Genomic DNA, 116011 nt, shown 5'->3' with positions numbered 1-116011 from the left:
ATGGAGACGAGCAGGGTGATGGGCACGAGCAGGAAGATAGGTGCGAGGAGTAGATGTCCCTGGCTTTTCTATTGTAATTTGTTTTGTCTTTTTGAATTTTGGGGCCTTTGAGGCATGGTTTGTAATATTGGAACAAGTGGGCTTTTGTCCCCGTTTTATTTTTATGACAATTCCGGGCAGGTGCCCGTTTATTTATCTATGCTTGTTTATAACTGCTCGTCTATACTTGCTCGCATGTATGTTTCCTCGTCTCTTAACTTAGAAAATTTTACGAAATTTTGTTGTTTAAAATTTCAACCGGGGAGGTCTGGTCCCTACTTTTAACTTAGCAAAATTTTATGCTAATTTCTTGCTCAAAATCGGAGCCGGGGAGCTTGTCCCCATTTTAAACTTAACGAAATTTGCTGTTTAAACTTCGTGGCGGGGAGCTTCTCTCCCCGTTATTGAGGTGCTCGTCTGGGCATGCTGGTATGCTCATTCGAGCAAGTTGGTGTGTTAAGTTTTGCCTGTTTATTTTTATGCATGTTTTGTATGCTAATCATATTTTTGCATGTATGAATGCTGTGCTCGTTGTTATTTTGCCGGGGAGGTTTCCCCTGCTTGATACTGAGCATGTTTTATTGAGGGTAGTTTCCTCTGTTTTGACTTAAACAGTTTAGGGAACTGTATAAGCACTTAGAGTTGTTTCTAAGTTACGCGAATACGAGCACGCTAGTGTACCTTTCTTCGCAACCTGAACCTCCCATCGCGAGCTGGGTGCTAGGTCGTGGCACGGGGACGATGGGCTCGTTTCGAGAGTTATCCTCGTCTAGCAGGAGTTCCATTTCCCTTATGGTGAATTAGTTCCCCTGCTATGGTTTTAGATGAGCACGTGTGCCATGGTGCCCTCCGTTGTTTAAGGTGCTCGACTCGTTGTGTTCTGAAGTGCGAGCTGCCTTTTTTGGTGTGGCAATAACTTAGCTGTAATATTGTTTCAATTTCTGGGCATTCCAAGGTCGAGGAAGTTTCTTTCCTCGAAGGTCCTCGAGATAGTATGCACCATTTTCTGTTTTGTCAATGACGCGGTATGGTCCTTCCCAATTGGGTGCAAGTTTGCCGCCCTGGAAATCTGCATTGCGTCTTAGGACGAGGCTTCCCACTTCGAATTCTCTTTTGATGACTTTGGTGTCATGCCGGGCAGTTATTTTCTGCTTCAGGGTGGCCTCCTTTAAGGAAGCTCCTGTTCGAATTTCTTCGACGAGGTCAAGCTCCTCTCGAAGTGCTTCGTCATTTTGCTCCTCGTTTAGAGGTTGCTCAGTCCGTCGAGATGGTTCCCCAATCTCTACGGGGATAACTGCCTCCGTTCCATATACCATTCGGAAGGGGGTCTCTCCGGTTGTGGAGTGTGGGGTTGTTCGATAGGCCCAGAGTACATTGTCAAGCTCTTCAACCCATTTCTTTTTGTTTTGGTCGAGTCTTCTTCGTAACCCTCTCAGGATTACTCTGTTGGCTGCTTCAGCTTGCCCGTTGGTTTGGGGGTGCTCGACCGATGTGAAGTGCTGTTTGGTGCCCAGGGCAACAAGGAATGCTTGAAAATCTTTGTCTGTAAACTGTGTTCCGTTGTCTGTGACTACCACCTGTGGTATTCCGAATCTAGCTAACACATTTCTTTTGAAGAAGCGCAGGATTCTGAGCGATGTGATGTCGGAGAGGGGTTCGGCTTCCACCCACTTTGTGAAGTAGTCCACTGCTACTATTAGGTAGCGATTTTGATAAAGTCCTTTGGTAAAAGGACCAAGTAAGTCCATGCCCCACCAGGCGAAGGGCCAGGGGGAAGACAAAGATTTTAGTTCTTGAGGGGGAGCTAAGTGCATATCCCCATGCCTTTGGCATTTGTCACATTTTTTTACGTGGTCTTTGGCGTCCTGTTGCATAGTAGGCCAATAGTATCCTGCTCGTAGGGCTTTCCTGGCAAGTGATCTCCCTCCCAGGTGCTGGGCGTTAATGCCCTCGTGGACTTCGCGCAGGATGTAATCTGCTGTGTCCTCGTCCACACATTTTAGGAGAGGAATGGAAAATCCTCTCCTGTATAATTTTCCGTCGAGGATGACGTAGGAGCAGGCTCTTCGTCTGACTACAGCTGCTTGTTTCTGGTCGTCAGGGAGAGTTCCGCGCTCGAGGAAGTTGTACACTGGAGTCATCCAACAGTCTTTGTCGCCAATGACGTTTATGTCCACAACCTTGTTTGGTTTTTCTATGCTTGGACGAGGGAGTATCTCTTGGATGACAGATTTGTTTCCGCCCTTCCTTTTTGTGCTTGCCAGCTTGGACAGGATATCTGCCCTTTTGTTGTGTTCGCGGGGAACATGTAATATTTCAACAGAGTTGAACTTTGTGATCTTTTCCTTTACTAGCACTAGGTATTCAGAGAGGTTATCATTTTTGGTCTGATACTCTCCTAGCACCTGCGAGGCGACTAGTTGTGAATCTGTGTAGATTTTTATCTCCTTGGCTTGAACGTCCTCGGCCAAACGTAGTCCAGCGAGGAATGCTTCATATTCTGCTTGGTTGTTTGAAGTTGGGAAGGATAGTGCTAGGGACACCTCGATTAGTAAGCCATTCTCATTTTCAAGAATGATGCCTGCACCTGCTCCTGTGGCGCTTGATGCTCCGTCCACAAAGATTGTCCATTTATCTGCTCCGTCCACTGTAGGGGAGGAGCTCGTCATCTCTGCGACGAAGTCAGCTAGGACTTGGGCTTTTAGAGCTTTTCTGCTCTCGTAACGAATGTCGAATTCTGAGAGTTCGAGGGACCATTTGAGCATCCTGCCCGCCATATCTGGTCGGCCGAGCAAAGATTTGATTGGTTGGTCTGTTCGGACCACAACTGTATGAGCCAAGAAATAATGTCTTAGTCTCCTCGCAGCATAAACTAGTGCAAGGGCTATTTTTTCAATTTGTTGGTACCTTAGTTCAGGACCCTGCAAGGCTTTGCTCGTAAAGTATACTGGTTTCTGCCCTTCGTTTGTCTCACGAATAAGAGCTGCACTTACAGCCTCTGAGGCGACGGAAAGGTACAGGTATAATACCTCCTCGTTATTTGGTCGTGAGAGGACAGGTGGCTCTGATAAGGCCTTTTTCAAATGTTGGAGAGCTTGCTCGCACTCATCTGTCCATTCGAAGACTGCTTCTTTCTTTAGTAATTTGAAAAAGGGAAGTGCATGTTGTGCTGATTTGGATACAAATCTGGAAAGCGATGTTAGCATTCCATTAAGAGTTTGTATGGACTTCTTATCGCTCGGAGTGGGGAGCTCGGCAAAAGCTCTGCACTTGTCAGGGTTGGCTTCAATTCCTCGCTCGGTTAGGTAAAACCCCAGGAATTTTCCTGCTCGGACCCCGAAGGTGCACTTCTCTGGATTGAATCTCATTTTGTATTTCCTGGCCTGCTCGAACACCTTTCGAAGGTGCACGACATGGTCGAGTTCCTCGGGGGATTTTACGATCATGTCGTCCATGTATACCTCGAGCATGTCTCCTATTTGTCCTCGGAAGACTTTGTTCATCATTCGCTGGTATGTGGCTCCTGCATTTTTGAGACCGAAGGGCATTACGTTGTAGTAATAGTTGCCCGACTCAGTCATGAAAGCTGTTTTTTCTCTATCTGCCACTGCCATTGGAATTTGGTTATAACCTGAATAAGCATCCATAAAAGATAACAATTTAAAGCCAGAAGAATTATCAACAAGTCTATCAATGCAAGGTAAGGGATAAGAGTCTTTAGGGCAAGCCCTGTTAAGATCGGTATAGTCACAACACATCCTCCACTTTCCATTAGATTTTTTGACAAGTACAACGTTGGACAGCCAGGTTGTATACCTGGCCTCCGAAATGAAATTTGCCTCTAAGAGGTCTTTTACAGCCTTTTCTGCAGCCTCCGATTTCTCAGGAGACTGCCTACGCCTACGTTGTACAATGGGAAGTGCAGCAGGATCAATAGTCAGCTGGTGACATGCTATGTTGGGGTCCAAGCCGGGCATCTCGGAAGCGTGCCAGGCGAACAGATCAGCATTTTCCTTCAAGCAGGCTTCAAGTTGCTTTCTAGTAAGTTCGGGGAGCCCAGTCCCAATCTTCACTGCCCTGCTCGGGTCTTCTCTGAAGGGCATCAGCTCGAACTCCCCGTCTGGAACTGGACGACGGTGCTCTTGGCTTGCCTCGTCGTCTTCCTTCTTCTCTTTGCAGAGCTTCTTCTCATCCTTGTTTTCCTGTTTGGAGAAGCGGCTGTCGAGGTCGATGGAGCTGATTTCTGGCAAGGGCAGGGAAGTTTTTGCCTTGGACTTCTTGGACTCGGGGAGCTGCCCGATATATTCATTTCCTTTGGAGGACGCATTGAAGACTCTCCTTGCAGCTTCAATGTCTCCATGCAGTGTCGCAACTTGGCCTTTGTGAGTATAATACTTCATCTTGAGGTGGGCAGTTGAAGGGACAGCCATTAAGTCAGCAATAGCTGTCCGGCCCAGGATGCACTGGTAGAGAGAAGGGCAGTCTACTACCAGGAATTTCACTTTGATGGTTTTCGAAGTTTCTTCAGAGCCAACGGTGACTAGCAGGTCTACATATCCCCATGGCTTAGTTGTTGCTCCATTAAATCCGGAGAGATCGGATCCAAAGTAAGGGGTGAGGTAGGTCTCATCTAGTTGCAGAGTCTTGAAAAGTTGGGAATACATGATATCACAGGAGCTTCCTTGGTCGACCAGTACCCTGCGGACGTCCATATTTGCCATGTCCACTCTGATGAGCAGGGGTATCTGGGAGTTTGCAGTTCCACCGGGCAGCTCTTCCATATAGAAGGCTAAAGGCTTTGATTGCCCTCTCGGTTTATCCAAAGTTGCATTCAGGTTGGAGGAGCCATCTATCAATTCTTCAAATTTTCTCTTGATGGATCCCACAGTCTGTTTGTCAAAACCTCCACAAGAGATAACCATAGCTTGGGCAAGTGCGTCCCATTTGTTCAGTGTGGGAGCAACATAGGTGTCGTCCAAGTAGTCAGGGACAAAGAAGTCTTCAGGTCTGGAGATGGCAAGGGCAACTGGCTTGTGCCCGGATTTTTCTGGTGCAGCTTCTTCGGTGTTGCTGGTCTCAGCAGCTTCTGCCCGGGGAGCATTGCCCCTATTGACGTATTGTTTGATTTGCCCATTTCTAATCAAAATTTCAATGGCGTCTTTCAATTGGATGCAGTCGTCAGTCAGATGGCCGTAGCCTTTGTGGTACTTGCAGTATCTGCTCTTGTCTTGGCCAGGCTTTGAGGGTTGTTGTCTTGGAAATTTAATTCCTGCTTTAGTGAACTCAGCTGAGTTGCACTCTTTCCAAATTTCTTCCCGAGTTTTACTAAGGGGAGTATAGTTGCTGAATGTGCTGGGAGGTCCACGGGGCTCTCTAGGCCTTTTGCCTCTTCGTCTTCCTCCTCCCCGGCTGGACTGTTCAGCATTTGAACGAGGAGCAGGTTGGCTGTTTCCTGCTCGCCCATAACGGGCAGCATCTGCAGCTTGTTGCTCCTCATATTGGATGTAGGCTTGAGATTTGAGGAGGAGGTCGCTAAAGGTGCGTGGTTTTTCAATTCCAACGGCTCTTGCAAAGTCACTGTTTGGCCTAAGGCCCCTTTGGAGCAGGTACTTCTTCATGTCATCAGTTGTTTCTACCTGGATGGCTTCTCTGTTGAACCTCTCTATGAAACTGCGGAGAGATTCATTATCAGCTTGGAAGATGGCGTCCAGGACTGCCTCGGTTTTTGGTTGTTTGCGGGAAGCAGTGAAGTGCCTGCAGAATTGGTCGGTCAGATCCATCCATGAGGAAACGGAGCGAGGAGCTAGGCTGTGGTACCAGGCCATAGCTCCCTTTCTCAGTGTAGTTGGGAAGATTCTGCATCTAATTGCTCCGCTGACCCTCAAGAAGTTCAGGGTAGCATTGATTGATGCGATGTGTTCATTTGGGTCAGTAAGTCCATCATAAGCTGGGAGAGCAGGTGGTCGTTCAAATCCCTTTGGAACGGGTGCTTGAAGGATGTCGTGAGATAAAGGGCAGCGAGGATCCTCCTCGTCGTCCTCTTGTGAGTTGAGGGGAGGTGAACCCTCGCGATTAGGAGTAGGGCTCCTGGAGAATTGGTCAGTGTGATAGCTGCGGCTTACTGACTGCCCTTGTTTGGTCATTAAGCTGAGTCCCTGGGGAGAATGACGACGAGGAGGTGTTCGGTCCACAATTTTTCATTTTTTCACATTTGGAGAAGATATACCCTCGCGGGGAGGGGAGACATGGTCTCTTTTCTTGCCAGGTTGCTCGATCCTCTCGAGGGAAGGTCGTCGTTGTTTGACAGTTTCCTGACGAGGAGGGGATTGAGAAGTAGGAGTTCTCCTCGGGGGAGAGTTGTTCCTTGAGAATCGCTGATTCCTTTCCAAGCGATCGAGTCTCAGATTCTGCTCGTCCATTCGGCGATTCTGGCCTTGGAGAACTTCGGTGGTTTGTTTCAGGGCAGCTATGAGTGCTGCTAGTTCAGCATTGGTAACTGAAGCAGCGGACAAGTCGGTCTCTGCTGATTTGCCCTGCTCGGACTGAGGGTGCTTCCCTGCCTGTTTCTCAGTCAAGACGACCAAGTCGCCATCCTCAGAAGTCCAGGAAGTTTCCTGCCCGTCTCTAGGGTCTGACTCGGGGAGGGCCTGGAGGTCAGTGATGAGAGCAGGAGACAGACGGGGAGAAGATGGAGGAGCAGCGTCCTCAACGTCATTGTTGAAATGAGATGAACTGGCCATGATGAAAAAGTGATTGATTGGTTTTGTTCTTTGGTTTTCTTGTTCGAAATAAAGAAGGGGAGAACTCAGATCCCCACAGTCGGCGCCACTGATCTTAACTGTTGATCAGAACAGGTAGAAGGCCAGCTGGAAGTCCGTTGAGCAGGTGGTAGGCAGCAGGTCCGAGCAGATGGTCCACGGAGGGGGGGGTTGTACCTGCAGGTGCTCCGATGCTTAAGTCAGTAAGGGAAGAGAGCAAGAGAGATACTAGAGAGAAGTTAGAGAGAGAGAGAGTAATTATAATAATGAATCGTTACCCTTGCTCTCCCATGAGGGAGAGTATTTATAGCCCCCAGCTCTGGGCCAAAGGTCCTCTTAGTGGGCTGGACTAGCCAAGACCCATTAAGAGGGACTGCCAAGATATTACCCTTAGATAGTGGGTAGAGTAGTAATTTTACCCTATCTTGGTGGAGAGGTTGTGCCATGCTGACATGGAGGTGGTTGGGCAAGCCATGTGGACTTTGTGAGGGTCTAGGTGGACTAGCATTAGTCTAGTCCAGAACAGAATCTATTTTAGAACATACCAAATTGATGTCATGGAAATGATTGCGATCAAAAGAAAAAAACTGCAAATATCATATAGCTCTGTGGATGACGAACCCTCTCACATGTTTGGGCTTTAGCCATTTGGATGGACAGGAGTGTTTTGTTGGGAAGGTGCAGCTTGTCCGGGCTGACTTGTTTAATTATAGTTAACTCTCGGGAGTTTTCTGGTCAGACCATCGCTTTGTGCTAATGATGCTACACAACTGTGCAAGATGTTCGACTGAGTTATCAAAGATGACATGAACATCCATTGTGTCATGATAATTGAAGAATAGGAGCAGCTGGCATTGATTGTGAAGTTTTTATTAATCTAATTTATTGGAATTGGCTGAGAGTAAATTCAATAGGTGGCAGATATCCCTCATCTAGGAGATTTTCATTGAAGTTCCTGGTGTAGTCATAGTTTTGGTGCAGCTCTGGTCCGAACCGTGCCTCCTTGTGTGATCAATCTGCTATTCTGCTTGTTGTTGACTCTCAAAATCTACGTCCTTATGGCTTCGGTATGAAGATCTGTCTCTTCTTTGATTGACCGACGCTCAGCTGTTGCATAGACCGAGATTCTAAGACGTCCGATATTTCTCGTCAAATATCTTATGCCTACTAATATAATTCTCTTGTAACCTTTGTTTTTTTGAAGTTGTCCCAAAAAGTTGTCCCAAAATTTGATGTACAAATATCACTACTCTTTTAAATATTACTTGTATACTTTCTTAAGTTGTGATTAATTTGTATTTCATCTAGATCTAGATTTTTTAATAATATTACTCGTATACTTTTTTTTTTACTTCATTTTATTAATAATTTGCATTTCATCTTGAAATATTACTCGTATACTTTTTTTTGACTTCATGTTAGTTGTCCTCTACATTTATTTTTGTGTAGTCATGAGTAAAAAAAAAGCCACACTCTCATGAGTCATGAGGTTGGAGAATCGTAATATTCATTTGTTTTATGGCAAAACGTAAGCACATGGAAATTTTATAAACTCATGAAAATTTTGAAGTTAGAAAGTTATAGCATTCAAAGTAAGGTCCGCTATGGATCCACGATCCGACTCAAAATTGATATAATTGACAACACATTGAAGCATCCAGTTGGATGCGGATCGGGTCTCAGACCAACAGTTACAAAATGTCGGTTATTAACAATTGGATATGAGTCTAAAAAACTATCTTTTCGTAACCGAATTGACCGAATAACCATTAATATGAAAATTAGTTTTTTCTTCTTTCTTTCTCTCTCTCTAACCAATACATTACCCCCCCTAATTTTTCTTCTTCTAATAAAGATTTTTTTTGAAAACTTGGTATCCAACCTTAAAGACCGACTAATTCAATGGGACTAATCTTACCGCCCACTTGCGGAGTCATTTAAAGCCAGGTTTTTTTTTGCTCTGGATGGACTTAGTCCGTCGAAATTAGCATCAGGGGGATCGAACATGAGACTTTGAGAGTAACATACTCCAAATATGGAAGTCAACAGCACTAAACGAACTCCAAGTGGGTTTCTTCTGATAAAGATAAAATAAAGAATAATTTTTTAGGCAAAAATAAAAAGAAATCTAAGATACTTTTTTGTTTATTAATGATTATTTTCACCATTTCTTTTACATTTCATCGTGAAGTAATAAACAAGTCAAAAAAAAGTGAAGAACCAGCACTCAACACTTTCCATCCAAACAAATCCAGCACCGAACGCATTTTGCATTTCACAGAAAGAAAGAGAAAGAAACCGTTTTCTAGAGAGAGAAACTCGCAACTATGTCCTTCGACGCATTCACCGATGACTTAAACGTCAACTCATCTTCAACTCACAACTTCGCCGCCTCCGATCAAGACGACACCTACTCCTCCGGCTACGGTGGTTACTCCAATTTCTCCGGTGGATTTCCTGCTGACGGTGATGTCACTGTCGATCACGACACCGAAGCTTCACCGGAGATCTATGGATTCAGTGATCCGAGTCCTGGTTATTCTCCTTCTCCATTTGAATCGGTTACTGTAGAGAACGGGAACGATAATGGAAACGGTTATGGTGATAGTGACGGTGTTTTTGTCTCCGATGGTCCGATTCTTCCTCCACCTGGTGAGATGGAATCGGAAGAAGGTTATGCTCTTCGAGAGTGGCGCCGGTAAGTTGGTTGCAGTTTTATTTTTTCTTTCTGTTTTGTGAATTTGTTGGATCTTGTTTGAATTTGGTTAGATCTATGTCTTTGATGACTTTGCTTTGACCTAGAAGTTTGATTATGAACTTTTTTGCGGTTAGTTGTTAGCAATTGTGATTAGGAATCAAGAATCAACGAGGTTGATTTTATCTGTAGAAACTATCGAATTGGTGAACTTAGTTTATTCCAATTGCGATTGCAATTTCATTTGTAGTAGTTAGTTGAGCTATGGGAAGATACAAAATATAGTTTACCTAAGAAATTTAGTAAAATTCTTTGCTAGGGAGGAATTGATATATATCCACTAGTTTCTTCTAGGGTATCTTTGGGTTGAGGAAGTTTGAACTTTTAATATGAGAGGAATAATTAATATTTTAGGTATGGAAGTTTGATCTCCGGCGACGTACTTGTTAGGGTAAATTTCACGGTTAAAAATAAAATTGAAGTTGCAGATTGCCATCAGGGTCTATAGAGAAAAAATATCTAGGCATATATATTCTATTTCTTCATATTTTGACTTCTATGAAGTTTATTTCTCTGCTACAGCTCATAAAAATCGTTCTTTTTTTCTTTTGATCAAATAAAAATCGTTCTTTCAAACGATATATGTATATAAAAGCCTATTTTTCTATTTTTTGTCTAGTATTTATTAGTATTAGTGGAGTTTTTTTTCCTTTCTAGAGTGGAGATAGTCGCACGTAATGACAGATCACGGCCATATTGTTAAAAACATGAGGTAAGAAAGGATTTCGTTCGAGTAGCCCAAGTGGTTGTTGTGCAGTGTTTGTGAGTAGTGTAAACCCCGGGGTACTGAGTTCGATTCTCACCTATTACACCGGGGATCTGGTAAGCCATTTACACAAGGCTGGGTCACAATAAATCTTGACGAGGATCGCATCAGATCCTCTTGTACATATTTCTTAAATTTTGTGAGCGTTTTATGGAAAGTATATCATTAAAGTTCCGAGTTAATCTAAGATTTTATCCAGTGGGCTTTAAAAATAGATAGGTCTGACGGATTCAAAGAGGTTGTGCTCGCGGGTCGGGTTCGCAGCCCGGTTTGTTAGAAACAAAACCCCTAAATAACCATTTAAAAGAAAAAATAATGTATTAGTGTCCGTGGCATTAAATGGCGCCCGCTCTGCTCTAATTTCAGGGTTGGCCGCGCCGCTATCTAAGATTGATAACATAGGAGCTATAGATATTGGACAAATCTGGTTAAGTAAGTATGATTATATTTCTGAGTGTACTGTGTAAAAAAAATAGAGAGAAAGAAATTAAGTCTTGTAAAACTGTGTTATTAGATGCTACAATCAGGTTGAAAAATAACATGGACTAAAACTATATGCATAAAATTTTATAGAAGGTCCCCATTCTTCATGGCCTCCAACGTATTCCCCCAAAGTTTAAGTTTATGCTTTCCCTAACTACCCTGTCTGTTTTACATTCTTTTTGGAGATCAGGGAACTTTCCCTCCTTGATTTATGTGGTGAGAAACAGGTTTTAACTCTTTCAACACGATCTTTATTGTTGGCTGAAATTCTTATGAGTTTCCCTGGATAGGGAGCGGGGTCAACCAAATAGGGAGTGGAGAATTTGTTGGATCTTGTTTGAATTTGCTTAGATCTGTGACTTTGATGACTTTGCTTTGACCTAGAAGTTTGATTATGAAGTTTTTTGCGGTTAGTTGTTTGCAATTATGATTAGGAATCAGGAATTGATAATCTGTAGAAAGTATGAACTTAGTTTATTCCAATTGCGATTGCAATTTCCCATGTAGTAGTTAGTTGAGCTATGGTAAGATACGAAATATTATTTTCCTAAGAAAATTAGCAAAATTCTAGGCTAGGGAGGACTTAATTTATATCCACCAATTTCTAGGGTATCTTTGGGTTGAGGAAGTTTGATATGCGGTGACATATTTGTTAGGGTAAATTCCATAGTTAAAAAACAAAATGAAATTGAAGTTGCAGATTGCCACCGGGGTCTAGCACAAGTGGTTGTTCTGCAGTGTTTCTGTGTTTGTGAGTATTGTAAACCCCGGCGTACTGAGTTCGATTCTCGCCTGTTACACTTGGGATCAGGCAAGCCATTTACACAGAGGTGGGTCACAATAAATCTTGATGATGATCGCATCAGATCCTATTGAACACATTTCTAAATTTTGTGAGCATTTTATGGAAAGTATTAGCATTGAAGTTCCTTGTTCTCTATGATTTTATCCAGTGGGCTTTTAAAATAGACAGGTCTAACGGCTTTGCAAAGGTTGTGTTCGCGGGTCAGGTACGTGGCCCGGTTCCTTAGAAACAAAACCCCTAAATAACCATTTAAAACAAATAATTTATTTTAGTTTTCAGCAATTATGTGTTTATTAGTATTAAATGTATTAGTGTCTGCGCCATTAAATGGTGCCCATTCCGCTCCAATTTTAGGGTTGGCCGCACCGCTATCCGAGATTGATAACATAGGAGCTATCTATATTGAACAAATCTGGTTAAGTAAGTATGCTGATATTTCTGTGTCTACTGTGTGAAAAAAACAGAGAGAAAACAAATTAACTCTTGTAAGCATGTGTTAATGCTACAATCAGGTCTTCATGGCCCTCCAACATATTCCCGCAAAGTTTATGTTTTTGCTTTCCCTAACTACCCCGTGTGTTTCTTTGTTTTTTTTGGTGGATGTTCTACATTCTTTTTAGAGATGAGGGAACTTTCCCTCCATGATTTATGTGGTGAGAAACACTTTTTAACTTTTTCAACACGATCTTTATTGTTGGCTGAAATTCTTATGAGTTTCCCTGGATAGGGAGCTGGGTGAACCAAATAAAATAGGGAGTGAAGTTCACATAGTATAGTGGGACTTACATGAATGTAACTTAATAATAGTGTTCTGAAATAGTGTGTTGAAGACTGTTTGCTAGCACTGCTCTTATATGAGTAAGAGAAAACATAAACTTATACAGTTTTACGATGATTGCGTCTTCCTTACAAACTGCTAAAAAAATGAATTTATAATGTTTGACAATATCACGTTTAGCAACTGATCTGTTCTTAAAAAGTGAATGTGTTGTTTTGATTTGTATGCTGTGGGACCAATTTTTTTGGTAGGATCAAGTAACAATACAAAAATTAGGATTCTAATTTTTATATGAAATATATATATATATATATGTTAATGGCACATTTCATGTCTTAACAGGAAACATTTATCTATTTTTTTTGGAGCCTATATAAAACGTTTAGTGTTCAGTATTCTAGATATCCGGAAATGGCTGCAAAGTGCAAACTATTACTTGCAATTACAGCTTAAAATAATAGGTCAATGTGATATTAGTATGGTTAATGTAGAGCAACCTGTTGCTATAAAGTTCCTGTATTATAGTCAGCTATCTTGCATTTGCAAGAGCCCGATTACACAATTTCAACTAGTGATCTTGTAGTCATATGGGGACAACTTCAACCATTGCTCCAAAGCATCCCTTCACACTAGTATAGTCAATAACATTAATAAATTTGAGCCAAGAAAATTTAATGCGATTAATCTAAATCCCCTGTCTGTACACTTATTAGAGGCAAAATGATTCTCAAACATAATGGAAGAACAATCATTCGCTGAATTTCTGATCTAAGTCGAATAAGGATTTAGGATCTATTGCAAGTTTTGCTGAACTCAGTTATCATGAAACAATGAATGCCTTTGATATTTCTTATACAGTAAAAATGCCATTGAGCTAGAGGAGAAAGAGAAGAGGGAAAAAGAAATGAGATTGAAGATTATTGAGGAAGCTGAGGAGTACAAGGTGGCTTTCTATGAGAAAAGGAAGCTGAATGTTGAGACTAACAAGGTTCAAAATAGAGAAAGGGAGAAGGTAAGATTTACTAGCATCATGATTTATCATTTTTTGGCTGATGTATTTTTTCATGCTCTTGTAATTTTTTAATATAAAACGAAATTTGTCTATGGAGCAGTTATTTGTGGCTAATCAAGAGAAGTTTCACAAAGAGGCAGACAAAGCTTATTGGAAGACAATAGCCGAGCTCATTCCTCGTGAGGTTCCCAGCATTGAAAAGAAGAGAGGCAAAAAAGATCAGGATAAGAAGCCATCAATTACTGTTGTCCAAGGCCCTAAGCCCGGAAAACCCACCGATCTTTCCAGGATGCGGCAAATACTGTTAAAGCTGAAGCATACACCACCACCTCACATGATTCCTCCACCACCTGCTCCTGCTAAAGATGCCAAAGACGGCAAGGATGGTAAAGAAACATCATCTAAAGCAACTGGTTCTACTTCATCTAAAGCAACTGGTTCTACAGCTGAAGGTGCATCAGGATCACAACCAAAGGATGTCACCTCTAATGGCCTTGCAGAGGAACCCCAGAAAGAAGCCTCTGCAACTGAGGAGCAACCTGCTGCATAATTTTGCTGTGTTTCCTTCTCTCAATATATTTTGTCTGATACCCCTTTTTGTGCCTGCAGTGTTTAGTGAATCCTTTGGTCCTGCTATTAATTAGTTCATAATGCATATTGGTCGCATTTTAGTACCTACATAAGGTTTTTAATGAATATTTGGACGATTATGACATGGAGATTCTGTGTTGATGGTTATAAATAGATGTTTTTAGACAGAGTAAATGATGTATTGACTTTATGATCATGAGATTGCTGACTGGCGGCACCTTGATATATTCCAAGTGTAATTTTTCTTTGGGTACGCATGATCCTGGTCGTTGTCTACAATACAAGTACCCACACAACTGCGGATCTTCCTGGCAGCAGGGAAGTGCCATGGCATTCCTCAAATCCCCTCAAATACGTTATATATACTACACTAGGCTAGGCGTATTTATATTATAAGTTTTCCATTTGTCGCAGTGGTACACAACACATGTACACGCTTTTGACAATAATAGATCACGGGTTCGAGTCATAGATCCACCTATTTTGTATATTAATTGATTGTTTTAAGGAAAAAAAAATCATTTTTGCAAGGATTGGAACTCTCGCCGAGGCGGTAGCATTCAAGTACAAATGACCACCGTTCCCATGAATTGTCTTATATCTAAAACCATTTAATATATATTTTATTTTTTAATCTAATATATATATATATATATATATATATATATATATATATATTCTATTTTTTAACCAAAAGGGGAATGTATTTATGTATTGGGAGAATAAAAATTAGGGTTAGTTAGGCTGTTAATTGTTTAGATTACTAATTAATGCAAAATTGTGCTATAACTAAAGTTATATGTATCACATTTAATCATCATTTGGTCCCTGAAAGAGAAGCTCAATGGTTTGAGTTGGAACACCGAAGAAGAGTTATATGCAGGAGGTTCAAGATTCGATCTTTGCAACTAAAATTTTCTCATTCCCCTAACAAATTAACTACAAACATTTACCTATAATTGCCAGCAAAAAAAATTGGTGATTTCTTATGAGTTTTTCTCTTAATCTTCAAATTATGACTATGGACTTAAGTGACTTGATTTATCCCCCTAGCCATCTCTAGCGTGGTCTCTGACTATATTTTTTCATCTACAAGGTTCAAATCCAAGACTTTACTTAAGTAATCTCAGATCTAACTTTAATTCCACTCGGACCAGTGTATTGTTGGTTTGTTGCGTTTATTGCTCAAGCATGAGAGAAATTAAATAGAGTGAGGCTAAGCAACTCAACTAATCTATTTTTTTTTTAATTGATATCAGTTAGTATAACACAACAAATTTACTACAAGAAGCATTACAAAGATTTATCAAAGAAAACAAATGAATACAATGTAATTTATCTTTCACTTTTCACACCTAGAGTCTAGACCCTAGTATCTAGAAGTCATGTTAAACCTTGACAAATTCGAGTCCAGCCGATGAACTTGTCCAATGTATAGACGCCAAAGCTCTCTCTGCATCTATGTTTTCTCGTTTATAAGGCTCAAATCCAAGAAAAACCAAAATCTTCACTGCTTGGACTAATCCATTAATTTTTTCTTTCATTTTCACACAGAATTATATAGGCATCATCACCTGGCTGTGACCTCGGTAATACTAGCCAGAGCCTCAGTAGAACTAGTGTGATAAACTAAAGATTCGGGGTTTGATTTCTTTTGAGACGATTCTCCAACATTCGTATTGAACAATCCTGGTGCTGTTAGCTGCTTCTCATTGAGCTGAATATCCTTAGTTAGCATATCAACCACCTGAGTCATCAATGGCCTTCTTTTTGCTGCTGCTTGTGTGCAGAAAAGAGCAACCTTAATGTACTTGATTACTTCTTTCTCAGAAAATTCTTCCATGTCTTGATCTACTAGCTCCAACCATTTCTCCTCTTCATGAAGATGCCATGCCTGTTAGAGCACACAATCATCAATATATGATATGTCCACTCTAATCACATTCAGAACAATAAACATATCTTTCAAAGTTTCAATCGATATGCACTGATAGTGTAAATATTTTTTACACTGTCAATCAATCACAATCGTTAAATCACTATAATTATCTTATTTCAATCGTAACTACTACTTTTATTTTTATCGAGTAACCTAGTGACTAGACTCACACACTATAAGTGTGGAGAAGTGGAGAGTCCAGGGTTCGAACCCGGGCCCCTCCACTATCAACTAAGCTTCCCTTACGGAATTCAATCATATCTACTTTAAGAATCATACAAATGGTGCTTTGTGATTGGTTGACAGTGTAAACAGTGTTACGCCGACACTGTCAAAATTAATATCAACTTATAAATATAGGAAATTGAGACTTATGTACCCATTCTAAGAGAGATTTTTGTGATCCTTCCCAATTTGTCCTTGAGCTGCTTTTGCCACTTATTATTTCAAGTATAAGAACTCCAAAGCTGTATACATCAGCTTTCTTAGTTAATTGTCCACCTAATGCATATTCTGGTGCTAAGTAACCACTGTTTAAATCAAAACCAAAAGCAGTGTAAATTATCGATCACTTTCGTAGTACAATTATAAACACCAAAACTAAATATACGTACGTTGTTCCTGCGATTCTTGTGCTGATGTGAGTGATATCATCTGGAAATAATTTGGCCATACCAAAATCACCTATTTTGGGATTGAAGTCTTTATCAAGTAATACATTACTAGCTTTGATGTCTCTATGTACAATATGTTGTGCAAGTTCTTCATGAAGATATGCAAGACCTTTAGCAGTACCGACGCAAATAGCAGATCGTTTTCTCCACTCTAGTTTGATATTTGATTTCTTGTTACCAAGTAATGCAGTATGAAGGTTTCCATTTTCGACATACTCATAGACGACCGTACGATTAGGTCCTTGAACGCAAAATCCAACCAATTCAACAAGGTTTTCGTGTTTAACGTATGATAAGGTATTAATTTCGGTTAAAAATTCGCGAACTCCTTGCTTTGATCCAACAGAAAGTGGCTTCACTGCTATCTTTCTTCCATCTTTTAATGTTCCCTATCAAAATTGTCCCATTAACATTTACTTAGAATGGCTTAACAATTGTAATAATAAAATATAAATATAAAATGATAAAATGTGATGTCATTTGTTGGAAGCATATACACTTCCTAAGCCTAAGTAAACTAGCACATAAAAATACAAATACAATGTGCTCAAGACTCAAAATTCAATAATAAAATATAATTTATATCTTTTTTACTAATTCTCTAGAGAGCTTAAAACAATACTAATGTTTTATACAAATTAGAAAACATCAGAAACAACATGGTGTCAAGACTCGAGAGAGTTGATAACATGACTCTCCCAAAAAAAAGATTCACGGAGTCGCTCATTTGAAAGACAACATAACCCAATATAAAAAAAAAAAGAAACGGATGTTCCACTGCTGACGTGAGGGTTAGTCTCATAGCGGGCTCAAAGGTCTAAGCCGTGAACATACCTTAGGGTGCGGTCAAAGACCCTAATTAAGGTGGATTAGAAAGAAAAGAACTTATAAAAATAAAAAATAAAAATTGAAGGATCAGTTAAGTTAAGTACCTGAAAAACAGTTCCAAAACCTCCTCTTCCTATCTTATTCCTTAAATGATAATTATCAGTTGCCAAACACAATTCTTTATCAGAAAAATTCCTAATATTATCCAAAGGATAACCTGCACAACAAAAGAAACTATTATTTGCCTAAAAAATCATAGAAAAACTAATAATCAAGAAAAAGCCACACAACAACACAAATAAGTGATAAGTAACTAGAATTGTTGAAAAAATTAATAAAAAATAAAAAAAAATGGAAAAAAAAAAAAAAGAAAAGTAATTAACCACTAAAAGCAGAACCTCACCTTCAATTTCACTAGAAATATAATTATTAGGACGTTTTTCCTTCTTTATAGATAATCTTCTAAAGCAACCACACCTCATAATGTTTTTTTTTGCTATATCACTCTTATTCCTATAATCTGCAATACATAATAATCACATTCTAAGTCAATTTATGACAAACAAAACATAACCAACCTTGCTTTTTTAATAAGAATTTGGAAAAACAACATACATGGTATATTAAAATCAAATACTTTAAGAATAAGACATAAGAAAAAAACAAAAAACAAAAAAACAAATATTACCTTTGAATATCTTTGATCAGATATAGACAATAATTTATCTGCTGGAAACAGATGTGTGAATACAAAGTTGAATGTTAGAAATAAACACAAACATAAGAAAAGTGAAAAAACATGAAATGGAATGTGAAAACAAAATATAGTGAGTATATAACTAAGTTAATTTGACTTTTGAAAAAAAATTAATGATTATTTTGTAGCCGGCTTTTGATTAATTTAATGAAAATGGTGGCTGCGTGAATAAGAGAATGAAGAAATGGAAATGGTCATAAATTTCAAGCTATGATTTTCCAGATGTCACCACTGTTTGTAGAAAGTGACACATCCACTACCTATTACTACATAGTTGTCTTAACAGTTATAAATGTTTTTCCTCATTTTTTGTTGGAAAATGCTAAACAGTGCCCCGGGGCACTGGTTAAGGATATCAAAATGGAAATTTTATCTTGGAAATTGTGAATTCAATACCTTAAAGATGTAAAAAGTTATTATCTCTCATCATTAATTTTATTCTTTCTTTCTTTTTTTAGTATGCTTAACTAGTGCCCCGGATACTGTTTAGCATCACCCTTTTTTGTTTCCTTTGGCCAAAACATAGATTCTTTCTCCATTGAATTACATTGATCTTTTCAAAATAAATTGATTATTTTTTTTAATTTCATAAATTGTTTCATATGACTAAAAGTTGTGATTCTGAGGAATTTTCATCATAGAAGGATTAAAACTAAATTATCCACTTAGATATTTTTTTACTCTTATTTTATACCATCGTCTTTCTATTCAAATTTGATTGTTTTTACGAAGAGTGTGAACGATGTTGAAGTGGCAATTCTCACACAACATGTCTTTGATGTCTTGAAAAAGAACATTGTCCATAAATTAATTACTAATTATTTTAAAAGATGTAAAAAATTATTTTGCATAGAAAGAGGGTAGAGTAATTTATAATACCTTTTATTTTATTTTTTTGTCAAAGTTAATACCTTTTTTATTCTCTAAAAAAATGGTTCAATATTTTCATATTATCTTTGTTTTTCAGTTCTTTTTTCCTTTATAAAATCAAAACAAAAGCATAAGATATTGATGCTTGCTAGTTCAAAGGGAAAATAGATTGATTTGTTTAATAAAACTCGAGTTCAATTATTTTGAACAGAAAAACTTGATCATATTAGTTTTTTCAGAAGTGACTAAGTTTATTTGACCCATCATGTTACTACTACTACTACCACCATAACTTGGGAATATGAGAAGAAGTCTAAGGAAATTTTTTGAGTGATGTAGCTAGGTTAATTTAAAATGCACACTCAATCTTCTTTTTAATCTATTTTTGGGTGAACCAACCTGTTAACCCACTTCTTGTTAGTTGACTTGATTTGCCACTTATAGCTGTAGTAATCCAATCATTTGTACACAAAAATAAAATATATACTCCCACACTCATTTTTAGCCGTTTTCTGATTATTTTTAGCTTCTGATTATTTTAAAAATCTATAACAAACAGATGCAAAACAATTAAAAGTGATTATTTTTATTAAAAAAATATTTTTTTTCTAAAATAAGTTATAACAAACGGGGTCTAAATTTGAATATGTAAGGTTTTTGTGCATACTTTGAGAAATTTTCTCCATTGTGTTACTTGTATTTAACATTTTTTAGCATACATTGTGCGTTTTATTATAATTTCTTTAGTTTCTTAAAAACAAATTATAGTATTTAACTAATTTTTCATTTTACAAAGAAATTTTTTAATTTTACAATAATAAAAAAGTCAAAATTTTGAATTTTTTGGTTAAAATAGGATATTTTTTAATTTGAGTTAAATATATTTTTTATCCCTATAAATATCTCAATTTTTTTTAGTCCCTAATAAAAAAGTCAAATTTTTTAATGTTGTTTGGCTAAAAAACTATGTTGTACGGGTACTCCGTTTTAGACAGAGTATCAGTACTGGATACGTACCGGGTACCGATACGCGTATGGTACTCCCATGGTACGTACCCTCAAAGTATCGATTTTTTTTTTGGTTTTTTCATGCGGGTACACGCGTGGTACTTTCGGGGTACGCGCGTGGTACTCTCAGGGTATACACGTGGTACATATTTCATCAAAAACTATTCTTATTTATTTTTTTTTGCAACACTTTTCAATCCCATTCTTTTTTTATTTGTTTACTTTTTTAATAAAGATTCACTTTAGGGGGGTGTATTGGATTAAGATTTCACAAGACAATTTTAGCAAAAAAAAATCTTGAAGATTTTAAAAGACTTTGTGAGATTGTATTGATTTTATGAGATTTTAGAAGACTTTTTTGAATGACTTTTTCAATCAAGATTCTTAACACAAGAATTTGTGAGACTTTATGACCCAGACTTTTGAGATTTTGAAATACTTTATAGACTTTTAAGATTTAAATGAGTCAATAAATTCGATATAAATTCCTTCTAAAATAATAATGAATCAATCAATGAAAATTAATCATTCCTTAAAAAAATCAACAATCATTAATATAATAAAAAAATCAATGAATAAAATTCTACAAAAAAAAAAATCAACGAATAAACAAAAAAACAATTTATCACTACATAGCTTCAAGTCTTGTCCAATGCATATATCACCGCCCATAAGTATAGCTCATTGTAAACTAGCTAGCTTGAACCAAATTGATAGAAATGGTAAAAAAAATGACGAACAAGGTTTGTTGCTGTTGTTGAAACATGTTGTTATTGTATATATTTTCAATTTCTATATCCTATATAATGAATCGTGACACTATCTATGGTAGCAGGACAATCATGAAGAGGAAACGTGATAGAGAGATAGAGAGAAAATATAAGCGATTATAAAAAACATGAGATAATCAGGAAACATAGAAACATGAGGAAAGGTGAAAGAAATAAAAAAAAAATGAGATTCCATCAAAATCTCATGATATGAGGAAAGACTTTTTGTAGCTCAAAATTCACTAAAAAGTCCATCAAAATCCATTAAAATCCTATTTTTTAAACAATCCATCGAAATTAGAATACTTTTGAATACCACAAGACTTTTTGTAAGTTGTAAAGAGTCTTGATTGAATATCATTAGACTTTTTTAAAGTCTTTTAAAATCCTAATTGAATACTACTAGACTTTTTTAAAGTCTTTTAAAATCATAATTGAATACCACAGGATTTTATCATCATAAAAAAGTCTTTTAAAATCCATTAAAATCCTAATTGAATACACCCCCCTTAGTTTAAAATTAGAATCGATTTAGTCTCCTTCCCTTTTTATTTATTTTTAAAAGTAGAGCCGCATAGTCTTACTACTACTCCTAATTTCCTAAACGTGTAAACCACAATATAACTACTTTTAAAGTTTGCTATTTTTTATGTTTAATTATTTGTTTTAAGAATATAATTTTATTATTTTAACAATATAATTATATTAAAAAAAATTATACGAGCGTACTCGTACCTTAGTTTTTTTAAAAATGTCGTACCGGATAACGATACCGTACCCGCACCTATGCAACTTAGCTAAAAAAGGATATTTTTTAAAAAGAATTATTTTTAGAAATCCTTTATTTTTTTTAAACAATATAAAAAGTAGTTTTCCACATTTCTAAATAATTAAATTATTTTCTTATCAAAAGAAAAATAATTAAATTATTTTAGTAAAAGAAAAATTAAATTATTTTTTATAGTCGCAAATCATACATCAACTAATAGAAATGCCGAAATTATCAGGTCGGACATGATGACCGACTCCATATTAAAAAAATTCTTTTTAAGTACTATATAAACCCATAGATTAGATATAGAGGCCGCTCGTTATAGCTTATTTTAGAAAACAATTACTTTTTTTATAAAAATAATCACTTTTAATTGTTTTGCATCTGTTTATTACAAATTTTTAAAATAATTAGAAGCTAAAATAATCAGAAAACAGCTAAAAATTAGAAGCTACTAAAAGTAGCTAATAAAATAATAGATTTTTTTTTAGAGGAGAGAAAAAAGAAATGTTAAAAGAAGAAAGTTATTTGTAATTAAAAATATCATTTTTATAAGTTGTATCCAAACAAACTAAAGATTATTTTATTTAAAAAAAATAATTTTTATTATAATAAACAAACACAAAGTAAATTCAACTTTACTAAAAATTATTTTACATTAAAATCACTATTTTACATTAAAATCTCTAAAAACTAATCTCTAAATTATTTTACATTAAAATCACTATTAAAATCACTATTTTTTTTAAATATGTAACAAAGGCAATCAGAGTCTAATAATAATCTCCATAAACTTTCTCTTCATCTCTGCCACCTTCTTCATTTTCGTCTTTTGTTTCCGCCATTTTTGTTTCCTCACTACCATTCTTCAGCTATGACTAAAATTGCTGATTCTGCCACAAATCCGAATCGCCAGAACAACCAAGAGCTTCCAAATTCAAATTCAAAGTCTAATGGTTCGGAATTTGAGGAGAAGAAGAAGAAGAAGAACAATGAAGAAGCAGTGACAGTAACTGATAATCCTGTAGAAGAAGAAGAAGAAGAAGAAGAGGTTCCAATGGAAACGGAGGTTGAAAAAGAAGAAGATGAAAACTCTCTTTCACTTTCCCCTGCCACCGTTTTCCGCATTCGCCTCAATCAACCAACCTCCAATTTACTTCATATCATGTCTCTTCCTCAAATTTCTCGCAATTTCAGGTAAATGTCATTATACTACAATCTTTCAGGTAAATGCTTCTTTCAATGCTTTATCATAAATTCATAATGCTGCTACTGTCAATTTTTATTTTTTTAGTGTTGTTTCTTGGTGTGGAAAATTGAATGCTATTGCTTGTGCTTCTGAAACATGTACCAGAATTCCAAGGTTAGTGGGTTTTTTATTCATTCCCTTTTCATGTTTTCTTATAGTTTTCGGATATGTACTAAAAAGTTTGTTAAAAATATCATTTTTATTTTGTTGTTGTTTGAGAATTGAGAGATTCACATTGGATAATGGATAGTGATATGTCCTTATTAGTTGATTATATTTATATAAGTAATTAGGGTAACCCTCATTTTTCAAGTCGATTTTGTGAGACTGAATTAAACTCAATCCAAATTCTATGATGGTATGAAGCTCAAAATGTTCGGTTCTGTGCGTGAGGTGGTATGTTGAGATATATATGATTCCATGTGAATTTGTCTGTGCTTCAGATGTCCAATTTTAAGTGTGAGAGGGTGTGTTAAGATTCCCACATTGACTAGTAGAGATATGGCTTAGGTAGTTTTTATAAGATTTGAGCAATTCTTGCATTACAAGTCGGTTTTGTCAGGTTGAGATAGGTGCAAAATCTAATAGTTTTGATAAATGATAGTTGATGGATGGTTTAAGAGCAAAATAAAGGATGATTTTGGGGGTCTATTGCATTTAATAATTTATGGATGGATTCAAGAAGATTCAATTGACTAATGTATCAAACTTTCTCATTTACTTCTATCCTATTGTAAGATCCATACCAGAAGCACTAGATTGATATGCTTATCTCGGTTGTGTGTCCTTAATTTCTTTCTTTGATTAGCTTATAAACTTTTTTCCTTGCTCTTAGCTAGCTAGTTTCTTCATTTGTTGGCAAATGAATGTCAACTTTAAGTTTTGTTCTGTATACTTCTAGTGATATTGCAAATGGTTCCTTAAACAATGTGTTAAAGGATGAGATGTAGACAAAATTTGTGATTAATAGAAACATATATGTTTTGCATCTATATATATATGTATTCATTTATTAGACAACCTACAATCAAATTTGAATGAAAAGGGTTCGTGGAAAACAAAATCATGTTCATGTGCAGAAGAAGCTAGCTTAACAATGTACAAAGCGCATATTGTTTATTAAATGTGCTTCTAGTATTTGTTTGAATCATTGATTTTACGTTGCCTAACAGCCAAACATAGGTAGTCTTAGCCTTACTCAGTCATGTGTACCCATTACTTTGGCTTGCTTATACCCTGTATGTTTTCTGGAGAATTAGTAATGGTTATTATAGTGTTTCCTTTTTCATAGCTCAACTGAAAATCCACCATTTTGGATACCTATACATATTGTGATCCCGGAGAGGCCAACTGAATCTGCAGTATTCAATGTCACAGCAGGTACTTTGATTGCACAACTATTTCACTTTTACTGTGTTGGTTAGTTTTGTTTGATATTATTTTTCACTTCGAAGTAGTGTTAAAATTGGCCTAAGAATAGTAATTATGAGTTTGCCTTTTTCAATTTAATTACCCATATATAGGTTCTGATAAATCCAAGGCTGTTTGGCAATGTGATCCTACATAAGCTTAATATGAATTTTGGAATACTATGTTTGAGTTAAGGCATCAAGTTCAAAGCATAGAAGGAATCTTCAAATTTTCAGAATTTTTGGCAATGGCATTTTGAATTTAAACCTTTCAAGGATTTTGATCTCGATAGCCTATAAGCATCAGATGTCAGATCAACTCGTTTTCAAGTTGTAATCAAATTTTTATGTATGTTAAATCATCATCGTTATAATAGTTACTAATAATAACAATTTTACGTTGAATGATTTGACAAATGACATCATATAGAAATAACATTTTGACGTTCTTTCTTGGCATTTTCCCATCAGCTTTTAGTCTCTGAACTGAACTGCTTTGTTTAGGCAAATGCATTTATGTATTTGGAAATTTGATTAGTTGCACAATTTGCTTTCTGCAGATTCTCCTCGTGATTCTGTCCAGTTTATGGAATGGTCCCCTGCCTGTTGTCCCCGTGCATTATTGATAGCAAATTTCCTGGGGAGGGTAACTATTTGGACTCAACCATCTCAAGTAAGTGACTGCTACTTAAGTGGATACAACTATCAAAATTTGTAGCATAGCTATTTAGTATAATTGTTAAGTATTCTGTTACAGGTTTTCTTATGGCCATAAATTTAATTGCTAAGTTACTGTCTGCCTGTAACTGAGTTTGTTGCTAAAACTTACCTCAAAATCCATAGCTTCCTGTGAACTGAGGGTTTTTTAAAGAAAAAAAATTCCCATAATGGGAGATTTAGCTATATGTGGTAGCTTCTTGCAATCTGAGATGGATTATTCAAATCCCTGAATGGGAGATTTAGCCATGTATTAGCCATGAGGGAGGTTAATGTAATTGTCCTAGTGCTTGTGTCTGCCTCTTTTGCCCATCTTTAGCCTTTGTCTGGCTTCTCCATTTTCATATATGGCTACATGCTTTTCTTGTTTGTGTGTTGCTGATTTCTTGTCCATTCAGGGGCCAGCTAATCTTGTAGTTGACACTGGCTGCTGGCTGCGTGAGCATGAGTGGCAGCAAGATATTGCAGTTGTTACAAAGTGGCTATCGGGGGTGTCTATGGTATGCAGTTAGTTTCTCTTCTATGCTATGTTGATGTTACCTTTATAAACATTATTTTTTGGGTATAATCTTATTATGAACACTTTTATTTGTCCAATTATACCTGAAACTTATTTGATTATACAATACATTATTTTTTTAGTATATTCTAATAAATTTTTTATTTGTCCAACTATACCTGAAACTTATTGACTATATGGGGAAGAAACACAATCATCTGAAAAAACTCTCGAAGCAATTCTTTCAAAAAAAGTTTTCTAAATATAAATAAAATTCTCTAAGAGTGTATGTCGATTCACGTTGCAATCCACTTTCTCGTGTTCCTAGACTGAAATGACTGATTCTAAAAGCTATAAGTTTAGCCAATGTACAACATCACAGTGTTTCTTCATTTTTCCAAACACGTGTTAAGAGTTGTTTAGAGAGACAGGTTCTTTAGGAAAAAATGGGAGAGATAGAAATTGTTAGAGGGTGGGATTTTTGTTTAGGAGAAAGAAAGGTTGTTTATAAAGACAAAGATTAATAATGGAAATGGATTATAAAAAAACCCTGAAATTGCTCATTTGAACTTATTTTTTAACAAAGTATTTAGAGTTTCTGTTGGTTTTGTAAAAAATCCCTGATTCCCCTTCAAACATGAAGTCAGGGATGTATGTATGTATGTAAGCACTAAGCACACACACATATAGATATTGTACAGCTCAATGTGACCTATTCTTTTATCTGATTTAATTCCTTTTTTGAAAATAGTATAGGTGGCTTCCATCAAAATCAAGTGCTACCTCCAATTCGAAGTCAGTATTTGAAGAAAAGTTTGTTTCACAACAACCTCAAACTTCAGGTCTATTCTTTTTGCATCTACTATTCTGATTGCCATTTTTCAGTAAGGTTGTTCACTGTGGTCTGTGGTGGTAATGTGATATCTTGAAGAAACACTTGTATTTATATTGTTTTTAATGTCATTTTTGGCAAATTTATTAGGCGATGAAAGAAGAGAGATATATGTATATGGACGTTTATATTGTTGTGTATTTGGACTAGAGTTTGAATGTTGCACAACTTCTCTTTTTAAATTTACTGATTATTTTGGAATTATTATTTTTCACCCATTGTTCCGATCTAGAACACAAAACCTAGGAGACAACCTCCATTGAGGGAGGGGATTCCTAGGGTTTGGAGGTGAATGTTTAGTGTGTAGAGAATGGATCCTTTCCCTAGAAAGGTTAGTCTCCTTTATATAGTGCTTCGAGCTAGGGTCTTTAGTGGCTTTTGGGCTCTTCAGTCATTGATAGGCCCAAATCCAAGTGGGGTGCAGATTAATATCACTCATGTCATGATGACACTTGTCATCCTAGTATGTCTTGCATATTTTTGATTTGATCTCTGTCATATCCAATGTTTTCCTTCTTAGGCTAATACTAAAACAATTTTTTATATCTTGATGATGCTGGTTTCGACGTTTATGACAGAACCTTAACTTAGAATAATTCTATCCTCTCTTTATTTGATTGCTTTTTGTGTTATTTGCTTAATAACTCATTTTATATGTTCAGTTTTTTTTATTTCTAATTAATAGTGCATATCTATATATCAAATTTTAAGATGCTTGTGTGTCTAACACTTGGAGTTGTTTTGATTTCAGCTAGATGGCCCAATTTTCTTTGTGTCTGTACTGTATTTTCATCAGGCTTGGTTCAACTTCACTGGTCCCAATGGCCTCCTAGTCAGAATGCAACACCACCCAAATGGTTTTGCACTAGTAAAGGATTATTGGGTTGTGGGCCCAATGGCATTATGGCTGGCGATGCTATCATCACAGACAGTGGTACCTTGCATGTGGCCGGTGTGCCAATTGTTAACCCATCTACCGTTGTTGTATGGGAGGTTATGCCTGGGCCCGGAAATGGGTTCCATTTAACTCCAAAGACAAGTATTAATAATGGTGTCCCTCCTCTTAGCCCACCCAACTGGAGTGGTTTTGCACCTTTAGCTGCATACTTATTTAGTTGGCAAGATTATCTGTTATCTGAAGAAAAGCAAGGGAAAAACCAAATGGACCAAAACCTTGGTGAATCAATACCACTTCACTGCTCACCAGTTTCAAATTTTTCAGCATATGTGACTCCTGAAGCCGCAGCGCAATATACAGAAACCACAACCTGGGGTTCTGGTGTAACAGCCGTAGCCTTTGATCCGACTCGTGGTGGTTCTGTAATAACTGTTGTGATAGTTGAGGGTATGCACTTAGTGCTTACTTTATCTCCCCCCCTCCCCCTCTTCAATCAATATATTCTTTGTACATTATTATTTACATTCATCATTATCTTACCCAAATTAATAACTGATTCCTATTTAATGCCATTGTCGTACTACAATCAGTGAAGCCTTATTTTACTCATCTTGTGTTTCGCTATGAAGCAATAGGATTTTAATATCCACAATGAATGCTTAAAAAATTTGAATACCAAATGATACAATGTGACATATACCCTCTCATTGGTGGTGTTTCCAGTCACGGAGTATTCATCCTTGTTCAAGTTAGCATTCATTCTGAGACCAACTTGAGTATTATATCAAAAGGACCCATCTAGCGCTTATAAAAAAAAACAAAGGACCCATCTAGCCTGACACATATTGTAATGATGCTTGCTGCTTGTGATTTATGTTTGTCAGAATTTTATGCCAGAGGTTTCATGTGCACTAATCATTGAGCTGGAAAACAGAAACCATAAGAATGTAACTTATCTTTGCAGGGCAGTACATGTCCCCTTATTATCCAGACGAGGGCCCATCAATCACAGGGTGGAGAGTTCAACGATGGGAATCATCTTTTCAGCATGTTGTCCTCCATCCAATATTTGGAAATCCTACTTCCAGTATGGGTGGAAAGCCTCCTATGCAAACTGTTTGGCAGTCCAAAGTGGACATGAGTATTCCACCAACAAATGGTTTCAACAATCATCAAACACCTCCAGTTGAAATGAATGCTAATGTGCAAAAGGCATCCGAGTCTGGTTCTAATAACTCAAAAGGGGTCAATTTTGATCCTTTTGATCTTCCAAGTGATATTAGGACACTCGCACGAATTGTATTCTCAGCTCATGGTGGTGAAATTGCAATTGCTTTTCTTTGGGGTGGAGTCCATGTATTTTCTGGTTTAAATTTTGCACCGGTAGCCAACTATCAGATTAATGTCGGGTCTGCAATTGCTGTTCCTGCTTTTTCTGCAACAAGCTGTTGTTCAGCTTCTGTTTGGCATGACACAAGCAAGGGTCAGACCATATTGAAAATAATCAGGGTTCTTCCTCCTGCTATTCCAATTGGTCAAGTGAAAGCAAACTCATCAACTTGGGAACATGCAATAGCTGAAAGGTGATTGCTTAAAATGATTTAGGATGTGGCATGCTTGTTCTTTTTTATTATACCCATAAATTTACTGTAACTTGTTATTTTTTCAATGGTTTATTTCTCTGCTAACATCTGTTAGGAAAAGCAGGTTCTGGTGGAGCCTTTTGGTTGGAGTTGATTGGTGGGACGCTGTGGGTTGTGCACAGAGTGCTGCTGAGGATGGTATTGGTAAGTGCAAATTATTAAGTCTTGCTATTATTTTTCTGTTTGGTTGAAGTTTGTGCTCGAGAAATTAGAGAAGCAAACTATTTAGCCTGCTGCTATTTGTTTTTTGGTTTACTTGAAATTTGTGCCTGAAAATACAAAAGGGGCCATTACAATTTTTTTTCTTCCAGATATGCACTCTATTATAAAACATCTGCATAATTGCTACTGATTCTGTATGTTAATGAGATATTCTTTCTTGCTTCAGTTTCCCTCAACGGTGTTATTGCAGTCTTAGATGCGGATTTCCATTCCCTTCCTACTGCTCAGCACAGACAACAGTATTGTCCTGTACGTTTCTCTAAACTATCGCATTAGCTTGCTTAGTTATCTTCATTGTTGTTAACTCCAGGGGTGTCTTATTATATTTCTGTTATTTTGTATGATTCTATAAAGTTGTTGATGGAGTGTTTCATTTTTTTTTACTCAATGATGGAGTGCTTCGTGGATATAATATTCTTTGGATTATGGATCATGTATCAAATGCTTGTAAGTAGCATTTTCATCTCATAAGACAAGTAAACCTCAATTGGTCTTCCAAAGATTGGATGTTGTCACATTATATTTTTGTTGCCAAATTTGTCCCTCAAAGATTACAGTCACCACATTAGTCCTCCAAAAAAATTCACCACATTGGTCCTTCAAAGATACACAATTGTCTTGATATATCCATGCAAAAGCTGAAGTGGTGAAGTAAAAGTTCGAATTTTGTGACCTCTTTAGATCTTTGAAGGGATAATTTGGTGAAAAGTTATTTGAGTTTGAAGAACTAAGGGCCTGTTTGCTTTGTAAAATATGTCATTTATGCCATTGATGGAAAGGCTACTGCGGTGAGTGGGTAATTGTGATAGAGAGAACATGAACATGGAAGATTACATTTTCAAAAACACTAAAAACATGTTTTTTGCATTTTCCAAATTTCTAAGAAATATTCGATCGTTGATTCTTTATTAAAAAACACATTTTCAAAAGTTTCCAGAATGCATTGCCTAATGTTTATTCTTTTTGGTGGAAATAAAAATAGGAAACAATAGAAGTAAAGGGCCCCTAATATGGTGACACTTTAAACTTTGAGGGACAAACAAACTTTCACCAACCCTTTTCTCTGGCTTTCATGTGGGACATCTCTTGTTAACATTAACTTTTCATTTTAGCTTTTTGGTTTATTTTAGTGTTTTAATGCATATGGAAATGTCTTTTTTATGCTGCTTTCAGGGCTTAAAACAACTAAGTTTTGTATTATTGCAGAGTCTAGACAGGATAAAGTGTAGGCTACTTGAAGGATCAAATGCACAAGAGGTCACTGCAATAGTTCTGGATATGCAAGCTAGGTTGTTGTTGGATATGCTCGAGAAGGGAATTGAGTCTGCTTTAATAAATCCTTCAGCGTTAGTGCCTGATCCATGGAAGGCATCTAGTGAGACATTATCGAGCATTGGCCTCGAAGCAGCGGCTGTTGAACCTGCACTAATTCCAAGTATTCAGGTTTGTTTATTTACAGTTGTAAATTGTAATAAAACGCTCCATCTTTTGTTTGATGGGAAGATCTTGACTCAATATTCTGCTGCAACAGTTATTAACTGCATGGTTCTTTCTGCAACAGGCGCCACACATGTAAAAGAACTTATAATGTTGCATATATAATACACCATGTAGATAAATATACCTACCAACCTATTAAATGTGTTTGTATATTATTAAATTAACCCTTTGATTTCCTCCCTTCTTTCATTGAGTGTTGCTTTGATTTTGCTAAATGTTTGACTGTATATACATCTTATAATTGTTTCAATATTATGTAGGCCTATGTTGATTCAGTTCTTGATCTGGCTTCACATTTTATCACACGGTTGCGGAGGTATGCTGGTTTCTGTCATACATTGGCAAATCATGCTGTGACTGCGGGGACTGGAAGCAACCGAAATATGGTTGCTAGTGCTGCCCAAAATTCAACAACTCCTGCAACAAATCAAGGTAGGTCTGAAATGATATGATATATTGTTTATTTTTTCGAATAAATATTTTTTACCACAGAAAACTATAATTTAAACAATTAAGAAGGATTGGGATTTAAATGGTCTGTCGGCAGCATACATGATTCATAATAGTACATTACATTACGGCAGTATTTTATTGATGTTGTGTAGTTTGATCCATATAATGGAAAAAAAGGCTTTGATTGTTGTTTTTATTGCGACAGAAAATCATCAATTTTCCTACCTTGAATATTTTAATTGCCTTTTTTTTTTTTTTGAAGCAGAATATTTTAATTGCCTTGACTATGTCAGCATTATCTTTATTCTTTTTATTTTACAATATCAAATAAAGGCAAAAATAACATTGTCCAGGAGGCGAAAATGAGACAACCAATTCTACTGGAAGCAAGCAGATGAAAGCTTGGGTACGAGGGACTTTTCCCGGAATACCTGCAGTTCGACTTATTGGGGACTGTTATTTCCTTCATAGATTATGCCGACTTGTGTTCTTCTGCTTTTTCTTTCGAAGATCACAACTTCCCCGCAATACGAGTGGTGTGCAGAGATCTGCTGATACAAATACACAAAAGCCACAACATAATGCTTTTGTTACTGTCAAGGTGGAGGAAAATGCAAAACCAGTGCCCAGTTTGGTTAGGTCAGATGACAGTCAGACAGGTCGAGTTGGTGAGGTTGTGACTGGGTCAAAAGGATGTGAAGAACTGTCTCTAGGGCGTTCAAGACTTGGAAATGGAAATGCAGGCCGAGGGTATACTTATGATGAGGTATAAATTTGTTACAACTTGCCGAAAAGTTCTTATTTTGGTTATTTGTGACTGACATGAATGTTTAGGAACCATGGAAATTCTTTCCTTTGCTTACAATGACTGAACTGTTAATTTTACTTAAGGTCTTAAAACACTTGTAATGCAGGTCAAGGTTCTTTTTCTAGTCCTTATGGATCTCTGTTTCCGAACTTCGAAGCTGCAACACCCCTTGCCAGTTTCTCAGGTGGGGAGTAGTAACATTCAGGTCCGGCTTCATTATATTGATGGGAACTACACTGTACTTCCAGAGGTTTTGGAAGCATCCATTGGCCCACATATGAAGGTAACTTTCTGTTTTCTCGTTTCAAAGTTAGTGTATGTGATAGACAAATGGAGCTAGTTATGAGTTTTATTTCACAAATATGATGTATTATATGTATTATTGTTCCAAGTTTATGATGCCATTCAATTCATGATTTGAAAATGTGATGTAAGAATGATAGAAGTTAATTAAATAGGATAGGAATGGGTCTCAGTTGTCTTTCTATGATAAGGATGCCTTTTATAGAATGTTGTTTCTCATTTAATGATAAAGCACACACTATTTTAGATCAAGTAGGAGCAGTTGATATGTTTGAATAGAGTTCTTGATAGAATACAATTTTTCATTTGGGTGAATTAAGATCTGAGTCTTTCCTTGGATTGAGTGGTTAATGTTCCTAAGAGTGGCGCCTGCCCCAAAACTAAATATAAAATGGCCTGCAGAGCATGCCCCGTCCTAGAGCTGCTGATGCCGCTGGTCGTCTACTACGCGAGCTAGAACTCTACCCTCCAGCAGAAGAGTGGCATCAATGGAATATGGTTGGTGGACCTTGGACTGATTCAGATGATGAGGATTATGCAAATGATGTATCAAAACTTGTTAGTTTAAATCCACTTGATTCCAGTTCATTGGAAAATAATGATATCTATTATGGAGCCAATGGCTTGTGGCCAAGGAAACGCAGGATGTCTGAGCGAGATGCAGCTTTTGGGTTGAACACTTCAGAGGGTCTGGGAGCTTATCTTGGTATAATGGGATCTCGAAGAGATGTTATTTCTACACTATGGAAGACTGGTCTTGGAGGGGTGTGGTACAAGGTATGAAAAGAAGTCTTGTACAATTCTTCATATTGTTTTTCTTGTCCATGTGTATGCACAATAAATATTAAGTGCTTGTTAGTTGTTATCGAGTACCGTCTGAGATTTTACTTTAATCTCTAATATAGTCGGTGCCAGGTTTTTATCTGTTATATCCCTCCCTACCAATAAATAGAAGATAAATTGCTAAGTACCAACAGATGTAAGCTTTTATGGTAACTGAAAAATTAGTTGTGTCAGACTTGTTAATTTGTTCAATCAGGATCAAATTTGTAAATAAAGTCATTCTACCAATTATGCTTGGAACTTAGTAAAACAACACTTTTCCTTGTTCTTCTTTCCAAACTCTTTTTTTTCCTGCATCCACATGGATATTATTCTATTTTCTGATTATTCTTTTACTTATGTGTGGTGCAGTGCATAAGATGTCTCCGGCAGACTTCTGCTTTTGCTTCACCAGGTTCCACCAACCTTCCTAGTCAAAATGACCGGGAGAGTTGGTGGGTCAGCCGCTGGGCGTACAGCTGTCCAATGTGTGGTGGAAGATGGGCTCGAGTTGTATAGCTAGCTGGCTCCATTACAAAAATTGTCACCGTGTGAGTTTCGTTTTGGTTGAGGGAAGAAACACATAATTGTGGTTAACTGTAGAAACTGTTGTACAGGAAAGAAGTGATGTAGATTGTTGTTGATCAAATAAAATGTGATTTCTCGTCCTACTGATCTTCTTGTTGGGTTCCAACTATTATAAGGTAATTCATTCATATCTCTTTTTTTTTTTGGAATCACGAGTTATGACTCCGCCAAAATTAGGTCTTATCCATGCAGTGTTTTTATAAGCCGCTTAGTCCAAGTATATAGCAATTTGTTTAGGATTTTTCACCTTTAAGTAGTCATTTTGTACACGTTGAGATATATTGCCGAAGGAGTCAGATATAAGCTAGTAAGCTTTGATTAATTGGGGTCACACGTAATTCAGTATTATTACATGTCGTTTAGCTTTAACTCTTAACTATCCTTATCTTTCCTGTAAAATGCATCTCAAGTTGGTGAACTCAAGAGTTTCATGTGAGTTCCACTATATAGATAGTTGATTTAGGTTATTAGTAGGATCCAGAATAATGAAGTGCATCCGTAGGAGTGTACCAAAAGTTGTATTAATAAGATTCATCTTAGTTGTTTGTATGAATTCTGTTTCATGACCAACCAAGCAATTATGACTTATTGTTTTACCAAACCAAGCAATTATAACTCATGTCTTTTCTTAACCTTATCACTCATTGTCTTTGTCATCCAAAACCTCAAAAGTTGGATAGTAGTCTGACTTATATCCTGATATAGTGCAGGTTTTTATGGGCATTGGCAAAAATTTGGCTAATTGCAACCCAATTTAGCCAGAGGAGGTTAACAGTTTCATCTGCTTCTTTTCACTAGTCATGCTTTGCATTCTGGATGTACATAAACTGATCAGCCATGTTACCAGCTGGTGACCATCAGATACTTCTCATCTGGGCTAAGATTCTCCGACGAAATGTGCATGATCGTCAAAAGACTTATTGTTCAATCACTTCATTAGACTCGTCCAAAATTACATAACTTTAGTTGCCTTTACTGAAGCAAAAAAATGGCCTAACTCCAGTTGTATCATCAAGAGTCATTTCATTGCTATTGAAATATTTGACACACTGCCAGTTGCAGTATATTTCTGTAACAGCTTGATGATTATCCCTTGCCCTGTGGTTGGTTTAAACCAGTCACAACTTTTCAACCAGTTCTACCGGTACTTCTTTTCGAGTCGAAGGAAGTTGTGTACTGCTAGCTTTATTTTTTGACAGACAACATACTTCATTTACTAAATTCAATTCTTCGATTTTTGGTTGATGGTTATGTTTACCCATTTGACATATATAAATTGTGTTGTCTGAAATTGAGTGCACTTGGTGGCATCCAACAATTTGATGTTACTCAATCCGAATTTAAATATAAGCAAAAAACTATTTGTAACACATAACGGAAGCAAAGAAGACACTAAAATTCATAATTCAACACTAAAAACTTGTTATTCATATTGGAAATTATGAGTCAAGCTCAACATCATAGCACAAATATGTACAAAACACTGAAACCAAACAACAGTCCCAAAAGGGCTAAAGGCAAAGAAGCTACTCCGGATTTATATTAAGTTGCTCTTGGCAAACATAACAAAGAAACTTAGATAATTAGTAGTATTATGATATTATGATGAAATGAAATTTGTCATGTCTATCCCCAAGTAGACCAATTAGCTTCACTTCCAACACGTGGCATCATTTGATTCCTTGACTGAGAATCAACATTGAAGTTGGCTCCACACATAACACCCTCACTGTCAATCCTAGGCATTGCTTTCATCTTCTTGGTTGGATGTTCAAAGTTCAATAAACCATGCTCACTATGAAACAGACACCCTGAAATTTCAACACCATTATTTATACATTAAATTCTATTAGTCCCTAGATAAATTTTTACTTTTTTTTTTTCCGGTAAAAAAGTGGAGTACCACTGAAATTCACACACACGCAACTGCGAGGTTCTGAGTTCGAACCTGCATGAAGGAAAAATCAAAACCAAATTTACATACCAGCTGGGAATGGTGCAAATGATTTAGCACAACTTGCTTTTACAAGCTCCAAATTTTCAGAAATAACAACTGATCCATCAGCTGCAATACCCCAATAGAGTCCAATATTGCCATCAGAACCCTAATCAAACACAAACAACATAATTGTTAACTAAATTAGACCAAAAAAAGTTTTTTTTTTTTTCAAGATTAAGAGACTAATTAAGAAAGTGACTCACAGATGCAGCAAAAACTGTTCCATCCTTATTGTCATAAATCACAAATCCAAAACTTCCTTCAAGTTCTTTAAGAACTTGATCAGCTGGATATGGACCCCTGTCGCGAAGCGTCCGATACGCCTCAATGATAAACATGGCTTCATTGCCTCCCTTTGATAACCCATATTGTTTGTTCAATTTACTAAGGTTATGCAGATTACCCATAAAAGCACAATATATGTTGTCCAAACCACTAAACTGCCTGTGTTACACATGACACATTTTTTGTATTAGCAGTATTACTCAATAAACATGTCTTGATAAATCTAATCTAAGATATATATATCTCAAAGGAAAATAAAATAAAATAAAATTTATAAAGCATTTGTATCGTACCTTTGATAAATCGAGGGCTTGTTTGAAGGTGAATAAGCAATTAAAGCATCATTACCAAAGGTCATGAAAAATGCATTGGAGGGATTACATGACATGAAATCTTTAAGAATTTCATGACTTGGTTTAGCCTTAATATGTGAATTAGAAACTGGACTATTAAGCTCCTTTGGTGCATTAACCAACTTTTCCTTGAAAATTCCCAACATTTTTTCCTCTAGTTAGCTCAAAATCTTTGCTTCAAATCTTTGTTTAAGTAACACTTAGCTGCACAAAAAACATGAACAATTTCTTAGATTTTGACCAATGAATAATGATCATGTAAAAAAACATATATGCAATAACTTACAACACTAATTTTAAAAGAAAATGAAGAAATAAAAATAAAAATAGAGAGAAGAAAATGAAGCATACCAAGAATAAGGTGTATATTGAAAATATGATAATGAATGAGAAGAATGAGGTATTGATGTAAGATATATATAGATGCAAATAGAAAGGGTGTGTGTTAGAGTTTATTTGACTGGAAAATTGCAATTGTGTGAGAGAGGTGACGTGTAAATCCTATCCAATCCAAACAAGGAGTTGTACATAAAAATAACATTTCTTTATCATAATATTGTATAAAGTCAGATTCAGAACTGATAATATATTTTTAACTTTTATACTATAGTATTTTGGGAGAGACAAAGCAATGTGGCAAAGGAATCTTGGCAAAAATATTGTTTTCAATTAGTTCTTTTTGTCTATCAAAATTCACTTGTTTTATGAACCCACATGTTATCCAATTACATACTATACTACTACTAGTAATGTGTAATGCGATTAAAATATTTAAAAAGAAAAAAAAAGATGTATAAAAATGGTCTAATGATGATACATAATTTTTTGAAACGAATTATTAGAATTAAACAAAAAAAGAATTAATTAGTCTTAGATGGGTGGCATAGCATCATAATCTAGTCATGGTTGCGATGAAGTGGAGAGGTAAACGGTAGACGCGGAATTGAGAATGAGAATAGGAGAAATCTAAGAAGAAGAAAAGGGAAGTCTTATCCATCTTGATAGGACAATAATCCAACTCAGCAACTTTCAAAATCAAGCCAAGCATGGGAAAAGTAGAATATATTTGGGCCCAAATGACATATTTCAAGTTTGTTAATTCACAACATTGATCATTAATATATTTAACTATGTTACCAATTTCCATGTGCAAGTTGGGCTTCATGAATCCAACTTGGAGTCTCACATCAGAAGTAATGAACCCGGTGTGAGGGTTTATATATGATTGGACAAGCCTCCCCTTTAAACCATAGTCTTGAGGTAGAGTTAAGTTCAATCCGTATCAAACTATTTGGATCGAATGAATAATCTATTATTTGGGATAAGAATTAAAGGTGTTAATATGTAAAAGATCCAATTTTAGGAAATACTAGAAATTCATATCAGAGTCTCCCTAATGAAATTAAAATTCTATAACTTTAACTTTATTATTTTCGTTGAAGAAAGAATTTTACATTAGTTGAGGGAGAACCCAAAAAAAAGATAAAGATTTACATGTAATATAAAATACAAAAGTTCTAATATAAATTTATTATTTTGAATTTCTTAACGTGTGTAAAGTTGCACATGATAGAAAAATCCAATAGTTAATAATCAACGTCAAATTCAGTGTCAATCACCACTACACTAACTAACGATTGGTAAGCAAGACATTTATTCATGATAGGGGCATATCTAGATAAATTATCAGTGGGGCTAACATTTTTTATACAAATACTAAAAATAGTCGTGACAACTAAACTTACAAATAAAATAGTGTATCATCCATCTGTTGAAAATGAGCTAAAATTACGTCATAGCTAATTCCATCTCAATGTTTCAAAACCAAGATGAATTACTAGTATTCCTAAATTCTAATGTTTCAAATTAATAGTAATGTAGTTACTACAATGAATTCTAAAAATATTTTAATTTCAATAAATCCTCCTAATGTTTCAAATTAATAGTAATGCAGTTACTGGTCTTCCTAAAAATATCTCAATGTTTCAAAACCAAAAACCAAATAAGTTCTACTAGTAATCGTTACTAATTTAAGAGCAAACTAGTTAAAAGAAAGAATTGATTACAAGGAGAAATTTTTCTTGTATCTTAAAGGAATATATTCGTATCATTTGATATTATAGCTCGTTTTGACTTAGAATTACATCAAATGAATGTGAAAACTGCATTTCTAAACGGAGATATGTATAATAGATTTACATGAAACAATTAGAATGATTTTCTTCTAAAGGCAATGAGCATTCGGTATGCAAACTTAAAAAATACATATATGGAGTCAAATAAGCTTCACATCGATGTATGTTATAATGTAATATCTTCTTTTTAGATTTATAGAAAACATTATGGATCAATATATATATAGTAAAAGATTAGTGGGAGTAAATTATTTCCTTATTCTCTATGTAGATGACATTTTACTTGCTACAGAGTTTATCATATGAGGTAAAATAATTTCTCTCTAAGTTTTTTATATGAAAGATATGAGTGACATTTCATAGAATTTTGGCAGGTTTTAAAGAAATTTCAAATGAAAATTGTACACCAAGTGTGGCACCTATTGTAAAGAAAATGATATTGAACCACCGCTTGAAGAATGAATTTGAAAGGGAATAAATATTTAATGTTCTACAATTGGAATGTTAATATAGTATGAAGTCTCTTTTCATGAAAACTAACACCATCAAAATAAAACTACAAAAGATTTAGAAGAGTCTCATGACATAAGGTATGTGTCTCAATCCAATTTCGGTTTGCTGTATCTTGATAGAATTTCGTTTTAGATATTTAAGAAATTCTAACATTTTTGTTGTTATATTTAAGTTCAAATAGAGTGCAGATATAAACCATGTTTGCTTGTGATTTTCTCCTAACCTAGTTCATTTATGTTAGTAAATACTAGTATTTACTATATAATAATCAATAACTAGTCGGACACCCGTGCTGCCACACGGGGTGCCCCTTCGGTGCGTGTCGTGAGTGTTGTGCGTATTTAAAAATGATATTTTTTATATAAAATATAAAAGGCTTTTAGATTAAAATATTAATTTAGATATATAAGAATTGAAAATTATAAAAAAATTACAAAATGTTATAATTGAGAAAAATGTATGTACTTCTTCCGTCTCATATTATAAGAAAAACAAAATCACTTTTTCTTATTCTAAATTATAAGAAAAAACAACTAACTTTTATAATTGCATTTTATTTTCCCAATTTCTAATTAACCAATAAAAATTATAAAGCAGCAAAAACACAGTCAGACCAACGGCTTTCATCGGCAACCACCGTTGGCTGAATATCCGAAGTGTAACATAGATGGTGCAGTATTCGCAAAGGAGAACAAGGTAAGCATGGGATCGTGTCTTAGAGATTAGTTAGGAAGCTTTGTTGCTGCATTCTCTTGTCATCACAACAGTATGTATACGGCAGCTGAGGCAGAGGCGTGGGGACTTTACAAATGCCTTGAATTAATAGCTTTGTTGGGCTATAATAAAGTAGTTTCGAGTGCGGGGGTTTAAGATTTGGGGTTTAGGGTTTAAGACTTTTACCATAAAAATATTCGTATGAATATGAGACACAGATCGATATTATTGAAATCATGCATCAATTTTGAGTTAAAGGTTTGGAGTTTAGTAGTTTTTGGTGCTTAGGTTTTAGAGTTTAGGGTTTTGAGTTTAGAGTGTGGGGTTTTAGGTTTAGGGTTTATAGTTTGAAATTCTGGGTTTAGGGTTTGTAGTTTGAAATTTGGGGTTTAAGGTTTACGGTTTGGAATTTGGGGTTTTTGCATTTAGGGTTTGAAATATGGGGTATTGTGTTTAGGGTTTAGAGTTTTAGATCCGGGATTTGGAATTCGGGGTTTTGTGTTTAGGGTTTGAGTTTGGGGTTTGAAATTTTGGGTTTTGTATTTAGGGTTTAGACTTTTGGATTTGCAATTTAGAGTTTTGTCTTCAGGGTTTAGGGTTACCGAAAACCATAAACCCCAAATCTTAAACCCCACACTTAAAACCCTAAACCATATATATATATATATATATATATATATATATATATATATATATATATATATATATATATATATATATATATATATATATATCTAAACACTAAACTTTAAAACTTGAACTCCAAACCCTTAATTTCAAACCCTAAACCCCAAACTCCAAACCCTAAACACAAAACCCAAAATTCCAAACTCAAAACTCAAAACTCCAAACCCTAAATACAAGACCCTAAATTCAAAACCCTAAACCCCAATTTTCAAACTACAAACCCTAAAACCCCACACTCTAAACTCCAAACCCTAAACTATAAACCCTAAACACTAAAAACTGAATCTTAAACCCAAAACACTAAACCTCAAACTCCAAACCTTAAACCTCAAACTTAAAATCGATGCATGATTTCGACGATATCAATGTTTGTCTCATATTCATACAAATATTTTTATGCTAAAGGTCTTAAACCCCAAATCTCAAACCCTGCACTCGAAACCCCAAACAATATATCCAAACCCTTAATGTCAAACCCCAAACTCCAAACCCTGAACAGAAAACCCCAAATTCTAAACCCCAAATCCAAACCCTGAAAACAAAACCCCATATTCCAAACCCTAAACCCCAAATTTTAAACTACAAACCCTAAAACTAGAACCCTACACTCTAAACTCCAAAAACTAAATCTTAAACCCAAAACACTAAACCTCAAACTCCTAGCCCTAAACCATAAACCTCAAACTTTAAACTCAAAATCAATGCATGATATCGATGTCTCAAACTCCAAACCAAAAACCTCAAACCTTAAACTCAAAATCAATGCATGATATTGATGTCTGTCTCATATTCTTATCAATATTTTTATGGTAAACGAGTATTTAGCGGGGTTTCAGATATTTACAGGTATTTATAAATATCCATGTATATTATTTATAAAAATGTATTTTGTAAATTTTTATAGCTAGATGGAATTTCTTACTCATCTTCTCACAATACTAAATAATATTAACAAATAAAAATATGGTCGTTATCTCTCACATTGACAACAACATTAATAGTAAAAGAATAAAAAAAAATAAGGAAGTTAAGTTAGAATTTCTTTCATGGGAACACTTTATATTTAAATAATAAGATATTTTTGTAATTGGACAAAGTAAAAATTATAGTTTGATATATAGTAGATGAAGGCAAAGAGTTCGGTCAATTGAAACAACTGTAATTACTTCACCATGTCTATCTGTCACAACGGTCCCAAAAGGGGTAAAGACAAATAAGCTACTCCGATTATATATTAAGTTGCTCTTGGCAAACAAAAAAGAAACTTAGATTATTAGTAATTATGATAAGATGATGAAATGAAATTTGTCATGTCTATCACCAAGTAGACCAATTAGCTTCACTTCCAACACGTGGCATCATTTGATTCCTTGACTGAGAATCAACATTGAAGTTGGCTCCACACATAACACCTTCACTGTCAATCCTAGGCATTGCTTTCATCTTCTTTGTTGGATGTTCAAAGTTCAATAAACCATGCTCACTATGAAACAGACACCCTGAAATTTCAACACCATTATTTATACATTAAATTTTATTAGTCCCTAGATAAATTTTCACTTCTTTTAAGGTAAAAAAGTGATAACTAGCACTGAAATTCACACACACAACTACGAGGTTCTGAGTTCGAACCCGCGTGAAGGTAAAATCAAACCAAATTTACATACCAGCTGGGAATGGTGCAAATGATTTAGCACAACTTGCTTTTACAAGCTCCAAATTTTCAGAAATAACAACTGATCCATCAGCTGCAATACCCCAATAGAGTCCAATATTGCCATCAGAACCCTAATCAAACACAAACAACATAATTGTTAACTAATTAGTCCAAAAAAAGTGATTTTTTTTCAAGATTAAGAGACTAATTAAGAAAGTGACTCACAGATGCAGCAAAAACTGTTCCATCCTTATTGTCATAGATCACAAATCCAAAACTTCCTTCAAGTTCTTTAAGGACTTGATCAGCAGGGTATGGACCCCTGTCGCGAAGTGTCCGATATGCCTCGATTATAAACATGGCCTCATTGCTTCCCTTTGATAGCCCATATTGTTTGTTCAATTTACTAAGGTTATGCAGATTACCCATAAAGGCACAATATATGTTGTCCAAACCACTAAACTGCCTGTGTTACACATGACACATTTTTTGTATAATCAGCAATATTACTCGATAAACATATCTTGATATATCTAATCTAGGATATATAATTTTTTTTTTGAGGCATCTAGGATATATAATTATGAGAATGTTATCAAACGAATCTGATTTATATTATAGACCTGATTCAATGAATCTGAAAATTGATTTCTTGTTTATATATGAAACCGGAGGGAATATCAAAGTAGTTAATTTTGTTTATAATCAAGACCAAGAAGTACAAATTTTATTTTTTTTGTGAAACTCATATCTCAAAGGAAAATAAAATAATTAAGGATTTGTATCATACCTTTGATAAATTGAGGGCTTGTTTGAAGGTGAATAAGCAATTAAAGCATCATTTCCAAAAGTCATGAAAAATGCATTGGAGGGATTGCATGATATGAAATCTTTAAGAATTTCATGACTTGGTTTAGCCTTAATATGTGAATTAGAAACTGGACTGTTAAGCTCTTTTGGTGCATTAACCAACTTTTCCTTGAAAATTCCCAACATTTTTTCTTCTAGTTAGCTCAAAAAGTTTGCTTTAAATCTTTGTTTAAGTAACACTTAGCTGCACAAAAAACATGAACAACTTCTTAGATTTTGACCAATAAATATGATTATGTAAGAAAAGATATATGCAATATAATAAACTAATTTATAGAAGAAAAAAATGTAAAAAGACAAATACAAATACAAATAAAAATAGAGAGAAGAAAATGAAGCATACCAAGAATGAGATTGAGAAGGTGATAATGAATGATGAGAAGAATGAGGCATTGATGTAAGATATATATAGATACAAATACAAAGGGGTGTGTTTGATTTTTTTGACCGGAAGATAGGGAGTAAACTATTAGGTGACGTGGAGATTTTATCATGGATAAAGATGACAAGATAATATACATTAATCATTATGTTTTTAATATTGTATGTAGGTCAGATTCAGATCTCATAATTTATTTTTAAGTTGAAAAATTCTAATTTGGGACATTAATTTAAAATTTAAATATGGTAAAAAAGTTTTGATACCTGTGTAATTACTTTCTAAAATATAAAAATTGTTTTAAATATAAAATTTACTTGTTTTAAATATAAAATTTACTTGTTTTGTTTACCTTAATTAGTGTTTTAGTGATGAATAATAGTACTACTTTGAAAATTAAGATTAGAATTAATAACTGCTGGTAGATGGGTGGCAAAGCATCGTAATCTAGTCATTGGAATAGAACGTGTTGTGTGATTAAGTGGTTGGTAAAATAAAAACTATAGACGCGTTTTTAAAAATGGGAATAAAATTAAATTAAGAAAAGAAAATAAAAATCTTATCCATTTTGATATGACAATGATCCGACTCAGCAACTTTCAAAACCACGTTACATCATCCACAGATTATTGAGGTTAAAAACGTCACTTTATGTCTGAATCTCAGAAATCATCCGATGATGTACCATTTCTTTTTGTTTTATAGCGTAGCATGCCCGTTACGAAATCATGACAATGTTATTTGACAAGTGGAATTTTTTGAACACGTAACATCATACTAATATTCTCACCGATCCATCCTTTTACATATTTTTGATTTGCGAATATTTTTAATTATCTATTAGTAAAAATTATAGAAATTTAAAATTTTAAAAATATTCATCAAAACAAATCAAGCAAAATCTTATGTGATAATATTTACATTTATATACTTTTAGAAAAATACAATCAAAACAAGACATACGAATAGTGCATTTTATCAAAACATGTCTTATAAAATGGGACGGATGGAGTATAAGGGTGTGTTTAGTTTAAGAGAAAGAAATAGAGAATAGAGAAAAACACGGAAACCAATACATGTATTTGGACTAATGTTAGTCCAAATATCTCTGGTGTAATTGGTTTTCGTGTTTTTCTCTCTTCCCTATTTCTTTCTCTTAAACCAATCACACCAAAGATATTTGACTTAGCCGATAAAAAATAAGAGACACTTGATTTTTTTAGATTCATTAACAATTAATTTTTTTTATTTATAACAGAACTAGCATACTACTCAAACTCCTCACCACTAAACCGGATCTAATATTGCTACATTTTCCAATTCTGCTAAAAATACTTGTTTTAGTATTTCAAAAGTATTTCTTTGGTGCACCCATGACTTATTAATTATTATGATCATGTTATGTAGTAGGATACCTTTTATATGTTTTACATCGTCGTGGCTAAGATATTTCATGTTTGGATAGTTGCAAAACTTTTCCGGCTTAACTATTTAGTTGTTACTGTTGGGTATATTGACTTACTCATTCCGTCCCAAAATATAAATAAAAATAAGTCAAAAAAATTTGATATATTTAGTTAAAAATTTGGACCAAATACATTCACTTTTGTTGGCTACTTTTTGCTTATAATTTGGAACGGAGGGAGTATATTCATCGAAGAGGTTACTTAAAATTAAGTCGAGAAAATGGCATTTCTTTCTGCTTTTTAAATTACGGGCAGACAATAGTTTTACAAACTGAAACCACATGAAGTGGAAGTCATGATTTGTTTTACAAGTAGGTTTACAACACTCGCACACTGCGCATCAAGCACTTGCACTAAACTTATGTGGCAAGTGAAAGTGTTAATCCAAAAGCGCAAAAGAACAAAATATTCAATATATACATACATTGGCGACGAATTTGAAGAATTTAACCAACAATTATTAAAATTATACTTGAGTATAAGCTATTTTCCCGTGAATGCATGTACACATCAAGGCAATAGCCTCAATATGTGATTGACAAATACATTATAATATCTAATAGACTTTTTTTTCTTTTCAAATATCTAATAAACTTGGTTGTAAATTTCAGTGACGAAAAGTGGCTATAAACACTACAAACAGATAATTATCCTTACAATTGATTATAAATCATACTCCATACTATGATATTTTTCTTCTGGATAATAAACAGCAGTCACAGTATTTCCCCCAAATTTTCTACCATGTAGAGCATTTTTTGCAGCCAAAGAAGCAGTACAGTCAGAGTATTCCAAGAACACCTACAAGAGAAACCAACACCATATTCAAACAACTGAGTTTGGATTAAGAATAACCTCGCAAATTCCAATTGTTAAAAAAGACAGTGTAAGAGTAAGAGCACAAAGCTCGAGGTGCATGAAATTTGTGACTCAAGCACTACATGTACACACTAAAGCGGAGCTATATGCCTGGCATGTTAGAAGAATTGAGAACTCAAATGTATCGCAAGTGAACTACGTACCTTTCCAATACCCGTAGACAGCTCTCCGTTTGGATTTGGACGAGGAATAACAACATTCATCAAGGTCCCTGTACATTCCAATAAAGTAGAAGAAAGTATATCAACCAGAAATCCATGAACAAAGAAGTTAATGGGAATTCCAGAACATTCATTAGTTGATTTTTCCCTATTGAACTCGCAATAAAATAGACGATCACAAAAATAAAGTCATTAGATGAGGAGCACACTTCCTATAACACCTATAATGACTGACAACAAGGGACATTGTGGTGAGTAATCGTAGACTATATATACATACAAATACAACTTTTTTAATATTCTATGTCACCAAAAGACAAGCTTTTCCAACAATTTTTTGTTTTGCAACCATAGTACCAAATTGCTATCGAAAGGGGAATTGACTACATAATTGAAATACCAAACTTGTTTGGGCACTTGTCTACACCAAGCTAAACATGTCGATCCAGACATTAGCTGAACAATCTTACTATTTATTCCCCAAGCATAGTTTTACAAAAACTTGGATGAGTTCAATTACATCTTATAAATAGATGCAATTCACCCGCTAAACCAGAGAAAATGTAATATTCAAATGCACAGCTTTAAGCAGAAAAAGGTCAAGTAACAGGACAGGAGACATTACACAACATGCATACCAAATTTCCGGCATTCATCTCGCATGTCTTCCAATATTTCTTCATATTCTCCATTATCAGTTAATTGTTCAGTAGTGACGGCCTTCAAAAAAAATCAGGTAGAACGGGTGAGGTTAAAAACCCAACAAGGGTCAGTCAAATCAAATCGTCAACAAAAAATTAGAAAGCAAATCAATCTGTCAAAACTTTTACACACAGTATTTGGTTGATAAAATTTTGCATGTAATAGAAACTAGAATCACCTCAGTTAAACATAAAACTTTAGTGGGGCTTTCTTCACTTGTTGGGATTCTTTCGACTCCTGGAATATTTAGCCCAACCACTTCCAAAGCTATTTTCTGTTAGATGAAGAACGTAAATAATCGAGAGTAATAATAAATGGCAAACAAGTAGAAAAAAATAAGGTAAATTATGTGACTCACCTGCATAGCTATATGCTGTTGTGCCCGTGCAAAGATGTTATCCTCTTCTGGTTTAGAATGTCCACTGCCAACGAGTACATTACAATGATAAGTAAAAAAAAAAAATATCAATTTAAGATTTAGTCATCTAGATAATAAAAATGTATCCATGCGTATTGCAGCAACGTCAGCTTTAAAGAAAATACAAAATTCATATGAGCCACTATTAACCTCCTTGCTCCATGCTCATTACATGATCAATGGCATTATGACAAACACAAACAAACAGCAGGAAAGAGCTGAGGGAATGGAATACAACAAAATACCAAAAGCACACAAGATGAACAGATGCTAAAACAAATATAAAGAAACTTGACAGCATAACAGAATGGTCTATTCCATGTATATGGTATCTAAGGGAATTAGGACTAATCAGCAACAACGGGATTCAGGGGTTTATAGTAAATTACAATTTCCTATTAAGAATAATATCAATTAAGGTTTCTAGTAATATTGAAACTACCAGAGGTTTGCCAACTTAAAAGGAGTATTATTGAGTACAGTCTAAGATTCTCAGTTAATTACTTCCTCCTCCTTGATCATTTCTTATTTTCAATTTAAATTTCTACCTTCTATTTCTATGAGTCGTATTCTGTAGCAAATGACCATGTTGAAGGAAGAAATATTGGAAATTTTGTGTGCCATACTGCCATGGCAGTAACAAAAATATTTGAAAACAAAATCAGGAAATAGATTAAATACAAAGTTCAAGCAAATAACGGATAGACTCTCCAATAGAAAGGCCAACCTGACAGTAGCACGCCTTACTGTCAATGTTTTATCTCCCATTTTAAGGCCATTGAGAGAGGCACAAGCAATGTCTGTTACTGCTGGATCCTAAAAAGATTACCCAGAAAATAAATTTTAATAAAAAATTACAAAGAAGCTTTATACTCTGTTAGGAAATTACCAAATGCCCCAAAAACATTTGCAAGGTAATTATTCAAAACAGAAACATTTGAAAAGTAAATTATCATTAAGATTTATATGTTCTACAATACAACTTTCTTCACCTGATAGATGCAGAAACCATATCCTTTAGAATTTCCCGTGTCTTTATCTCTAACTATATCAAAATTCCGGAGAGGGCTGCAATGGGTCAAATGATATGACAACATAAATTCAGGTTTATGCTTGTAAATCGATAAGCATGGTTGGAAAATAATGTAAAATTCCTCCAGAATACAATTCCAGAATGCAGAAAAGAGTAAACACATAAATAAATATATCCATGACAATCATACCCAAAAGCTTGAAGCAATTCTCTCATTTGTACTTCAGTAAAGTAGTATGGCAGCCCACCCACAAATATGCGATCAAGTCCCTCGGCTCCACCAATTGTACTGGGAAGTGGGAATATTCCAGATAGGTCAGAACAGAAGGTATACACCAACATTATGTAAAGTCCATGTAAAAACACCCACATTACCGTCAAACTACATGGTCAACTTACCCTGCAGTAAGTCCAACGGCAGACAAGTTAAGGTTTGAACTTGGCTGGCAAGGACCTAGAGTTGCAGCTAACGAAGGGTTATAGTCAGTTGGCCTGCGAACCCTCACAGCAACACCCTGAGATATCACAAGAAAAACATCGGTGTTTAATAATATATATGATCCACTAATTTTATTTCTCTCAAGTTATTATGATGTTTAAAGATATGGACAGTACAAAAGTTGACATATTTAATTCCTTCTATTGTTGATTTCAATTTAATATCAAAACTTATGATGTCTTCGCAATAATATGAAAGTGCTTGCCTCAAATACTATTCCATCTAAAGCCATTGCATTGCTAGCTTCTTCAACGGTTCTCATCTCCACAAACGCGAATTTCTTCTCGTGATTAATGTACACATTGACAACCGAGTCACCTATAAATCAGGACATTTTTAATAAACTAATCAACAAAGCAATCATGGAAATAAATAAACAAATAACATATAATACATACATAAATAAACTCTAGTCTAAGACTCAAGACACTTAAATTGTGCAATAAATATATTCAATACAAATATTGAATATTAAACAAATAAATATGTAGTAAAACTTGCACGCCATAAAACAATTTGATTAAAAAACCTACATAATCTTTTTTTTTAATGTAAAATACGATTTCAGCACAATTTCTGGTAATGAAAAGGTCAAATTAATGAAACAGCATTCTTTGATAAGTTATTGAATTTGAGTAGAGTATGTCCAATCTTATACAGGTATAATCACAAAATAAATTATTGAGCTTACTACACCTGTTCCAGCAGAATTTCCACCAATAGCAAGCATGACATGGCTAAAGAAAGATGCAATTGTCTGTTAACAAAAATAAAAGAAACTCAAAACAATTCGGAAAAGCGAAGGGAATCAATTTTTAAATTACATTAATTGCAAAATAACCTAATTCTACTAATGGAGCAGGCAGAAAAAAATACTATGCAATAGCAATTTGCAATATTGTTTAAATTAGATAAAAAAAAAAATTAACATAGAACAGGAAGGAACCACTTTAAGAGTTGTCAACCATTTTAGATATTATATGGGTGATATGTGCATATAGAGAACCTGCTCGTTAGTAAAAGGAGGAAGCCCACCAACATACACTCGCCGAGCGTGCCTTGTAGCCTTTTAGAACGAAAAAATAAATAAAAACTGTCATTCAGACATATAAGCTTGCAGATGCATATATTAACACAAATGTATACGGAATCACACAAACCTGCTGTGTCATAGGTTGAACTTGCATTAAGGAAAGAGCTCCAATCTGTGACAAATTAAATCATCTAGTGTGCTCGTAGAATTAAAATAGCTGAAAATCTGGTGCACAATCATGAAAAACTAGCACCTGTGATATCCCATATGGTGAGAAATTTTGTGTAGCTCCTTGAATCATATGAGCAATCCCCGGCATTTGCCCTGCATTCTTATTAAATTTAATAAAAGGATAATATATAAAATTCAGTTGTAGATAAAAACAATGCATGAGTTTATAGGTTGTCGCTAGATTGAACAAATAAGGAAACTATAAGCATTCATTTCACGACAAATAAAGCCAAAATGAAAGAAAATATATCATACCTAATATAAAGTACAATTGAATATATAAAAATTTAGAAATGAGTTAAACCACTGGAGATGCTGGGGGAAATAAGTGTCTACCAATAGGCAACTTTTTCCGGTTGAGAATGAAAGGTCCAGCTACAGAATGTATAAGCCAGCCATTGAATATGCTACAAGGTGTACGCTGATAGGTAGGTTGGTAGGACATGCAGCCCAACATTGTCTTCTTACCCAACCATAAAAATAAGCCAGACACAAAACCACACACAACAGCAAAACAACACAAGAATGATTCTTAGTTTCAAAAGTAAATTTATCACCTTAAATATGTAAAGAAAATATTAAATATCAGCAGAAAGTGAAACACTTAATCTAAGGCAACACCTAATACAGACTGAATATGGAAGGAAAATAAAACTGAAGCTAACTTATACGAAATTCAATGAGGAATCCATACATGTATGTGCTAAAAAATTGAGGTCAAGTACAAACCTGAAACGGTGGGAGTTACACCCGTAGCAGGTGGTGCCATGTCAAAACCAGAGGTCCTTTTGCTGAAGACAAATGAGAGCTCAAGAGTCAAATTGAAACAAAATAATGTTGTACTTAAACAGCTACAGGATCTAAAATTGAGCCTCCCATTTTTCTAGATTATTAGGGTTCAAAATTGAGCCACATTTACTATTTCTCATATATTAAATGTTTCACAAACATTACCAACAAATTGAGCCTAATTATGCAAGTTAAGTGTTTCTGCTTAGATTCTAGCAGGCAATACTTTTGTACTAGTATAGTTTTAGAAAAAAAGGCTTTTACATTTTTAACAGCTACTGGTTTCCAGCAAAAAAATGTAACAGGCGTATCACATATTCTTATTTGTGCGTGTACACATCATATAGTATTGTTTTTTAATTGCACGCAAATTGTTACATTTGTCATAATTTAAGTAAAAAAAATATTTTTATAGTATGTTATTATTAAGCGGGATTTTGATATTTAAATACATTACAAAACCATTTTGGCCCGCAAAAGAAATCGATTGAGCTCCACTGGTACCACAGTGTACACATACAGCAAAAAATTATATCAACCTTAATAATTATACTTTAGAAAAAAAAATAGAATTTTATAAAAAAAAAAAATATTATTAATAATTTTAAAAAGACCTTATGTGAAGCGATGCTTTAGGCCAACATATGTTGGGCTGGCCTTGAACAAAACTTTGTCGATAAAAGTTGTTTTCAATATACCTATCTCACCTTGTATTTTATTTAACAAGCCAAAACGTCGACTTTGTATTTTATTTAAGCTAAAATTGTGTTGGAAAGTGAGGCTAGATCAATAGGCTTGGATATAAATCAAACATTGGTAATTTGGTAATTATCAAAGAGCAAGGAGATAGTTAATATCACAAGAATAATAGACAAACTGAAAATAGAAGTCCACGTACCTTTCAGATTGAGAAGGGGATCTGGACCGTGATCTAGATCTAGATTCCCTCCTGGATCTCTTTGAATGTGCTCCATATCTGCTCCTTGTATCTCTGTCTCGATCATAGTCATTATGCCTACAAAAGGAACATACCTATCTGATGTATGAAATGATAAACAGTACATAGAAAGTTTTGCTGATCTATAGTCTATACATTGCTTCAGAAAATTTAATCTAATCAGAAAAGAGGAGAAAAGAATGATGAATAATCCAACCTATCATAATCACGGCCACGTTGACGATTATAACTGTCATATTTGCCTCTTCCTTCATACTTATCATCTCTATGACGGTCACGGTGGTCATGAAAACTTTTCCTGTCTCCGTCTCTCCTTCTCATCCTCGTGCTCTCATGACCAGATCCCCTGGAACTTGGCTGAGGTATTTAAAAACAACCAGTCATCTATTCTAACCCTTGCCTCACATATCGAGTGATTAACCAAAACAAATAATCACAGAGTATACAAGCAAGCAATATACATTTTAGATTTTAATCCCATAAAACAACTGCAAATTGAATACTATAGACCAAATACATCAGTTATTCAATGGACTTAAAAAGTGAAATTATGCTTATTAATAGTGACCCATAAAAGTATAAACCCGTGAAGCACAAACAGCGGACACAACGGGACACTGACACCGATAATAATTTGAGAAAATAACATAATTTAATGTAATTATATTTGTCAGTGTCGAACACCGACGGCCGTCCGACACCGGGACACGCCTAATTTGAGGAGTGTCCGTGCTTCATAGTACTAAACTTTCCGTATGAACAAGTCATCTAAACCAACAACAACCTTTAACTCCACACCTCTCAAGTACTTCATCTAATCTCATGGTATCCCTTCATTCCTATTTCTTAATCATGCACAATTATTAGCATAAGTATGTGATCAAACAAAATCTCAATGTAAGAATTAATACACATATATGATCAATCGCTAATTACAAATACTACCTCACATCGCTAATTACAAATACTACCTCACAAACACTGCATTTACATCAAACCTATTATCTTGTTAGATAAACTTAAAAATAAGAGCAAGATAAAAAAAAAATCATATTGCAATCAATCACTTCTGAAAACGTAATCAAGCTAACTGAAGCAAAGGAATGACCTAAAACCAAAAAAAAAAAATTATATCTGTGTATGAATTCCAGAACCATATACGATTACGGATAGAAAAATTCTAACTAAACTATTTGGCAAAAGAATAAATTACGGAAGAGGGGAAAATGAAGCACCTTATCGGGGGAAGAAGCAGCATGATTTGCGTGATTTTCGATGTCAGACATTGCAGGGAAGGTAACGAAGGTGATGAAATGGTATTGGTGAGAAATTTGAAACCCTAAATTAAATTGGTTTATGAAGAAATGAGTCTGATGTGAATCAAGCGTTAATCATCTTCAAATAATTGCAACCAACCATTTCTAAATCCAAAACATGAAGTTAATTATTATTTTATGATGAATGCTTCAAAATAAAAAACTTTATTATTTTATGAAGTTAATGAAAATATATTATTACTCCCCATAATAAATTTAATTTTATTTTGTTAAATAGTTTGATGATTAGAAATTTATTTTTCTTGAGCTTAGGACCTCTTTTGTACCAAAAAAAAAAGAAATTTATTTTTCGACGGTAAAAAAAAAAAGAAATTTATTTTTCAAATTCGAACTTCGACCATACATATAAAATATAAAGAAAAATGAATATGTACTGACAGTGTAAAATAATTTTACACCGTCAATCAATTACAACAATGAATTCTGTCACGTCACCCCACTTTCTTCATATGACATGAAAGATTTGTGGTTTCTTATCGAATGATCGTGTAAAATTATTTTAAAACTTCGGAACTTCGGTGTATCTCCATTAAACTCTAAAATATAATATCCCATTGAACTATGTTCATGGAGACATATAATAAATTTAGCTTAATTCATATTAAATTAATTTTATATTTGCATCCAATAAAATTTAATCAATCCGTCAATATAATTAATAAAAGAGTTTGTCTAACATGTGCAATATATAAAAATGAGGTGATTTGATAAAATACATTATTGATATTGTATTTACTTTCTCTAATAATTTAGAAAAAAATAATAAGAGAAAAAATAATATGCACATATAGTGTAAAATAATTTTACACTGTCAACCAATCACAATTATGTTTTCCGCCACATCACCCCACTTAACCCTATTTTCTTGATATGACATGAAAAGTTGAAGCATTTAAATATGTGAAAAAAATGTACTCTTCTTATGTCATTAAACTCAATTAATAATACCACTTATATCTTATCAAAACAATATTAATAAGACTTTACTATAAAATAAATAAAAAATACTAATAAAACTTCCTTATAAAAGAAAAAGAACAGTTCATGGGCCAAGTTGATTTTGCCTAAATGACTATTGTGTGTTTTTTTTTACAAACATAAACATTATTCATTCATTCATATTGGTAGATAGTACATCAATCAAAATCATTACATATTCAAAACCGCTAAAAACTAAAAATGATGAATCTGCGAACAATCTCACAGCATCCAAGTTAATAGCATAAAACGGCTTTATCTTTAAGCCTACAATTGATATGACGAAATACAAGTGTCCGGAATAGTCATGATCCTGGATCTGCAACGTTGAAGACGCTAGAGTCATTGAATCTGTATTGGATCTGAATCGAAAAAAATCTGCAAAAATGAACAAAACAAACACCGTACCAAGACGGGACAAACACCGTACTGAGACGGGACTCAAAACAAACACCGTACCAAGACGGGACTCAAAACAAACACCAGACAAATAAAATCACAAATATGAAAATCTCAAACGAACTCAAGAATATGTCATAATCACTTATTTAAATAAAAAAACGTAATTAAAAAAGAATCAAGAGAGGTGATTTTGGATCAAAATTGATCCTCAATCATCCCTCCCTAATAGATAAACCAGAAAAAAGAGAACGACTATTGTATTAAATAGTCATTATTACTCGTTTGCATTCTTCATATTGAATTTCTCTAAATTTGATTATTTAATTTGTGAGTGTAAATGTATTTTCAGCCTTTTCTCGATAGAATTTGTCAATAAATCAATTAATTAATGAGGTCGGGTTATTCATTCTTTGACTAAGATTGTTTCATTGATGTTTAATCTCTCGTCATTATAATCACGTTCTTCAATATATTATGCGCTTATTTCATAGTGAAATAGTAAAACTTTACGAGGTCTGTTGTTTAGACACACAAAAGTATAGACAAAAGATGAACATATTTTTTTTTACACATGTTACACGCAAATCGAAGCCAAAAAAATATATAAAAAAAATCTAAAATCTTATTTTTGTCAGTATTTTATGTTGAATTATCATTTCTCTAACTTTATTGTTGTTGTAAAAGAAAAGGCTATTTCAACAAATATACAACATATATTTCCATATATACAAAACTTTCAACTGACTCAGCGTTATTTGCATAAGGTTTGCTTACATCACTATTACTATCGTTGGAGTAGTCGGTAACAGCTTGCAGTTGCACCCTTCAAAGTTGAATTCATCTAAATTTGATTATTTAGTTCGCAAGTCTATATATATTTTACCTCATAAATCAAATTTTTAGATAGAATTTATTTGGAGATTGACTAATGAGACTGCTCACTCTTTGGTAAGGGTGGCTTCCCTAACATTTAATATTCAATTATTCATTACTATGACTATGATGATGTTGATGTGTAACCTTACATTTCACGCTTATTTCATAGTAAAATAATGGGTTTATTTTTATTTATTTTTTATCTGAAATAATGGGTTTATTTTATGCTTTATTATTGTAAGAAAACAAATTATTCCAAAATATATATAGTATAACTAATAAGAAATGCCATTAAAATTGGAAAAAAATAGTATAAAAAAAAAAAAAACATGTAAAAGATGTTAAGATCACTCCTGGCACAATTCCATTCATGGATCAAGTCTTAAAGACAGTTCTGTTTTGCAAAACGCTTGGTTGAATTGCAATTAAACATTGATTGTGAAAACTACTATTCGTTTCCTACTATGGGGTGGTTATAAGCTGTATAGCTTGCACAGGCATTGTAATGTTTGCCATATAAAAGAGTAAGCAAATAAATAAACGAATTACAGATGATCCACTCAAGTCAATTTCAATTTGCATGACAGTCAGGTTGCCTTACACTATTGATCTTAGGAGTTCAAGAAGTAATATGACACAGTTTCATCACCTAATATAGAATGGAATGGAGCCGTCACGGTTAGTGCCTAAAAACAGGCATTCAGATCATAAGAAAGAAGATCTTCCATTGAAATAAACTAGTACGATGATATTATGCTAATTCTGCTATTCAGCTACTCATACTTCATAAAGGAACACAACCAAATCATAGAGGCAGAAAAAAACTGATTTCAGTAAACAAATAATCCAAGAGAAATACCAATTAAAATAGCCGTTATAACTTATAAGAGCAGTAACTAGGGTATATTTATAAGGGAAATGAAACAAACAAGTTTTTCTTATTACCAACAAGGTTGTCTTATTACCAATGCTAAAACAAAAACTATAACATTATGGCTTACTATTATACAAAGCCCGTATCAAGATAAACCTAACTTGAGAAATCAGTAACTTATCCTGCCATCACCCTCAGTTATGACATCATCGAAGGATCCATTAGCGGGAATCATCGGCAACACGTGCTCTTGATGCGGTACAATGACATCAAGCAGGTAGGGGCCAGGGGTATCCAGCATTTTTTGAATTGCTGCTCTAAGGTCTGCTCTCTTTGTCACACGAGCTGCCGGAATACCACAAGCATCTGCAAATTTCAACATATTGGGGAATATTTCTTTCTCATTGGCTGGGTCTCCCAAATAGGTGTGAGCTCTATTGGCTTTATAGAACCGATCCTCCCACTGAACAACCATACCCAAGTGTTGATTGTTCAGCAACAGTATCTTAACCGGGAGATTCTCCACCTTTATCGTAGCAAGCTCCTGAACATTCATCATAAAACTTCCATCACCATCGATGTCAACCACAATAGCGTCAGGATTAGCGACAGCAGCTCCCATGGCAGCAGGCAACCCAAACCCCATGGCGCCAAGACCAGCAGAGGTCAACCACTGTCTAGGTCTCTTGTAGCTGTAAAATTGAGCAGCCCACATCTGGTGCTGTCCAACACCAGTACTTATGATAGCATCCCCATTAGTAAGCTCATCAAGAACCTGTATAGCATATTGCGGAGGAATAGCTTCATCAAACGTCTTATAACTCATCGGAAACCTACGTTTCTGCTCATTCAGTTCTTCTCTCCAAGCTCCAAAATCAAGCTTACTCTGTATCCCTTTACTCTCCAAAATTTGATTAATACCCCTCAAAGCCAACTTCAAATCCCCACATACCGAAACATGAGCCTGCTTATTCTTCCCAATCTCAGCAGAATCAATGTCAATATGAACAATCTTAGCCCGACTAGCAAAAGCCTCAAGCTTCCCGGTAACCCGATCATCAAACCGAACTCCAAAAGCAAGCAAAAGATCACTCTTATCAACAGCATAATTAGCATAAACAGTTCCATGCATTCCAAGCATTTGCAGTGAATTCTCATCCGAAGTAGGATACGAACCCAAACCCATCAAAGTACTAGCAACCGGAACACCAGTTAACTGAACAAAACGCTTCAATTCCTCACTAGAATTCAAACTACCACCACCAGCATACAAAACAGGTTTCTTAGATTCCATAATCAACCTAACAATCTGCTCTAAATGCACCTTCTGAGGTGATTTCGGTAACCTAGCCGTATACCCTGCTAACCTAAGAGGTTGATCCCAATTCGGAACCGAAATCTGTTGCTGAATATCCTTAGGTATATCAATCAACACAGGTCCAGGTCTACCTGAAGTAGCTAAGAAAAACGCTTCATTCACTATCCTAGGTATATCATCAACATCAAGAACAAGATAATTATGCTTCGTGATTGATCTAGTTACCTCAACAATCGGAGTTTCTTGAAAAGCATCAGTTCCTATCATTCTCCGAGGAACTTGACCGGTAATTGCAACAAGCGGAATACTATCAAGCAGAGCATCAGCGAGTCCACTGACGAGGTTAGTAGCACCGGGACCGGAAGTAGCGATGCAAACACCAGAGAGACCCGAGGAACGAGCGTAACCCTCGGCAGCGAAAATTCCACCTTGTTCGTGACGTGGAAGAACGTTACGGATGGTTTTTGAGCGCGTGAGTGCTTGATGGATTTCCATTGACGCGCCGCCAGGGTAAGCGAAGACATCAGTGACGCCTTGACGTTCGAGTGCTTCGACGAGGATATCGGCGCCTTTACGTGGTTCGTTGAGGGCAAATCGGGAAATGAAATGTTCGGTTGAGGGGAGGGAGGTGATTTGTTGGGGAGAGTTGGAAACTGAAGCGGAGATTTTGAGTGAGCGGAGATGGAGTTTAGAGGGAGTGTTTGTGTGTGTGGAAAATGGGAAGGTGGTTCTGAAAACGTGGTTTGAGTTTGAAGATGAAGGGATGGTGGTGGTGAAAGCAGCTTTTGCAGCGGTGGCTGCCATCTTTCTGTTCAGATGAGACAAATTGTTTCAAAACGCAGGCCCTAAAATAGTCTGTTCTACATTTTATTTTTGCCAACAACAAATAATAATTTCTCCTACCAAATTTTTTATTTCCATAAAGAAAACTATTAATTTTCCATATAGAGCAACTGATTTCCTCACTTTCAATTATTTTTTTAGGCAAATCCTAGTTCAACTAGTTGAAATGTCGAAATTGTTAGAATCGGACATCAGATCGGGTTCGAACTTCGGTCACTCCACTTTACGTGTGTGTGAGTTTTCAATGACTTTGTCATTTCGTCTATCAATAAAAAAAATGATTTTTACACTTCAATCAATCGCAGATTCACTCAATGATTTGAGCATCATCGTTACAGATCCGGAAGCATGAATAATTTAGTGACTTTAATTTTATCCTATTATTCGTAGGTATTTTGTCGTTGTATGATATTAATTTGGATGCGGTCCGCTTAGTTTGATTGATGTTAATCCCATATAGAGACGGTGTCACGTGACAAGTGTATATGCACGCACGGTCTTTGGTATTGAGGTAACCCAGTCATCTAATCTACTCTTATAAATTTAGCAACTCCAACAATCACCTTAATTTGCGCCACCAAAAAATCTCCTTTCTCTTTAAAACCAAAATTCTCTCTCAAATTTCATTGCGTTTGGTTTGTTACGCCGTGTGGTGTACGTGATAGAAATTCTCCCTGTGGTTGTTGTGTATGGCAGTAAGATTATCAGGGCATGAAGTTTCCGATCTATGCCTCGGCAAACCACCACTCAGGTCAATTTCTGTCACCCACACCATAGCCGATGCTCTTAACGCCATTCATAAATTTCGCCATTCTTCTTTAAGCGTTTGGAATTGTCACCATTCCATTTATAGCAATAACAATAACGAAGAGGATTTTGATCAATTTCATTGCAAATGTATTGGAAGAATCTGCATGGTTGATATTATTTGTTTTCTTTGTAAACCGGAGAATCTCTCATCTCCTGCCGATGCATTTCGTTCTCAGATTTCAATTCTTCTAGCCGAAGATAAATCATCTCTCGTTCGCCATCTTCAACCTAATGCTAGGTTCGTTCATTATTCCATTTTCATTTGAAATATATTCGGTTATTATTACTTGAATTTTTTATGTGGTTCTGTTTTGTTCTAACATTTTCAATTTTTGTTTGCGGTTGACTTGACTTGACTTTGTAAATAAATTGAATAATAAAGAAGATGGCAATATAAAATTGTTTGAAATTCGTAAGTCTTAACTCAATCATCGAATATCAAGATTGTTAGACTAGATATTCATGGTGTTCGAGATTAAAACTCGAAATTTGGAATATTCTATTTGTATGTATGAATTGGGTGGTATTTATTATTTCATTTCGGTTTAAAAAAAAAAGAGAATAAGAAGAAAAATGGCATGGTCTTTCAAAATCTCAAACATATACAATAGGGGAAAAACTCAAATGTAGGATCAAATAGGTATTTGAAAAGATTTTTAGGATATTTCAGTCACCATTTTTGAAGTTTTAGAGGATGAAGGTGAGATTTTTGATTTTTTAATACCAAAATAATAGTTTTATGCAATTGACCACTTTAGCCTTATATTCTACAAAAGCTAATAATAGTCAAGTACAAGAATAGTCGATTACAGTAGGACGGAGGACGGACGTTGTAATTGATTATAGTCATCCAATCATAAATCAACAACTAAGATTGCTTTTGATTAAAAGACACAATTTTTAATATAGATTGTCTGATTTCTGACTCGCGGTTTAGATTAAAAACAGTGTGAAATTGTGTAATAATTACTACAGTCAATCAATGATCCATAAAGTAGTATGTTATTTATTGAATAAATGTTCTTTATTGAATTAATGTTACATGCAGTTTATTGGAGGCAATAGATGCAATGTCTAAAGGGGTACAAAATGTGGTGATACCAATACCAAACGAGAAGAGATGGAAGAAGAAGGAATGTGAAACTTTGGACTCTGGCATTTTCCACAATGACAAGCTTGCATATTGTTGGCTTACTCAAGAGGATGTAATGCGCTACCTTCTCAACTCAATTGCTGTGTTTTCCTCCATAGCTGCAGAAGCCATCGATAAGCTTGGCATTATAGACACACAAAACCTCTTTTTTCTTTACTATGATGACCCTGCATCCTCTGCTTTGGAGCTTCTCACAGCTTCCATTGTTCATCAATCCTCCGTTGCAGTGGTTGACCCGCAGGGCAAGTTCGTTGGAGAAATCTCGCCCTTTATGTTGAACTCTTGTGATGAAGCTGTTGCCCCTGCAATTGCAACTCTCTCAGCTGGCGATCTCTTGGCTTACATTGACTGCGGTGGTCCACCTGAGGATTTGGTTCAGCTGGTAAAGGAGAGGTTGCGCGAGCAAAATCTTGATGCGGCTTTGGAGTTACTTGGGGAGGAAGCAAGTCTACCTTCTTGGTCTTCGTTTTCTTCGACTTCATCAGAGGAAGATGTTTGCTTGTCCGGGAAGAATCGGAAGCATGGAGGATACTCTTCAAGGGTGGTAAGGAGATCAGAAGCTATTGTTTGTTACCCTTGGAGTTCTTTGGTTGCTGTTATGATTCAAGCACTTTCCCACCGTGTGAGTTATGTGTGGGTTGTAAAGGAAGATGGAACCTTAACTGGGATTGTTACTTTCCAAAGCATGCTGAAAATTTTCAGAGAACGTTTGAAATTAATGTCCTAACACTCTCACACACTGGTTCGCTATGCTCCGTTTATCGATGTATGTTGCTTAAGTGTGAGTTAGAGTGTACAACAACACTCACTATGTTATCGTCATTAACTAGATAGCAATTCCTAGAATACAATCTTTTCCATTTTTGTTGAAGAATCAAATGTGAGGTAGGTAAAAGATGTATTTTGCCTACATAATCAGATTTGTTTTTTTTTCTTAAATGGATAAAGAAATTAGTCTTTCTAATTACGTGCAACATTGTGTGCATTATAAATGTGACTTTTTGTTTTTATGCTATGAAAGAGGGACAATATGGATGATTATAATGTGAACAAAGTTGAACTAGTTACTTTAAAGATACAATTTGCGCTTAAAACTTTCTTCTTTACATGAATTCAAGGAACAATTTTAAATAAATAATTAATACTTCCTCCGGTCCTTATTATAAGAAGAACTTTACTTTTTAGATTCATAAAATATTTGATGTATCTAGTCAATAATATGGACCAAACACATTCAACATTCTATAAATCTAAAAAATAAAGCTCTTCTTATAATAAGGGAGTATTCGAATAAAAGGATTTATTTCATCTTTAAATTGTGTATGCGCATAATAACTTTTTTTTGAGCCATATGCGTATAATAACTTGACTTTTCATATTTTTAGAAAACACTTGAAATCAATGTCCTACCTAATAAACACATGTTTGAGTGCGAGTAATAGAGCATACAACACTAATTATGAAATCATCATCAACTAAAAAATGATTCACGGGGTGCAATCTTTTCCATTTTTGTTGAAAAATTAATCAAATGTGAGATAGGTAAAAACAATATTTTGTCTACATAATTAGAATTTTTTTTTTTTTGTTCTCAAATGGGTAAATAAACCAATCTTTCATTTTGTGTTTGATTGCGTGTAGTATTCTTTCACATCAGAAATGTGACTTTTTGTTTTTATGCTTTGAGGGAGAGAGACAATGTGGATGATTATTTTTTGTTTTTTATTAAATAATTTATATTGATGATTTTTTGATTAATTATAATGTGAACAAAGTTGAACCAGATTGCTTTAGCAATACGACTTGCACTTAAACTTTATCTTTATATTAATTAATTCACCGAACAATTTTAAACAAATAAGTAATATTCCAAGAAAAGGATTTGTTCCATCTTTTAGACCGTGTATACGCATGTTTGATCGTGTGAGTTATAGAATGTACTCCCTCCGTCCTTATATGTAAGTCAATCTAATTTTTTTTAGATTTATTGAAAAATGAATGTATTTAGTCTAAATACAGACTAAATACATTACTTTTTCAATAAACCTAAAAAAACTACTTTTGCTTATATATGAGGTCAGAGGGAGTACAACATTCACTATATCATCATCATCAACTAAATAACAATTCATGGAGTGCAATATTTTTCATAAGATTTGCATAAGAGCGTTAAAAATATGAAAAAAATGTGGTTAGATTTTTTGCTCGCATGTGCTATGGAGGTTTTTGTTCAGTTCATTTGAAATGAAGTTTGAAATTCTCAAATTGAATAACTAGATAAATTTCATTATAAGTCTTTAATTAATTTGATGATTCTCAAATTTACATGAAGTGGGGAAAGAGGGACAAAAAGTATTCTAGTGCACCATATCCCTTCATCGTGCATTTGTTAATTAGAAAGAAAAACAAAGAATAAGGGATGACAAAATTGTGAATATACAATGCAAAAAAAATTGTGAATATAAAACATAGGCATGAGTGGTGCTTAGTGCGAAAAGCCATTAATTCAATTCAATGCCTAAAAAACAAGGTAAAGTGGATAAGACTGTCCTCACATATTCATCCACGAACCATCTCAACTCAACTAACAAAATTAAATTCAGCTAACAAAACAAAAGTGTTTTTATCATTATTTAATAAGTGTGATGCTAATAGTGCTTTAAAGATTTAATTTTTTTTTGAAGAAGCTAAATTAGCCATTTAAATTGGCATTAGAAAGAATCGAACCTAAGATCTTAAGGAAGAGCACACTCACGGTCTCAAGTCAATACCACCAGACCAATCCAAGTGGGTTAAGATTTAAAAACTAATTTAATTCGATCGGTAAAAATATCAAATTACATAGGTAAATGTTAAGGTTCAAACTTTAAATATTTTATTTATTCATTTAAAGTATAATTTTAGTCACTAAATTACTTAAAAAAAAGGCAAATGATAAATAGTGTCTCCGGGTACTCTTTAAGCCCCTTAAATAGTAAGTTTTTTTTTTATAGAATTTTTATGGAAATGTGTAAAGTCAACGCATTGGAAATTAGAGTGTTTAATTTTTTGAATAAAAAATTTATTTTAATGGAATGCTTAAAGAGTGTCCCGAGGGCATGCTTAAAGAGTTCCCCGAGGACACTCGTTAGCAAGACCCTAAAAAAATATATAAAAAAACTTGTTACTTGTTAAGAATGTAAAAAGGAAAATAAAAAAGAGCATATCCACCTTCAAGACCCGAGACAATGGGGTTTTTAACTATATATAGGAACCGCGCTTTCCACTTCGTAAGCATTTCTATGTCAAAATCAATTGTGATGGTGCAATTAATGGCTATGGTGGTTGGCGACTTGTAGTGGTGTCAATGGCAGAGTTTTCTTATGCCTCTCCAGAGCTGCGATCCGTCTCAAATTTTCCTTCCCTTATGCATGATGAGAAATATTTATATAGGCACAAGCCTAAATAAATTATGGTTTATTCTTAGGCACACTCAAAACAATAAAAAAATTAAAGAGAAAAGAATTAAAATTATATTAATTGATGTGACTATTTTATTTTTCTTTTATTTATTTTGATTTTTGGGTGTGTTAATCTTGTGCCTATATCCTTGTGGCTATGTATTACCATTTTAAACTTTTGCACTATGTTTGGATGTCAAAGAGATAGTGAAGAGAGAAATAAGAGAGAAGAGAGGTAGAAAATAAGTTGAGTATAAATATTACTGAATAGAAAAGTGAGAACAGTTTTTCTAATTAAAAATTGCACGATGTTTAAATTTTTCATTTTCATTTCTTGACACACACCTTACCTAATATGGTGAAAACTTTTTTTAGCGGTTACAACTATTATATTTCTCTCTTTCATTATTTTTCTTCTTATCAAAACTATAAAAACAGACAATTTTTTTGTTAGCTATTTCTTTCTTATTTATCTCTTTTGAAAATTTACCTAAAGAAACATAGCGTTAGACAATTGTTCTTAAATGGAACCAACTTCCATCAATAGTTGTGCCATGTAACATTAGCCAGCTCTTTATTACTATGTTTTAAAATACGTTGAAATTAAAAAATTTAAGTGTATTTAATTTTTTTTCAAAGTTTTAAAATTTTCATTTTTAGTAACCAATAGTTATCTTAAGATATTTGTTAGCAAAAATTTTATGTAGATTCAAAAAGTACCTTAAACAGTTGTTTGCATCTTCAATCCTTTTTATTAAAAGTGATTTATTTTTTAAATAATTCATGTACCTAATTTAAAAAATAGAGTAAATTATTTTATGAAAAGAACCAAAAGTAGTAGTACTAGTCCTAATGGCAATCATTAATTAATTAATCTTGATGAAAATTAAATAAATAGCAGAGCGCCACGTGTCAACCAAGTAGCTTTTGCGTATTGTTGAAACTTTGAAAGAAGAGAATAGAAGGCGCAGTCTAGAGCTACTGTACTACTCTAGAGAGAGAGAGAGAGAGAGAGAGAGAGAGAGACTATGAAAGTTGTTGTTGGTTTTTGATTGAAAAAAAACAAAATTGTTTTGGTTTTGGTTTGAGAATCTCTTAGAATAGAAGACATGTACATAAACAGTGGTTCTTCTTCCATGGGAAGGTCTTTCAAGGAATCTCTTAAACTTCTTGAAGCTGATATTCATCATGCCAATACTTTGTTAGTTCCCTTTTCCTTCTTTTTTCCTTTCAATTCTCACACCCTTTTGAAAAAAGTCAATTTTTTTATAGTTTTAATTTTAAGGGTACACTCCCTTCCTTTAAAGATTTTATTTTTATTTTTGGATGAATTGGATCATAACTTTGAGTTAAAAGTATTTTTGTTTAGGAATTATTTTCTGGGGTTTTACTTTAACCCCTGATTTTTTTAAGTCAAACATGAAAAAACAAAATTTTCCATAAATATATGATGGTGCCTTTATTTTTAGTACAAATTTATGATTTTGGTATTGTGTGTGAATTGTGATTATCCACTCTCTAACTGTACAACAATCAAACAGTGTCTCTGTCTTGTTGGGGGAGAATTTACTATGATGGAATTTTTCCTATGGCTTGTTCCAACATCATGTTTTGTTTGTCTAATAGTGAGTCATATATTTAGTACTTTTTTCAATTTTTTTGGTATATGATTGTGTTGTACTTTTTCATTGTGTGTTGTATCATTGTATGCCAAAGTCAAAATTTAGAAAAATTTGGCCTTCATTACCTCTGTACTCATGTGGAGATTTTCTTTTTGTTATTTATATTTATCTGAATTTTTAGTTTCAAAGATAAATATTTGATTTTTTATTTTGTTTTTTGTGTATGTGACTATTTTTTTCCACCTTTATGGTGGATGTGGGACATTGTCACCTGTTTGCAGGGTAAGTAACTTGTGTGGCTAGCATACAATGCATTGTGATTTTGATACCAATTGTTGCTTCCTGATCTCTAATATGCATTGCATATTTGCATTATCTTTCACAGCTAGTTGTTCTTTTGTTCAATGTTTCAAAGTTATTTGTTGTGTTTGTGATGAGTCTCTTGTGAAATTTGACTAGAGTAAGGTTCCGATAAACGAGTTAAGTTCTGAATGGTGTCTTTTCCGAACATTGAAAATTTGAAATGATAAGACTTTGGAACAATGTTTTTTTCTTTTTCGCTATTTTTCTTAGTATGAGTATAAGAGTTATAACTTCTACATGCATTTGGGTATGCAGGGCATCGGATTTTCCAAGGGAATATGACGGTGCGTGTCTTCAGATGAGAATGTCATACAGTCCGGCAGCACACCTGTTTCTTTTTCTGGTTCAATGGACAGATTGCAATCTTGCTGGAGCCCTTGGACTATTAAGAATACTAATTTACAAGGTTAGATGTTTTAGTTTTTAGATGTTCATTTTGCCTGATTGACTTATTTGAGCTTATCTACTAGCATAAACACTTCTGATATTGTTTGAGATACCTTATGAAAACAGCTTATGACGTGTCCATAAGCTATTTTCTGCTTGTTTTCATAACTTCTTTAGGATAGCTTCTGACAACAGCTTATAGCTTATACAAAACCAGTTTGACTTTATAGCTATAAAAATAGCTTATTATAAGTGTTTATGCTATAAGCACTGACTTATCAGTTTATCCAAACAGGGGTGAAGGTGACAATTTTTTCTCATGCTGCAGGTGTATGTGGATGGGACAACTACCATGTCTACACATGAAAGAAAAGCAAGTATTAGGGAATTCTATGGTATATCATCCTTTCTTTATTTTCCCCATTTTTAAATATAATGAATTAGTTTACATTTTAGCTGTGTGGACTGATATACTGAAATTCTGTATCGATCAGCGGTCATATATCCTTCTTTATTGCAACTTGAAAAAGGTGTCACTGATGCGGAGGATAAAAAACAGAAGGTTGTATGCATGGAGAGGTATCGTAAAAGAGATGACGCGGAGCACAAACAATCCTCAGACATAGACATTGAAAGAGAAGAAGAGTGTGGAATATGCATGGAGATAAATAGTAAGATTGTGTTGCCCAACTGCAACCATGCCATGTGCCTTAAATGTTACCATGAATGGTACTTTCTTTCTCTCACACACACATTCAATAGTTTACTATCATGACTTTTGGTATTAAGAAGTATGAAGTTGTGGCTTTGTTTCTCCTTTCTCTACATCTTGATTCTTTGTATTTCTTTAGCAGTATGCCTTATGATTTGTTTTTACTCGGTTTTGCTGAATTTCATTCCTTATATTTAGTTCTGAATGATATATTTCACTACGGTAAATGTAATCTGTTGAGTCTGCTTTGTTATTCATAAGTCTTGCATTAGTTCAGTTTGCTTGGATCATAATTGTTTATTACGTACCAAGTAAGATAGCATCTAGTGCAACAGTTATCACCGTAAGTTCGTAGAATCATCTGTGTGAAGGATGCCATAACAAACACCGTAGTTCGTAGGTATGAGTTTCACTTGTCATTGTTTTCTTATTGTTCTTGAATGTAAATACTCAAATTAAAAGTAGCAAATAATTAGATTATTGAAGTGAGAAAGGATTGAATAGGGGAAGTTGATTGTAATTCTTGCGTTAAGAATAAGCAACTGCCAAAGAAGTAGATTATTGGAGGGATTTTATTCGTTGCATATCCAGATCATTAGTTCATTGTTTCGATAGATGCTCATTATTTAACTTGCGAGTATAACCAAGTTTCCATGAATGGTTTCCGATTCTCGTTTAACTGTTATCTAGTTTAGTTGAAAGCTATATGTATGCTGACATTTTTTTTTTGCAGGAGAGCAAGATCACAGTCATGCCCCTTTTGTCGTGACAGTCTTAAAAGAGTGAACTCGGGCGATCTCTGGGTATTCACCGATAGTAGGGACATAGTAGACATGGAAACAGTGACAAGGGAGAATCTTAGAAGACTTTTCATGTACATAGATAAGTTACCCTTGATCATTCCAGATTCCCTTTTTGACCCTTATGACTCTCACTTAAGATAAGTCACCGCAACATAGATTTTACTCTCCGTTGTGTTCTTCGATGGGTGGTTCCTTTTGTTTTAGTCATATAAACTCTGAATGTAGTAATTTAGTGAATTTAGTTTATAGAGTTGCAGTGCTTACTTCCGCATCTTCGAAAAGTATCCAGCCCCGAGTTTGCGATGAGTTGCTGGTGAAATTGAGATGGTAAATTGTATGTAGCGGATATGTATATCCTTGTATAGATTGAATTACGTATCAAGAGGTTTGCATATTATATGCCTGCCTCTTGTGATATTAAGGTAACCCTCCCTCTTAAAATAGCTCTTTGATCATTATTGCATTGGATGAAAATATTGAATGCCTCTTTACCAACAAACTTTGACTCTGAACCAATATGAAAGAACATTATGTGCATTTTTTTTTGTGAAGGAGCTTCATGTCAACTGCATTGTACTATGTCAGTTCTTTATTATAAGAGACAATCATTTTTCAGATTCATTAAATAATTAATGTATTTGATCAATATCTTATAATAAGAAACAAATTTAGTAGTTATTTTTCTAAGGGTCTATGTGGTTGGCTCTTATAAGGCCAACAAATTTAGTTGCACTGCTAACTCTTTTTGGATATCAAACACATCAGAATACGAAAACGAAAATATAAGCTTAAAATATGAAAACACTCCAACTTCTTTAATGCAAAAACACTTATGGAACCATCTATTTCAATCATCCTCACCTGCCTCTTCCTCTTTTGAACGGAGCATTTCATACTCAATTAGTCACACATATTTTTTGATATTGCAGCTAAAAAAGTTATTGAGCCCAACATAGAGTTTATTGACAAATTAACTATTTTTTAATTGTCAACAAAAATTATCATAATCATAACTCATAACCAAAGGACACAATCCCATCCCATTGGGTGTGAACAAATTGGTTAAACAACTAATACGAGAAGAAACGGTGTTCAATATCCTAATAACACTAAATGCCAACAAAGATATCTAAATGACTAAATGAGTTTCATAAATAATGAACTAAGTTTCTTAATTTTTCTTTTGCTATGGGAGAAAAATTGATGCGACAAAGTGAGCAACACAAAAATTATAGAAGTTGGCTTAAATAAACATTTGGTTCGCAAGAGAATTTATCACTAGTAATTCATAGATCATAGTTCAAGTGAAAAGTAAGGTTAGTCAATAATTATTTTGGTAAGAATTTGAATTCTTTATGTAAAACCATTTCTTCTTATATAAGATTTATTAACCACTTAAATCTAATCATTATAAAGAGAATAGTGTAAAAGAACATAGTAAAAAAAAGTCTAAATACATTCAATAATCTTTTAAGTTTATAACTGTCAAGTACTTTAAAGTTTTTCGGTAACATTTAAGGTCTCTTTGGTTGGAAGGAAAGAGAGTGGGAAAGAAATAAGGAAAATATGTATGAAAACCGGTTAATATGAACTTAAGCTAAATCTTAGTCCAAGTTTCTTTCCATGCAACCAAATGAACCCGTAGATTTTTTTTGGCTTTTATGTAACAAATATATCATTTACGTTTCTAACTTGTTTTGCCATTACTCTTCGAGTTAACCTTTGTTACTCTATTGCGCTATAGGTGTAAACTTCTACTTCCACAATGATGAATATTTTGATGAAAAAAATACATATGTTGGAAGAGATTAACTAGAAGGTAAACAGTGCAAATGTGCAACAAACTTTTGTAACGAACGATAATTAGAAGAGTAATGATGCAACAAGTTAAAAACTTAAAACTTAGATTTTACCTAAAAAAAACGTAATTGTTACAAACACAAAACTTAACTATCCTTGAATGCATTTGGCCTAAAATATAAAAATATGAAAGAATAGTTCACAAATCATAACTCCGAAATTGCTAGATCGAACTCTATAGTCAGAGTTCGAATCCAGTCCTCCATTTATGCTAAAATTGTTAGGTGCCGGAGTTTGAACTTTATCCCTCTATTTTATGTATGTGAATGTTAGTTTTCAATTATGTACATTAGTTTCTGATGAATTGAAATATGTTATATTTAAAAATAAAATGAAAGAATTAAAAATAAAAATAGATAACCAGGCACTGTAATTTAGCTAAATTGAAGGTTGACGTCAAAAATTACAGGCTGTAATGTCGGGGAAGAAACAAATCGTAACCAGTGAGAGTGAGGATATTATGCAATGTTTCACTATTCTTAGCTTTTTCCCATATTCAACATTACAATCTTTTACCCTTTATATATAATCTCTCAGATTCATTCATGAAACGACTCACATGTGATGTGAGAGAAAGAAACAGAATAATAATAATAATGGGCGGAGAAGATCGTGATGAAGGGGTAACAATGCCTGGGGATTTCTTTTGGTCTTATACCGATGAACCCCATGCTTCTCGCCGTCGTCAGATCCTCTCCAAATACCCTCAAATTAAGCAACTTTTTGGTCCTGATCCTTTCGCATTCTTCAAGGTTTCTTCTTTTTCATTTTTATTTTCTGGGTTTCATCTCTTTCATTCAAATTTTCAATCTTGCTTCTGTTTTCTTTTTCCCTCACATTTGTTTAATTTTTTTCATGTGTTTTTGAATTTTATAATGCTATCTAGATCTATTTACAAAATGCTACTTAAAAACCCGAGTTCGATTCCCGGTAAAAATCATTGTTGGCCAGACTTTAATTACCTGACAGCCGAACTCTAGATCCCTTTTCCCTATGAATGGGAACAATGATTTAGAAAATGCTAGTTAAATAAATAATTGTGAAAACCCGAGTTCAATTTCTGGTGTCAACAATTATCGGCTAGACTTTACTCTCACAACCGAAACTCTGGATTATCAGGCCCTTTTTCCCAACTAGAAGGTTAATACCAAAAAAATGTGTTTTTGGGAGGTTTTGATTTTATTGATCACATTTGGTTTAGGAAAATAGCTGCAAATGTGTGTTTTAGGGTTCAATGATAAGTTCATATATAATGGTGCAATAGTGTTTATGTAATGAGAATAAAAACTGGTTTTTAATTATTTGAAAAATATAAATTGTGAGGCATCTTGTGAGATTCATTTTTGAAAGATGTTGTATTTAAAGATGTGGGATCTATTTGAGTTCTTTAAAGAGGTAAACAAACAACCATTTGTCTGTAAAGTTGGTGAAGTTCTTAAATCTCACTCATGTGAGATTGTACACTCATGTGAGATTGTAGGGCCCTTGAAAATGAAGTTAACAACTTTGAATTGATTCTACCTACCATTAAATTAAATATGCTCTGAACTGCAGAAAATACTGTTAGTTTGGGATAGGAATTTGGAATGGACTTTATGTGGATGTGAATGTTGATGGAATATGGATAGGTTTATTAAGCATGGTAGCCCCTATACCCTAGTGTGCCATCAATTTGTCCTTAAAAGCTACCCCTCTCTCCAATATGGTCCATGAATTGTAGAAATATATTAAGTTGCCCTTGAACTATGATTAATCCATCAAGTTGGTCCCTCAGTTCCTTTACAAATAGGGGAAAAGAATGATATGTCACAAATGGTATGTAGTTGGGTCACTTGACCATTTGGTCTAGGGTTTGATCCCTGGCCGTTGTGAATGAAAAAACATTTGTTGAGAGAGGACAGCCTCTTTAAAGAATCTCAGTTACCTCAAGTCTCAAGGGATTAATTTCTGCAGTTGCGCGCCGAAGATACCTTAGTTTACCAAATAAATAAATATTAGAGAGAGTATGATGAATTTTGATTTATTTCAACGAGTCATTAAACTTTAGTGTAGTAAGCCACATTTTTGTCAACTTTGTTCTTTATATCTTTATTTCCTATGGTAGGATGTGTAATGATAGTCTTTGAATTTGTTTTGTTTTCTTGCAGATTAGTTTTGTTGTTTCGCTTCAGCTTGGTACTGCTATTTTACTTAAGGATGCAGGATGGCTGAAGATACTTCTAGTAGCTTATTTTTTTGGCTCATTTCTCAACCACAATCTCTTCTTGGCTATCCATGAACTCAGTCACAATCTAGCTTTCTCAACACCAGTCTACAACCGTTGGCTTGGGATTTTCGCTAACCTCCCTATAGGCGTACCTATGTCTGTAACCTTTCAAAAGTATCACTTAGAGCACCACCGTTTCCAAGGTGTAGATGGCATTGATATGGATGTCCCTAGTCTCACGGAAGCGCGTGTCGTAACAAATATTTTTGCAAAAACCATTTGGGTCTTTTTACAGCTATTCTTTTACGCATTCCGACCGTTGTTTCTTAAACCAAAACCACCAGGTGTTTGGGAATTCATCAACTTCTCCGTTCAGATTGCCCTTGACGTCTCAATGGTTTATTTCTGGGGTTGGAAATCCTTAGCTTATCTCATACTTGCCACATTTGTTGGTGGAGGAATGCATCCGATGGCTGGTCACTTCATTTCAGAACATTATGTATTCAATCCTGAACAAGAGACATATTCTTACTATGGACCTCTGAATCTTCTCACATGGCATGTAGGTTACCACAATGAACACCATGATTTTCCAAGAATTCCCGGAAACAAGCTTCACAAGGTGAAGGAGATTGCTCCTGAGTATTATGATAGTTTGTCACACTATAAATCTTGGAGTCAGGTTATTTACATGTATATTATGGACAGAACAGTTGGACCTTATAGCAGAATGAAGAGAAAACCAAGCAAAACTGAATAGATGCTGTCATTAGTTTCTTTTCCCTGTTGTGATGATGTTTCATCCTTCTTCATGGATATTCTTTATAAAGTTATCACACTTTTGATGGATATTCTTTATAAAGTTATCACACTTTTGACAATTTTATATGTAACAGAAGAATGTACTGTAGTTTTTTGACCCAGATAGCAATTCATTTGTTTATTGGCTTATTACAGTTGTGATAAATATAATTGGTTTTGAGTTTTCCTCCAATATGTATTCACAAATTTCACCATTAAAGTTAAATTTGCAATCTAAAGATACAACACGCAATATTCATGGTCAGTCATTCTAGTGCATGTTTGAATTTCGGTGATTGTTTGTCAGAATCATGGCGAGCCACTGTGATTTTAGTAAAAGTTACACATTGGAGCTTCAATAAAATTACAGTGCCACCGTGCTTTTCTTAAACACACCGCTCATCTAAACATACATACACCTAAGTTCGGAGAAATTATATAGTAAAGTACATTTTATTTTTATATGTTTCTTTCAAATGATCTCAATTATAAGATGAATTTTATGCGAACCTTCTCATTTGTTAATTTTTAGAATTTGTATTACTTTGTAAAAAAATGTATTAAAAAGATGCGGGTTGTTAAACTTGTGTAATTCATAGCTCTGCTAGTTTGTTACTTTGTTAGTTACAAATTGTTTTTTTAGTTAATTAGCTGTTTCGCGGATGACTTGAATTGCAAACAATTGTGTAACTTCTTTAAATAAGACCTTGTAATGTGGCTTTCAATATCTCAATGAAATCATATTACTAACTCTTCTTTATTATCTCATATACTATGTCTTAGAAATCACTGTTTTTTAGTTTTGCATATTCATCTTGTTCATAGCTCCTTGTGTGCGCGTGTGCTTAACAAGCACAAGCACAAGACCATTGTTGCGCCAATACGGGTTGGAAAAATATATTATTACCATTAATTAATCTTTAAATTATATACTTGCAGCTTGTTTGTTGTAAACAAGATCCCTATCATTTATAGACATCAAAGTTGTTATTTTATTGTGAATATTGAAACATAATATGTAAACCAAAATAATTGGCTCGTTATATGATCAATAAGATGCAAAACCATAAGTTGCTTTCATTCATATGGTCCATCATGCCATGGTCAAATCAAAAAAATACCATAAAGAGAAATGAACTTGAAGATTTCAAAACAACAGTTTGTTTTTTTATTCTTGCATGGTAAAATATTTAGGAAATATATTTATTCATAAATGTCCAGAATATTCTCAACAAGTTGCCGTGGTGTAGTGGTTATCACGTTAGTCTTACACACTAAAGGTCCCCAGTTCGATCCTGGGCGGCAACAATTCTTTATTTTTTGACATTTTTGTTCATATCTCGTAGTACATTTTTTATTTTACACTTATATGCATCCAAATGGGCCGTTGAGAAAAATAAGGAGCTGGCCCAATTGTTTCACAACTTTAAAATGAGGAATGAGATCAAAAAGAGAGTGAAAAACGGTACAAAGCCTCGTGAAGAGACAGCAGTACGGCCAGAAAAACAAAGAATTGGCCACTAGGATTGACGTCGACACCGGTGCCGGCGTTATCCCAAATCGGGTTTATTTCTTTTCCATTTCACTTATCTTTATGAATACTAGCAGTTAATTTTCTGTGATTAGAATATATTATATGAATCTATTTGATATTTTTCTGATTCCCACTATTATTTATGTAATTGAAGTTTAATATGATTATTGTCCAATAGTTCTTGTACTCTTGTTTTTTTTTTATTATTTGATCATTCTTGAGTTGAGTTCAATCTAGAAACACTTCACTTATAGAAAAAATAGGTAGTGTGAACCAAAACTAGAATTGTTGATCATGCTTTGGAGAATAATTGTCCACTTAAGGAGCTTTTTCATGATAGGAAAAAAGGTTGTAACTTGTAAGTCAAAAAAATTGGACTTAATCTATTTAGCCATTTTAATTCGATGATTTATCAATCACTCTAAAAGTAGTTCATCATTCTCACATGAATGGCAAAGTTTCAGTTACACAAATAATAATAAGTTCCACACTCTCTTCATTCCCTGAAAATCAAATCATTAAAAAATTAATCAAAACCAAATTTTCAGTTACAAAACAAGTAACAAACTTAATGCGGTAAATAAAACATATATATGTAAACGCTATATAAATTCATACCGGTAAACAAACATTTTACAGCAGCAACGATTATATAACTTTTCTTTAATACCATTAGTTTTGAAATTTATTTCACTTTTTTTTTTGTCAATGCCACGTAAGCACGATTTCTATTTATGACATGTCACCCGCAAAAAAAAACTGGAATCTGATCGTTAGAGTTGTTCGTCTATGGTATGTTAAGGACATGACCAAATACAAACTACCATTTTCTATAGAAATGGTGCCGATGGATTCATAGGTAATTCTAAAACTTTATGATTTTACTAATACATTCTTAGCATATAAATTGTGTGTTTATTCATTTGACTCCATTTTTAATAATGAAATTATGTCTTGAACTTGTGCATTCAACACCTTAAAAGTGTAAATAGTTACTTTATAAAGGTAAGAGTCATCGACTCTACTGATTCGGCTACATTTGTATTCTTTGATCGTGTTGAATTATTCAACATTACATGTGCTTAAATGATAGAGTCGGTTGGATTGGTATACACATTATTCTCATTGTATTACAATATTCAAGTATATTAATTAATTTTATTTTGTCATTGTAAATTTATTTTCTTTTATTAAATCATGAAATAGGATGGAAATGCTTCACGAATGCCAAAAACACTACTTTAATTCAATTTTTTTATACCGATATACCTCCAAAATTGAATATTTGGTGCCATTAAACTTTGCCACAACTTCAACTTCAACATTGACAGTCATTTTCTTCACTCTATATGATTTCTCATACATAGTCTCCTCCAGAGTGTTTGTCTCAGCCTTGAAAAAATAGGTCTTATCAACCAAATCAAAGTACCGGTTTTGGCATTCATGAAACATCTTCATTATTTCATGATTTAATAAAAGAATATAAATTTACAATGACAAAATAAATTAATTAATATACTTGAATGTTGTAATACACATGAGAATATTGTGTATACCAATTCAACCGACTCTATCATTTCAACACATGTCATATTGAATAATTCAACACTATCACGATCAAAGATTACAAATGTAGCCGAATCAGTAGAGTCAATGACTCTTACCTTTATCAATTACTAACTTTTTACACTTTTAAGATGTTGAATGCATAAGTTTTAAGACAAAATTTCCTTATTAAAAATGGAGTCAAATGAATAAACACATAAAAATAATTTATATGCTAAAAATGTATTAGTAAAATCATAAAGTTTTAGAATTACCTTTGAATCCATCAGCACCATTTCCATAGAGAACGCATAAACCATTAATCTTGATCGGTCTTAATAACATATCAAACGATTTTAGAATTTTATAAAATTTAACATAGATGATATATACGATATAAGTTTATGTCGTCGATAAAATTTATTTCAATGGTAAAAAATAAATATGACTATTAACTTGTACTCTCAAATAATAATTTATTATGTCGTCGAATAAAATGAGTCATGTTAACATGTGCCCTAAGGGCACATGATAAGATACCTAAATATATAAATTTAGCATTTAATGATACAAAATATTAAATGTTAAAAAAGTTGATTACACGATTTTCAAGAGCATATTTCCACATTTATCTCATTAAAATGTGTCTTAAGGGCACAAGTTAACATTTTCCAAATTTTAAAGGTTTTTTCTAAACCACCTCTTCATAATTTGGAGGCATTTATCCATCAATCAATGAAAACAAGCCACATACATAGATTTGCATCTGATATCCACAATTAAATTATAATCAACTTAACTTGATCTAATTGGTCGATGAATAAATACTCTAACTTAAAAGAAGAAATGAACCTCACCAATTTAAATATTTTTTTTTAGTACTGGTCCACTATAAACGGTCCATTTTAGAATTTTGCTGTGGAATGTGGAACAGGTTAGATAGTCCACGTGCATCATGACCGAGTTTTTGTTTTGTCGTTTGTGATGTGTCTTTCAATTTTTACCATTTTCAATTTCAATGCATCAGTGACCGTTTTACTTTTCATTAAACAGCAATACTGAGAAATGGATCAGCTACTGTGGAGGGCACTGCCTCTGTTAGTACTCCTAATTTCCTTCACACTTTTCTTCTATCTAAGGGATCCTCACAAGGTATTTATTTCACTTTTTCTTATTCTTCTTTGATTCATGAATTTGTCGTTTAAATACAGTATATATATTAGCAACTCACCATTCTTATTCTTTTTTTTTTCTTTTTTTTTTGTGTGTAACACAGTTTGCAGAGGATGAATGCAGTCTTGTTCCATATAGTCATTATTGGATATCCAGCAAGCGTATTTTGACCTCGCAAGGATTCATTTCTGGATCAGGTTTATTTATTTTTTGTTTTTGTAGTTGGGAAGGATGCTAGGAAAACCCAAACCCGAGAGACTCACTCGAACCAAAATCCAAGTCAACAGGCGAAACTATTGAGTTTGGGTTCGGGTCCACACCCGAAATCCGAACACCCACCCGAATATATGTTAAATTACCTATATTTTGCGTTTTCAATTGGCAGACCTTGTTTTGCTTTAATTCCCATCAATGACAATATGTTTTGCTTAAATTTACAACATATATTTTTGCTAACTAATTGACAATATGTTTATATTCCCTTGTTTTTGCTTAAATTTAGAATATGTTTTGCTAACTGATCAACCTTTTGGTTTGGGTGGTAATTTCGGATTTGGGCACCGACACTTATTATTACATTGAATTATGTTATTTTTTCAAATTATTATTGGTGTCGACGTGTCCGTGTCCGGTGTCTGTGACCGTGTCCGTGCTTCATAGTTATTGAGCAAATCACCAATTTAATCCATGTTGGACACTCTTAAATTGGTCTTTAAAATTGTGAATATTTCAAAAAATCCTTGACTAGGTCAAATTTTACTCATATCCACTCAATTGATAGTAAAATGTTAAAATATGTTAGAGACTAAATTGATAGTAAAATGTTAAAATATAAGGTTCATTCCACTCAAACTGAACTGTTTTGGTTCGGTTCGAGTAACAAATTTATGATCCCAAACCTGCGACCCCAACCTGTTCAAAAAAATGTGCATTTTTTAATATAGTTTAAATTTTTTATGTGATACATAAATGTTTCAACTAAATTTAAGTATTAAATATTTAAATTATAGAATTAGTCTAAATGTTTGAATGGTATTACCATTGACAGTGGAGATAAATGAAGGGAAGATAGTGTCTATTGTGGAAGGATATGGCAAGCAGGGTAATTCTGCGCAACAAGTAATTGATTATGGAGAGGCTGTTATCATGCCAGGCTTGATTGATGTGTAAGATTTCAAAATCCTCTTCTGATATTTTATTTTCTTTCACTGTTTTGTAGATGTATGTTATTTAGAATTGTTATTTTATTTTCTTTCACTGTTTTGTAGATGTATGTAATTTAGAATTGTTATTTATATTAATTAACGCTAAAAAAATAATTAATATACTCAAATACTCCGTAGGGATAGAGACACAAAAAAGGTAATTGAACAAAGCAAAAATGTTGGTGTTTAGTTGAACCTAATTGAGGTTTTATTTTTCGTTGATCTTGAATTGATTTATCTTTCATTTTATAATATCCAATTACATGTGTACAAGACAAGAGAGCTTGAGCTGATTCATCTTTTATTGAACTTTTATACTTGTTCAAAACTCGGAGACCAATACTAAAAATAGATTCAGATGTCACAATGGGTATTGGAATACTCAATATATCGCAAGACATCCTCTCAAGATTAGAATGACTTTTTTTTCCTTCCAATAAGCCAAGATATCAAAACCGGACGATAGAGGCGTCATTTGCTCAACTAAATAAGAATCAAGTTCATAATAAATTTTAAAGTTGAGCCTCTTGGTTGGATTAAGAATAACCCAAAATGCCAAGATCATACTATACTCATTCAAATACCTGCCAATGCTCTTATTGGGGTGAGTATAGTATGATCTTGGCATTTGGGACTATTCTTGATCCAACAAAAAAAACGTCCGATTTTGAAATTTGCATATCATAAGCTTGATCCACTCACTATTGAATTGAGTGGCAAAAGGTCAAAATAGACTTATATAAGCTTTATGTCGGGTATGTCAAACATGAGATTCATTTTACTTTAGTCCGCACTTTTCATAAGTTCAACATGCTTTTGGAGGAGGAAGGTTAGATGTGTCATCCTCATTATTTTATGTATATGTGAAGCAAGTCCGCCGATTCTTTCTTTTAATTAATTAATTTTTAGGAATTTTAAATTTTGTCATTGTATGAATATTGTCATTGTTTGTATGAATAATTTGTAATTCGGTTGAATGGTTTGATTGAACATGAAAGCCAAGCAAGTACCAACACTAGAAAATCTGAACGTGGTTCTTATGAGTAGTAGGATACCTCCATCCGCTGGTTTTGATATCTTGGCTTATTGGAAGGAAAAAAGTCGTAGATGTCCTAATCTTGCAAGGATGTCTTGCAATATATTGAGTATTTCAATAACCACCGTGGCATCTAAATCTACTTTTAGTATTGACTCTCGATTTCCGAATAAATATATAAGTTTAATGAAAGACGAATCAGTTCAAGCTCTCTTGTGCACACGTAATTGGTTATATGGTAAGTCATTCGTGACAGCCATGGCTTACCTTAAATGTTTAAAATTAAAATATGCACTAGTTTAGTAGAAATAGTTTCTGTAGAATTCTGTTGGTTCATTTTATATTTTAACATGTTTTCAATCTATCACATCCTTGCTTATTATATAAATTACTTTCGAAGGCATGTACATCTTGATGAACCCGGGAGAACTGAATGGGAGGGATTTGTTACCGGTACCAGAGCTGCTGCTGCTGGTATGCTTATGTTCACTATTGGTCTACCTTGAAACTTGTTTGAATATTTCTGCAGAAATGTTGATATTTTTCTTCTTCCAATGCTTTAACAGAGAAACTAAAACAATTTTTAACATGTCATGTAAAGTCTTATATGCATATCAGTTGTGTTAGCACTTAGCACTGTTACACGTTGTTAACACGCATAACATTTTTAGTTTGGATAGTGCCAATTACCGATTTTAATATTATTTGAATAGGAGGTGTAACTACGGTGGTTGACATGCCTCTAAACAATGATCCCTCAACTGTGTCTAAGGAAACACTGGAACTTAAGGTATCCGTTATTGATCACTTGAGTGCATTTATATTTTCTTTTAAGCAACGCTGTCAAATAGCGGTTATAGAAGCACTATATCCCCTGTAGCGGCTATTGTTGTCATGTCATTTAAAATCTTATTGATAGTTAATATTTTATTATCTTGGTAAGCTGTCTTTTGTAGTGGTAAAGTTGTTAGGTTTACTTGCAATTAACTGTTGAATTCAATTAATTTTTATTTTCCTGACACGAGTTTGACCTTTTTACAGCTTAAAGCTGCAGAGAATAAAATCTATGTCGATGTTGGTATGATCCACAAACTCAACCTTAGCGCGTACATACAATCAATTAGTTTCTGATTTTTTTTATATAAATATTTTCCAGGTTTTTGGGGAGGCCTGGTCCCTGAAAATGCACTTAATACCAGTATTCTTGAAGGTCTCTTAGATGCCGGTGTTCTTGGTTTAAAGGTAATCTTTTGAATACTTAAGCATTACGCATAAACTCTGCTTTGATGTCGACATATTAAGTATGATCAACTTCATGATTCAATTCTTCTCGATCTGTAGTCATTTCTTAGGAAAACAAATTGAACTTCTGTTTCTTAAGTCATTCTAACTCTTGGTGTTTTTTTTTTTTTTTGCAGTCTTTTATGTGTCCTTCAGGGATTAATGACTTTCCCATGACTACTATTGACCATATCAAGGTAAAATCCTTTAAACTTAAAAAAGTTATAACTGGGAAGAAGTATTTTTCCGATCATTTTTATATTTCGCTACATGCATAGTTACATTTTTTTATTCTATTTTCACATTAGCATGACCTGGGATCGTTGCTTTGCTTGTTGTACTTTCGTCTGCTTGCATTATTGTTGACTCCTAAAAATACCTTCTTGTTGAAGTGATGTTACTTATTTTATACTAAGAAGTCTCTTTTCCTATTAGCATTGTTTAATTGTTTTGCAAATGTACTTATTAGGAGGGATTGTCTGTGTTGGCAAAATATAGAAGACCTTTACTTGTGCACGCTGAGCTTCAACAAGATTCTAAAAGTCATTTAGAACTTGAAGGTAATCACAACCCGCTTGCTTACAAGACATATCTCGACACTAGGCCACCTTCATGGTAAGACGCTCGGCTTCACTTTCTGGCAAAATATATAAATGATGTTTTCGCATAATGTCCATTAAATTTCATGAAAATTTACTAACGTTATCTTTAGATAACCAGGGAAGAGGCAGCCATTAAAGAACTTGTAGATGCTACAAAGGATACTAGAATCGGCGGTTCTTTAGAAGGAGCACATGTTCACATTGTTCACTTGTCTGATGCAAGTGCTTCCTTAGACCTTATCAAGGTATCCTTAATCATGATTACTATTTAATTCATCGAAATCAAATCTCTGCTGTGTTTCAAAAGCTTTAGCAAACTTCTCCGATCATATGAGAATGCTATTATTGTACATTTATGTTCTATATAGGAAGCAAAACGTCGTGGGGACAGCATAAGCGTCGAGACTTGTCCTCATTACTTAACATTTTCGTCTGAAGAGATACCAGATAGAGATACTCGTTACAAGTGTTCCCCACCCATTCGTGATGCATTAAACAAAGAAAAGTTATGGGAGGCTATACTGGTATGCTTATGCTCCACAATGAAGAGTAGTCTTACTTGGATCATGTCATTCAAAAAAAAAAAAAAAAGTCATTTCGTAAATCATGTATGATATCTCAACCGTTTTATTTGTTTTGTTCTTCGTTTTAGGACGGACACATTGACCTATTAACTTCTGATCATTCACCAACTGTGCCTCAACTCAAGCTTCTCAAGGAGGGTGACTTCTTGAAGGCATGGGGAGGTATATCGTCTTTGCAGGTTAGTGAAGTATCATTCAGCAAAGGGTACCATAAACCCCTGTTTGGATAAACAACTTATTTGCAGCTTATAGCATTAGCACTTATGTATAAGCTATTTTTTATAGTAAAAGATAAAATAAAGTTTAGTTGTTTTTGTATAAGCTATTTTCATAAGCAACCTTGGAGAACTTATGAAAATAAGCTGACAACAACTTATGAATGGCGTAAGCTATTTTCATAAGTTATCCCAAACAGTCTCACAAAACTTATGCAAGTAGGTAGATCTCTACAAATTGATTATAACGAGTTTGATTTCTTATACTTCACCTTAAACTGCTATTTTGGATCTAGATTAACGACTAAAGACTAACAGATGTTGTGTTTGGAAAATTGTAGTTTGATCTTCCAGTGACGTGGTCGTATGGGAAGAAACACGGGTTAACTCTAGAACAACTATCGTTATTGTGGAGCCAGAAACCTGCAACCTTGGCAGGGTTAGAATCAAAGGTGACATGATTGCAGTTTTCCTTCACATTTATGTATTGTCGTTAGGTTTCTTCATGGTTATGAAATTGAAATTTCCTTCTCAACTTTTATACTTTAGGGGGCCATTGCAGTTGGAAACGATGCAGATATTGTAGTGTGGCAGCCAGAGGTGGAGTTTGACCTTAACGATGATTATCCTGTTTTCCTTAAACATCCTGTAAGTCTTAATTCTTTGTTTATTTTTTGACGAACAGTTCTTAAATATAATTTTGGCTAGTAACTTGACAATGACAAATTGGTATTCAGAGCTTGTCTGCTTACATGGGAAGAAGGTTATCAGGAAAAGTTTTCGACACTTTTGTAAGAGGAAACCTTGTCTTTAAGGATGGTAAGCATGCTCCTGCAGCCTGCGGTGTTCCAATTCTAGCCAAATGAATTGGTTAAAAACTGGTAATCCTCATAACTCACTCATCTCATTCTCAATTTCTTTTAGTTTGTTGACGCTTATCGTGATCCTGATTCGTGTTTTGGTTGATTTTCATTAGATTTTATTCGCCTTGTGACATAAATAAGAGGTTGAAGTAGCTGTTGGCATCGGCAATTGAGCTAGATGTTGTAGCTTGTTTTGTTGCTGCATCTATTTGGACACTGTGAATATTTATGTTTGTAATATCTACGCGTATATTTATATTAAATAAAAGTTAATAAGAATGGTGTCGTGTGCAGATACCACTTCCACCCAGGAAAAAATAGTTCACTAAAAGTTTTAATTACTTGGCTTGCAATCATGCTCTTCAGTTGATTTTTGCCACTGTGCATCATTGTAAGATTATAGAAACAACTCCTTTAACGTTTGTTCATTTGTTCATTCCATGGTTGGTGCCTTGAGGTACCTAGTTGACTAACGTTGCACCGTCGCCGCTTGAACCATGGTCGTTCACCAATCACTACGGTAAAAAACTACATGGACTTATGCAGTCAATAGTTTGTGACCGTTTGATTATGAACAGCGATTCAAATTTTAACATCAGAATTTTAATATCAAGTAAAAATCAAATCTGCTTTAACGTCTGAAATTTTTGATCTTGATTGTACAATTTTGAGATGCTGACTACACCCAACCCGACTGCATGTAATTCAACTCCGCCGGGTCTTTACCGGTAACAGGTGAAGTGTACAAACAATTAAGAAGTCTTACATCATATGTGAATTAGCCTTAACATATGTTTATAAGTAGGTCATTTTCACATTATAGCCGATTTTGTAGGGTTGAGTTAGGCCGAATTATCAATACTAAGATGATATCATAGCCTTTCGAAGATTTGTTGGGTCACCTACAATCAGGTTTTCACTATTGAGTCATCCACCATTTATATTCATGACCAAGTCTAATATACAAGGCGTGAGGGGTTTGTTATGAAGTTGACTTAAATATAAATTTATAAGTAAAAACAATTTTCATTTTACAAGACTGTTTTGTATAATTGAATTAGATTCAACTTGGCCTAATAGCCTCTCTGTCAGCAAAAAATAAATAAAATTAGATCTAACTCTGAATTTTAAGAATTATTAGTGAAAAATTCTAGACCAGCACGTGAAGGCTTTGGAAGATCCTACTATAGTTTCAGACAAAAATGTCACAGGAACAAACATTGGTAACACAAATAAGCTAGCTTATAGCTTATTATATGAGCTTATAAGCTTGTTTCAAAAAATTAGAGGTGTTTGGTAACAAGCTTTTTGTACTAGCTTATAACTTTTTTTTAGATGCTATTTCAAGTAGCATTTGAGCTTATAGCTTATAGCTTTTTACACTTTATTCCATTTTTACCCTTTAATTTAATAACTACCCACTCTAAAAAATAAACTATCCACTATCAATTATGTAATTTTATATTTAATAACCACTTTAAAAGCTAATTTTACCAAACACTTTAATTTCAATAAGCTAGCTTTTCAGCTATCAGCTATAAGCTAGCTTTTCAGCTATCAGCTAGCTTATCAGCTACCAGCTAGCTTATAGCTTATTTTTACCAAAAAGGACCAAAAGTATATTCTTACATTGTCCATTTTAAGATTTTTTTTTTTTTTTTTGTGAATGTGGAGTGTTTAAATATAAAAGGACTTGGTTTGAGGAATAGTACATGTCATACAAAGTAGCTGTCATGCTATTTGTGAGACTAAAGAAATACATATCCTATAGCCAATACTAGAAAATATCTTTGAATTCAAGAATTGTGACTCTCTCGTCTATATATAAGGATTTTTTTTTAAAAAAATTATACAAAAATAAAATAATTTTATATTATAAATTTTAAAAAATAATTTCAAAAATAAATTTGATATTAAATAATTTTCGACCTAATTATATGAGGAATTGATGCATTTTAAATGAATATTTATTAGAAAAAACTATTGTATGTAAGGGAATTGTATGGTTCATAATTGAGTTTAAGTACACTTGTACTCTAATTAATCAATTTTCTCGTTAAAAAAAGTTGAAGCATCTATCATATATATTAAATAATTTTTTTTCTTTTCATTTTCTTCCACCGTTATCGGTTTCCTCCATCAAAGTTAATCCTATTCAAAACATGTTAGACGTTAAATATATATGTACCTCTCACTCACAGACAGTTGAGATTTAAATCTTCATTTACCGTGCATGTTATAAGAGTCTTAACATTTTTTACTAGACTTATAACCCGCCAAATTATTAATTAATTACAACATTTAATTTGGGTGATAGATCCTCAATGTATATGGTTAGAGAAAAGCACATAGGCATGGTGCAAAAGCAGCAGCAGCAACTCCATGCACTATACCAAACACCAACACCCACCACACCTACTACTACAACAAACATCTACTACTACAAATAAATTAAAAACAAAACCACAGAGAACAATAAAAACAAGCATATGTCATATTCACACGTTAATTATTAGCTTCTTTTAGGACCATCACTCATATTCACGACTTATAATGGTGCAGTACTCAAAATGCAGATGCTATTGTTGACATAAATAAATAAGTGGGCGAAGGGAGCAACTCATTCTTGTAGGGCTTGTTCAGAAAAAACTTATTCTTGTAGGGACCAAAAATACACAGGAAAAATAAAATAAAATATTCAAATTAATAATATTTAGTTAGAAAAATTGAATTTGATGATGTTTTAAAGAGTCAAATTTTATTAATAACTGAATCTATATTAAACTGACTAAAAACTTCTTTTTCAATATAAACAACTAACCTATTTAAAAGAAATATATCATTTATTTTATTTTATAGTCTTATTTTAACAATTTTTATTGCTAATAAAATTCTTTATATTTATTGTAGAGATTAAAAATGTCAAAACCAGATAAGTAAAATCAATCAAGTTATAAATATTTTTTTACTATATTATTTCTAATATATATCAACAATGTAATTTTTTTTACACATACATCCAATCAAATAACATCACAGTGTCACTTTTAAACGTTGCTTCTTAACATTTATCAACTAAAATCTATTTGATATAATATGATTGGATACATATGTAGTTTTTCTTTACACCATTAATGTATATAAATTTAATCCTAAAAATACACATTTTTTATTTTTTGGATAGCAAAGATAACCCATTGTTATGAGAGACTTCACCTCCTGTCGACATAAACAACAAAAAATCCCGATGCTGCTTTAATTTGCTAGCTAAATGTCAAAAAAGAAAAGAAAAGAGAATCTTTTTTTTGAATGGTAAAAGAGAATCCACATTATTAATTTCTTTTAGGGACAATTAGCCTATATACACATTTACAAATTGTGTAAGATTTTTTATTTTCTTTATTAGTATCCAGTCCACTAGACCGTCTAATCTGATACATTGTCAGTTCTGACATTAAGTATTTCGACTCGAGTCACCTTCCGTTCGCAATTGTGGGAGATCGAACCGAAATTCTTCCTACCAAATCCAGAGTCATCACCACTAAACCAACTAACGATTGATTGTGTAGAAAAAAAACTATATTATGAATAAAAAGGAAAGAAAATTCTTCGTTAGTTCATTATAAAAGGACTATAGGAAAGTCTATCAATCTTCATGAATTAAAACTATGACATCTATCTCACCTCTTTCCTTCATTTCTTCTAACTCAAAGAATATTATTACCACTTCTTCCTTGTATCCATTTTCTCAAAAACAACACAGATATTCTAAACATAAAAAATCACCAAATTACCACCAAGTGAGAATCAAATGTAGTGACAATAATAGCAACCAAAACAACCCTAAAGAAGAACAAGAACTACCAAACATTGTAGGACATAGGAGAAATGTCCTAATTGGTCTTGGAGCCATTTTTAGATACTATTTATTGTGAATGTGGAGTTTTTAATATAAAAGATCTTGCTAAAGTGTATTCTCTCAAAAAAAAATAAAAAATTAAAAGTTTAATAATTATTATATTAAAAAATACAACAATTTAACTTTTAAAAAATTAAATGCATAATTTCAAAAACATATATTTTTATATTAAATTATTTATCATGTATTCTTAAGACACATGTTAATATTTATGGCTTGTTTGAAATAGGTGAATTAGGAAAGAGAGAGTTTGAAACGAGAGAGATAGAAGAGAAATTTGGCATTTATTTGGTTTGGCTGAGCGAAGAAATATGAAAGAGTGATTAAAAAACATGTGGGTCCCATAGTTTTCAGAATTTGCGCATACTAGTCCCACACCCGTGCGATGCACGTGTGTTATTCAGTATTTTATATTATAATGTTGAAAAATCATTCGTATCATTCGTATAAATTGAAACAATATGTATTATGAAAATTATAATAATAACATCAACAACAACAAAATAATAATAATAATAATAATAATAATAATAATAAAAAAAGTGATGTAAATATAAGATAGATATTAAAGATGTGTTTGTACATTTCAAAAAGATTACAATGGATCCTATTGCATCTACCAAAATAAGTTGGTAATCCATAAATTGTCATGTCACTATGAAAACAGTTTGCGGTCATACTCATACATTATGGTTAGATTAGTGGTTGCACAACTATCTAGGAATTATATATATAGATGTTTATACATTTAAAAAACTTATTTATACATGACATTTGAAGTTATTTTGGTATTTTCTTCATTAACATTGATTAACAATATTTTTAACTCATTCTTCAAAATAACTATGGAAATGACAATATATCATTGACCATGGAAAACAATCGATGTTGAAACATAAGTTTTTATTTATATTATAAATTTCATTGGAGGATTCTGAGTTGGATAAACTACTTCATTATCTCTTACCAAAAAACTACTGTATTATCGAATTTGACATTTATATTAATTTGGAGTAATGATAAACCAACTTAACTCACACTCAAATGTCGAATATGAAAAAAACCATACAGGGCATAACAACCATTAGTAAATTTTATTTTATCTATTTTTTTTACTAACATTAGAGAGTAGTCCTGACAATCGACCAACTCCTTATATTTACAAAGATTGGACAAAAGATTATTAGCAAAAACATTAACTTTTTTGAAAAAAAAAACAATAAAATACACAAAATAATAAAATGAACAAAAAAATTTAAAATTAATAATAACTCAAAACAACAACAACAACAACAACAACAACAACAATAATAATAATAATAATAATAATAATAATAATAATAATAATAATAATAATAATTACAAATAGTACCCCACATTAAATGGATGATGTGGCTAAATGAAATGTTTTCATTGGTTTGTGGATTAGGGTTTAGATAGGCAATTCCACAACTATCTAGGAATTATATATATAGATATGCGAAGAAATAGGGGAGAAAGCCTTCCAAGTTTTTCACTTTCCAATTTTGTCCCTGATGATCAAAAAATAAATGAAGCACAAAGAAGATAACAGTGGAGGAACAGAGAAGACCACCATAGCAGAGGTATTCCAGCTAACCATGCATCGGTGGAAATTTCTCACTTTTTAAAACCAAAGGATGTGTGGTGTGGGTGTTTTTTTATTTTTTTTTTACGCAAAAACAACAATATTCATTCATTCAAATTTATAGAGAATACATCAATCAAAATTATTACATATTCAATTTTGCTAAAAACTAATAAGGATGAATCTGCAAACAAGCTCACAACATCCGAGTTAATAGCATAAAACGGCCTAATATCTTTGACAAAACCTATAATTGATATGACAAACTTTAAATGTCTGGAATAATCCTGTATCCAGATCTGCAACGTTGATGATGCTAAAGTCATTGAATCTGCACTTGATTTGGATCAAAACAAACCTGCAAATCTGACCAAAGAAACAAACACCGTATCAAGACGGGACAAACACCGCACTAAGATGGGACAAACAAATTAAAACAAATATTCCGCACTAAGACGGATTAAAACAAGACCAGATGAAACAATCACAAGAAAGAAAGCTCGAATAAAACCAAAAAAATGTGCGAATATCACTTATTTAAATAAAATAAAATAAAAAATAATCAAGAGTGATGAAAATTAGAAGGACAATCGATTGAGAAAGAAACAAGACGTGGTGAAAAAACGTGTGAGCATGTGAGTTGGGGAATGAATTTTAGGTTAGTTTAAGTTTAATTACATAATAACCTTAATTTTATTTTATTTTATAAAACTTTAATCGAAAAAAAAAATAATTAAAATAATTATAAAAAAAATAATTAAAATTATATTCAACTAGTAACTAAATTAACCCGAATTAATTGAGTTAATTACTAATTGAATCGGACTAGGGGTATTTTTGACCATTCATAAATAATAATACTTCTCTCTTTTCACTTTCTATCCAACCAAACAAAGGAAGAGAGAGTCATATGCTTATTTTTCTTCTATTTCTCTCTTCTTTTTCTTATACTCCCTCCGGACACAAATATAAGAAGAAAAAAACACTTCAAATTTTGGACACAAATATAAGCAAAAGTCAATTACTTTTAAACTAATTAATACTGTTCTGGACTGGGCCAAGGGCTGGCCCAATCCCTTCTGCCCGACATTTGGGGCATAGCCCAATAAGGGGAGACTTCCCCGACACGTCAACCAATGACGTGCCATGCTCGACATAATGGGTAAGCAGCACGTTAAACGCGTGCTCGTCTATCCATGCATGCTGATCCATTCAACCGTAGCTTAGCAGCTAAGCAGCACGTTTAGCACGTGCTCCTTTATCCAGCCACAGCTGTCACGGAGCCTATCCCTTACCCGCGAATAGCGGAACGGCTCCAACCAAGATAGAGGCAAATAACGGCCTTCCCCTACGATACAGGGACTATCTTGGCAGTTGAGTCTATTGGGCCGGTTATCCCGGCCCAACAGACCAACCTTTGGCCCAGCGCTGGGGGCACTATATAAGCTCTCCTAGACAGGAGAGCCAGGTATTCTGATTCATTCTCACTATACTTTCTCTCTCTTCTTTGTATCTCCCTTGTTCTCTTTGCTGACTTAGGCATCGGAGCACCTGCAGGTACAAACCCCCCCTTCGGTGTGGAAGCTTGCTCAACGGACCGGCCTCAACCTTTCTGATCATCAGGTTAGATCAGTGGCGCCGTCTGTGGGAACTGAGTTCCTCCCCTTCTTTAATCTTTCCTAAAGAAACAAAGATCAAAACCGATTCTCTCAACAACTTTCACCATGGCTAGTTCATCACAGCAACTCAACACCGATACCGGCGACGAGAACGTGCTCAACGTTCCACCCTCTCCGCCGCCGCAGCATAACACCGTCCTATCACCGGTGCGTGACGATACCACCGTAACACGCGGTCCAGAAACCGACTCCCGCGATGGACGGGAAACCTCACTCTCTTCCGATGAAGAAGACGTCGAGATCCTAACCGATCGTCAGATGGGCAAACGCCCGCAATTGAAACAAGAAACTCCGGCAAACAACGCTGGACAGCCCGCCATCTTGGCCAATTCCGAGATCACGGCCTTGATCGCTGCTCTGAAACAAACAACGGAGGCCATGCAGGCTCAAGGCCGTCGTCTAGACGAACAAAGTGAAAGAATCACCGCGCTGGAAAGGAGCCGGCGCCGTAAAAAGACCAACTCTCCCCCGCGGAGACACCAGGCTACTCCTTCCCCTCCCCGTCCAGCGGCCGTCAAACATCGACGCCCCGACCTAGAGAGGGTCGAAGTTACTCCTCGGAAGAGGGATCGTACTCCTCCACAACGCGAGGGCAGACTCTCCCCGGGCAAGAAAGGGAAACACGAAGCTCCACGCCGCCATTCACCCCAAGGATTGGCGAATATGGCCAAGCATGGCGCGTCGGGCAGCTACCGTCCTCGCAAATCTCGCAGTCCAACGCCCGTGCCCGGCGACTATTCTCCACGGTCTTCCGAGGACCATTCTCCCAACGGGAGTGACGAGGGTGATCCCCGATGCCCCCTGTCCGCAGACATTCTGAGGAAACGTGTTCCAAAGGGCTTCGAGAGACCTCCTACGCTCCCCGCGTATGATGGTTTGACCGACCCCGACGATCACATAGCTAATGTCAACGCTAACCTGGATTTCAGGAATATTAGCGGTGCCATTAGGTGCAGACTATTCCCGACCACACTGAGGAAGGGAGCAATGGCATGGTACCAAAGCCTGCCCCCTCAATCTATCCACTCGTGGAGGGACCTTACAGAACAGTTCTGCAGACACTTTACCGCTTCCCGCAAGCATCCAAAAACTGTGCACGCCTTGGAGGCCATATACCAAGCCGAGGAAGAAACTCTCCGCAATTTCGTCGAGAGGTTCAATAAAGAGGCCGTGCAGGTCGAGACGACCGACGACATGAAGAAGTACTTGCTGCAGAGAGGCCTTCGCCCGGGCAGCGATTTTGCCAAAGTTGTTGGCATAGAAAAACCACCCACCTGGGACGACCTCCTCTTAAAAGCTCAAAAGTACATCGAGTACGAGGAAGTCCAGGCAGCAGATGTCGCCCGCCTTGCCCGACCTGGAAGCAGCCACCCTGCCCGCGAGTCCTCCCATAGGAGCGATGATAGGGGCGGCGACAGGGGACACGATAGAGGCGGCGATCGGGGTGGCGAGAGGGGCAGAGACAGAAGGAGAGGCGAAAGACGAGAGCCTCGTGGCCCTCCAAGCACATTCGCCACCTACACCCCCCTCGTCAAATCACGGGGAGAGATATTCGCTGAAATTCACATCTCTGAGTTCGATAGAGCAAATGTGAAGCAGCCAAAGCCAACCCCCCTGAAGCCCGGCCAAGACAAAATAGGTATTGCAGATACCACAAAAGTTATGGTCACAGGACCGACGACTGCATCCAACTGAAGGATGCTATTGAAATCATGATCAGAAGCGGACAACTAAGACAGTTCGTAAAAAGAAACAATGATCCTCGACCAGAAACCGCGGAGACTCGCGCGGTCGAGGAGGTACCTCCACAGCCAGCCGGGCAGAAAAACGCCAAGCAGATAGCTATGAGCGTATCCCGGCCAGAAGATTTTGCTATCCCCAGCGGTTTTGGGGACACCTATACTGGTCCTACGCTTAGCACGTGGGAGTATTTCACAGACTCATTCGTCATATCCGGCGGTCATATGGACAAGCACACCGTCGGATCAATCAAGAGAAAATTCGAGGATCTCATCAACACGTCCTCGAACATGAACGCAACGCTGGACAAGGCGAAGGGGCGATCAATGCCTTTAGCCTTCTATCGAGAAGAGCTGCCCGGTGGGACAGCCAATTTCCAAATTCCCCTCCTCGTCCGGGCAGACATGGCCAACATGGACGTTCGTCGGGTCCTCATCGATCCGGGGAGCTCCTGCGACATTATGTACGCCAGTTTGTTCAGGACCTTACAGCTGGACGAGACACACCTCACCCCGTACTTGGGCTCGGATCTCACAGGATTCAACGGGGCAACCACTAGGCCTTGGGGCTATGTCGACCTCATAGTCACTTTTGGCTCCGAAGAAACTGCCAAGTCGATCAGGGTCAAATTCTTGGTCGTGGACTGCCCCTGCCTCTACCAGTGCATCATCGGCAGGACGGCCATAGCAGACCTGATCGCGGTCCCCTCCACTGCCCACTTGAAGATGAAGTATTACACTCATAAGGGGCAGGTTGCTACTCTACACGGGGACATTGAAGCCGCGAGGAGGTGCTTTGACGCAGCATCCAAAGGCAACAATTTCATTGGTAAAGCCCCTGAACCAAAGAAGCCAAAGCCTTCCTCGGAAACACCACCAAAGCCATCCCCGGAAGCACCACCAAGTCTGCCCGGTCCAAGTGTGAGCTCTGTTGATCTTGACAGCCGCACCTCCAAGAAAGAACATAAGGAGGAGAAAAAGCTGAGGAAGGAGGAGAAGGAGGACGACGAGGCGAGCAAAGAGCATTATCGCCCCATTCCAGATGGAGACTTCGAGATAGTCCAGTTTGGCGAGGATCCAGAAAAAGGAGTCAAGATTGGGACAGGGCTCCCCGAGTTGGCGAGGAAGCAGCTGAAAGCCTGCCTTAGAGAAAATGCTGACTTGTTTGCATGGCACGCTGCCGACATGCCCGGGCTGGATCCAAACATCGCTTGTCATCAACTTACTGTCGACCCACTTGCTAGTGCCGTAGTGCAACGTAGGCGTAGGCAGTCTCCCGAAAAAGCGGAGGCTGCTGAAAAAGCTATAAAAGACCTCCTAGAGGCAAATTTTATTTCTGAAGCCAGATACACTACCTGGTTGTCTAACGTTGTACTTGTGAAAAAATCTAATGGAAAATGGCGCATGTGTGTTGACTATACCGATCTCAATAGGGCTTGCCCTAAAGATTCCTATCCTTTACCTTGCATTGATAAACTAGTCGATAATTCTTCTGGCTTTAAATTATTGTCTTTTATGGATGCATATTCAGGATACAACCAAATCCTAATGGTTGTGGCCGACAGGGGAAAAACAGCTTTCATGACCGAGTCGGGCAACTATTACTACAACGTAATGCCCTTCGGTCTAAAAAACGCTGGTGCTACATACCAGCGGATGATGAACAAAGTATTCCGGGGAGAAATAGGCGACATGCTCGAAGTCTACATGGACGACATGATCGTAAAATCCCATGAGGAAATCGATCATACCGCCCACTTACGTAAGGTCTTCGAGCAGGCCAGAAAACACAACATGCGATTCAACCCAGAAAAGTGCACCTTCGGGGTACGAGCAGGAAAGTTCCTCGGATTCTACCTAACGGAATGAGGAATCGAAGCCAACCCCGAAAAATGTCGCGCCTTTACGGAGCTCCCAACTCCGAACAACAAAAAATCCATACAAACCCTGAACGGAATGCTGACCTCATTATCTCGCTTCGTAGCAAAATCTGCTCAACACGCATTACCGCTTTTCAAATTACTAAGGAAAGAAGCTGTGTTCGAATGGACGGACGAGTGCGAGCAGGCCCTCCAACATCTTAAGAAGGCCCTGTCTGAACCCCCAGTCCTCTCGCGCCCGGATGTCGAGGAAGTGTTATACATCTACCTCTCCGTCGCATCTGAGGCCGTCAGCGCAGCCCTTGTCCGTGAAACAACGCAAGGACAAAAACCAGTGTACTTCACAAGCAAGGCTCTCCAGGGGCCCGAACTCAGATATACACAAATCGAGAAGGTGGCCCTTGCCTTGATCAACGCAGCAAGAAGACTACGTCACTACTTCCTAGCACACACAATCGTAGTCCGAACCGACCAACCAATCAAGTCATTGCTTGGTCGGCCAGATATGGCGGGCAGGATGCTCAAATGGTCCCTCGAGCTTTCCGAATTCGACATTCGTTATGAAAGCAGAAAAGCGCTAAAATCACAAGTCCTAGCAGACTTTGTGGCCGAAATGACGAGTCCAGCCTCCACGACAAGCGAGGCAGACAAATGGACAATATTCGTCGACGGAGCATCGAGCGCCACGGGAGCAGGAGCAGGAATTATCCTGGAAAACAAGAACGGGATCATCATTGAGGTGTCCCTAGCACTATCCTTCCCGACATCGAACAACCAAGCAGAATACGAAGCCTTCCTAGCAGGACTACGGTTGGCCGAGGACATGGAGGCAAAAGAAATTAAAATCTTCACAGATTCACAACTTGTTGCCTCACAAGTATTAGGAGAGTATCAAGCCAAAAATGATAACCTCTCCGAGTATTTAGCATTAGTGAAGGAAAAAATCACTAAGTTCCAATCCGTGGAAGTGCAACACGTTCCACGCGAGCACAACAAACGGGCAGACATCCTGTCCAAACTGGCGAGCACAAAAAAGAAAGGCGGAAACAAATCCGTCATTCAAGAAATACTCCCTCGGCCAAGCATCGAGAAGACGACCAACGTCCTCGACATAAATGTCATTGGCGACAAAAATTGCTGGATGACCCCCGTTTACAACTTCCTCGCAAATGGAACCCTCCCCGACAATCAGAAAGAAGCTGCAATAATAAGACGTCGAGCATGCGCATATGTCATCCTCGACGGAAAGTTATACAGACGAGGGTTCTCAATCCCACTCCTAAAATGCGTCGACGAGGAAACAGTCGATTACATCCTGCGCGAGGTACACGAGGGGATCAACGCCCAGCACCTGGGAGGAAGATCGCTGGCCAGAAAAGCTCTCCGAGCAGGATATTACTAGCCCACCATGCAGCAAGACGCTAAGGACCATGTGAAAAAATGCGACAAATGTCAACGACATGGGGACATGCACCTAGCTCCTCCCCACGAACTCAAATCTTTGTCGTCACCATGGCCCTTCGCTTGGTGGGGCATGGATATACTTGGCCCCTTCACAAAGGGACTCCACCAAAATAAATTTCTAATAGTCGCCGTGGACTACTTCACCAAGTGGGTAGAGGCAGAACCCCTCTCCGACATAACGTCGTTCAGGATACTCCGTTTCTTCAAACGCGACGTACTCTGCCGATTTGGGATACCACAAGCCGTCGTCACGGACAACGGGACTCAATTCACGGACAAAGGATTCCAAGACTTCCTCGCTGCCCTGGGGACCAAGCAACATTTCACCTCCGTGGAACATCCCCAAACTAACGGGCAAGCCGAGGCCGCCAACAGAGTAATCCTGCGCGGCCTAAGACGAAGATTGGACCAAAATAAAAAGAAATGGGTCGAGGAGCTCGAAAGCGTCCTTTGGGCCTATCGCACAACACCACACTCCACAACCGGGGAGACTCCATTTAGAATGGTATATGGAACAGAAGCAGTTATCCCCGTGGAAGTGGGCGAGCCATCTCGCCGAACCGAGCAACCGCTCGAAGAAGAAATGAACGACGAAGCTCTCCGTGAAGAGCTTGATCTCGTCGAAGAAATCCGAACGGGGGCATCCCTTCGGGAAGCCACCCTTAAACAAAAAATAGCTGCCCGACATGACGTCAAAGTCATCAAAAGAGAATTTGAAGTGGGCAGCCTCGTCTTAAGACGAAATGCTAAGGACTCCCAGGATGGTAAATTGGCGGCCAACTGGGAAGGACCATATCGCGTCATTGACAAAACAGAAAATGGCGCGTATTATCTCGAGGATCTTCGAGGAAAGAAACTTCCTCGACCTTGGAACGCCCAAAAATTAAAACAATATTATAGCTAAGTTATTGCCAAAGTAAAAAACACTTCTAAAAGGCTGCTCGGATCCTCTAGCAACGAGCCCGACACCTCGACAACGGAAAGCACGCGGGCACACGTGCTTGATCCAATAATTGAAAAAGAGATACTCTGGCTCAGGAAGGGCAGAGCGTCTCCCCGACGAGGATGACCTTTGAGACAAGCTCCTCGTCTTCGTGCCAAGGCTTAACGCTCAGCTCGCGATGGGAAGTTCAAGCCGCGGGGGCGGGCACAACAACGTGTCGGCGTCCGTATTAGCCTCAGAAACAACTCTAGGCGCTTAGACAGTTCCCTAAACTGTCTAAGTTAAATCCGAGGACGACCTCCTCGACGAAACGCGCTCGGAACAAAAACTTGCAAATAGAATAAATGGTTTTGTCGGGCAGGCATACAACAATGTCGAGTAAGTATACGAATATCAAAACCAAAAATTTGTTAAGTTAAAAACGAGCAAGCATAAAGACATGCATATTTCACACAGGCATAACTTAGCAAAAACAAAGAGCAATAACTTAAACATACACACGAGGAGAATGAAATAAACGAGCAGGATTAACAAAACGGGCATCACTGTTATAAAATACCGGGCATGAAAACCCACTTGTTCGGATATTACAAAACCCAGGCACGCAGGCCCCCAAAATTTGTTATAAAATGACAAATAAAAATTACAAGTAAATGGCGCGCAGGCCTAAATAGCTTGTCGAGGAGGTTCAGCTGCTCTCGTCATGACCTTCTTTACCCTCATCGGGACCCTTCTCCTCCTCGATTTCCTCCTCCTCGCCATCCCCATCATCCCCCTCATCATCATCATCCTGCTTCTCCTCCTCAAGGGCCATCTCCCTGTACTTCGCCGGAATAACAATCTGCCCATTTTCAACCTTCTTGAGCTTGTGAATACCATCAGTAATTAAGCCGCGATCGGCATTCACAATCTTGAGTTGGGCGATCGCGTTTTTCCATCCATGCACCATGCTCGCCAACATCAGGCCCCCAAGCCTACGGACCTCCTTCATAAGGTCTCCTCGAGTTGCAAACTTGAGAGTCTCCTCGTTTTCATCCTCAAGGGGAGCCAACTTGGCCTGCAAGACGGCCATTTCTTCCAACAGCTTACTTCTCTGCTCGGCACTGCTGACTTTCAGGTCCTCGAGCACCTTATTGGTCTTTTCCAGCTGCTCAGCAGTATGCCGGGCCTCCTCCATATTCTTAAAATAATTTTCCTGCTTGGTCCTAAGGTCGAGCAGGTCATTTTCCAGCAAATCTATCTCAGCCTCCAACTTCCTGTTTTTGGCGGCCAACTTCTCTGCTTCATGAGTCGGGCCACCTTCATTCAAAACAAGCGCCGTCTCCGCCAACCTAATAACCGCAGCGACGTCCCGGTTTAGTTGTTGTTGACGAGCAGCTGCAGAGGTGCCCAGCAGGTAATCCCTCTCTGAAACAGGCACTTGGGGAGGATTTTGCTCGAAGAAGCTCCGATTGGTCAGACAGGCGGGGAGAACAAACCCGCCATCCCCTTCAGACAAGTCAACAATTGTAGCCAGGGCCTCGTCCCTCTGCCTCTTTGTTCGGCTACCCGGGGCCACCTTAGAGCTCACGACCGGGGAAGACTGGCTCGGACTTCCAGACAAAGTTTCCTCCGGAATCATTGTGCTGCTCGACCCAACCTTGGCCCTCTTAGCCTTCTTCTTCAGCTTATCACCCTTGTGCTCGGCAGCCAGCTTAAAGAGCTCTGATGCAAGGTCGGCCATGTTATCTGCAACAAAACATTAAATGGTCAGTACCACGAGAAGGAGCAAAATAACAAAACATTATCAAAAATAAAGACAAGTATAATACGAGCAGGAAAAATGAAAGTAAATACCAAGCAAAACTTTTTCCTCCTCGACACTCTTGCACGCGAGCAAGGCCTTAGTATTGACAAACCGGGGCTCGACCCTAGGCCTGCCCTTCCTGTCAAGGGCAGCAGCACCCGACGCGACGGTAAAAGTACAAGGTTTGAAGCCCCTGACGTAAGTCTTGAGCTTCAAGAACCCTGCCTGTTCCTCCGGAGACAGATCCACAGCAGCAGTCAAATATTCCTCCGTCCTCATTTCAAAATGTTCGGACGACCAAGCTAATGGAAACCGGGGTACCCGTTCAGTCATGGGCACCCCTTGTTCGTCGAGTCGAGGAGACCCATCCTCCTGAAGCAACTCTTTATCCATATAAAGAGAATCCCGGGCAGCTTGCGTCACTGGTTTGACGACATAATACCTCTCCTTGAACCCCCGGGCAGACTCCACGAACATCTTGAAAATCTTTGCAGAAGCGTGTTTCAAAGACACCCAGCCCTGCCTCTCCCCGACAATCTGCTTCTGAATCTTAAAGATATGGAAGAAGAGGGGAACTGTGGCCTCGACGTTCAGGTACCGGCAGAGAATTGGATATGCCCGAATAAACGCCATCGAATTGGGGTGGAGTTGCGAGGGAGCCACCTTCAACCGGCCAAAAACTTCGCACTCAAAATTGCTAAAGGGCAACTTAAAGCCCAATTCCTTAAAGGCCAGCTCGTACATTGCAAATCCATCCTCGGAGAATGTCGAGCAGATCCGCTTCCCTTCCTCAGGCAAGTGAGTTTCCCAATTGACGGACCCATTCCTAATGTCCTCGACAATGGTGTAAAGTCGAGGATCATCGGCAGTAAGCGTCGAGGCAATGCCCCTAGGTTCGGGCGCGACCCAATCTAGCGCGGGATCCGTTATGGTATCGACCAACTTATGCTTGGAAGCCGCTTGGCTCCCCGTAATCTCCTCTGTGTCTGACATTTCGAACACCTGAAAAGCAGCGAAAATAAAGTGAATTCGACAATTATCAAATCCACCCTTTCACCACAAATCAAGTGAAAGGGCGTAGGATAGGGCGAGGACGCTGTCCCCGACCAAAAGCCCTTATCAAAATGGCAAAACAAAGACAAAAACAGAGGAGACGAGGAGAACCATGTCACAAACCCCTAAGACGGGGAGAAGCTCCCCGACACAGAGTTTCTACAAACTCATGTATCTACCAAATTTCCCAGCGAAATAACGGGGAGAAGGTCCCTTAAAAACGGGGAGAAGCTCCCCGACAAAGAGTTTTCTTCAAACTCATTTTCTCAAAGAAGATGCGGGGAGAATGTCCCCAACATTCATACAATTCACAAAGACACTTAAAATATTCGCGAAGGCGAAAACGGGGAGAAGCTCCCCGACACAAGGTTCAACTAACCTAGCTTTTGCTACAATAAACGGGGAGAGGAAACAACATTCTCCTCCCCGACACAAAACGCATAGATTTCCATAATTCTATGAATGTTCTTCAGAGAACCCAGGAGATTCATCATCTCCATCATATGTTCGTCGCTATTTCCCAGAAGTTCATCAAAGTTCATCAAGTTCTTTGCTTTTTCCAGAAAACGGGAAAAATATGGGTAAAACCCAAAATAACAATAATACTACAAACGACATTCAACAGTGAAAATACCACTACCAAACACCAAAATCTCACTAAAAAAAAAAGAGATCTAAACTACTAACAGATGGAATTCAACACAAAATCAAAATGGGTATAGAAAGTAAGCACCAAAATCTACTCTAACCCAAGCACAATCAAAAGGGGTACTAAAGAAAACCCAAAATGCAAACACAAACATATTGAAACAAGCCAAACCAAAGATAGTTGAAGAAGTTACCTGAAATCAAGCAAAGATGGAAGCTTCGAATGAAGGAAAGGAGCGCAAAACTTGACCTGATAACTTGAAATTGCCTAAACTATCAACTAAGAAATGCAGTAGCAGCAACGGCAAAGGGAAAGGAGAAGAGAAAAGTTCTAAATGAATCCTCCCTTCTCTATTTATAGACTCTTTAGGTCCCTGCACCTGCATCACGAAGCGACACGCCTAATCGTCCCATAGCCGTTGATCCAAATCCAACGGTCTTGATCAAAAGCCAATCAAAGGCCAAGATTCGATCTTGAAGGAAATCAAAGGACATGATGATCCAATGGCCGAGAGGCCCCCTCGTAAAACGAAGCAACGATCACGCTTCCCCAAGTCATAATTACACTCTCTAATAAAGGTAACACGTGTCAAGATCAGACGAAACGTCTGTCTTTTCACATCCCATCGAACAGACCACGCGTCTCTCGAGGGGCTCATCGTTATCACCAACGTAATTATCTCCCCGACTTTGCGGACAAGCGCGAATTACGGGCAAGCAAAACAAACGTAAATAAACGTGCCCGCCAAAACAGGCAGCATCAACTTGATGCAATATAAGCAATATCTCCTCGACAATCAGTCGAGGAAGTAAAAAGCCAATGACTTTCAAAAGCAAAATCCCTTCCCCGTAATTTCCTCCACGAACATCCTGGCACGCGTCACGAGCAAAGGGAAGCTTCCTCCTTGGATAATTCTCCTCGTCATGCCACGGAGGAATTTACGAGCAACATAACAATGCGCTCCTCGCGCAAACAAGCAACAATCATAATCAATGAATTATGAACTCCTCCGAGGATTGACGGGGAAAACAACTCCTCGACATGCGGGCCTGGACCTTAAGTCATTACTCCTATGCCTAGGAGCAACGACTTGGGGGGCTCCTGTTCTGGACTGGGCCAAGGGCTGGCCCAATCCCTTCTGCCCGACATTTGGGGCATAGCCCAATAAGGGGAGACTTCCCCGACACGTCAACCAATGACGTGCCATGCTCGACATAATGGGTAAGCAGCACGTTAAACGCGTGCTCGTCTATCCATGCATGCTGATCCATTCAACCGTAGCTTAACAGCTAAGCAGCACGTTTAGCACGTGCTCCTTTATCCAGCCACAGCTGTCACGGAGCCTATCCCTTACCCGCGAATAGCGGAACGGCTCCAACCAAGATAGAGGCAAATAACGGCCTTCCCCTACGATATAGGGACTATCTTGGCAGTTGAGTCTATTGGGCCGGTTATCCCGGCCCAACAGACCAACCTTTGGCCCAGCGCTGGGGGCACTATATAAGCTCTCCTAGACAGGAGAGCCAGGTATTCTGATTCATTCTCACTATACTTTCTCTCTCTTCTTTGTATCTCCCTTGTTCTCTTTGCTGACTTAGGCATCGGAGCACCTGCAGGTACAAACCCCCCCTTCGGTGTGGAAGCTTGCTCAACGGACCGGCCTCAACCTTTCTGATCATCAGGTTAGATCAAATACTACTAATCCAATATACCTTATTTAATCATTTCATTTTTCTAAAGTTTATGTAATTTCCAAGGCATAAATCAAAGGGTAATATAGTAAACTTAACTCATATTTTGCATTAAATCAAGAAAATTAACCATAATTAACTAAATTTCTTAAACACCGCGTAAACAGTTATTTTTTCTTATATTTGTGTCCGAATGGAGTATCAATCAACATATCAAATCTACTCTATTTCTCTTCTTTTTCTCTCTTCTCACACTCTCTCTCACCCAAATCTACCCGTAATTTTCTTTCGTTCCTCTTTCTTTCCGCTCAACCAAATGGTTATATACTCCCTCTGTCCCAAAATATAAGGACTAATTGACCACTGCAGCACACCAATATATAATTTTGATTACGAATATCTTTAATTGTGTATTAGTAAAAATTATATAAATTTGATATTTTAAAAATACTCATCGAAATAAATCAAACAAGATCTTATATGATAATATTTACATTTATATATTTTTAAAAAAATACGGTCAAAATAATACATATGAATAATACAATTACTCAAATAAAATGGTACGGTATAAAAGGACTTGATTTGAGTTTGAGAACCGGTAATTAAATGTCACACAGAGTGGGGATCAATGTCACCCAAAGTGGCTGTCAATGTTATTAAATTTGTCAGACTAAAGAAAAACGTACTCCTCTCCTCTTCAAGAAAAAAATTGAGATTTGTACGCCTTTTTGAGGTGACATTTTTTATTAGACTTTCGTAAAAAATAAAAAATAAATTTATTAGACTTAAAAGAAAATATTAATATGTGCCATAAGTTTTATAATAAATAGTTATTATTTTTGAGATCTTTAACATTTGCTTAAAGATATATGATCCATATTTTAAATGTAAAAAAATAAAATAAACATTTTGAATTTAAACTTAGACTCTTGCAAATTAACGTCTACCGACTGTTAGCTTCACTGAGATCTTATTATGGAATAATATTTGTTTATATCTTATTTACTACTTAGATGTGTAAATTTTTTTATATATAAAGATGTGCATATTTTTTTTCTTTTTCGTCAAATAGTAATAGTTAGAAATTCACCTTTTAAGATAAATAAGTGCGAGATTCTATATTTGAACTTCAGTTCTTTCTAAAATTCCTATTGATAGATTGATTGAACTATGTTCACATCAACTCATAAATTTTTTGCTTAGATTTTGATTCCTGAGGGGAGCATCCACATTTTCTTTCAATTATACAGTAGTATTAATTTAATCCGAGTAAATAAGCCAAGTGTGTTACTGATTGAGAAAATCAATAACACCATCGATCTTAACATGGTGACATCTTAGTATTAATGTTGATTAGGCAAGACATCTAATTAGTATTAATGTTGATGTTGATTAGGCAAGACATAAGTGAAGTTGTTAGTTTTGATTACGTCTATATATATCTAGATATCTAGATGGATACTCTCCATTTTTAGTTTTTTTTTTTAATTTTAATTTTTTTTTAAAATTTGTTTTTACATCTCAACCTTTAACCAAGTTTTTCTTTTAAAAAATAAATTTATTCTCTTTTTACAATTTAATAGTCTAAATTTTACATTATTACTCAATTGTAAGTAAAAAAATTTCAATTATATTAGTAGTTTAGATTTTATATATTATTAGTCGATTTTAAGGACCATTCTCCTATACTTCCTCCGGACACAAATATAAACAAAAAAAACTATTTATTTGGTGTTTAAAAAATTAGTTAAGTGTAATTAATTTTCTTGATTTAATGCAAAACATGAGTTAAGTTTACCATATTACCCATTTTGAAAAGTGTAAAAGTGAAATAACTGCCTAAAATAAAATAGAATTAAATAAAGGTATATTAGGAATAGTATTACTAATTAGTTCAAAAATATTTAATTTTTGTTTATAATAGTGACCAAAATTTGAAGTGTTTTTTTTTCTTCTTATATTTATGTCTACAGTATATCAAACGGTTAGTTAAGGAGTTGATGCAAATTAGTTGTAAAGTCCATGGAGCAAATTAGTTGTAAGCTAGACTTACCACTTGATTGGGATTGTTTCCTAGCCAATTGTACTTAGCATATATCTCTAATTGTGACTCCATTCCATATAAGAAAAAAGTTTATCAAAACTAAAATGATGAATTTTATATTATAATTTTAACAAAGTATTTCAAATATAAATTAAATTTCATATTAAGTAATTTTCACCTAATTTATATGAGGAATTAATGCATTTTTAATTTTTAATAAGTGTAGAAGAATATCAAAGTGATTTAAGCCATTAATGCATCTTAAAAAATTTGTTACTTTTTGTTATGGGGACTCAATATATCTAAATATATGTGACTCAACTTTTAGTTAAAAAAAAAAATGCAACTCGACTAACAACTAGAGTTTCATTTTTGGTTAAAAAAAATTAGACATGCGGATGAAAATTTGGATTTTTCTCACATTTTATCCAGGACCCATAAAATATTAGAAATGGGTTTGCATGACTATTGTATGGTGTGGACGTTAATTCAGCTGTTATATGTATCATCAGAATTGACACTCTGTAGATTCAATGGATTGTTTCCCTAGATAGCTTTTTGTCATCTTGGTTGGGTGTGAGGTGCTGTATTTTCTTTGCGCCTTCATTTTTGGGAGTATTTTGATAACTTAACCTTCGATTTGAGTTGAGTACAAAATTGTACTTTTTTTTTACTGTAATGAGACAAGTAAATAGGGTAGCCCATGATTTAGCTCAAGCAACTCGTTTTATAGCTAGTCCCCAAGTTTATAATTATTGCCTACCTTGTATTTTTTTTTTTTGGATAACAATAAATGAGGGAGGTGGGAGTTGAACACAAGTCCCCTATGTGTAAAACAAATCACCGAGCCACTGGGCCAGGTCGCACGTTTTTTATTGCCCATCTTATATTAAAACTACTATTTTGAATGAAATGAATTAAGTTGGATTGTGTAAAAAAAAAAAAACTATCTTTCGCCGTTCATTTTTTTTAATGTTAAATAAAAAAGAGTATAACTTAATTTTTTTCAAATCTGATTTTAATTTTACATAATTTTTTTTTGTGGAGAGAAAAGCACACACGTATCTACTGCATGCAAAATATTTAGCTTTCTGTTTACATTGCCTACTATGACATTGTAGTACTAATTATATTCAACTTTTTTGGGTAAAAGTTTCATTATTTTGGTATGGATTTGGACTTAAGGTACCAAGCACTATAATGGCAGTACTCAAAATGCACACGGTTGTTAAAATATTCAACCATCATGCATCCATTTGCATCAACAACAAAAAATTCCAATTGCTAAATGTCAAAATATTAAAACGTTTATCTTCACGGCATTCTTTTCTTTTAGGATCAATGTCCCATCAGTCATATTCACGTTCAAAATGTAAGAAAGATTTTAGTTTCATGAGTCACAAGAATAAAATAAAAATTAATTCATTAAAAATGCTAGGAAAGTCTTAAATCTTCATGATACAAAAATACTCCTAAGTTATATAGGTGATATTTTCCAATTCCAACATTACCTCATATCCAACATCAATATGATATTTTCCAATTCCAACATTTCACCCTTAATGTATATCGTCCATTCTAGGACGTCACAGAAGGATTGATCTCATTGGCTAATTGGATGTAAGGTGGTAAAGTGGGCCGACCCGTCCCAAAAATGGCGGGTCAAACGGGCCCAGACCGTTTTGCCATTCATAATTGAAAGATTAGTAAATTAATTTTTTTTATCAAGTAATTTAATGCCTAAACTCATATACATTAAGTGGTGTATTGACCGACTAAATTACAATTTCTAAATTAATGTTTCCAATTTTGATCACGATGAAATTATTTATGTCTCATAGGTTGAAGTCTAGAATTATACACCTATACTATTCGCTAATAACTTTCCACTATATATCGAGAGAAAATCATATAGGCATGCGAAAGATATTTTTCATTTCAAGTACATTTTACATTCATATCCTACCCCCACGACTTTAGTAGTTTTCATTTTCTTCTCCATATGTATTGGAATTTTGTAGTACTCAAAATGGATACGCTATTGTTTCAAATTTCTAACTATATATACATAAAAAACAACAAAAAATTCCGATGCTATAATTTGATTTGCTAGCTAATTAAGTGTGAAAAGAAACAAAATTAAATGTCCACGTTAGCCATATTACACACGTACAAAGGTAAAGAAAAATCTTCCTTATTTCATTATAAAAGGGCTATGGGAAAGCCTTATAAAAAAATATAAGCTAATTAAAACCATGGCATCTATCTCACCTCTTTCTTTCATTTCCACAATCAATGTATCTTCCAACTCAAAGAATATTATTACCACTTCTTCCTTGTATCCATTTTCTCAAAAACAACACAAATATTCTAAACATAGAAAATCACCAAATTACCACCAAGTGAAGATCACGTGTAGTGACAATAATAGCAACCAAAACAACCCTAATGAAGAACAAGAACAACCAAACATTGTAGGACATAGGAGAAATGTCCTAATTGGACTTGGAGGACTTTATGGTACTTTTGCCACTAACCCTTTTGCCTTAGCTTCTCCAATATCCCCACCGGATCTTTCCACATGTGGCCCACCAGATCTACCCTTAGGAGCATCACCCAATGATATTAATTGTTGTCCACCAAATTCCACAAAAATCATTGACTTCAAAATCCCTTCTTCAAATCAACCCTTAAGGGTAAGACAAGCAGCACATTTAGTCAACGAGGAATATTTAGCAAAATACAAAAAAGCCATTGAACTCATGAAAGCCTTACCATCCAATGATCCACGTAGTTTCACACAACAAGCAAATATTCATTGTGCTTATTGTGATGGTGCATATTCTCAAGTTGGTTTTCCTAACCTAGATCTTCAAGTTCATAATTCTTGGCTATTTTTTCCTTTTCATAGATGGTACCTTTATTTCTATGAAAGAATTTTAGGTAGTTTGATAAATGATCCAACCTTTGCTTTACCATTTTGGAACTACGACGCTCCTGATGGCATGCAATTTCCTTTGATTTACACTGACGGTACGTCTCCTCTTTACGATGAACTCCGTGATGCGAATCATCAACCTCCAACTATCATAGACTTAAACTATGACGGCGTCGATGACAACGATGATGGAAATGATAGAATCTCCACAAACCTTACTATAGTGTATAGACAAGTTGTGTCTAGTGGAAAAACTGCAAGACTTTTTCTTGGAAGCCCTTACCGTGCCGGCGATGAACCGGATCCCGGTCCTGGATCTTTTGAGAATGTTCCACATGGAATTGTTCATATATGGAGTGGAGATTCCACTCAACCTAACTTTGAAAACATGGGAACTTTCTATTCAGCCGCAAGAGATCCTATTTTTTTCTCTCACCATTCAAATATTGATAGGTTTTGGTCTATATGGAAAACACTTGGTGGGAAAAGAAAGGATTTCAATGACCAAGATTGGTTAGAATCTGCGTTTTTATTCTATGATGAGAATAAGAATCTTGTTAGGGTAAAGGTTAAGGATTGTCTTGACACAAAAAACTTAGGTTATGTTTACCAAGATGTGGATATTCCATGGCTAAATGCTAAACCTACACCAAAAAGAATACAAAAAAATGTGAATGTTGCTCAAGGAAATTTTTTTGGTGTTGGTGAAGCACATGCAAGTGAGATTAATTCAAGAAGTTATGTTAATTTTCCATTGGTTTTGGATAATGTTGTGAGTGCTATTGTGAAGAGGCCAAAGAAATCAAGGAGCAAGAAAGAGAAGGAAGAAGAGGAAGAGGTTTTAGTGATTGAAGGGATTGAATTTGATAAGAATTTAGCTATTAAGTTTGATGTGTTTATTAATGATGAAGATGATACAGTGATTAGGCCGGTTAATACTGAGTTTGCCGGAAGTTTTGTGAATGTGCCTCATTCTTCTCATAAACACAAAAAGAAGACTAATAGCTGTTTAAGAGTTGGATTAACAGATTTGTTGGAAGATTTGGGAGTTGAAGATGATGATAGTGTTGTGGTTACTTTGGTTCCAAGGTATGTGAAAGGACTTGTCAAAATTGGAAACATCAAGATTGAACTTGAAGATTGAAAATTTCTACTACTTGTTATGCACGTGTGAGTTGTTGGTTGATTTTTTGTTGGCATGAAGTGTTTGTTTGTTGGTACTGGTAGATATTATGTGTATTTTTTATTATAAAATATGTACAGTACATTTACTTGTAACTATTATAAAACAAAAATTATTTTTTAAATTTATTGAATTACTGATATATCTGATTATAAAATAAAATGATTAATTAGGTTGTTTTAATACATTGCACTATGGTGAGGGAGAAAAAAAATCATTCACTTTTTGTTAATGGTGTGAATTTGAATGAAAAGGTAGAAGTTTGTAAAGAGATGAAAAAAAATCATTCACTTCATGGGACGGACCGACCAACTCTATGTTTTTCATCGAGAGAGATAAAATGTGCTCATATGTTGGCTCGACGTGGTTTTTCTTCTTCTTTTACTATAAATAAATATTTTGGAGAATGTTACTCCGCAATTGAACTCTCCTCTAATGTATGATGATAGGAATTTTTTTGTTGTTGTTTATTTCTTGTATTTGGACACATTTATCTTACTAAGCTTTAGCACAACATCTTGTGTTAAGCTTAACTAATCTTTCATTTTCAATATATATTTTGGATTTAAAAACAAGTACAAAAATGTATAAACTTCTTTAAAATAAAACAAAACAAAAATCCGACTTAGGAATCTCAGCACATGTCAATATTTTAATCCACACATGCACACATATATATTACATTAATTTACTAATATTAGCAACAATCTTTGCAGAAGATTTTACATAGATATAACTATGGTACTTGATTGGGTTCACTCTCAATTTCTTGAGCCAATTCTCTTGTTAACTTATCAGCACGTTCATCATGTCCACCAGCAAATGTATAAACTCTAAATGCAAATTGAAAAGCCCTCCAAAGCAATTTACCATTTGAATTTGATTCTACATTTTTCAGCCTTTCCTGCATTAAATTCAAATGCAATCTAAGTTACCACATTCTGTTTTTTTTATTATTATTATTATTATTATTATTTTTGTGTATGTGACATTTTTCTAACCTTTAGTGCTAACTCCATACAATTTGAAGAAACATCAACCATTGCTTCTTTAATTTTTACAAGGATGTAGAAGTCAAATTCGATGTTATGGCCCTTAAATTTCTTCGCCTCTTCGTCTTTCGTTCGCTCCAAAGAATCTAATTCTGTTTTGATCTGTTTTTTTTATTTTTTTTATCTTGTTGAGTTAGTAATTATTAAATATGAATTTATGCAAAGTTTGCAAACAAAGAAAATAGCTTATAGTATGTTAATATTAAGTGATTTTTGGATTACCTTATTGAAATAACGTTCAACCTTGTCAAGAAACTGAGTCACTGGTGTAACTATATTCAAATTTTGAAGCTCATTGAGTATTGAATCCAATTTATTGAAGAGTGCTGCTGCCATTCTTATAGCTTCTAGCTTCTTCGAGGGGAAACCTTCGAACCTTGATAACACCTATGCATGAACAAAATTGTATATTTATTTATAATATATTATATATGTCTATGTAATGATATTAACAGTTGATATGGAACATTGATGTAAGTCTAATGTGATACTGTGATTTACTTTAAACGAACGTTGCTAACTTGATAACCGAATACAACTAACTAACTATAAATTATAATTAACATAATTTTTTTTCGACGAATACTAGTATGATAAATGCATTAAAATTAAACTGACCTGTGATTCATCAGTTAGTTTCTCAAGAACAGATTCAACATCTTTGTGGAACTTGATCAATTCTGCCATTTCCTTTGTCTTGAAATTGGTAATAGAAGATCTTAGTTCTAAGATGTGTTTTGTGTACTTTTGAACATCTTCTTCTATTTGTAGAAAGTAAGATGACCTAGTAAAAATGTGAGGAGGAAAAAGTTAACATTTTAGACGTTTCCACAACGGCATCTCAATCATATTTGCAGCCGCATGGGCTACATTTTGCGGCAGTATAAAAGTTTGAAGCGTAACCATAAACTGTCAAAACGGGCTACCCGGCCCTGATCGGACTGGCCCAGATAGGCTTCATGTTTTATCGGGCCGGGCCAAAAAGGTCCTATTTAAATTCGATTTTTTTTGGCCGGGCTAAAAAACCCTAAAAAAATTCAGGCTGTTATTTTAAGGCCCAAGGCCTACATTTATTCGGGCTAGCCCATTTTGACAGCTCCACCGTAACTACAGTTTAAAACCATGATCAGCATACCTTTTTGTCATCTCTGCTAAAGCATCAGCCATTCCTTGTTTGCCTCCATTGCTTTTTGCTCCAATTGCAGCATTTCTTCCACCAGATGATTTTCCTTTGAGGCTAGACCCTTCTACTTTTCCCTTGAGATTTCTATATAGCGTGCCTAACTGTGTTGATCTTTTTAGTTTTGTAGTTACTTTAGGCCTTAAGGATCTGCCTGCTCCAAGTGGAGGCGGTGGTGGCGCAGCGCCTCCATTTCCATGTGGTATTGGCGGTGGAGGAGCAGGAGCTGATCCAGGTTTCATGGACAAAGGTGGTGGAGGTGCCGGAATTGATGGAGGTAGTGCTACTGAGCATAAGCCTTGAGACAGCGGCGCCGGCAGTGGCACTCCGTTTCCATGTGGCATCGGAGGTGGAGGAGGTGATCCAAAATTCATGGACAAGGGTGGCGGGGGTGCTGGAACTGGTGGAGGTAGTGCTACTGAGCCTAAGCCTAGAGACAGTTGCGCTGGCGGTGGAGTTCCGTTTCCATGTGGCATTGGCGGTGGAGGAGGTGGAGCTGATCCAATATTCATGGAGAAGGGCGGCGGAGGTGCTGGAATTGGTGGAGGTAGTGCAACTGAGCCCATGGCTAGAGACAGTGGTGCCGTTGGTGGTGGTGGTGACAGCATATTGACTACCAGTTCACTTTGTTGCAATTGAGGTGTTGTTGATGGTGGATGTGGTGAAGGAGGCAGCGGCGGAAGCGGAGACAGTGGCAGCATTGTTTTGTCCAATTTCTGAACTGTGTCCTTTTGAAGATTTTCAACTTTGTGATCCTTTTCATTGTCTATAATTAATTCATTTTCTATATTAGTATTTTGTGTTTCAATAAGTTGTGGTGACATATGGTAAGATAAGCGCTTTAATTCAATTGGTTTTAGCTTTCTAACAGCTTGCATTCTTTGAGACCAAAGTGTTGAGTTGCAAGATGTTGGACTTGAATTGTATTTCATTGATTCTGGTAGAACAGATTTTGGTGTGAGAGGAGAAGATGTGATGTCTGAAATGGGGGAGGGGCTGTAAACTTTCCTTGGAGAAGAATCTTCTTCCATCATATCAAATTTCTCACTTGCAATCTTAATTAAACAATCAAGTGTAGCTAACATAGTTTCACCTGAAAAAACAATTGAAATAGTTCTTAGGAGAGAGGGCCTAATAATTCCGAGTTCAGCTAAAAGATAAGTAAAGTCTGACCAATGACTATTCTATTAAACTCGTCTGATTAATTCTTTGACACGAGGAAATAATAAGATTAATATTTATAGCATACCTAATTGTTGCATGTTGGTGCTATCCTTGCATGATGATGGTATTGATAACTTACAATTGTTGTTGTCCTTAAAATCATTTTTCTTCAACCATGACTCTCCAAGAGACTTTAAAGCCTCACATAAATAGACAAGACCCTAGAGAAATAATGTCTACATTTAGAATGAACGATGTTTATTTGAACATAAAAAATTTAACACTATATTTTGACACGGTATAAAAATACATCACTTATAACATTTCTGGTTTAATTAGGCGTGACAAAAGATTGAAACCTGATTTATCGACTTGTCCTTAACATTTAACACTTTTCTGACTGGTATGATCCTTGGATAAAGCCTTTGTAGATCTTTCAAAGTTGTAATAACCATCTACAATATGAAAGACAATGTTATAAAGGAGGCAAGAACATTTTGTGTTACTTGAACATGAAGAAAAGTGAAAAGTACCTCACGTAAGGAAGCAGAAGTTTGCAAAGGAGCAAGATCCATGATGTCCCTAAAGACAAAGATTTTCTTATGAAGCTTCATCATTAAAATCAATTGATCCATACCTATAAATGACCACTCCATTGACTCTTCCTTCACATCATTATGATTAGCCTTTAAAGGCTTCCTTGGTGATGAGATAGAAGGCTTCTTTGGTGATGAGATAGAAGGCTTCTTTGGTAATGTAGAAGGCTTCTTTGGTGAGGTAGATCTTTTCATTTTTTTATTAGAAGAGTTTGTAGAATTTCTCATTGCCTGCATATATATTAGAAGAATTTGTAATTAATATTCTCATCATTCTCACATTCAAAATTCTTATGTAAAACATGAAATATCTACATTGTATTGTATACAATAATATCACATACTTTTCCAATAATGTTGGGAGACATTATTGTTTCAAATTGAATAAATGAGAAAAGTTAATTAGAACGAGTGCGACTCAGTTGGTTAAGCAACATTGAGCTTGCGGAGGAGAATCAATGTTTCTCCCCCTGAAAACATTTTTCAGAAGAGGTGAAAAGTTTTAAATTGCGACCTAAGCATATGAGCGGAGATTAGTTTCATAGCCGGTCCAAAGAACTGAATCTTGTAGAGATACTCTGTTGGGGTGCGTAAGACCCTAATTATGGCGGTTTCCTAGCAAAAACTAACAAATCTTAACTAACTTGCAATTAATACTAACCAACTTTTTTTTACGCGTTTAAAAAACACATACTAACCAACTTGTAATTAACTATGTATAGTTAATCCTCTCCAACTAATTCTAACAAATATTGTTATATACAGTATGTCATAATTTTTTTTTTGGGAAATTAACATGTCAAAATATTTGCAGTTGCACTGATCAAAATGTTTCAAAAGAAAATTTCATAAATGAAATTGAAAATTATAATGACAAAAGAAGAACAAACCCTTAATTAGTTACCTCAATAACACTTGATTTTCTTCGAAAGATTGATGACTTCAAACCACATAATCCCACACTAGACATGCCTTAAAACAAACCTTAATTGTTTATAATGCCTGGAAACTCTGGAATTAAAGAATTAACAAACATGATTACATGATGTGCTAACCATGAACATCACAAAACGTGTATAAGTTAATTAAATTAATATGTTTAGCTTATAGTCAAAACTCAAAACCCATAAAAAATATTAAAAAATGTCTATAAAATATTTAAATTGGGTTGACAATAGAAATACAAGACATGCATGCAATTAAGGTGTTACACTTTCATTAAAAAAACAGGAATGTTAATTCTAAGCTAAAAAAATTGCTTAACTAGGATGAAAGTGAGAAAGATAATTAAGGATTATGAAGATACCTTTTCAATCACTTGTTGGAGTTGTATTTGACATTTTAAGTTTAGTTGTATGCAATAGTAATTCAATAATTATTTGTACAAATTCAAGAACACCACAATGCTATATATCAACAAGGGTATGTTTGTCAAAAAAAAAAAGGAGAGTGGAGAATCTATCTCCTTTATTGACCAAAAGCAATTGTTAGAAAGGAGAACTTTTTTTTAATTTTTTATAAATGAGTAATTTTGTGATCTACTTATCCTCCATATAAAGAAAATTTGAGTAAGTTAGAAAATAAACTAATTGTGTGTTAGGCACTAGCTAGAACATATTAACATTATAAGGTATGGTTGTTTTTTAAACTTTTATATTTGTTATATGCCTCATGAATTTATGGACATGCTCATAGATAATAAATTATTTGTTATGTCTATTTTTTTGGGTATAAAATTGTTGTTATGTCTATTGACTTTCTATATATAATCAACTTTTCTCTATTATTCAGTTCTAACATCTAACAACAAACTAGTACTTAACATTTTGGTTATTGTGTGTTATATGCATATGGTTGCTGAATTTGGTGAACGATTGATTCATAATCATTTTTTCCTTCACATATTTCTCCTTAAACCGTTCCAACTTATTATCAATAGCAAGTAATAACTCAATTTTTTTTCCTATTATTATACAGATAAAACTTAAATAAACTTTTAGTTTTCCTATTATTTTGTAATTTTGGTCAACTATTTTTATTTTAAAAAATTTAGTTCTCATTTATAAAATTATGCAATTCTGGTCTATTCCATAACTTAACATAAAATATTTAATGGAAATGTTGATGTGGAAATGAAGGTGTGGCATGTATACAGCATATGTGGAGCTGACATGTTCGTTGGTGCTGACATGGAGGGTACACGTGACGACGCCTACTTTGTGGCAAAATAATTTTTATCTATGTAAATTTTGTGTCCAATGAATATATTCTTGATACCGCTTGCTGCCAATACAAGCAACCTAACCTGCACGAGATTCAACAACCGAAACTACAGGTAGTCCCGAGGGGACGGCATCCTCCTATAATAGTTAGTAGTACTGAACAAGCGAGTCATCGGCCGGGGAAAAAAAACGTCTTTCAAACATGAAAAATATGATTTTAAAATTATTTATTATTATTAAATTCTATTTTATCATTTTCATAAAATATTCATAATGTTCGTTAAATAACACCACCGCGCCTTCGCAATTTTTCTTTATTCTATTTTTAGAATAACTGAAAATGGAATCAGAACAAAAAAGACAAACATTCATAGTTGTTTGCAAACAAAAACAAAGCTACTAAGGTTTCATACATGATAATACATAAGAGAATAAAGAATACTGTGATATACAACAATTAATCAAAATTCAAAAGAAATCTCTATTTTGAGTAACTATATAGGTCTGAAAACTTCCAATGACCTCAAGAATTTATTTATACAAAACAAAACTATTCATTTCATTTCAATTTAATTTAATTTAATAACATCATCAATCATTTAAATACACTATACCATGTAGACTCATCATAGCCTGCACTTTATGAAACGAATACCGAATACCAACAAGTTTTTCTAATTTCCCCTGACCTTAACAGAACTGACTCTGGTAACAGTTTGAGTCTTATTCTTGTCAGTCTTTGGAGAAATCCTTGCTGCAACACCAGAAGATGCAGTTCTTTCGGCAATTCTCTTCTGGCGTTCAATCGCCTTCTCTTCCAACTGCCTCCTAATTTCATCTTCCTGTTACACACGTAAATAGTCATTAATCAGAAGCTATATTAATGAATGTTATGACAAGAAACGCTTGAAGTGTTCGCAACTGAGTGTATGTTTGGTATCACGGTAGGTATGTCAAAATTACGGTAACTTACTGTTATTTTCCATAAGCTATAGAGTGTAGCTTCTGTAAAATCACGGCATATCACCATGATTCTGATACATTCACTGTCATACCAAACATAGCCTAAAAAAAAATTCACAATACCTTTTCCCTTTGACTCTTCTGAACAATAGGCCTTTTTGGGAGAGACGGCTTTTTGTTCCTTGAAATCATATCAGGCGGCGTGCCCTTTCCAGACAAACGCGAGACTTTGCTTTTAACAACATTGGTTTTCTTTGGACTACTTGGAAGATTGTTATTCACAGTAACTTGTGAATCATCAACAGAAGTTCTTCTATCAGGTTCTGAGTAAGAAAAGTCAATTTCATAGTCCATTGTCCTCGAGGCCTCAACTGAATCCGATCCAGAATCGCGTCGTAGAACCATACAGAGATCATTTGGCTCTTCTATCTTTGGAGCTGCATTCTTTTCTTTTGTGTCACTTTCTAGCTTGTTAGAAGATGTTAGATCTTCAACCATACTCATATCCGTCTTCCATTGCGAATCAGAAAGATTATTATCTACCAATTGACCTTGTATCATGAAGGAATCATCAATGATAGGTCTATCACTTCTTTTTTCAGCATTGGATGAATCAAACACTATAGGCACAATTGACGAATCATGACTTCTCGTATTTTCCAAATTGTTATCAACAATGAACCAATCTTCAGACCCTCTTCCCTTGGTTTGTAATGAATCGGCAGCAGAAGTATTTAATGGATCATCAAGTTCATTTCTTGGTCCTCTTGATATGTGTGATAGCAATATATCTTCACCAATATTTTCCTTGATCTTTGTAATTGGGCCATAGTTGTCTACATATTCATTCAGCTTCGATCCGCCTTCATTTCCTCTATCTCTATCAGTCACAATAAAGGAGTCATTCACAACTTCACGATTCTTTGGAGAAGAACTTCTTCCTTCAGAGTTTCTCAGCACAAAATGTTCATCCTGAACATCAATCGATTGCATCTGTTCTGATCCATCAATTCCAGTCTCGGCCGTATCTATCTTCAAAAGGCTCTGGAATACATTCCAATTCTCATTCTTGTTCCCATCTTCAGATTCATCTTCGTCAGCAGCATCACTAGATTTAGTTGGATTGTGTTTGGCCGCCGACTTTTTTCGATTACCACGTTTTTCAGCTTTATGAACCTTTTGTAATGATTCAAGTGCAACACCAACCTTCTGTTTGATGGTTTCTTCGTCGAAGACAGCATCGTCTTCTAAAGAAGATTCATCAGAGTTTCCACTCTCATTTCCATTTCTCCTTTTTGGAGTAATGTAGTTGATATTTCGTATCACAACTGTTCCAGTTGATTTTCTTCTGTGTTTTTTCCTCTTTTCTTCCTTCAAAGAATTGTTCGAGTCTTTCTGTTTATCTGAATCAGACTCACTCCCAGAATCAGGATCACTGGACTCAGTTAGCTGCTCTTCATATTCTTCTGATATTTTCTTATAATGAGATTTCTCTTTTTTAGTTGCTGATGATTTTTGATTCACTCCCATGTTAGAAGACCAATGCATATTATTTTGATGGTACGGAGGATATCCTTGGTAAGGCATTTGCTGACCAGGATTATACATATATGGCGGTACGTTGTAAGGCCATGGCATATGCATTGGCATATGAACATTCGCCGTGTGTGACAAGTTCACATCTGCACATAACATTTCATCAAAATAAATAGCCATTATATGCTCAAATCCCGGAAGCTAACATAAACAGTAACATGGTAACATTTGTCTATAAAAAATATATCAGAGATTTGCTTGGATGCTCAAATTTTCTATACTTTTGAGACTTCGTAATATAATTAAGGTAAAAGAAAAGGAAACAAGATTAGAAAAATACCTTCTTTTTTGCTTGATGTTTCAAGAAATGCATTTTCGTCGCCGGAAGGAATACTGTCTGTAGAGCTATTATTCTTGTTATTCTGCTCATGGGAAGGTATGTCATTCGCGAGTATGATTCCTGATGATCCAGAAAATGAGAATGCCGGTGGTAAACTCGACTGCATTGCAGCTACTTCCTGAACCCAAA

The 116011-nt window shown here is 35.4% G+C and overlaps 14 protein-coding genes and 1 non-coding gene across 24 annotated transcripts in view; 8 read left to right on the top strand and 7 right to left on the bottom strand.

Moving 5' to 3' along the window:
- Positions 1 to 8909: 8909 nt before the first annotated feature.
- On the top strand, positions 8910 to 14212 carry LOC123907089 (clathrin light chain 1-like). Its single transcript, XM_045957189.1, has 3 exons — positions 8910 to 9495; positions 13243 to 13396; positions 13497 to 14212. The coding sequence occupies exons 1-3, from the start codon at positions 9125 to 9127 to the stop codon at positions 13944 to 13946; spliced, it is 975 nt and encodes a 324-aa protein (XP_045813145.1). The 5' UTR covers positions 8910 to 9124; the 3' UTR covers positions 13947 to 14212.
- A 996-nt stretch (positions 14213 to 15208) lies between these two features.
- LOC123907088 (putative serine/threonine-protein kinase) lies at positions 15209 to 18450 on the bottom strand. Its single transcript, XM_045957188.1, has 6 exons — positions 18117 to 18450; positions 17832 to 17948; positions 17533 to 17645; positions 16541 to 16989; positions 16306 to 16456; positions 15209 to 15881 (listed from the first exon to the last, which is right to left on the bottom strand). Exons 2-6 carry the CDS (start codon positions 17908 to 17910, stop codon positions 15558 to 15560), a joined length of 1116 nt encoding a protein of 371 aa, XP_045813144.1. The 5' UTR covers positions 17911 to 17948; positions 18117 to 18450; the 3' UTR covers positions 15209 to 15557.
- Positions 18451 to 22386: 3936 nt separating this feature from the next.
- LOC123907085 (mediator of RNA polymerase II transcription subunit 16-like) lies at positions 22387 to 34853 on the top strand. 3 transcript variants are annotated; one of them, XM_045957183.1, is made up of 17 exons: positions 22387 to 22802; positions 22900 to 22968; positions 24146 to 24234; positions 24824 to 24936; positions 25379 to 25480; positions 26231 to 26321; positions 27123 to 27716; positions 28234 to 28852; positions 28977 to 29056; positions 29301 to 29383; positions 30341 to 30577; positions 30895 to 31066; positions 31441 to 31853; positions 32002 to 32178; positions 32601 to 32975; positions 33393 to 33724; positions 34319 to 34853. In XM_045957183.1, exons 1-16 carry the CDS (start codon positions 22480 to 22482, stop codon positions 33537 to 33539), a joined length of 3684 nt encoding a protein of 1227 aa, XP_045813139.1. In that variant the 5' UTR covers positions 22387 to 22479; the 3' UTR covers positions 33540 to 33724; positions 34319 to 34853. The 3 variants fall into 3 exon arrangements, with proteins under 3 accessions (XP_045813139.1, XP_045813140.1, XP_045813141.1); XM_045957184.1 differs by having other exon boundaries at positions 34314 to 34853; XM_045957185.1 differs by lacking the exons at positions 22387 to 22802; positions 22900 to 22968; positions 24146 to 24234 and having other exon boundaries at positions 24841 to 24936; positions 26236 to 26321.
- A 132-nt stretch (positions 34854 to 34985) lies between these two features.
- LOC123907086 (stem-specific protein TSJT1-like) lies at positions 34986 to 36753 on the bottom strand. The gene is made up of 5 exons (XM_045957186.1): positions 36597 to 36753; positions 36186 to 36449; positions 35811 to 36051; positions 35593 to 35713; positions 34986 to 35419 (listed from the first exon to the last, which is right to left on the bottom strand). The coding sequence occupies exons 2-5, from the start codon at positions 36389 to 36391 to the stop codon at positions 35235 to 35237; spliced, it is 753 nt and encodes a 250-aa protein (XP_045813142.1). The 5' UTR covers positions 36392 to 36449; positions 36597 to 36753; the 3' UTR covers positions 34986 to 35234.
- Positions 36754 to 41381: 4628 nt separating this feature from the next.
- On the bottom strand, positions 41382 to 43323 carry LOC123907087 (stem-specific protein TSJT1-like). The gene is made up of 5 exons (XM_045957187.1): positions 43165 to 43323; positions 42742 to 43005; positions 42177 to 42417; positions 41962 to 42082; positions 41382 to 41793 (listed from the first exon to the last, which is right to left on the bottom strand). The coding sequence occupies exons 2-5, from the start codon at positions 42945 to 42947 to the stop codon at positions 41612 to 41614; spliced, it is 750 nt and encodes a 249-aa protein (XP_045813143.1). The 5' UTR covers positions 42948 to 43005; positions 43165 to 43323; the 3' UTR covers positions 41382 to 41611.
- Positions 43324 to 45102: 1779 nt separating this feature from the next.
- LOC123907084 (splicing factor U2af large subunit A-like) lies at positions 45103 to 52852 on the bottom strand. Of its 4 annotated transcripts, XM_045957178.1 has the most exons (18): positions 52605 to 52852; positions 51566 to 51726; positions 51310 to 51426; positions 50352 to 50413; positions 49645 to 49715; positions 49519 to 49563; positions 49365 to 49424; positions 49055 to 49115; positions 48564 to 48676; positions 48259 to 48374; positions 48050 to 48148; positions 47819 to 47894; positions 47554 to 47642; positions 46767 to 46830; positions 46587 to 46682; positions 46345 to 46426; positions 45689 to 45756; positions 45103 to 45467 (listed from the first exon to the last, which is right to left on the bottom strand). In XM_045957178.1, the coding sequence occupies exons 1-18, from the start codon at positions 52653 to 52655 to the stop codon at positions 45330 to 45332; spliced, it is 1569 nt and encodes a 522-aa protein (XP_045813134.1). In that variant the 5' UTR covers positions 52656 to 52852; the 3' UTR covers positions 45103 to 45329. The 4 variants fall into 4 exon arrangements, with proteins under 4 accessions (XP_045813134.1, XP_045813135.1, XP_045813136.1 ...); XM_045957179.1 differs by lacking the exon at positions 49519 to 49563 and having other exon boundaries at positions 52605 to 52798; XM_045957180.1 differs by lacking the exons at positions 51566 to 51726; positions 52605 to 52852 and adding an exon at positions 49959 to 50082 and having other exon boundaries at positions 51310 to 51389.
- Positions 52853 to 55790: 2938 nt separating this feature from the next.
- Positions 55791 to 58112, bottom strand: LOC123907083 (acetolactate synthase 3, chloroplastic-like). The gene has a single exon (XM_045957177.1). It carries the CDS (start codon positions 57956 to 57958, stop codon positions 56006 to 56008), a length of 1953 nt encoding a protein of 650 aa, XP_045813133.1. The 5' UTR covers positions 57959 to 58112; the 3' UTR covers positions 55791 to 56005.
- A 438-nt stretch (positions 58113 to 58550) lies between these two features.
- Positions 58551 to 61095, top strand: LOC123907082 (CBS domain-containing protein CBSX5-like). The gene is made up of 2 exons (XM_045957176.1): positions 58551 to 59045; positions 59856 to 61095. Exons 1-2 carry the CDS (start codon positions 58687 to 58689, stop codon positions 60685 to 60687), a joined length of 1191 nt encoding a protein of 396 aa, XP_045813132.1. The 5' UTR covers positions 58551 to 58686; the 3' UTR covers positions 60688 to 61095.
- Positions 61096 to 64356: 3261 nt separating this feature from the next.
- LOC123907081 (E3 ubiquitin-protein ligase AIRP2-like) lies at positions 64357 to 67730 on the top strand. Of its 3 annotated transcripts, none has more exons than XM_045957172.1 (5): positions 64357 to 64601; positions 65641 to 65791; positions 66101 to 66167; positions 66267 to 66501; positions 67218 to 67730. In XM_045957172.1, the coding sequence occupies exons 1-5, from the start codon at positions 64510 to 64512 to the stop codon at positions 67426 to 67428; spliced, it is 756 nt and encodes a 251-aa protein (XP_045813128.1). In that variant the 5' UTR covers positions 64357 to 64509; the 3' UTR covers positions 67429 to 67730. The 3 variants fall into 3 exon arrangements, with proteins under 3 accessions (XP_045813128.1, XP_045813130.1, XP_045813131.1); XM_045957174.1 differs by lacking the exon at positions 64357 to 64601 and adding an exon at positions 65379 to 65482; XM_045957175.1 differs by lacking the exon at positions 64357 to 64601 and adding an exon at positions 65483 to 65501.
- A 1754-nt stretch (positions 67731 to 69484) lies between these two features.
- LOC123907080 (sphingolipid delta(4)-desaturase DES1-like) lies at positions 69485 to 72304 on the top strand. The gene is made up of 2 exons (XM_045957171.1): positions 69485 to 69899; positions 71295 to 72304. The coding sequence occupies exons 1-2, from the start codon at positions 69693 to 69695 to the stop codon at positions 72111 to 72113; spliced, it is 1026 nt and encodes a 341-aa protein (XP_045813127.1). The 5' UTR covers positions 69485 to 69692; the 3' UTR covers positions 72114 to 72304.
- Positions 72305 to 73389: 1085 nt separating this feature from the next.
- On the top strand, positions 73390 to 73462 carry TRNAV-UAC. Its single transcript has one exon. It is a non-coding gene; the product is annotated as a tRNA-Val (tRNA).
- A 179-nt stretch (positions 73463 to 73641) lies between these two features.
- Positions 73642 to 82610, top strand: LOC123907078 (allantoinase). 3 transcript variants are annotated; one of them, XM_045957169.1, is made up of 17 exons: positions 73642 to 73718; positions 76287 to 76385; positions 76510 to 76603; positions 77455 to 77572; positions 79048 to 79121; positions 79361 to 79437; positions 79689 to 79725; positions 79804 to 79889; positions 80066 to 80125; positions 80398 to 80543; positions 80649 to 80775; positions 80899 to 81054; positions 81183 to 81293; positions 81671 to 81781; positions 81879 to 81977; positions 82067 to 82210; positions 82306 to 82610. In XM_045957169.1, the coding sequence occupies exons 2-16, from the start codon at positions 76299 to 76301 to the stop codon at positions 82193 to 82195; spliced, it is 1512 nt and encodes a 503-aa protein (XP_045813125.1). In that variant the 5' UTR covers positions 73642 to 73718; positions 76287 to 76298; the 3' UTR covers positions 82196 to 82210; positions 82306 to 82610. The 3 variants fall into 3 exon arrangements, with proteins under 3 accessions (XP_045813125.1, XP_045813126.1, XP_045813124.1); XM_045957170.1 differs by lacking the exon at positions 73642 to 73718 and adding an exon at positions 76150 to 76167; XM_045957168.1 differs by lacking the exon at positions 73642 to 73718 and having other exon boundaries at positions 76238 to 76385.
- Positions 82611 to 104774: 22164 nt separating this feature from the next.
- Positions 104775 to 106806, top strand: LOC123907077 (polyphenol oxidase A1, chloroplastic-like). The gene has a single exon (XM_045957167.1). The coding sequence runs from the start codon at positions 104904 to 104906 to the stop codon at positions 106728 to 106730; it is 1827 nt and encodes a 608-aa protein (XP_045813123.1). The 5' UTR covers positions 104775 to 104903; the 3' UTR covers positions 106731 to 106806.
- A 588-nt stretch (positions 106807 to 107394) lies between these two features.
- On the bottom strand, positions 107395 to 111731 carry LOC123907076 (uncharacterized protein At4g04980-like). The gene is made up of 9 exons (XM_045957166.1): positions 111666 to 111731; positions 110699 to 110992; positions 110525 to 110620; positions 110251 to 110386; positions 108957 to 110094; positions 108440 to 108605; positions 108044 to 108208; positions 107771 to 107923; positions 107395 to 107673 (listed from the first exon to the last, which is right to left on the bottom strand). The coding sequence occupies exons 1-9, from the start codon at positions 111729 to 111731 to the stop codon at positions 107506 to 107508; spliced, it is 2382 nt and encodes a 793-aa protein (XP_045813122.1). The 3' UTR covers positions 107395 to 107505.
- A 1711-nt stretch (positions 111732 to 113442) lies between these two features.
- LOC123907075 (COP1-interacting protein 7) overlaps positions 113443 to 116011 on the bottom strand; it is a 5034-nt gene continuing 2465 nt past the window's right edge. Inside the window, exons 7-9 of the mRNA XM_045957165.1 lie at positions 115823 to 116011; positions 114070 to 115628; positions 113443 to 113825 (exon numbers count right to left, since the gene is read on the bottom strand). The exon at positions 115823 to 116011 is cut by the window's right edge and continues 53 nt beyond it. Of these exons, the coding sequence (XP_045813121.1) occupies positions 113658 to 113825; positions 114070 to 115628; positions 115823 to 116011 (1916 nt within the window). The 3' untranslated portion in view covers positions 113443 to 113657. The remainder of the gene's footprint in view (positions 113826 to 114069; positions 115629 to 115822) is intronic.

This window comes from Trifolium pratense, linkage group LG2 (assembly GCF_020283565.1).
Source record: "Trifolium pratense cultivar HEN17-A07 linkage group LG2, ARS_RC_1.1, whole genome shotgun sequence".
Lineage (NCBI taxonomy): Eukaryota > Viridiplantae > Streptophyta > Magnoliopsida > Fabales > Fabaceae > Trifolium > Trifolium pratense.
The sequence above is the reverse complement of the archived record's forward strand: the minus strand, read 5'-3'. Positions and strand labels throughout refer to the sequence as shown.

Coding starts and splice junctions, on each gene's coding strand:
- LOC123907089 (XM_045957189.1), top strand. CDS start 9,125: ATGTCCTTCGACGCATTCACCGATGACTTAAACGTCAACTCATCTTCA. Junction 9,496..13,242: donor GCTCTTCGAGAGTGGCGCCG/GTAAGTTGGTTG, acceptor TTTCTTATACAG/TAAAAATGCCATTGAGCTAG. Junction 13,397..13,496: donor AAAATAGAGAAAGGGAGAAG/GTAAGATTTACT, acceptor TCTATGGAGCAG/TTATTTGTGGCTAATCAAGA.
- LOC123907088 (XM_045957188.1), bottom strand. CDS start 17,910: ATGAGGTGTGGTTGCTTTAGAAGATTATCTATAAAGAAGGAAAAACGT. Junction 16,457..16,540: donor ACAAGAATCGCAGGAACAAC/GTACGTATATTT, acceptor TGATTTAAACAG/TGGTTACTTAGCACCAGAAT. Junction 15,882..16,305: donor AAAAATCTCTCTTAGAATGG/GTACATAAGTCT, acceptor GTGCTCTAACAG/GCATGGCATCTTCATGAAGA.
- LOC123907085 (XM_045957183.1), top strand. CDS start 22,480: ATGACTAAAATTGCTGATTCTGCCACAAATCCGAATCGCCAGAACAAC. Junction 22,803..22,899: donor CAAATTTCTCGCAATTTCAG/GTAAATGTCATT, acceptor TTATTTTTTTAG/TGTTGTTTCTTGGTGTGGAA. Junction 30,578..30,894: donor CACTAATTCCAAGTATTCAG/GTTTGTTTATTT, acceptor AATATTATGTAG/GCCTATGTTGATTCAGTTCT.
- LOC123907086 (XM_045957186.1), bottom strand. CDS start 36,391: ATGTTGGGAATTTTCAAGGAAAAGTTGGTTAATGCACCAAAGGAGCTT. Junction 36,052..36,185: donor AAGCCCTCGATTTATCAAAG/GTACGATACAAA, acceptor TGTGTAACACAG/GCAGTTTAGTGGTTTGGACA. Junction 35,420..35,592: donor ATTTGCACCATTCCCAGCTG/GTATGTAAATTT, acceptor TTGAAATTTCAG/GGTGTCTGTTTCATAGTGAG.
- LOC123907087 (XM_045957187.1), bottom strand. CDS start 42,947: ATGTTGGGAATTTTCAAGGAAAAGTTGGTTAATGCACCAAAAGAGCTT. Junction 42,418..42,741: donor AAGCCCTCAATTTATCAAAG/GTATGATACAAA, acceptor TGTGTAACACAG/GCAGTTTAGTGGTTTGGACA. Junction 42,083..42,176: donor GAACAGTTTTTGCTGCATCT/GTGAGTCACTTT, acceptor GTGTTTGATTAG/GGTTCTGATGGCAATATTGG.
- LOC123907084 (XM_045957178.1), bottom strand. CDS start 52,655: ATGTCTGACATCGAAAATCACGCAAATCATGCTGCTTCTTCCCCCGAT. Junction 48,375..48,563: donor TAGATGGAATAGTATTTGAG/GCAAGCACTTTC, acceptor GTGATATCTCAG/GGTGTTGCTGTGAGGGTTCG. Junction 48,149..48,258: donor GCCGTTGGACTTACTGCAGG/GTAAGTTGACCA, acceptor CCCACTTCCCAG/TACAATTGGTGGAGCCGAGG.
- LOC123907083 (XM_045957177.1), bottom strand. CDS start 57,958: ATGGCAGCCACCGCTGCAAAAGCTGCTTTCACCACCACCATCCCTTCA.
- LOC123907082 (XM_045957176.1), top strand. CDS start 58,687: ATGGCAGTAAGATTATCAGGGCATGAAGTTTCCGATCTATGCCTCGGC. Junction 59,046..59,855: donor CATCTTCAACCTAATGCTAG/GTTCGTTCATTA, acceptor TGTTACATGCAG/TTTATTGGAGGCAATAGATG.
- LOC123907081 (XM_045957172.1), top strand. CDS start 64,510: ATGTACATAAACAGTGGTTCTTCTTCCATGGGAAGGTCTTTCAAGGAA. Junction 66,168..66,266: donor AAGTATTAGGGAATTCTATG/GTATATCATCCT, acceptor TGTATCGATCAG/CGGTCATATATCCTTCTTTA. Junction 66,502..67,217: donor CTTAAATGTTACCATGAATG/GTACTTTCTTTC, acceptor TTTTTTTTGCAG/GAGAGCAAGATCACAGTCAT.
- LOC123907080 (XM_045957171.1), top strand. CDS start 69,693: ATGAAACGACTCACATGTGATGTGAGAGAAAGAAACAGAATAATAATA. Junction 69,900..71,294: donor ATCCTTTCGCATTCTTCAAG/GTTTCTTCTTTT, acceptor GTTTTCTTGCAG/ATTAGTTTTGTTGTTTCGCT.
- LOC123907078 (XM_045957169.1), top strand. CDS start 76,299: ATGGATCAGCTACTGTGGAGGGCACTGCCTCTGTTAGTACTCCTAATT. Junction 79,438..79,688: donor AGGAAACACTGGAACTTAAG/GTATCCGTTATT, acceptor ACCTTTTTACAG/CTTAAAGCTGCAGAGAATAA. Junction 81,978..82,066: donor CTGTTTTCCTTAAACATCCT/GTAAGTCTTAAT, acceptor ATTGGTATTCAG/AGCTTGTCTGCTTACATGGG.
- LOC123907077 (XM_045957167.1), top strand. CDS start 104,904: ATGGCATCTATCTCACCTCTTTCTTTCATTTCCACAATCAATGTATCT.
- LOC123907076 (XM_045957166.1), bottom strand. CDS start 111,731: ATGTCTAGTGTGGGATTATGTGGTTTGAAGTCATCAATCTTTCGAAGA. Junction 110,993..111,665: donor GAAAATCAAGTGTTATTGAG/GTAACTAATTAA, acceptor ATATATATGCAG/GCAATGAGAAATTCTACAAA. Junction 108,209..108,439: donor AACTAACTGATGAATCACAG/GTCAGTTTAATT, acceptor GTTCATGCATAG/GTGTTATCAAGGTTCGAAGG.